This window comes from Pimephales promelas, chromosome 14, assembly GCF_988280905.1.
Source record: "Pimephales promelas chromosome 14, fPimPro1.hap1.1, whole genome shotgun sequence".
NCBI classification, from domain to species: domain Eukaryota; kingdom Metazoa; phylum Chordata; class Actinopteri; order Cypriniformes; family Leuciscidae; genus Pimephales; species Pimephales promelas.
This window is the reverse complement of record NC_142782.1, coordinates 8,597,196-8,741,374: the sequence shown is the minus strand read 5'-3', so window position 1 is coordinate 8,741,374 and position 144,179 is coordinate 8,597,196. Positions and strand designations below refer to the sequence as shown.

The 144,179-nt window shown below is 39.5% G+C and overlaps 4 protein-coding genes across 4 annotated transcripts in view; 2 read left to right on the top strand and 2 right to left on the bottom strand.

The window, feature by feature from the left end:
• The window catches only part of mtor (mechanistic target of rapamycin kinase), a 277,311-nt gene extending 250,117 nt beyond the window's left edge, over window positions 1-27,194 (bottom strand). The window contains exons 1-11 of the mRNA XM_039678643.2: window positions 26,956-27,194; window positions 25,793-25,947; window positions 18,096-18,204; window positions 17,683-17,915; window positions 15,196-15,396; window positions 14,957-15,091; window positions 14,456-14,731; window positions 13,038-13,146; window positions 12,671-12,854; window positions 11,762-11,890; window positions 8,204-8,448 (exon numbers count right to left, since the gene is read on the bottom strand). Coding sequence (XP_039534577.1) covers window positions 8,204-8,448; window positions 11,762-11,890; window positions 12,671-12,854; window positions 13,038-13,146; window positions 14,456-14,731; window positions 14,957-15,091; window positions 15,196-15,396; window positions 17,683-17,915; window positions 18,096-18,204; window positions 25,793-25,912 — 1,741 coding nt within the window. The 5' untranslated portion in view covers window positions 25,913-25,947; window positions 26,956-27,194. The remainder of the gene's footprint in view (window positions 1-8,203; window positions 8,449-11,761; window positions 11,891-12,670; window positions 12,855-13,037; window positions 13,147-14,455; window positions 14,732-14,956; window positions 15,092-15,195; window positions 15,397-17,682; window positions 17,916-18,095; window positions 18,205-25,792; window positions 25,948-26,955) is intronic.
• Window positions 27,195-49,928: 22,734 nt separating this feature from the next.
• LOC120483384 (uncharacterized) lies at window positions 49,929-57,388 on the top strand. Its single transcript, XM_039678351.2, has 9 exons — window positions 49,929-50,088; window positions 51,052-51,264; window positions 51,536-51,654; window positions 51,816-52,085; window positions 52,637-52,680; window positions 53,438-53,509; window positions 53,614-53,676; window positions 54,300-54,338; window positions 56,819-57,388. Exons 1-9 carry the CDS (start codon window positions 50,020-50,022, stop codon window positions 57,247-57,249), a joined length of 1,320 nt encoding a protein of 439 aa, XP_039534285.1. The 5' UTR covers window positions 49,929-50,019; the 3' UTR covers window positions 57,250-57,388.
• A 1,088-nt stretch (window positions 57,389-58,476) lies between these two features.
• Window positions 58,477-119,776, bottom strand: qars1 (glutaminyl-tRNA synthetase 1). Its single transcript, XM_039678350.2, has 23 exons — window positions 119,618-119,776; window positions 119,310-119,460; window positions 111,997-112,106; window positions 100,718-100,793; window positions 100,573-100,637; window positions 100,433-100,486; window positions 96,141-96,201; window positions 91,909-91,980; window positions 90,748-90,833; window positions 90,539-90,625; window positions 90,358-90,457; window positions 87,544-87,622; window positions 80,819-81,058; window positions 79,916-80,008; window positions 77,249-77,386; window positions 77,054-77,141; window positions 71,152-71,298; window positions 60,529-60,630; window positions 60,337-60,429; window positions 59,951-60,078; window positions 59,769-59,835; window positions 58,824-58,949; window positions 58,477-58,737 (listed from the first exon to the last, which is right to left on the bottom strand). Exons 1-23 carry the CDS (start codon window positions 119,726-119,728, stop codon window positions 58,687-58,689), a joined length of 2,325 nt encoding a protein of 774 aa, XP_039534284.2. The 5' UTR covers window positions 119,729-119,776; the 3' UTR covers window positions 58,477-58,686.
• Window positions 119,777-126,933: 7,157 nt separating this feature from the next.
• On the top strand, window positions 126,934-141,255 carry ogg1 (8-oxoguanine DNA glycosylase). Its single transcript, XM_039678842.2, is given in 9 exon segments — window positions 126,934-127,024; window positions 127,717-127,870; window positions 128,950-129,308; window positions 130,984-131,163; window positions 139,942-140,120; window positions 140,244-140,391; window positions 140,576-140,625; window positions 140,946-141,071; window positions 141,073-141,255. Coding segments are annotated over 9 exon segments (1,293 nt in total). The 5' UTR covers window positions 126,934-126,966; the 3' UTR covers window positions 141,112-141,255.
• The last annotated feature ends 2,924 nt before the right edge of the window (window positions 141,256-144,179 follow it).

The following is a 144,179-nucleotide window of genomic DNA, read 5'->3' as shown; positions in this document are numbered from 1 at the left end:
CCTCAAAGCTGATTCAAGACTCTTCGAGACGAGCGTCCTCTTCAGTGTTGGTGTGACGGCGGTACCCAGCGAGATTCTGCATTGCCTGCGATCTGTGCAGTGGTTTGCCAGACTTTGCGCTTCTCCCTGGTAGCCTCAGCGCTGAAAGAGTGAATTTCTCTCCTCTCTGTAAAAGAGCTGCACGCGGCACGTCTTTTTAAAGATGGTTCGCCCGTGCCCTTCTGGATGTGGTAGATTTCTGTCGTCATCTGATGGTCACGAACGCTGCTTTGTTTGCTTGGGCATTCAGCATGCAGCAGCAGCGTTCGTGGATGACTCATGTACCTTCTGTGGGACCATGACCATCTCCACACTGAGGTCGCGGCTCAATGATCTCACTAGAGTGAGAGCCCCGGTCCCCCCTACTCGATCGGCTTCCTTCACGAAAGGGGGCCCGTCGACCCGGGGACCGGGCGATCTAACGGTGACGGTGTGGGATAAAGCCCCGACGATTCCTCGGGCCACACCTCCCGCCTCAGTGCGTGAGCCAGCGGGCGCTAGTTCGACTCGGTCGGTTGTCTCTTCGGCGGCACCGGCTGCTTCGAGCAGCGCCCCAGATGATGATGCGATGTCTATCACAGCATCACTAGGCGGGCTTGATTCCTCGGGAGAGGAAGATCCGGCTGCGTTGCCTCCTTCGGGAGTCCCAGCGTTGTCCGCGTCAGATCCCGAGATGACGGCCATGCTGTCTCGAGCCGCTGGGAGTATCGGGCTAGAATGGAAACCTCCATCCTGCCCCGACCTCTCACGGATGGATAATTGGTTTTTGGACAAGGCTGCCGCTGCAAAGCCACGGCCGACTCCAATACCTTTTTTCCCCGAGCTGCATGCGGAGTTATCGCGCTCTTGGGGGGCTCCTTTGTCCACTCGAGAGCGCGATCTCTCCCCCGCCTTTCCCTCCCTCGACGGCGGGGCCGCCTGTGGGTACACTGGGATGCCCCCGGTGGAGCGCTCTGTTGCGATGCAGCTGTGTCCACAGAGCGCTTCCACCCGTGGTCCTCCTAAGCACCCATCCAAAGCCTGTGGGTTCTCGTCTGCTATGGCGGCGCGATCCTACAGAGCGGCGGGACAGGCGGCCTCCGCTCTGCATGCTATGACCACTTTGCAGGTCTTCCAAGCGAAGTTGCTCAGAGACATGCACGAGGGCGGGACTGATCCGACGGCATTCAAAGAACTGCGGTCCGCCACTGACCTTGCCTCTCCGGGCAACGAAAGTGGCTGCTCGCGCCGTTGGTCAGGTGATGGCCACTAGCGTGGTTCAGGAGCGTCATCTGTGGCTCAACCTGGCGGATACGCGGAGCGCTGAGCGGACTCGTCTGCTCGACGCTCCGCTATCCCAGGTTGGCCTTTTCGGCGGTGCGGTCGAGGACTTCGCCCAACAGTTCTCCACTGCCCAGAAGCAGACGGAGGCCATCAGACACATCCTGCCCCGACGACCAGCTGCTGCCTCCACCCAGTCGTCGGCACAGGTGCCTCCCCCTGCTCGCCGCCGGGGACGCCCCCCTGCGGCTCCCCTCCCTCCCGCCCGGCCCCAGCAGCAGCCTTCACCCGGGCCCCGGCGTCGAGGAGGCCGCAGGCCGGCGTCACAGCCCCCTCAGGCCGCTCGCCCCGCTAAACGCCAGGCCAAGCGAAGATCCTGACACGGGCGGCTCAGTGTCGATCTCGAGTCTTTCCCAGGAGGTGGTAGCAGGCCCCCTCCTTCCCCCGGTGGAGGGCCGGGGGAGAATCTTTTGTTCTCAGCTCCCCACTGCTCACCCACGGGTGGGCAGCACCCTGAACTGGTTAAAGAAAGACTTGACATCCTCACTGAGCTCACAGACTGGAGTGAGTGCCCCCGATGCCCCAGTGTGTCGGCCCACTCACTCCTCTCTGTCTCGGAGGGCGCGGAAGGGTGCGTGTGTCGTCCCCGGGCTACACCAATCCCTTCCCCCTCTCTCGCCAGACCCCCGGCAGAACGGACCCCCGTGGAACGCTCCGCTTTCCCTGGTCCCTTCTGTCGGGGAGCGGGCTTCGACGCATCCGAGCGGGGTCATCCCTGCACGCGTGCCAGTCGACCCGCCACGCTGCCCCTCCGGGGGGACGTCTGTGGTTCACATGACCCCGTTGGCTCACTTCCTGGAAGCCTGGCTAGCGCTTCCCGGGGTATCCCGCTGGGTCATCAGAACGATCAGATTCGGCTACGCGATTCAGTTCGCACGGTCTCCTCCCCGCTTCAGGGGAGTTCGCTCCACGATAGTCGGTGGCAATGCCCCAGTCCTGAGAGCGGAGATTGCGACCCTGCTGGCGAAGGGTGCAATCGAGACGGTCCCTCCAGCCGAGGTGAGGTCCGGGTTTTACAGCCCCTACTTCATTGTCCCCAAGAAGACCGGTGGGTTACGACCGATCCTGGACCTGCGCATTTTGAACCGTTCTCTCCATCGACTACCGTTCAAAATGCTCACGGCCAAACGCATTTTCGAATGTGTTCGGTATCAGGATTGGTTTGCAGCGATCGACCTGAAGGACGCGTACTTCCATGTGTCCATCTTACCTCGACACAGACCGTTTCTTCGGTTTGCCTTCAAGGGCCAGGCATATCAGTACGCCGTTCTCCCATTCGGGTTAGCTCTGTCCCCTCGCGTCTTCACGAAGATCGTCGAGGCAGCCCTTGTTCCCCTTCGCGAACACGGGGTTCGCATCCTGAATTATCTCGACGACTGGCTGATACTAGCACACTCTCGAGCTCAGCTTTGCGAACACAGAGACTTGGTGCTCCGGCACCTAGCCCGTCTGGGCCTTCGGGTCAACCGAGAGAAGAGCAAACTTTGCCCCGTGCAGAGGATCTCTTTTCTCGGCGTGGAGATAGACTCGGTCGCCATGTCCGCGCAGCTCACGAACGAGCGCGCACACTCACTGCTGACTTGTCTTCGTCAGTTCGAGGGCAAGAGTGCGGTTCCACTGAAACTTTTTCAGAGGCTCCTGGGGCATATGGCATCCGCGGCCGCGGCAACGCCGCTCGGTTTGCTTCATATGAGACCGCTTCAGCTGTGGCTTCGCGATCGAGTCCCGAGGTGGGCATGGCATCGCGGCTCGCTCCGAGTCCCAGTGACTCCGGCATGCCGGCGAACCTTCTTCCCGTGGTCGAACCCCAGCTTTTTACGGACGGGCGTCCCTATTCAGCGAGTTTCCAGGCATCTCATCGTCTCCACGGATGCATCTACCACGGGTTGGGGTGCCATGTGCAATGGGCATGCAGCCGCCGGCTCCTGGACGGGGGCCCAGCGCCTCATGCACATCAATTGCCTCGAGCTGCTGGCAGTACGGCTCGCCCTGCACCGCTTCAGAGCGTTGCTCAAGGGCCAGCATGTGCTTGTCCGTTCAGACAACACTACGGCTGTAGCGTACATCAACCACCAGGGGGGTCTACGCTCGCGCCAGTTGTCGCAGCTCGCCCGCCACCTCTTGATATGGAGTCAGAAGCACCTGAGGTCCCTTCGTGCAGTTCACATTCCTGGAGACCGGAACTGGGCAGCCGACGAGCTGTCTCGGGTCCGCCCTATCTCCGGCGAGTGGCGACTCCATCCCCAGTCGGTCCAGCTGATCTGGAAAGAGTTCGGGGAGGCACAGATAGATCTGTTCGCCTCCCGGGACTCAGCCCACTGCGCCCAGTTTTATTCTCTGACCTGGGGCACTCTCGGTTCGGATGCGCTGGCGCACAGCTGGCCACGGGGCCCACGCAAGTATGCGTTTCCCCCAGTGAGCCTCCTTGCACGGGTGTTGTGCAAGATCAAGGAGGACGAGGAGCAGGTCTTGCTGGTAGCCCCCTATTGGCCCACCAAGACATGGTTCTCCGATCTCATGCTCCTCGCGACAGCACCTCCTTGGCCTATTCCTCTGAGACAAGACCTACTCTCTCAGAGACGGGGCACTCTGTGGCACCCTCGTCCCGATCTTTGGAGGCTGCACGTGTGGCTCCTGGACGGGACGAGGCAGGTCTGAGTTCGCTGCCACCTGCGGTGGCGGCAACCATCACTTCCGCAAGAGCGTCGTCCACGAGACACCTTTATGCGTTGAAGTGGAACCTCTTCGTCAATTGGTGCTCTTCTTGCGGAGAAGACCCCCGGAGATGTCCGATCAGTGTCGTGCTTTCCTTCCTGCAAGAAGGGTTGGAGCGCAGGCTGTCGCCCTCCACTCTTAAGGTCTATGTCGCGGCCATTGCCGCTTCTCATGAAGCAGTGGAAGGTAAGTCCTTAGGGAAGCACGACCTGGTCATCAGGTTCCTGAGGGGAGCGAGGAGGCTGCATCCGCCTCGTCCTCCCCTCGTACCCTCTTGGGACCTCTCAGTAGTTTTAAGTGCTCTGCAGAGGCATCCCTTTGAGCCTTTGCATTCAGTAGAGCTTAAGTTTCTGTCCATGAAGACAGCACACCTGGTTGCATTGGCCTCCATCAAGAGGGTAGGGGACCTGCACGCATTCTCCGTTGACGAAGCGTGCCTGGAGTTCGGGCCGGCTTACTCTCACGTGATCCTGAGACCCCGGCCTGGATATGTGCCCAAGGTTCCCACCACTCCCTTCCGGGACCAGGTGGTGAACCTGCAAGCGCTGCCCCCGGAGGAGGCAGACCCAGCCTTGGCACTGCTCTGTCCGGTACGTGCTCTCCGCACCTATGTCGACAGGACGCAGTGTTTCAGGACCTCAGACCAGCTCTTTGTCTGTTATGGAGGGAGCCAGAAGGGAAGGGCTCTCTCAAAGCAACGGCTGTCCCACTGGATAGTGGATGCCATTGCTTTGTCTTACCAGCAGCAAGGCCTTCCGTGCCCCCTTGGTGTGACGGCCCATTCCACTCAGAGTGTAGCCTCCTCTTGGGCTTTAGCGCACGGCGCCTCGCTAACAGACATCTGCAGAGCTGCAGGCTGGGCGACACCCAACACCTTCGCCAGATTCTATAATCTGCGAATTGAGCCAGTGTCCTCTCTCGTACTCGTTCCGGCCGGTACTGGACCCGCTCAGGTGTCTTCGCTTGCTCGCCACTCCACTCCCCGGACTGGATAAGTGCGATATCTCCTCAGTTCTTCCTTTGAAGTCTCGAGTCCTCCAGCACCGACGATGCGGGCACCACTGCTGTTGCTCTGGATGCTAGCTAGGTGCCTCCATGCGCACGGTTCCCCTTGGTAACCGTCTCATGTGTATTATCCACTGTAAGCCTCCCTGAGCATGTGTCTTCCCTTGGCAAGCCATCTGCCACCCCTGGAGTTTAAATTTTAGCCACCTGCGGTTGGTACTCCAGTGTTCCATATGCGTCCCTATGTGGCCATATTTGTTCTTAAGTCCTCCCTTCGGTAGGCAACTGGTAGCATGTCCCCTTCGGGATATGTTTCCCAGTGTACCTTGGTAATCCTGTGTCAAAGTCGGATCCCCCAAAAAAAAAAAAAAAAAAAAAAGAGATAAAACTCGGGGGTTCAGTCTTTCGCAGGGCACTGGAAGACAGCTTGAAGATGGCGTGATGGCACAGACCCCCAATCTCCGTCACTTCTGACGTAACTCGAAGTGACTACGAAAGGGAACGTCTCGGTTACGTATGTAACCCTCGTTCCCTGAGTAGGGAATGGAGACGTTACGTCTCCCTGCCACTTCTGCTGTATCGCTGGGTAGATGCCGAGTTCAGTCTTGGCTCCTCAGCGAAGACATACTGCGGTTGCGTTCACTTCCTCCTTTTATACTCACGGAGTAGGGCGGAGTACGCTATGCAAATTTCCGCAGCCCCAAGGCATTGCATGCCATTGGCTCGTGTTTAAATACTCGAAGAGGATTGGCTTTCTATGCGAAATCCCCCAATCTCCGTCACTTCTGACGTAACGTCTCCGTTCCCTACTCAGGGAACGAGGGTTACATACGTAACCGAGACGTTTTCTCAGTCAAGTCAATTTCGAGAGGTGTGACCTCCACAGAAGTTTAAGGGCACTGTTTTAGTGCTCTCCACATTCCGCCTCCTTCTGGTGGCTCTTCTTGTGAAAAGAGTGGCAACATCCGGCCTAATTGAGAGACCTTTCTCCCAGTGAGCAAGTAAGTAGTGTTAATTTCGTTAACGAAAACTAAACGAAAATATTTTCGTCAACGCACATTTTTCACCGAACGAAAACTAGACGAGACGAGACTAAAATCCCGACTAATAAACAATAACTGGGACTAAATCAGAAATAATTTTCGTAGACTAATAAAGACGAGACGAAAATGCAGTTCGGTAAATAAAGACTGGGCTAAAATCTATGGACATTTTAGTTCACGAACAAAGACGAGACGAAAATTACATATTATTATATGATATGGTTTTGTCAAATCCCGTCTCCTCCTCCGCCTCCTCCTCGTCAGCTCTTCCGCCACACACACCCACGTTCAAACCTGGAGCGGGCGGGCACAGTCAGAATAGCCTACACAACACATGGAGCAGACAGGAGCTGGATTCACGGTGAGGCGGCGGCGACAGGTTAAAAGTAAAACATGCTTTGCACGGGGCTCGGGAGAAAGAAGAGACGTGATATATGGACACATTTTGATGATAAACTAACTAATGATGGCTAACTTTCATAGCATTTAGTATCCAGGCTGGCTATGTTGCGTTAGCTTCTTAGCACGTAGCGACCGTAGCCAGTTGTTGATAGAATTGTATGTGAAGTTAAATTTATGCTAACTTATGTTATACTGGCCGGGCAACTAATAGTTTCAGTTACATTTGATTAAAGCAGACAGACGCTTTAAAAAGATTAGTTAAAAAGATTTCATACGTTCTAGCAATCTATGCCTTGTTTCACCTTAAATACTGTACCTTTATATACCATGTGAACTAGCTGGCAGGAAAGCACTTTTGTTGTATCAGTTGGAGTTTTTTTTTTTCACAACATTGACCTCAAATCTATTTATTTTATTATTCTATGTGAACTAGCTTTAAACAGCCAGCACTTGTGTTAAGTTCATAATACACTTTATTTTATTTATTTGTTTCCTTTGTCAGGTGTATTTTATTTGTTTTAATGCAAGCATTTGTGTTTGTGTCTTTGAACCTTAACAATGTTCAAAATAAATATGCAAATATTGTCAGAACATCTTCCATGTCTGCATGTGTTCCTTAAAATTGTGTTTTTTTATCAAAAAGATGAGAGAAAATGTTGAAATGTGAAATAATTTTAGGAAATGTTAAATATTATCTGCTGACAAAAAAGTAAAAGGTTAAAATGATGTCCTGACTAAAACTAGACTAAAATGTTGACAGTTTTTTTTTTTGACTAAAACTAAACGAATAAAATTATGTTTTCTTGGACTAAAATAAAGACTAAAATGCTCGACTTATAGTCGACTAAAACTAGACTAAATAAAAATGGGATGATGTCGACTAAATGTGATAAAAACTAACAAGCGATGCTGAAACTGGACTAAAACTGAAACTAAATTTAAAAATGGCTGGTAAAATTAACACTACAAGTAAGCAAGTAAGTAAGCATAATCACACTGTGTTTGCTCTTTGGCTAGATGACAACTGGCCCCCAGACTGAGTCTGGTTCTCTCAAGGTTTATTTTCCCCATTCTTTCACCTGATGAAATTTGGGTTCCTTGCCACTGTCCCCTCTGGCTTGCATAGTTGGGGTCACTTAATATTCAACAATATTATTGATTTGACTGAACCGACACTATTGGAAGAGATCTAAACTGAGCTGGACGATGACATAACTATTTTCTGCAAAAGTACTTTAAAGATGACATTAACTAATTAAATAATTAATGATCTTTACACTGGAAGTAAATCAACACTGACTTCAGCTGAACAATGACAGTATTTTCTTTTAGAGCTGCTGTACAGCCGAAATGAACTGTGTGCATCATTGAATCATTTCCCTGTTATCACTATAAAGCTGCTTTGAAACAATCTGTATTGTATAAAGCACTAAATAAAAAAGGTGACTTAGTCCAGGTTACTAGAAACTTTCAGGCTGGTGTGTGGGGATAAGGTTGTAGTAAAACTTTGCAGGACATTGGTCAGCAAAAAAATATCTCTGCCCTTGACCCATATGTGCCTTTTAAGACACTATTAATGAAAGTACATAATTAATAGTAGATTTTTTTGGCAAAATGTATAAATAAACTGAAAAGAAAATGACATTTTAACCTAAAGTGTCATCTAAAGTGTCTAGTACCTTCAAATTCAAAGCTGCCAAGAGTACGCAGTGCCAGGGTGATGCTGCCCACATCACTAGCTTCAGGGATGTTGGTCAGGCTGGGTGATGCTAACTGGTATGCCAGGCCCTTGGGCATACCTGGGTGACGCAGAGGCTTATGCATGAGCACAAGTGAAAGCATCTTTAGCAGACCGTCCTGAATGTCCTTCTTCAGCTGTGGGATCTGCCTGCTCAGGTCGTAAAGTACTGCGGTGAGAGCAGGACTAAAGAGAAGAGAGGGATAGAATCAGACAGATGACAGGAAATTATGTCTGAATCTTCTGGCATGTAGATTTGAGGTCTGCACAGGACCCGAACCTGTTTGACCCGACCCAGACCTGAACGGTAGTGTTAAAGTTTAAGACTGAACCCGAAATCTCGCTGTAGCTTTAATTGGTTGAAACAACAAGATCATATCGTACAAGGTTTAAAACATAATAGAAACTTCAAGTGGTAGAGACGCACAGAGACGGCAACACGGCTACATTTGACTACCTATGGCACTTTCTTTCATGTATATAGTTTGAACTCATTTATTTATCATATCGTACAATGATTTAAACATTTAAATACATATATCAAACAGTAGAAAATGTGTATGTATTTATGCATGTAGTGCATGTAGTTCTGGTCGATAGCAGCCTTTTGACAAAGTTGATTTCTGAGAGACGCAAGAGAAAAAAGGCTATTTGACTTCTGAAAGCACATGCTCATTTCATTCATAGTTTTCACTCATTTGTGTATCATAATATTGTCTATCATATCATATCCAAAGGTTTAAAACATTTAAATATACATATCAAATAGTAGAAAATGTTTATATTGCAATATTTTATTGATAGAAGGCCTACTCTTGACAAAGCTCTGATTTCTGAGAGACGGTAGCGCAGCTATTTGATTTCCACTGCGCTTAGTTTACACTCATTCAATTCACACACACATTATTGCATAGTAATTCTAGAGATTTATGTATAATTTTGTGCTTTTCCTAAGCTCACCTGTCAGCCTACGAGAGTACACGCTTAAAACAGTTCTGTTATTATATAAATTAATATTATATATATATATATATATATATATATATACATACACACAGACCTGCCAACCTTGAAATTATTTTTGAGTAGTATCAGTGAGGGTTTGTTTGTGTGCGTCTTGCATTGTCTCAAAAAATTATGACAAAAATAAAAAAATACTTAATTTATTTTTTCATGGCAATAACCAAATATGATACTAAATACCACAAAAAAAGGGTTTTAATTTGTGACGTCCTGTCTTTGCATTTGAACATTGTACATTTTTAGACAAATCCGACATGAGGCTGTGTTAAAGGTCCCGTTCTTCGCGATTCCATTTTCCAAACTTTAGTTAGTGTGTAATGTTGCTGTTAGAGCATAAATAATACCTGTAAAATTATAAAGCTCAAAGGTCAATGCCTAGCGAGATTTTATTTAACAGAAGTACCCTTTCAAAGCATACAGCGAACGGCCTGTTTGGACTACATCCCTCCATTTCATTTTTTAATGACGTAACTAGAACAGTTTTTTAACCAATCTCCGCCCAGAAGAATACAAAAAAGGGGGCGTGGTCTTGTTGCGCTCCCACGGAGAAGAAGCACTTCAGATGCGCATGCATCTCCAATTTATGGTAAGAGGCGTGACCTTTCCGGGTAACATGCGATAAGCTGCTGTCGAATCACAACACAGGAACCACTGGCACAATCAGAACTCGTTACGTTTTTCTGAAGGAGGGACTTCATAGAACAAGGAAGTCATCGGGCCGTTTTTTGGACAGTGAAAACAGCCGTATACAGATACCGGTAAGTAAATTGTGTGAAAAATACTGTGTTTTTTTACACGCGAAACATGAACACGTTTTATTGCACACTGTAAACACAATCAAAGCTTCAAAAAAGCATGAAGAACGGGACCTTTAATAGTAAAAAATACATAATTTAACAAATTTTAAAAACATGGATGGATAATACAAAAATGATTTCTGACAGTTTGACAGAAAAAAAACACAACCAAGAATAAAATTTAAACTTAGTCCGTCAATTTTGGTTTTACAATTATCTTCTCTCTGTGTGCGCGCATCAGTGCTCGGGCTTGTGCAGTTCTGATACAATGCTACTTTTTAATCCATAAGTAACTAACGTGCTAGTTCATACAAAATAAATAAGTAACATAATTAGGTAGGCCTAATTTAGTTGTTTCCAACACAATAACGTAACACATGCAGGCTTCGTTTCTCAACACAGAGAATTAATAAATATAAATAAATTGATTCACAAATCACAGAACTTTCATAATCACTAAGCCATAGTAAGCCATTTTTAATATAGTGAATGTGCAGGGAAACTCCTTTTCCTCGATTTACTGAAGCTTATATGTATATTTCAGACCCATTACACGACTTCCACCAATCAGATGCATCACTGTGGGATTGTTCAGGATTGTGGGTAATGAAGTACTTATCCAATACATCGCGAATAAAAGGCATTTATCTTAAATCAAGGTTAGTGCCCCATGAACTTTTGGCATTTATATGAGCATATACAATCACTTAGTACAGCCGTAGCTGGTTTTAAGTCTACCATGGATGGTTACGTTTTAATGGCCAACTGTCAATGGAGAAATTGTATTGAATTTTTACTTCCGGCACCGGCTGTGGGCGGGACTGTGATGCTCTTTTCAAACACACCCGCTTGCTATTTTGGGAATGAATGAACCCAGCACTATGATTGGTCAAACTCTGCTTATTTTGCTGTTGCTTAATTTGAGGACTGCGTGTGCACAGAGGCGTCACCAGGTTTTTGCGTAGTTTAAAGTGACAAATCGTACCAGCACACTTTGAGGTCAAAATGCATATCCGCTACACAAAATGCGTATGGGTTGGCAGGTCTGTATATATATATATATATATATATATATATATATACTGTATATATATATATATATATATATATATATATATATATATATATATATATCTTTCGGTCACAGTAGACGGAACTCAAGCCTTAACTACATATGAAGAGTTCAGATGCAAAAGCCTCTAAATGCCATTTGAAATTTTCTTCTAAAATGACAATTTTTATCAAGCTTGTATATTTAAGTTCAGTAATTTCACTTAAATGACAATTAATAGGTAATCTTCATTGCCATTCAAGTGAAATTACTGAACTTAAATATACAAGCTTGATAAAAATGATCATTTTAGAAGAAAATTTCAAATGGCATTTAGAGGCTTTTGCATCTGAACTCTTCATATAGTTTTTCTTAGTTACAAGCCCAAACCAGACTTGGAAGCGAAGTTATTCATGAAACATTAACCCAAACCCAGCCTGAAAGCTCTGAGTTCTCCGGGACACGTAGGGCTCGGGTCGGGTAGCAGACTTCTGATGTAGAATCCAAGCATAACGTTTTTGCACAATCAACTGCATTTATGTCAAGTAGTTTTATTAATAATAATAATAATAACTAAGAAAAAAATTTAATAAAACACTAACTCAATGTAGTTTGACTTGTACAGTACCTGAGACCAACTGCTAACATTGGCTCCAGAAGTTCTTTGACATCCTGTTGGATGCTAGGCCCCATAGCTCTGGACAGCATACTTATACAAGTAAACACAGTAGCATCCACCTGCATAGTCTTCTGTCTCCTAAAAGATTACAACACAGGAGAAAAAGAAAAGAAAAGACAATGTGTTTAGTTAAACAGTAACAACACTAGTACATTTGGAGAGATGTGTTTGTAGGTTCAAAGTCATGATTTAACATATATATAATTTTATATTATATTATATATTATTTTATATTATTTTATATATAACTCTGATCATGTTGCCTGGCAATAATAAACATTGGACAGCAAACTCACTAACTTAATATTACTAAAAGTTGTACTCCTAGAAGTTGACGAAATGAAATGTTATCAGATTTTGTACTTGTTAAAATTTAGTCTTTTGCTTCCAGGGAAATACAAAATGCTCTCTAGAATAAATACGCCCCCCATTCTGAAAATTATAAATACAGCCGGCAACCGAACATAGCAAACAATGCTAGCAAATTAGCAACAAAAAAAAAGCAAATAATAAATCAGAGTATCTGACTCTTGGTTGTACTAACAGTTGTAATAAAACACTATGATAGTGGCTTCATTACTTTTGTCTATGGTACAAGCTGTCAAGTGAAAATGCTGTACATGAATAAAAGAAATAAACTGATCAATAGCCGATTGCAATTTTTTTTATATATAAATAAATAATTTAGCATGGATCATAACATTGCCATAATCTTTAAACAAACAATACATAATTTGAAGCTGTATGGTTCACCTGCTTAATAATCACTGTGTGCCCTCTTATTGCTTTCATTTTTTTGGCTTGGATCGGAGCTGCGTACTAAAGAAAGTTTGGACTTGGATGGTTTCAGATTCTTACTTGTGTGCAAAGTCTTTAGGTGGCAGTGCAGCTTTAATAATCTCCAGGATCTTGGTGAGGAAGGGCTGAATTTCGGCCCTCACAGCCACCACCAGCAGACCCAATGCTTGAAATGCTGCCGTCCGTTCCTTTTCTTTTTTCAGGCAGCCCAGCAGGTGTCCCATAGTGTCCTGCAAATACTGATCTGAGGGTAGAAGAAAAAAATACATATAGTCAATCAAAAAAAAGTAAAGCCAAACTATAGTATTATTGTAATATGCACAGTAGCACCACAATATATTAAAAAAATAAGCTTTGTTAAAAATAAAGTGTCATTGAATTAGAAAGACATTTAATTATTGATATCAAAAATCAGTTGGTGGGTTACCAGTAAAAATGTGAGGCTGGAAGGCAGCGAGTCGAGGCAGAAGGTTTAGGATAGTCATCTGGATTAGTGGATTCTTACTGGTCCTGTATTTCAGCACCCAACGGCACACCTGATACAACAGCAGAGCCATAATGTCATAACATTTGTGCAGTTTGTTCCATTCATCATAACACTATTCAGAAACAATTGCAACATAAAATTCTATTATAAATGCGAAAAGTTCAGAAACTGAAAATCATTTAGACAATATAGATCATTTCTGATTCATATATTAGCTCAAATTTGACAAATCAAAACATTTCTGAAAAAAAATTTAATCTTTAAATACATTGTGATTGAGATTGTACCAAGTGAGTTAGACAATCACCCTTTTTTGAATTTATTTATTTATTTTTGAGAAAATTTAGGAATTCTATATGACCATTTGATTCGAGGGTATTGATTCTAGCCTATACATTTATTCAATCATTGGCACACATGTACTTTGCTTATTATATCACTAGTTAGACTAAACGATAAATAACAGTTTACAGAACTTTTGAGGACATAATAAAAATTGTATATTTTCTTAAATTTAAAGGAAATCAAATATAAACAACAAATATAAACAAAAATATATTTTCTGCGGTTTTTCTGAACTCAAGAACCATTCAGTTAGAAAAGGACACTGCAAAAACTGTAATTTAAGGAACATCAAAGAAATTTCAAACAAACTAAAAATTCAAACTACCCTTTTTGTGCACTTTTATATATATATATACTTGTGTATATATATATATATATATATATATATATATATATATAGCCTCAAAAGTGTGCAAAGACCATTTCAGTTTGTTTGAAATTTTTTTCAAGAGTTCACCTACAAAAGTTATTTAGTCAAGAGCAGTGACACACGTATCATTCTCTCACAACTCTTTACATTCATTTAAGACTTTAACTAATTTAAGACTGCTCTTATGTTACAAAACTGATATTTTGGCATAATTGTGTGTTATTGTTCGTTCAAGCTGCGAAAGAGAACTGTATTCTGGCATGCTGTCTGTGCACACGATACTGGCACGTCTTTCTGTGCGTCTTGTGTGTGTCACAAACAGGACATTCACAGGCAGTGCATTCTCTTTTGTCTTGTCGCGCTTGAATGGTTTAAAAAGCATTTGCATGAATAAAAGTGGGATCAAATAATGCAATGCAACCCAAAGAATGATAAAAATGAATGGATGCTGCTTTAATTGCGTTAAATATTTTAACGTGTTAAACTGGAAAAAAAGTAATCACATAAATTAATGCGTTAACAGCCCTAAAAAAATATAATAATAAAGAAGAATTTTGAAGAAAAAAAGCTATAGAAGATAAAAATGCTACAGTCTCTTCCAAAACAATAATTTCCTCTTCAATACAGTAATCAATACAATCACCTGGTCAAAACGCTCCTCCATCAGTTCTCTGCAGTACCGGCTCTCCACCAGCGTGCTTTTAGAGGGAACAGGTGCAGCTCCAAAACTTAGAAAGCCCTGTGGTGTGCTATATCCCAGCAGCCCCAGCAGAGCATTGGACTGCTGTGGCTGCACTGACTGAAAGCTGGTGAAGGGTGTGATGTGCCGAGGCTTAGTGCTGAAACCCATCAACTCCTTACAGTACTTATCATGAACCATCTGCTGCTGCGTGATCTCTTCCATCTCTTCTCTCATACGCTTCAGGAATAAAAGAACCAAAATCATTAATCAAATAAGTAAAAACATTGAAGCAATGAATAATGCCAAATGAGTGAAAGATCAAACAAAAAGAAAAATACAAAGAAACAAAAATAAACAAAGCAAGCAAAAACTGTGAACAAAAGTTAAATGAACAAACAGAAACAAACATTGCCGTGTAACTTGAGGTAATCATGTGTCATACTGTCCATAGCAGTGTCATACCTCTCCCTCCATACTACTTATTCGCACTAGTTCATTGAGAATGAGTAGAGCTCCATGCACACGGTCATCCTTATTCATGCCTTTCTCTTTAGCCAGAGTTTCATCAAAACCCTTCTCAGCTTCCTCAAATGTTTGCTGTTAAAGACAACAAAACACATAGAATGTGTGAGCGCCCATGATACACCCATAGCATTCATGCAAACATATTTGAAAACAGTTAAAGCTGTGATGATTCTGACCTTGTACCACTGTGGTTTCTGCATCTCTTTGGTCTCTCTCTGTGTGGTGAGGATCAGACAGGCTCTGAGTGCAGATACTGCTCCCTCACGAATGGCCTGTTTGGAGTCCCACACAGCATAGAAAATGTTATCAAAGAATGGTTGCACCTGCTGGAAGAAGAATGTAGGTGCGCTAACAGCGAGCTCTCGCAAAACCAGCACCTGAAACAAAAAGACAGTGGGGTCAGTGGAGTAACACAGTGGTCACTGAGATGAGATCACATAGACTGAGACAAAAATAACCAATAAAATTGAAGAGATTCTGATATAAAGTTTGTATTGCAACATATCAGTGGCATTAATCTAAAATAATCCTAGGAAAAATACTACTTTTAGTCTACTGTATCATATTTGATACGGAAATTTCTATGGCCTATAAATTATCAACATGATCAAAACTGCTGAAAACCACAAACCACAATGCTTTCTGTTGTCTGATGTGGTAGTTTATCATTTTTAGCAAGTTAAGCCTTTTAGTATAATTTTAAAATGACCCACTACAGGTTGTGGTACAGACATATTTTTGCTGTGAAATCTCTATAATATTATATTTTATGTTTATGTAAGTTTATGTAAGAATAACTTTTTTATTGTTCAATTTCAAGATGTACACAATAATCTGATCCAACTTAAGTTTACATGACTATCTATAAAATACTTTTTTTTAAATAATGTAAAATGTGAATATCAACTATGAAAGATCAAGCATTCGAGGAATGTTTGTTTGTACATCTCTAAATCATCATTGTATTGCATTGCATTACATGTTTGCAGCCCACAATAAAAACTACATAGCTTTAAATCATAACACTAAGCATTTAAATATCATCTTACTAAGACAAATTATTGTGAGAAATAGAGTGACAACTGATATGTCAATGGCTTTCATGTTGTCTACTATACTGTTATAAAGATCTCATTGTTTTACATTACAAGCTATCAGAATTTAATCTTATTTTTGGCAATGTGAATATATTTTCAAAATCGTTTCAGTGGTTCATCAAGTCATGGCATGGTGAAATGCACAGCCGGGTAGCTTTTGAAAGCCGGTGCTGGATACAGAGAGCATGTGCATGCGTGCAACAGTAGGATGCGGTAGGCTAAATTATTTGCGACAGCAGTAATGGACAATTCCGCTTCCAAACTGTATGGCAACCGCAGAGGAAAAGTTACTTGATGTTGCTTTAACACCAGCCAACCCGCTAAAAGCAGGTGGATTTCAGCAGTGGCAGGTAACATTGTCACTCCTATTAGCCACTTTGGCTGGTCGAATTTTACATTGAATTTTGGTGTGGGATTGCGCATATTGTGCATCATTTTGCTGACACAAAGCCGTCTCTCAGTACTAAATTGAGTATTATTTTGCTGCTTATTGTGCTTTAAGTCAAATATACACAAAATAATGTAAAAAAAAATGCTGGTTTTGGCAAGTATTCACGTAAATACAGTCAGTTCTGTTTTGAATGAACATAAACAGCAGAGAAAGAAAATACATGTGTAACAGTATAATGAATCTGTGTGCCAGGTCTTAAAGTGACAGCAGCCTAATATATCTGCTGCCAAATTAAAATTTGGATAATATTACAAATATCTATATATGGCCCCATGTTTTTTCCCATGGTATGGATCTCAAAATAGTGGCCAGTGAAAATTCTGAGTGGCCAGTAACTTTGGAAAACCACTAGCCACAGTGGCTAGCAAGTAAAAAAGTAGGGCTGCACGATTAATTGCAACGAAACCGCAACATATCATTCCAGGAAATCCCTATCGGGCATCATCGCTGTAGCTGAATTATCATAAAATTTTATTTAAATAAATGCTTTTAAATTACTTATAAATACGCAACTGCCTTATTCTGTGTAAGAAAGCCACATCATCTAACTAAAGAATGCTTCATAACTGTCGTTATGAAGTGAGTTTGGAGTAAAGCATGTTATTAAATGTCAGGTTCAAAAATGATTTTCATGTTAAAATGCTTCATGAAAAGATAATTGACGTGTGTTGCTTTTTCAAATGCATGTTATAAGTGACTCACAGGGCTTTCAGATGGAGCAGCGTTTACAGAGCCATACATCAATGACAAGCTACACATAAAAAAAAAAACAATCGCAGCCTTTGCAATTTCAAAATCACGATTAGCCATATCGGTTTAAAGTGCAATTACATGGAAATTGTGATTAATCATGCAGCCCTATTAAAAAGTTATGCAAACTATATATAAATTATGAAAATCAACAAAAATTAATTATGCTTTATATATATATATATATATATATATATATATATACTGTATATATTCAACAGGTTAATTTCCAATAATTTCCAAACAGGTTCAATAAACTGTTCCATTTAAAAAGAAAATGTCAGGGTATACCAGGTTAAGAGCTTCAAATAGACTGAAATTCGCTGTTATTATATAATATGATGCAGTTAAGTGTCTCTACGCACCGCTGCATGACGTCTTCCTTCATTCCTGTCTGCTCCCAACCATTCGAGAGCTCTCTTCACCTCAAACTCCACATACTCTGCAGTGAAGGTGTCTCCTGCCATGGACAGGTGACCCATGGCCTTAGAGGCCATCTCCATGACCACTGAGTCACTGGAGGGAAGCAGATTCCGTAGGTAGTTCGCAAATCGGCTGATACGGGTTGCATTTCCCCCCTCCACACCAATCAAACTCACTGTAGAGAAAGCCATTACACAATAACATCACTTCAAACCAAGCAATGCAATGGCGAGTTACTTTCAAAGCGAAATTAGTTCAATCTGACAAAATGGAAACATAAGTTAACATGTTCCATTATTTTATTAAAAATAAAAAATATGAAGTAGAGAGTGATTTTCATTTGATTCATACTCACCTATGGCAAGGATACCGCCTTTTTTCTCATTCACATCTGAGCTGGAAACCAACTCGAATATGTGGTGGTTCAGCTCATCATAGAAAGTAGTGGCTTCGTCTTGGCTCAGCTTGAGTCAGAAGTAAAAACAGAACACAAAACATGACTTTTCCTAATATTCGTATACTTTAAAGCAAGGACGTACTCACATTTGGCACAGTTGTACTGTGCTCAAGCACATTATTGTACCCCCTTTCCCACAGGCCTGCACTCACATTGCACTTAATGTTCCGGGCCTGAGCATGCATACGTCATTAAGATGAAACTTTGTTTGTTGTAATGATTACAGTAGAGCACACACAAATAGTAGCTGTTCAATGCTCCGGCACAGTTAGAACACTTCATGTATTCATTAGCCCATCTCTTCAAGCAGGCCAGGACAAAATGGACCTTGGGTGTCAAATTGGGTGCTCGGGTACAGTTCCGATCACCAAGTGTGAGTACACCCTAAACACACCTCAAAAATGCTCTACTTATATACTGTACATGATGTGCTCAATTAATCAATTGCAAATAACTGTATGTTAATATTTACTAAGAAAAGCCCACAAATTAAGGAAATTCTAAAACATTACATTAGTCACAGAAAAAGCACTGAAAAGACAATACAAACATTGGCTTTAGAGGTCGATAATAGATGCTGCAGTCAATTGATAGGCATTCTGGTTTACCAATATGTTACAACTAGGGTTGGGTATTGTTTAAATTTTAACGATTCCAATTTCAATTCTACTTATCGATTCCTAATTTCGATTCCAATTAGGTAAAATAAAAAAATTAAAACATATTCACATTTAGGGCCCTATCTTGCATCCAGCGCAATTGACTTTGTACACCGACGCATGTATAATTCGTATTTTGCACCCGTGCAAAGCGGACTTTTCCCTCTACAGACGCAAGCCGGCAAACTAGGGAATGAACTTGCGCTCCGTGGGTGGTTCAGAGCAAAAAAGGAGGCGTGTTCCCATGCAAACAAACCCTGGTGCTATTTTGCAGTTCCAGAAAACAATTGCATTTGAATGTACACGCAACGCGCCACTGACTTTAGAATAGGTTTTTTTCTGGTCAGTGGCGCCTTGCCCGTACATTCAGATACAATTTTAAGCCCTCATGCTTGGCCATAATACAGAGTGTGAACAACGTGCATACACTGTAGATGATTCTCTCATCTACACAGATGCGTTTTACTTTTTGCAAATGATACATTATTATAAGGAAAAATATTAAAACATAAGGGAAATCATTGTTGTGTCCATGACGATGGGAAAAATAGGCATAAAGCTTACACATTTACCCAAATTATTATATGCATGTTTAACCGAAGCTAATTTGGGTGGGTTTGTCCCATTCCCAATGTCACTTCTCTTTCTTTTACGGCCCTGACAAGAACATCGATCTCCTCGGCTGTGAACCAATTCTGAAGCACGCCTGGTAAATGCACTGTTATAATAGTATTGCGCCACGGAACAAGCGCACCTCGTTCATCATGCTCTTAAAGGGAATGTGATATAACACTCTTATTGGTTTGTTTCCCATTACGCCTAAACCACACCGATGAATAATGAAGCTACTTCAGACCAACCCCTTTTAGATTTGCGTAGAGCACAAGAGACATTTATCCCGCCGGTTAAATAGCAACAGCCCCGAGATCCGCCCACAAAGTTACTTGCGCTTTGCATTTTAGATCATTAAAATAGGGCCCTTAGTCTTATTGCAAAACTTTTATTTGTAGCTGAATATCATAAACAAAAATAAACAGACTAAATAACACTTACGCAAGGAACTTTTGCTTGTGGTTTAAAAAAAAAACATAGAAAAACAATAGCCTAACTAATATAAATTTCAAGAAAAAGAACAAACAAATTTGCATTTCATAAATAAAATATACATTACACATATAAAAGTTATTCAGTCAAGAATGAGTGAATTTTCTTTTTGTCTTTTGTTGTTTGATTAGTGTTATTATAGAGACAGCTGCTGTCACTTTAAGAGTCCAATATAGTTACACATGCCCGCAGCACTGAGAACAGTGTGAGCCGTCTCGCGCTTGAATGGTTTAAAATCACATTAAAATCCCTTTTTCTGTACGCACGTTTTGGATGTGTGTGCGGCACATGAAACAACTTGTGAGTCGTCTCACACTTGAATGGTTTAAAATCACTTTTTCTGTGAGCGAGCTTTGGATCTGTGTGCAGCACATAAAACAGCATGCAAGTCTTTGGTTTTCGATTCCCAACCCTAGTTACAACAGATATGATCAAAAACAGACAAAACAAAACGTTTAAGATGTTTAAGCCATCATCACTTGGCGTGAGAGCAGGTGAGACCTGAACGGTAGGGATGCACCAATATAAAAATTTTGGCCGATACCAATAATTACTTACATTTGAAAGTCGATAACCGATATATTGGACGATAAATCTGGATACAAATTTTATATACATTTTGAAAGCCTAATTCCAAAAACAAAAATCGCACTATTAAAAGCCACGTCCCAAGCACACAATTATAACATTCTCATTACAATTGTATGTAGCCTAAATGCCAGACAAGCGCTGGACATGTTACACTTAAGTAACTGTATTTTCTTTTTTCAAAGTGATTTCAATCATATTTCAAGCAAGAATATATGTCCCAAATTGTCTTATCGGGCCGATAACATAAAAAAATTATTCATATGCCTATATTTCATGCATCCAGATCAGCATGTTTCTATCAATGCTTAAATTAAACTCAATTGCGTGTCAATTTAAACATTCAAGCACAAGAAAGTGCAAAAGAGAATGCACGCACTATGAGAAGATTTGCACGCGCACAAATCGCACAATAAAAAAGAGCGCACAGGGAAATTACGCACAAATATATAAAAAAAAAACAGACAAATTCACACAACAATGATGTCAATATGCCCGTCTTGGCAAGTACGTCTTAAGAAAACAGTTGAGAAAGACAATATTCCTGCTGTGTGTTTTTAATGTTAAATTAAACAACAAAAGACAAGGAAATCACTCACTGCTCTTGACTGAATAGCTTTCGCAACTTTAATAAGCATTAATCTTTATTTAATTTACAGTGCACTTTTATTTTACATTTGGTTACTTATTAAATGTCTGTACCTGAAAACTGTTACATACCTGAAAAGCACAGGTTATTTTATTTGTATCTTTGCTCAATTGTATTTATTTGAGCTATTGCTTTTAGTTTGATTATTTGTTCTTATTTTTATTTGACAGTAGTCCTTTTTAACCCCCTGAACATAGCACATCCCGAACCGTACAGAAACCGTGATTCTGAAACCGTGATTCTAAAACCGTGATACAAACCGAACCATGAGAAATTTGAACCGTTACACTTCTAAAATCTTGTGAACGTAAACAATTGAGAAAGAAATCGTGTATGTATCAGATTATTTGCTCCGTGCAGGTCTGAATTAAGTGACAGCAGCCTAACAAACCTGTTGACAATGCTGACACATTGTTGCTATCTGTGTCATTATTGTTAATCAAACAACAAAAGAAAATTACCCACTGCTTGACTGAATAACTGTAATATATTATCAAGAATCAGTGTATAGTTAATTTATAGAGTGAAGACTATGCAGTTTTTTTACATTTGATTATTTAATTAATGTGAATGCTACTGTTAAAGGTCCCATGAAATAGGGTTATTTTTATTAATTTATATTATAGAAATAAAAGACATTTTTCCAAGCCTGATTTTATCCTCTAATTTAAACGTTGTTTGAAGGGGCGTGTCTGACGTGGGCTTCAGTGTAACCGGCCACTGCTGTGATTAGCTAGCATGCTTGCATATGAAATAGCTACGTATTATATGTGAAAATCTCTCGAATACTTTTACTACAGCTATTATACGTATTTACTATTACAGCTATCGAGATTAATGAATCGTGAGAAGAATTTAGATATACTCCCATTAGGGTTGGGCAAAAAAATAAAATGTTTTTTAAAATGTGGTCGATTTAAAAAAAACAATTCTCAACGGCCATATTCCATATTCATTTGTTTTTGTGTTTTACTGGTGGGATTCTCAATGGGATTTGTCTGAGATCTTCCGGTCATGCTTAATGCTTCTTCTTGGGGGAAGTTCTCTGAGGAAATGTTGAGAACTCCCGGACGTGATTTAAGCATTTAGAGGACATTTGCTGAAATCTGTTTGTCGATTATTCCTGCACAGGAAGTAAGCTAGTTAATGGAACAAGTTATTTCGCGAAACACTAGAGACCTTACTCCCAAGTGATCAGTGTTGGGAAAGTTCACTTTCTACATGAACTAGTTCAAAGTTCAGTTCACAAATTTTAAAACGAACTAGTTCAGTTCATAGTTCATACTTCAAAAAATGAACTAGTTCCATAGTTTTTCCATATGTTGCGAGCTTCTTTTTAAAAAAATTATTATTATTGCCACAGCCCATTTACAACAACAGACAACAATTATTTTATCGACAGGCAAAGATTGCCCAGAAATATAAGATTTTTCCCATCCTCACCGACCTCGTCATAACCTGTTTAAATGATCATACGACGCCTCCTCGCTCGCTGCTTTGTCAATGGCGGCCGTGGTGCGACACTGTTGGCTGGTGTTGCCAGATCGTTCAGTTCACGTTCAGCCAAAATATGAATGCGTTCAGGCACGACACTGCAAGTGATAGTGTTCAATAAGGGGCGAGACGTCATTTGACTCTTTGTGAGACTCTTAGGCAGGGTTAGATTGTGTAAAATCATTCAGAGGTAACTCAACCGAGTATAACATTTTCAAGTGTCAAGGAGGTTCAGGTGTAGTCTCGCGTAGCCAGACCTTCAGACTGTCGGCTTTAGCCAACGTTCCGTGGGCGTGACGTCTGAGGCTGAGACTAGTTCAGGTGTAACCTCAACCTCAGGTTTCAACCAGGTTCAACCTAAAGGCCTCATTATGCTTCTGCGTCAACTCCACGGCGTAGCTACGTCGTCACTGCTACGGCGTCGTGGCCGTTTTATGCTTCTGCGTGAGGTTGTGGTGCTTCGTGGTGCATTTCACCGCCAGAACGCTAGGGGGTGTGTGGTTCGCGAATCTCTTTGGTTCCGTGCGCCACGAGCGAAAGACCAAAATGTTGTTGCAGCTGCCAGCTGGAGCTAATCGACGTTGAATAACAAGACGACACAAACTTTATCCCCACAGAATAAACACGGATGTCCAGGGCCCGTTCCACCCATAGACAGTAAAAGAAAGGTTCCACCCGAGCTGCCATAACGATAGCTGTTCGGAATGACTTGAAGGATTTTTTTTCAGTATCCACATGGAACTGTGCTATGGCAGGATAATGTGTCCCGTGGCAGACTTGGTAGTAGGCTACTGTATTATCAATGATGTAAGTTAACCGTGAACATTGTATTGAAAATAAACAACAAACTGTGTTTCAAAACAAACGTTGATTTTTTGATTGATTGAAGTTTATTGTGAGCAAAAAAGAAAGAAAGGAATAACAGTTATAGACATATATATTATCAATGAAATAAAAAACAACAGTTTATTTAGGTTTAATTCTTTATTTACTATCTTTATAAGAGTATTATAATTATCAGTACGAGGGTGCAAATGTTTAAAAGGAAACCAGAAAAGCTACACTCCTGAATTGATGTATAATCTTACCAATCAAAGCCCTTGCTGTCTGCGTCACCTCGACGCGTAGTTACAAATTTTTGGAGGTGCACGTCGAGCTACGGCGGAGGGGTTGGAGAGGGGTTCGCGTCGACGCAGAGAGGTCTGCGGGGGTACGCCGTCGATTCGACGCAGAAGCATAAAACAGGCTTAAGTCAGGTGTGTAGGGGAAAAATCTACCACAACCCCCACCCCACACAACTCATAGTATATAATATATGATATTGGCGTTATTTTGACATTTAACTGCATTTAATACTTGACTGTTTTTATACAGTTATAGTTCATTGTATTGTTATCATTTTTGTTTGTGTATTTTTTAATACTTCATTGACAATATTATGTTACAGATGCAGGCTACGTCCCTAAATATCAGCTTAAACTTATCCAAGGTTTTAATTTATTAATTATTTATTTAATAATTATATACAATTGGATAAAGTATAAAATAGTGATGATCTCAATTTATCTTAAACAGTTGGCAAATATTGCTGCATTCATTGTCATGTTCAGCTCCTTACATCTTCTCTCTCATTCTTCAAGCGTTAAAAAGCGCCCGTGCTGGAACTACTGCTCGGACTCGACTTCTGTGAACAGTAAACCCGCCTTCTTTGGTTTGATTTCATTGGCCATGTCAAACATTTTGACATTGGCGAGGGTATTCACCTGGGCCGACAGAATTATACATAAATGTACTATTATTCCATCTTTATACATTTACATAGCAACAGGTCGGCTCATATTGTCCAGCGGCTCACTGGAAAAACTCCCGGTGCTCCAGATGGCCAGTGTGCCCTTGCTCTTGACTAAACTATTGTAGCTTTAATAAGAATGAATCTATATTTAATTTATGTAGTGAATAATATGCAAGACTTTGCTTTTATTTTACATTTGATTACTTTATTTAATTTATTCCTGAATACTACTCTTGTACCTACCTAAAAAACACTGTTTATTTTATTTGTGTCTCTGTTCTATTGTATTTATTTGTACTATTGCTTCTGATTTGTTTATTTATTACTGATTGTTTGTCTTTAATAATGTTTGAACTTGATATTAGTTCGGTTGCTGTTAGTTATTATTGTTAGTTATTACATCATATATATATATATATATATGAAGATTTCAGATGCAAAAGCCTCTAAATGCCATTTGAAATTTTCTTCTTTAATGATGATTTTTATCAAACTTGTATATTTAAGTTCAGTAATTTCCCTTAAATGGCAATGATAATTACCTATTAATTGTTATTTAAGTGAAATTACTGAACTTAAATGTACAAGTTTGATAAAAATCATCATTAAAGGAGAAAATTTCAAATGGCATTTAGAGGCTTTTGCATCTGAACTCTTCATATATATATAGTTATTGAAATTAGAATTGTGAAGTTTCACCAGTATGTAAAATGTTGGTGTCATAAACAACATTATTTATTAGAATATGAAGTTACATGTGTTAAAAACAATGAAAACAACTTTTTTGCAGTGGGGTCAGTGAAAATATAGGCAGAGTGAGTAAAAAATCTGAACCACTAACACTAGTGGCCTTAGAAAATCCTTAGCGTTGAGCCATGTAAGCTGTAAAATCGAAATCATCCTTTTAAAGTAGTACTATTTGTTACAGGCAGTATTCCTGTTAGTGGATCTTGCAGAGCATCTACAAAGGCCAGTGGTCATGACTCATGCACATGCAATTATTCTTCCTTCAGTGTGTTTAAACAAACAAGAAAGGAAACATATTTACAGTAAATACACTTATGAAAGCATAACTGCATGTGCATGACTCATGACCACTGGCCTTTGTAGATGCTCTGCAATCTCTCTGTTTTCTGTCACAGATGTGGTACCTAGATATTACATTTAGTAAAAATATATAGTCAAGTCAAGTCAAGTCACATTTATTTATATAGCGCTTTTATATAGAATATTTCTTTAATATTTCCTTCAAATCTAGGCTTCTGAGTCTGCTGATGAAGTTTAATTATGTAAATAGATCAAAGTTTACCTCTCTTAGTTCTGTAGTGACATAGTGTTGGAGGTCTTTGGCAGATTTGGCACGCGTGTCTTCATTGCGACTCTTAAGACCACTCACAAACTGCTGCAGAACTGTGGCAGTGCCAGACATGCTGGCGACTGGGATGCAGCTATCAGTAGATCTACCTGTAATTCAAACAACATATCAGAAACAACTGTGTTATTGTGACTGTAGAAACTAAAGTGAAGAAATATTTTGATTTCCAGGGAAAGCAGTGCTGTCTGAGACTGTACTTCGGAAATTAAAAAGCTTTTACAACTTCCAGGAAATAAAAAGCATTCCATTGAACATAATTATATTTGACATTCAGTATCCCTTTATGAAAAATTTGTGAATTCAATTAGATAAAGTATATAAAAGTACAGTATGCCAATGTCTACAGTAATTCTAAAGTAATTCATTTTACTGTAAAGAAATAAAAAAGTGAACTAACATTAAAGTAATAATATAAAAAATATAATGATATAAAAGTGAAGAAATATTTTGATGCCCAGGATAAGCAGTGCTGTCTGAGACAGTACTTTGGAAATTAAGAAGCTTTTACAACTTCCAGGAAATAAAAAAGCATTCAATTGAACATATATGTGGCATTCAGTATCCCTTTATGAAAAATGTGTCAATTCAATTAGTTAAAGTATATAAAAGTACAGAATGCTGTCTACAGTAAAAGTAATTAATCTCTTGTAGGGTTTGAACCAACAGTCTTTCGGTTAACAGCTCAGATTTTCACCACTACAAAGCCTGTCCCCATTTCATTAATAAACAGACACATTAGTCACAAGAACTTACAATTTTAAGTGAATCAATACCCCAAATTAGGTATCCTGATAAAAGATTTACCCTACAATCTCACAGCTCCTAGCCCAGATCTTTTACCACAAAGCTAGGCTGCACAATCTCGACTGTATAGCACGTCATATTGCTATTATTAAAGCATGCTCAGATGAAAATAAGAGACGCGTGTGTAATATAGAATAATGGAAGAACACAATAACAGGACGCATAACTTAGTGGTTAGCCAAAGGTGCTAACCTACAATCATCATATAGCACCAGTGACTGTTAACCGTTTACGTAATATTAAACAGAACATTAAAAAGGATTCATGTATTTTAAAAATGCAATATTTCTTACTTGTGTTAAGGGTTTAGCAGTAGATGTGTTGCACTCGTGAAACTGCAAATACAGAGAGGCGGACACAAAAAATAAGTGACGTCACTTCCGTCTAACCAACCATTCGCTCGGACGGAAACAGCAGTTTACATCCAAGCACTACGACCAGAGAATAGCCGTTTCTCAATATGCGTTCTTGTCTGTACTTGTGTTCTTGTGGACTTGTGAAACGTCATCAGTCGCTGCCCAAGTACTGTTCCAAATTGAAGAGAATTGGCACTAGACGGGTTCTGTTGGCACCAGCTGGTTACTTCCGGGTTCTGGACTGGCTGCAGTAACGCGTCTCTGTCCATGCGGGGGCGGTCGAGTGCAGAATGAATGGGAGTCAATGGGGTTTCACCACTTTCTTACAGGGGGTAACCTTTCTGTAAGAAAGTATTCTTTCTAAATACTGTAAATTTATTATTTCTAAATACTGAAAGTTTAAGTGTACTTGGCTTGTACTTGTGTTTACTCTTTTAACCTTATTAAGTAATTTTCACATGCAAGTTAACATCAAAGTCTGCATGCTTAAAGTACAGTAAATTGTTTATTTCAAGCATAAATACTATAAGCTAATTGGAAACTTAGTAGTATACTTTAAATGCAGAAACTAAAGAAGTACAACCTGTTTGTGGGTAGTTATGTATGTGTTTGTACTGTGTTGTCCTTTGTTTGAACTGGGCATCCAAAACAATATTTGTTTGAAAACTTTGATTTATAAAGTAATGACTTTTTGATTTTGACTCCTGAGTTTGTCTTGTGAATATTTATATTTGTAGTCCACTGGTAGAGTGAGTTAACATCAAGTGTACATAAAGTACAGTAAAAGGTATATTTCAAGTAATATGTAAGTAGTAACCTAGTACACAGCGCAAAAAATAATATATAAATAGTAAACTATAAGTATGATGTTAAGTTCACTGAAAGAAAACTTACAAGTACACTTATAGTATAAAAACTATTAAAGTAGTAGTATACTTAAAAGTGTACTTTCATAAACTAAAAATCCAGGCTAGAAGTATATACAGTCGTGCTCAGAATTAATGGCACCCCTGGTAAATATGATAAAAACTGGCTGTAAAAAATAATTCTGCATTGTTTATCCTTTTGATCTTCCATTCAAAATATTGGCAAAATTCTAACCTTTCATTGAAGCTAAAGAATTGAAAGTGGGGGTAAATCACACTATGAAATAAATGTTTTTCTCCAAAACACTCTGGCCATAATTGTTGGCACCCCTAGAATTTATTTATGAGAAAAATATCTCTGAAGTACATTCCCATTAATATTTAGGCTTATATATAAGCTTATTATTTTTTAAGCAAATCAGGGTGACTAGGAACATGAAATTGTCCAGCTATGACTTCTTGTTTTAAGGAGTTTAAATATGAGGAAGCACAAAGGTCAAATTACCTGAATCATCCATCATCACAATGAATAAAACCAAAGAACATGGTTCTGATGTGCATCAAAAGATTGTTGAGCTTTACAAAATAGAAAGTGGATGTAAGAAAATAGCTAAAGAATTGAAAATCCCCATTTTGACCATCTGGACAATATTTATTTGCTGGAGGTCCTGGACATCTTGTTCCGATACATGGTATTATGGATTCTATCAAATACAAAAAGATAAAAAATAAAAACCTGACGCCTTCTGCTAGAAATCTTATAATGGGCCGTGGTTGGATTTTCCATCAGGACAACGATCCAAAACAAAAATCAACACAAAAATTAGTTACGGAGCACAAAATGAAGCTTCTGCCATGACCGTCCCAGACCCTGACCTGATGAGTGGAGTGAACTGAAGAGATGAAGCACCAACATGGATCTGGGAATCTGCAGGATCTGGAGAGAGTCTGTATGGAGGAATGGTCTCTGATCTCTGGTCAGGTGTTCTCCAAACTCATCAGGCATTATAGGAGAAGACTCAGATCTGTTATTTTGGCAAAAGTTTACAGATCTGAGGTTGCAAAAAGGTTTTAATAACAGGGTGCCAATAATTATGGCCAGAGTGTTTTGGAGAAAAACATTTATTTCATAGTGTGATTTACCCCCACTTTCAATTCTTTTGCTTCAATGAAAGGTTAGAATTTTGCCAATTTTTTGAATGGAAGATCAAAAGGATAAACAATGCAGAATTATTTTTCTCATCATATTTACCAGGGGTGCCATTAATTCTGAGCACGACTGTAACTAGTAAACTAGAAGTATATCTATAAGTTCACTTGTATAACTGCAGTACAAAATAAAACTTTGAAGTAAACTAGTTGTGAACTCAAAGTTTACCACTCTTACACTTTAAGTATAGTTAAAAGTATACTTTTATATACTAAAAAGTGGGCCAATTTAGTCCCAAGAAGTATTAAATTAGTACACTTACAAGTATAAACTAAAAATCCAGGCTAGAAGTATATAACTAGTAAACTAGAAGTATATCTATAAGTTTACTTGTAGTATAACTGCAGTACAAAATAAAACTTTGAAGTAAACTAGTTGTGAACTCAAAGTTTACCACTCTTACACTTTAAGTATACTTAAAAGTATACTTTTATATACTAAAAAGTGGCACAATTTAGTCCCAAGAAGTATTAAATTAGTACACTTACAAGTATGCTACTAGTACTTTGATCTTAGTATACTTAGTATGTACAGTATACTTGTGAAAAATACTTGAACGTTACTTAAGTATACTTAGTTAAATAAACTTGAAGTATACTTTATTTTGGTAAGGGTCCCATTCATTCTGCACTCGCCCGCGATCACCTCCAGTGGAATTCTAATGGAACTGCAACCAAGGTGATGCACAATGGGGCTAATAGGAAGTGCCAAGGCTCTCCGTTAGACAGGCTCTGTTCCAATTCAAAGTTCGCATCTAGCCAAGTCCACTTCAAATCCCCGGATGTGTTCTTGATCCGCCCCGTTTACCGAGGATGCATCGAGAGGTGACTTGTGTCAGAGCCCGTCTAACGGAGAGCCTTGGCACTTCCTATTAGCCCTATTGTGCATCATCTTGGTTACAGTTCCATTAGAATTCCACTGGAGGTGATCGCGGGCGAGTGCAGAATGAATGGGAGTCTATGGGGCTAAACGTCTAAATGTGTCTCTTTCACCTGCTTGTCGTTAAATCAACATAGCTTTTATTGTTGATTCCGCAAGTTCAATATAGATTATAAGCCAAAAGTCGAATGAACAAATACTTATGTCCTTTCGATGTCTTACAGGTTAGGCCATTGTTGGCCGGAACACGCTAGCATTCTGCTATTGTGTGATGTCATCACATTTTTTAACAGATTTTTAGAACAGATAAGTGGACTTAAAAATGCAATTTCCAGCTGAGTGTATTATCTTGAGTGTATGCCCTCCCTTTTGAATGCAACTTTCAAATTACTTACAAAAAATTACATCCTGCGAAAAGTGGATTTCTGGTGAAACCCCATTGACTCCCATTCATTCTGCACTCGACCGTGAGCGCCCCCGCATGGACAGAGTCGTGTTACTGCAGCCAGTCCAGAAACCGGAAGTAACAAGCCAGTTGACTCATAGACAGTAAAAGAAATGGACAGAGCGATCTCATTGGAACTCCATTGAGACGATTGAAGCCCGTTTTTGGCGATTTTTTAGCACTTCCGTCACTGACGCGCAGACTCAAACAGAGCTTGACTACGTAGTGGGACGTGAGTGACCCGTCTGTCTGCTGTGGCATGAGAAATCTGAATCATTCCCTTCCGAAACATGCAGAGGCAGAGAGTGTGAATAGGAGCTGTCCATGAGCTAGGAGAAGGAGACAACTTTGCTAGGTATTCTGATTAATTATTTTGTAATTTTGCCTCCACGTTTCCCCGATTGCGCGCGAGCTTCTTCTCATGTCCATACGGTAATCTCTCTACTGTGCGACAGAGAGTCGCGTGGGTATGATGCAATCGTTAGCCTACTTTCACTAAAACTGCTTCTACAGGGCCATAACATAAGCTACAAGGTAATGGAGCCATTTATATATTGTCGTGTTTCTTTAGAAATAAATAAAGGACAAATGGGGTCTTCAAACGCCTCAGATGTAAAGTTATTAGCTGTCAAAGTGACGCCAAAATGAATGGGAGTCAATGGGAATGCTAACGCAAGTGAAGTTCTGCTACAAGATGTCAGCTCCCGCGAGGCTTCAACTTCCGGTCGATGGATTACCCCCTTGAGTTGACTTTATGCACAGCTGCACTACTTCCTGAACTTAAGCCAGCTCACTTGTTTCCTGTCTGGCATTATTGGCCAAGCTTGATTAATTCAGGTGTGTCTGATTATTGTTGCCGTGACTACTGAGGTCAGGCACACCTGAACTAATCAATTTGTCCAATAATGGCAGACAGGAAACAAGGGAGCTGGCTTAAGTTCAGGAAGTAGTGCAGCTGTGCATAAAGCCAATTAAAGGGTTAAAATCCTGAAATTGAACACATTTTTGGTAGTTATGATGAGGACTGATGCTGGTTAAAAGATTTAACGTGGTAAAAGTGGAAAATAATAATACTATATAATATTTTAGGCAATGTTTAATATGTGGCCATTTTTGGCCCTTAATGCACTCAACTGTGTTAAAAATCTAATGCAGCACAAGGGTTAAGTTCCGTATCAATTACAAAGTACTGCTACTGACCTATAAAGCCCTAAATGGTTTAGCTCCTATGTAATTAACGGACCTTCTATCGCCCTACAACCCAACCCGAATTAAGATCACTAAATTCGAGGCTTCTGGTCATTCACTAGGATATCGAAGTCCACTAAAGGAGGGAAGGCGTTCTCGCATTTAGCTCCAAAACTCTGTAATAGCCTTCCCGATATGGTTCGAGGCTCTGACTCACTGTCACACTTTGAAACTAGACTAAAGACGCATCTCTTTAGCCAAGCATTCACATAATGCTTAACTTTTATTCCTCTGTTGAATCAGATCGAATGCATTTAATTCTATAATACTTGAAGAGTCTGTAGGTTATTTGTATAGGTTGCATGGTATTTACAGTCATTACTTTCCTGTGTGTATTGTGTGAATGATGGGTGGTTGGGCAGATATTGTGTTTTTGCGGTAGGTGGTATGCCATACGGAACTGTTGCCACTGAAACGCATTTCCGCGACAGTGGGGCTCGACAGCCTTAGTCAAACGGGTCGGCGCGTAAGGTTGGGTTGCGGAGAGTTTGTGAGATTGTGTTTTTTTTAACACCTACTCCCGTGTAATGGAAATCATTATGAACATCAGCTATGCTAATTATTTCCCATCTGTCTTTCTGCTGTTATCTCGGGACGCTTGTCCCGAGAAAAATGGCGTTCATCAGCTCCAGTTTGGTATCCAGCCTCTCACGGAGACTTTAGATGCCCCAACGCCTGTGAAGAGACGACTCAACGCCTGTGAAGAGACGACTCAACGCCGGCGATATGTTATGCCCTTAATATTACATGACTAACTAAATGTATTTTTTCCATGTACTTTTCTGAAATGCACTTACTGTAAAGCTGCTTTGAAACAATATGTACAGTATGTTAGCCAGAAGAGCCTGGGTTCTCCCAAGGTTTTTTTTCCTCCATCCAATCACCTGATGGAGTTTTGGTTCCTTGCCACTGTTGCCTTGCTTTTGGCTTGCTTAGTTGGGGACATTTAATATTCAACTATATTATTGATCTGTGTTGTTTTACTTTCATGTTATCACTGTGAAGCTGCTTTGATACAATCTGTATTGTAAAAAGCGCTATATAAATAAATGTGACTTGAGTTGACTTGACTTGACCTCAAGGGCATCCAAAGCCGCTTTCCGACTGGAGGGACTTTTGCAGTTCCTAGAACCTAACGTTCCTATAACCCTTTTTTTCTCGTGTTCCGACCGGACTAAATTGGGGATTTTTTAGTTCCTCAGACCGTAGCTCATTACTCTTTCATTACCTAGTCTAGAGCGAGGACTTTTTTAGTTCCCTTTCCCTACATTGATTGGTTCAACTTATAAGTCATGCCCACTGTCAACACGGAACTTGTAGCGCGCTGTCTGCCATACGCTGTGTGTTTTTGCAAAACATTACAACGAGGATTAAGACAAACATAACGCATTCAACCAACTAATTGTTAATGCTAGCTAAACTTACCCGTCGTTTTGTTTGCCTCCTCCGGTCTGCTCTTTTATCTTCTTCCATCATATTACTTAATATCATATTACGCTGGAGCTTTCGTCTTCTGTGTTTCTCTGTAACTTACAGAACTCAAGCATAATCTTTAAACGCCGCCGTTCGTTCTCCGTTAATGGGCTCTATGCACGGCGGTATTTCCGGTGAAGGATTAAGGATGCTCGATAACTTCCGCCGATCGTAGAGTCCAATGCAATACCGAGAATTTATATTGAATTTTATACTCCATGGTTATAATAAAGAAACGTTAGTCACAAAAACAGATAAAACAGACACCCCTTGTTGTGTTTATGCTTCTTTTTAAAATTATATTAAATAAACATAACTATATATAAAATTACATCTAAACGTATATGCAGGTTTCGTTTCAAAGACGGGAGGACAGTAAATTTTGAAGACTCTGCCATAACCCCGTTTTCCTCGGTTCTCCTCCGCTTAAATCTCCACAACCGGAAATGGACGAGCATCCTTGCGTCAAATGCGAAACTTATGCGTGCATATAGCCCATTAAGGTCCCGGCAAGGCAGAGGAACATTGCAATAATAGCCTCCTCCATGCTGGTTTGTTGTTGTTGTATGTGGCCGCGCTACGTCTAGTGATAAAGACCGTCGCCGTGCTTGCATTACCCCTCCTACCAGTTCCTATGGCCACTTGGCCAGTGCGAACGCAAGCAGCAAAATTTTGGGGAGAGTAGTTCTTAGAACTGTTTAGAAGTGGACAGTTCCTATAACTAAGTTCCTGTAACTACTTGGTCGGAAAGCGGCTCAAGATGTAGGTGTCTTTGTTTTCGCAGTAGTTTCAATTTTTATATTTTTAGGTCAAAGCGTTCTTATCTGTCAGTCATATAATGCAGGTCTATGGTCACCACCTCAAAGAGCATGCACAGAGAAGTCCAAATGAAACATGATTTAATGAATCATAAATGTAAGTACACATTGAATGCCTAAGTCACGAAACGAGCGGTTTGTGTGAGAAAACGAACAGGATTTACATCATTTTTACCTCTTGTTCTCACAGCCACGTCCAACAGCTCGTTTCGCGTCTCAGGCCATCAATGTGTACTTACATTTACGAGTCATTAAATCATGTTTAATTTTGACTTCTCTGTGCATGCTCTTTGAGGTGGTGACCATAGACTGCATTATTTGACTGACAAGAATGCTTTGACCTAAAAAAAAAATAGCAAAATTGAAACTATACTGCGGAAACAAAGACCTACATCTTGAATTCCCTTGAGGTAAGCTAAAACATACCAAAAATTAATTTCAAAGTGAACAATCCCTTTAAGTAATCCGAGACGTTCCTTTTCGAGGTAGGTATCTTGAAATTGCGTGACGCTTCTGGGAATATATAAAATCCCTGCCTGAGAGCGTTGTGAAAAGTTTGTAAGACACAACAGGTCTAAAAAGTCCTTGGTGAGGTCCTCATGACTCTGTTGGCCTGCTCTATAAAAATCAGGTGGACAGCTGGTAAGTTCATTATTTTATTTTCGGTTCAGTATTTTGTCACAGCTGGTCTAGTAAGCAACACGCACAAACAGGAAAATACTAGAATAATTATTTTGGAGATACAAACTCAGGAACACACAATCGAGTCAATACACAAATCAATACAAACACACAATCAAGGGAAAACAGAACAAGTGTGGTACTACTTCGAAACTATAGAAACTAATGACTAGGAACAAATAGAAACAGGGAAAACAAAACCAAAACACAATGAAACTAAAAAGAAACAAGGCTGTATTTTATGTATGGGAGTTTAAATAAGTTTCATTACCAATGTGTTGAATACTAGATATGTTAGTTATATGTGACTATGCAGGGTCCAAAGAGAAGACAGCAAGTTTTAAAGTTAAGACACACTCACACACACTCACACACACACACACACACACACACACACGTGTCTGTGAATCTTTGTGGATGTAATGGTTTTTATACTGTACAGACTGTATAATCTATCCCCTTGAAACCTGGCCATCACATAACATTTTCTGCTTTTTTACATTTTCAAAAAAACTCATTCTGAATGATTTCATTCAGAAGCTTGTTTCCACGTGGGGACCTCAATTTAGGTCCTCATCGTGACACACGTCCCCATAAGTCGTTGTGCATTCAGTTTGAAGTCTCGACCAGGATAGAAAAACATGTAGAATCTCTAGCTCCATACCCTAACTTTACCCATCACAACTAACTTCCAAACCCGAACCCTTACCCGGGCCTTGGCGTAATTACAACCTTATCCCTAAATCCGAGGTTATCTTGAACCTCAAACAAAGTTGTTTAATGAGGACCACCCAACATGTCCTCACTTTACTCTTTTCCCTCACACTGATGGTCTAAAACTCAAACCGCTAATAAGGTGGTGGACCGTGGACGCCACACTGCGTTCCAGGTGAAGATAATTTGGAAATTACATTGTCTTTAATCCCTTTGAGTTAAAACTTTTGGAAAAATACTTTGTTTTAAAAAGTCTTATTATTAGTCGGGGAGCCAAAGTTTCAAAAATGTGTTAAACCTGACATGATCTGCCATAATTTTTATTTGTGTTTTTTTTTTTTCTGTTAACTTTGACCCTAAAAACAAATAATTGGAGGGTCTGCTCTGCCGGAAATATCACGAAAAGTTTTAGTGTATCATTCTTAATTGTTTTATCAGAAAAATGTGAAAAATAAATTCATCAATAAATTAATTTTGTCAATAAATTCATTCCAGATACACAGAACACATGTGCTGACAACATCCACTGAAAAAATAACTCTTAAAACGCATTTCTACATGATTTTGCATCAATTTAATGCAAACAAATAGCCATTTTCTCACTTTTTCCAGTATTTTCATCTTAACTTTATTGGCAAACAATTATTCCCCTAAGTTATGACCTCAGTCAATATGGAATTCTTTTCACCAAACATTATACTCATTCCACTGTAAAAATTCTAAAAATCCAACCAAAATCAATGGATCTATGATGATTTCACTAGTTGGCGATCAATAGGCTCAGAACTTCAATAGAATTTTAGACTACTCTCAAAATTCTTAAAAACATGCTGGATATTTAGCATCATGGCTCACTTACAAACACACACACACACACACACACACACACACATGATCTTAGTAATTTTAATGAGTTTGGAACAACCAACGAAGGGTTACCAAAGTCAACATCTGAGATATTTTCATCAGGTATATGTTCAAAGAAACCACCAAAATTAGCTAATACTGCTAAAGCTAGCTAAGTAAACTAGTAGAGAATGAATGCTGCTGCTACAGGGATACAGTTGGGATGAGGAATCATCAGAAATATACTTGTTTGAAGACTGGCATGGCCCTTTGTGTTAATTACCATTACAATATTCACATTCCCATTCTTTTCCCAAAACGCTGGGGCAGTAAAATACTTCCCAAAATAATACTTTCCCAAAATACTGGTATTCACTAAAGTCACTGTCACTTACCACAGACAATGATGAGCAGCTTTGAAGTCCGTTGGTTGGTTGTTTCAAAATCATTAAAATTTCTAAGATCATGTGTGTGTGTGTGTGTGTGTGTGTGTGTGTGTGTGTGTGTGTGTGTGTGTGTGTGTGTGTGTGTGTGTGTGTGTGTGTGTGTGTGTGTGTGCGTGTGTCCCGATGGATCACCACCTTATTGTGGTGGGGCGCTTTGCGCGTCTCCGTGACCCCTAGAGCTATGTCGGCGGGAGTCTTGTACTCCTGGTAGGGCCCCCCAAGCCGAACAGGTCAAAGGGTAGAGGCCAGACAAAGAGTGATCCCAAATGCCTCAACGATGGAGCCGCTGGAAAATGGTGGGTGTGAGAGAAGTAGACCGGGCTACCGGCAGCCCCCTGCAACTCCTTACAGACGAAGGTCGTCATGGGTTCTCTCATGCCACCGGAGATCCTTCTGGAAGGAGCCAAGATGGTGGGAGTGTGTAATGCACACCTGCACCTCCACCTTAATCCTTACCTATGTGCGAGCTTCTTGCTTCCCTTGTTCCCCCCATTATTTACCCTCCCCCTTTCCCCCCTACTCCAAAGAAGTCCTGTGGCGATATGAAATGGTGGTAGGTACAGGCCAAGGATGTGGCTAGGAGTGCCTAGCCAAACCATGCACACAGGCGGCAATGGAGTGATGGTCGTTGCAACTGTGGGATGGAGCAGCACATTGCCTCGGCAGCTTCTATTGTGACTGAGCAGTTCCACGCTGCTCACCCCTGAGATGGGGAAGGACCTGGAAAAGGTGGTTTAAAAAATGTCTGCGCCATACACTCTGGGTTGTATACCGCAACCGCCGGAGCATCCCATCATGCGGTCGAAAAAGGAAAGAAAGAAATAAACACCTGAATATTGCTTCATGGAATGTCCGCACCCTGTTAGACTTGGCTGAGACATCTGACAAGCCTCATCGTAGAACAGCGCTTGTGGCCTTAGAGTTAGCAAGGTACAACATCGACGTCGCAGCCCTCAGTGAGACCAGACTTCATGGAGAGGACTCCCTGACGGAGGCTGGTGCAGGGTACACTTTCTTCTGGAAGGGGGTCCCTGAAGGCATCCGCCGGACCCATGGAGTTGGTTTTGCAGTGAAGACCAAACTGCTACAGTCTATCCCTGAATCTCCTGTCGGCATTAATGAGAGGCTGATGACCTGGCGCATCCCTCTTTCAAAAGGATGCTTTGCCATCCTCATTAGTGCCTATGCACCAACGCTTGCTGCCGAGTCTAACGTCAAAGAGGACTTTTACCTTGCTCTCGACTCTGCCATAAGAAAAACTCCAGCCACAGACAAACTCATTCTCATGGGAGATTTTAATGCCAGAGTGGGCATAGATCACCTGGTATGGGATAAGGTAATTGGCCGGCACGGAGTTGGGAAGATGAATGACAACGGCCTTCGGCTCCTTTCTCTCTGTGCAGAACACCAAATGGTCATCACCAACACCCTTTTCCAGATGAAGAATAAATTCAAAACCACCTTGCAGCATCCATGCTCAAAACACTGGCACCTCCTTGATTACGTAATAGTCCGTCAAAAAAATCGGAAAGAGGTCCTGTCCACTCGAGTCATGCGCGGAGCAGTGTTGGACTGACCACCATATGGTCAGGTCCAAACTCCTCATGAGTATTAGACCCTGTAGTCGGAGGACAGCCCCAAAACAAAAAAACAACTGCTCAGCACTCAGTAGCCTCACCTCACGAGACCTCCTTCGACAGCTCCTCGCTAATAACCTCAAAAAGATCCCTGAAGAATCAGCCGACTGGCCAACGCTTGCGCCAAGCCATCCACAGTGCAGCGTCAGAGGCATTGGGCCAGTCGAGGAAACCCCACCAGGACTGGTTTGACAATAATTCGGTTGAGATACAGACACTCCTCAAAATAAAACACGATGCTCATAAAGCTCTTCTGTCCTGTCCTGGATCTCCTACCTTGAAAGCCACCTTTAATGCAGCGAGATCTGCAACCCAGCGTGCCCTCCGGACCATGGAGGACACTTGGTGGGTGAACAAGGCAGAAGAGATACAGCGCATGTTGTGGCAGATTTCCAGTCCCAACTCAAATCATCTAAGTCTGGTACAGCTCTCAGTGAAAATCTTTCAAGAGTCGAGGTTTCAGGTCTCAGAAGAATAACTTTATTGAGCAGTTCAACAAAGTGAGATGTCGGCCAGGCATCTGATCTTACAATGGTCTGCACTCATTTCTTATACCTTGTGGTAGCCAATTAACGCTCAAATTGTTATCTTTTCTCTCCTTGCTCCTCCTTATTACTCCTCCCAGATTAAAAACACCTGCATTATCATTTTATTTTTAATTGGGGCAAACTTCTGTGCGCATGCGTATCATTTCTTTTTACACAATGGGCTCCTTGTTTCAGTACGCTTTTCCCAGTGGCACATTGTTACATTGTATACAATCTGTTTCTCTCCCAGTGCCTCCCAACACCTGCATCTGTGCTACAAGTGTTTTTTTGGGTACTTTTCCACTCTCTCGTCCCTGTCCTCATGTGCCCTAAGACCCTAGTTTTTTCTGCTTGGCATTACATCACATGCACGCTTCTTTCACATGCACAGCATGCTTCTTTCACATGTACAGCACTCTTCTTTCACATGTACATAGGACAAGCAGAATTCTCCAACATAGCCCCCCTTTGGGACTTTCTCTAGTCCCACACTCAATAATTGTGCCCAGGATGCATCTTTATGAGTCGGTCTTCTCTCCTTTTACCAATATGGTCAATATAGACCATTCACCTTTTACCAATCTAACCCACATCACATAGGTGCACCCTGGAGGAGAAGCAGGACCAAACATCTCCACCCTCCATTGACTAGAGTGGAGTAAAAGATCCTACCCTCCTTTTTACATCATCAGCTTAAGGGGCATGTTTCTTTATGTTTCCCTGCATTTTTGAATCTTTATCTTGTCCCACGGTGCCAGAGGAACTTCGCAGGCGCTTCCGGTGGCCTGGAGTGCTATCTGGGTTGCTCCATCGTTGCCAGAGGCGCTCAAGTTGCCTTGGAGCGCTATCTGGTGTTGGAGCAGACAGCGGGTTTTTAAACCACCAGTTGAGTCTGCCCTTGCCTTCTTTGACAATCGGTGACCGCGCTTCACGTATAGTTCCTCTATCTACTACACACATGTACATGTTCCATCCATGTAAAATATCACCATTCTCTTTTTTCTTTTTTTTTTCTTTTTTTTCCTTAATGCACTTCTACATACTACTTTCAGGAGTATAGATTGTATATATGTAAAAAACAATGACAATGAAAACATTTTCATCTCAATCCCTCATACTGCATCATTTCTTTAAAGTAAGAACTTACTTTTAATCTCTTCTTACATTCCTTCTAATCCTTTTCCTTCATTCTTTTAGTTTCATAACACATTATATATGAATATACTCAACAGGTGGTATATACCGTGACATAAAGTGAGTAGTAATAATAAAACATTCTTGACTTTTCATTTTTTCTGGTTGCATTATCTCGTACCACGGACAATGACCTGTTTCAGACCTTCTAACATCCCCTTACATTCACATACTTATAATTGTGACCAGTGGTGTGATTATAGTAAAAATATTTCTTGTGGATTATATAAGCATGCTATATAGAAACAGATTATATGAGTCTAAATACTTCTGGAAAGACAGCCCTTATACAAAATCAAAGGAATGTAGAAAAACCCCTCTATCTAACTGCCTACTCTACCCATGCACTAAATGTTCTAACTAATTTTATCCCCAAAATCAAAATACACAGTGGGGCTATCTCCCTATCTAACCATAAACAGAGTAAAAATGTAAAAAATCAAAAAGTAATAAGGTACCATCTTTCCATATGGTCTCAGTTAGTTACTTTACAGAAACTCGTCCAGCTCATCCAGGTCTGGGGCACTTGGGTGAATCTCTGCGTTGACACATCCAATATCAACTCCTGATGGTCTCACTGATACATTGATCATTTGTTTGGCAGCTGCACTGGCCAGCATTGATCTGAGGAAAGGCACAACACAACAAAACAACAGAAAGAAGACACCAACTAATATTGCTAATAATATTCCCACCTGAATGAGCCAGTCTATCCAGGGTGTAAATATTGAGTCAAGCCAATACCCAAAGCTCCCGTCTCTCCCACGCGTTGGTAGCAACTTCCGGTCTTAATTCTTTTATCTTCTTCTAGGCCCTAGTAAAGGATCCATCCGGGGCTGTGCCCGCTTAGGAATAAAGGTACAACAGTCAGTTTCAAACATTATGCACATACCCCCTGTGTCTGCCATGAGCCAATTCAGAGCTTGTCTATTCTGCCAGGTCATTTTGCTTGTGGCTTTTAGTTGTTCTTCTAGAGCTTGGAGTGCTTCATCCGTGTAATTAATAAATCTCTGCTGATTGTAATATATGTAATTATTCCATTCCATAGTCTTATTTGGCGTTATCTATACAAATATTAATTCTAGTCCTGTTGCTGCCTCGTCTCTAGCAAATGGTCTCCATCTTGGCTGTAACAATCCATCACTTGATGCTTGAAAAGTCCTTCTGGAATAGAGCCTATTGGGGTTGCTGTTCCTTTTCTGACATTATTTCACATTCATTTGAAAATTCATCTACCCTTGTCTGTAAGTATGGGGACCAAAATCCCTGTCTTTTTATCTTTCTCAACATTTCCCCCCTTGCACAGTGATCAAAACTGTGCGCATCAGGAATCAAGATGTTTAGTAATGGTAGAGGAGCTATCATAAGTCCTTCATGTGATCTCCATATGTTGTTTGCATCTCTAGTTGCCCCCCTTTGTTGCCATAAGTGTATCTCAGGGGGTGTTGCTCTTGATTGCATTTGAGCAATACTATCTTGATATGTGAAGGCAAAAAGGTGTCTCTCTTCTGCTAACGGAACACTGAAAAATGCAGAGCAAAGGTCAATCACAGTGAAATAGTTCGCAGCAGGTGGAACATTTGTCAACAATGTATGCAGACTTCTGCTGGTCAATCTTCTACTACATCATTAACTGCCGTCAATCATGCACTAGTCTCCATTTTACTTTGTTCGCTTTTTCAACTGGCAAAATAGGGGTTTTGCAAAAACTCTTGGTTTCAATCAGTACTCCTGAACTCTAATAGGATTCGCTGATTTTACAGCCCTACGTCAGTGTCATGTGTTGACCATAAATTTGATGGTACCTATTTTTCCATTTCTAGCATCAATTCTTTTGTTATAGGCATAAGGTTGTCTTCTTCTGTTTCTTCAATTATCAATTGTGGAATTCCTACCATTTCTGTTGTACAAAGGATTTTTAGATTCAGCATGTCATCTGTTTGAATGATGTAGGGGTTCTCAATGGCTCTCCACTGTTTTTCTGCAGCCTCTTTTAGCATGGGGCCTAAGTCTTGTGGCTGACTAACTTCATTTACATACAAGGTGATATGAGGAACTGAGTTTTCTACCTTAAACCATGTTTTTGTGAAGTCATTGCTCTTAACATGTAAGGCTGCTCCTGCTGGGCCTAAAATAATTGATTTTGATGTTAATTTCACATTTTGTTCCCTTGTTCTTTCTAACCATTCTTGTTCTATTCTGCTATCTCTTGAAGGGTCATATCTCATTGTGCAGTGAATTTCAATTTCAGGGGCAGCTGATTTGTCAAACTGTTCTCTGATATATATGTCCCATTTTCCCAATGTAAGTTCCACTCCCTCCTGTATGTTTCCTACCCAATATATGTTTGTCTTCAGGTTTTCTGTTTTGGCCTCTCCTACCATTACCATTACCATTACCATTTGCTTAAGCCTTGCCTTTTCTATGTATATTCCCTCAGGTGAGCACCACATTTGCAACTTCAATCCACATATAGCATCCCTACCCAATAGATTGACTGGTGTTTGGTCTGATATCAGTATTGGGATCTTGATGCGGACAGGGGCTGTCATTGGTACCATTTGCGTTAGTCCCGAGAATCCTACTGTCTTGATGTATTTTCCAGACTTGGGGAGGTGTGATGCATAGCTTGGACTTAAAGATGTGTAAGTTGGCCCTGTGTCCAGCATTATTGGTGCCATTCTGTTCTCTATTTCAATCTTCATCATTGGTTCTTGGTCAGCATTCGTTGATATCATAGGCAGCTGACTCCTCCCCGTAGGATTCTCTGGGCACCCCTAGTATCCTTGGTCTGGGCCACGCCATAGATTGACTGGTCCAGATACTGGTCCTGGTGCTTGGCATTGCTGGCTCATGGGTCTCTGTGACCAAGGCTGTTGCATCTGTAGTTCGTCTCTGGGCCATGGGTTAACTGGACAGTTTCTTTTGATGTGTCCAGATTCATTGCATCCCCAGCATATGTTAGACTGGTTCATGTTTCTCTGCTGGTTGCTGTAGGCTCGTCCTCTCCCTCTTCCTCTTCCTGGTGCAGGCATTGCTTGGTTTCTATTGCCTTGCTGCTCAGGTACATAGATCACTATGGGCGCATTAGATTGCTGTGGATGGCTGACATTATGTAGGGTATTCTGACCCATGTGGACTGGTGCTTGCTGTATGAACTGTGGCGTCTGCTGCACTGCTTGTGGCTGTGGTATCTGGCTTGGTATGTTTACAGCAGCCATTACTGCAGATGGGTCTTCAGACTCCTTCATGGCAGCTTGAACTTTCTTCTTCTTAGTTATCAGTTCGTCCAGCTGCAGTTGGGTCAGTCTTCTCTGAAGCTCTCGTTCCTGATTTTTCAATTTCTGCTCATTTTTCCGGTATTGTTCCACAGCATGAGCCACATGGTCACTAAATTCCCTTGATGTTTTTGAGCTTAGTCCAACCACATCTTCCAGTTTGGTTTTTACTGCAGGAGGCATAGCATCTATTACGGCAGATCTGAAAAGTGCTTTTATGATTCGTCTCTTTCTGGGTCTCTTTCCAGTTCCTGCTTCCACCTCCGTGCCTGCTTCTGGACATAGGAGATAGGATTTTCTTATATTTAGTCCAGTGCAGAGATCATTTTTAGGTTGAAATAATTAGGCTAGGTGATTATTTAACTCACAACAGTTAACTTTATAGACTTTGATACTTAACCGGGCTACCCCCACATAACTTGAGAGAGGGAAGTTTGAGGATTTAATTCATTATATTACTCTCCACATTAAGTGTAATAGGTAAGAATAAGTGATATCAGTTCATAAAGTTATAATAACATAGACCGTTTCCCGGGAGGTACACATAACGTTACTTACAAAAATAAGTTATCAATGAAATAAATTCAGCAAATGAATGTTGTACTAAAATGTAAATTTTTGACAATAAATATATAACAGCAATAGAATAGCTTTACAGTAAACAGTTTTTTTTTTGTTTTTTTTTTGCAGTAATAGCCTATCTTTGTCACAGTCCTTCGTCTGCACCATCCTGTCTGCGTCTCCAGCACTACACTTCCCATGATCCTCTCGTCTGCACACCTGAACTCACTCCCTCGTCAGCCTCCCGTTCAGCGTCCTGTTCATCTGTTTCACCTGTCTTCACCTCATTATGTTTGATTCTTCCATGTATTTAGTTCCCTCTGTTTCATTCTGTCCTTGTCGGTCAATGTTTGATGTTACCCGGTGTACCCCGTCTTCCTGCCTGTATTAATGAAATAAATGTATATTCCTTGTGACTCTGGAGTTCTGCCTGCACCCACCCCGTGACAGATTGACCGACCCTCACTATTCTGACCACTCGCTGAGTGAGTTCTACATCGCCAGCCTCAGCGAGCGGTCCCGGGCACGCCTCCCGAGAACGGTCCAGATGATTTCGCCGCCTGTGTGGAGTGGGTGCTGGTGTGCTGTGAGTCTCCATTCACGGTGGAGGAAGTCACCAGCACCACTCCAAAGCTCGAGCTCTTCTCTCCGCTGGTTCCGTCCAGCCTCGCCGAGCCCGAGATCTCCTCTCCACTGGTTCCGTCCAGCCCCGCCGAGCCCAAGCTCTCCTCTTCGCTGGTTCCGTCCAGCCCCGTCCAGCCTGCGCCAGAGACCGTCCAGCCTGCGCCAGAGACCGTCCAGCCAGCGCCAGAGACCGTCCAGCCTGCGCCAGAGACCGTCCAGCCTGCGCCAGAGACCGTCCAGCCAGCGCCAGAGACCGTCCAGCCAGAGCCCGAGACCGTCCAGCCAGAGCCCGAGACCGTCCAGCCAGAGTCCGAGACCGTCCAGCCAGAGCCCGAGACCAGGATCCCACCCAGCCTCCCTCTCCCACCTCCTCCTGTCACGCAGCCGTCAGCCCTTCCGTCTGCCAGCTCCCCTGACCCAGCCTGGTCGTGGGATCCCCGGTTTTCGCCTCCCAACTCCTCCACATGGACACTTCCTCGGCCCCCGGTCCCATTGGCTCCCCCGTGGCTCATACCTCCCTCAGCTCCTCCATGGCCCATCAGTCCACCAGCTCGGCCAGGCTCCCTCGTCCCTCCAGATTCCCTTCGCTCCCTCGACATCCTCCCTTCACCTTTGGACTTCCTTCCCATGGCTCCGCCCCGTCATGTCACCCCCCCGGTTCTGTCGGACTCCTCACTCCCTCCAGTCACCCGTCAGCCCTCACTCCCTCTGGCCTCACTGTGTCCCTCTGTGCCCCTGTCATCACTTCGGTCACCTGAGCCTACGGTGTCACCATGGTCCCTCGGTCCCTCCTCAGCACCCGATGTCGTCTGTCCCTCAGCTGCACCCTGGTCTCCTCTCCCATCTGCTCCGCCCCTGTCAGTCGGCCCCCTGGTGTTGTCAGCCCCACTTCCATCGGCTCCACCAGGGGTCCGCCCTCCATCTGCTCCGCCCTGGTCTCGCCCTCCATCTGCTCCGCCCCGGTCTCGCCCTCAGCCTGCTCCGCCCCGGTCTCGCCCTCAGCCTGCTCCGCCCCGGTCTCGCCCTCAGCCTGCTCCGCCCTGGTCTCACCCTCAGCCTGCTCCGCCCTGGTCTCACCCTCAGCCTGCTCCGCCCTGGTCTCGCCCTCAGCCTGCTCCGCCCTGGCCACGCCCTCAGCCTGCTCCGCCCTGGCCACGCCCCGCTCAGCCCCCAGTTCGTCCCCCCTCCTTCCTCTGTTCTGCGGCGTGAGGTCACGCCTCCCGGGAGGGGGGAGTTCTGTCACAGTCCTTCGTCTGCACCATCCTGTCTGCGTCTCCAGCACTACACTTCCCATGATCCTCTCGTCTGCACACCTGAACTCACTCCCTAGTCAGCCTCCCGTTCAGCGTCCTGTTCATCTGTTTCACCTGTCTTCACCTCATTATGTTTGATTCTTCCATGTATTTAGTTCCCTCTGTTTCATTCTGTCCTTGTCGGTCAATGTTTGATGTTACCCGGTGTACCCCGTCTTCCTGCCTGTATTAATGAAATAAATGTATATTCCTTGTGACTCTGGAGTTCTGCCTGTTCGTCTGCCTGCACCCACCCCGTGACAATCTTATATTAATGACGCAAGACCATGTAAACAAAAAAACACAGCCAATGTCCAAAGTGGCAATTAGTTATAGGATAACGGACACAGCTCATCAATAATCATCATGTTTGTAGCATGATCCAGGGGATTAAAACGTCCAAAATATATTTCAGGCCTAGTGGAGTTGGTAACTAATAATAGTAGTAATAAGTGTAAAGTTGCATACAATGGAAATACTCACTAATGCAAGAAAAAACTACCTCAAAAAACTGTGCTGTGCTGTTGTCCAGTAACTCCAGTTGGAATTTTCACCCCGATATGGCGGCCGTGCTACCGAAGCGCCATCTAGTGGCTGTTACAAAAAAAGCATCAGAGTTTCGCCTCTTGTTCTTCTATACTCTTTGCCGTGGAACAAGGTTGCATTCTTTGGGGCCAGCGAGTCATCATAACCCCAGGCTATCGACAGCGCTTACTGGAAGACCTTCATCATGTGCACCCAGGTATCTGCCGAATGAAAGCGCTCGCTCGCAGCTACATGTGGTGGCCGGGCTGTGATGGGGAAATTGAGGAGCTGGTGAAGGGTTGCTCTATCTCCCAATCTGTTCAGAAAATGCCAGCAGTCGCACCGCTGCACCACTGGAGGTGGCCGGAAAGAGTGTGGCAGAGAATTCACATTAATTTTGCAGAGAAGGATAAACAGTACTTTTTGGTGGTTGTTGATAGCCATTCAAAGTGGTTAGAAGTTTTTCCCATGTCTTCCATCACATCTCAGAACACCATTGTAGTGCTGCGAAGTCTAGTCTCTGCGTATGGACTGCCAGAAGAGCTGGTATCAGATAATGGTCCACAGTGCAGATTTTGAAGCGTGCACTGGCGAAGGATGTGTTGGAGGCAGAGAAAAAGGCTTCTTTGCCACTTAGCCATAGACTTGCAAATTTTTTGCTCATGTACCGCAGTACACCACACACAGTGACTGGTCGGACTCCTGCTGAGTTATTTCTGAAGCGGCAGATTCGGACTCGTTTCAGTTTGCTTAAGCCCAAGCTTGCTAGTCAGGTTGAAAAGAAACAAGCAACACAGAAACGTTTTCATGACAGTGAAAGCAGGGAAGCTGTCCGTGTCCGAAATTTCAGGGGAGGAGTGGAAAAATGGATTCAGGCAAAAGTGCTAAAAAGACTGGGAGCTGTCACATACATGGTACAGGACGGTCAGAGACAACGCACAGTGCATGTCGACCACATCTTGCCTTGGCGAGAAAAGGGTAAACAGATTCAAAAACTGTTGCCCTCACCAGTGGTTCAGAATGAATCACCAGTCATCAGGGACTGTGTGTTTCCAGCTGTTGTCTCCAGTGCACCAGTGAAGCTAATGCCCCCTACGGTTCCCATTAAACCAGCTGAACAGTTTGTTGATGTGTCAACATCACACACAGAAGGCAAAAGCTCACCTGAGGAACGGAGGTACCCAGTGAGGGTCCATGTACCACCTAAGAAACTGGATTTATAACTTGCAATATGTTGCATGGAAATGCTATTTTGTTCCCAGTAAAGGTTAAGCTGCCAAGTGTTTATTTAGTTTTTCATTGTATTGTGCTAATACGTTAATGAAAATTAACTTGCAGAATTTAAAAAATGTCCAGGGCAGTAGATTTATTTTGGTTGAGTAAATGAAAGTTTAGTTGTTGTTAATTATTGCTAAATTAAAAAAAAAAAACTATGTCAAGAAAAAGCTAAAAGGGAAGGAGTGTAATAGTTTGTGTAATTAATAAGTAGAGTCTGCCATCTTGTGGCTCAGTATTGGAAATGCAGTAATGACATTACAGGTTTATTTTTGAAACGAGTTTTGATGTTACTGGAGTGAACCGGCTTCGGTAGTTGAGCAGTCTTTATCAGAATGTTATAGAGTAAAGACGTTAGTTTGAGAACTCCTTTTTGGTGTGATTATTGTCTCACCCCCAAGATACTACAGTTCGTTCATTCAAACTGAACTCAAATACTCACACAAATGAATGCAAAGGCTGGCACATATGCAATAAGGCCAGAACTCCTGAAGAGCTCTTAGCAGCCAAAGAAACATTCCGAGATGATTTCAGTGCCCTTGCAGAACAAAAGAACATCCCGAGAAGCAGTGCGCTTAAGAAACTCAACACTCAGATTCACAATGACCTGCTTAGAGTAGGTGGACGTCTGAAAAATGCTCCTTTGGATCAGCATGAGAGGAATCCAATTATTATAACCAAGAAAAGCCATGTCACAACTGAAACACTACCATCAAGAAGTGAAACATCAAGGTCGTCAATTTACGGAAGGAGCAGTAAGGACTTCAGGCTTGTGGATTGTAAATGGCAAGAGGCTCATTAGTTCCATATTGTACCATTGTGTAACCTGTCGGAAACTAAGGGGTGGGTTTGCACAGCAGAAAATGGCGGATCTTCCACCAGAGCGTCTGGACATGTCTCCTCCTTTCACCTATGTGGGACTGGACGTATTTGGCCCATGGTCTGTTCTGACCCGACGCACTAGAGGAGGTGCAGCAAACAGTTAACGTTGGGCAATACTTTTTATGTGCATGAGCACTAGAGCAGTGCACTTGGAAGTCCATGGATATATCTAGCTGTATCAATGCATTACGTTGCTTCTTTTCTTAAAGGGGACCAGCAAAACAGCTAAGATCCGATTGTGGAACAAATTTCATCGGAGTATGCAAAGAACTCACTGTCCAGAAGTTTCTAAGTGAACAAGGCTGTTCATGGCAGTTTAATCCCCCTAATTGGGAAAGAATGATAGGGATTACATGCAGAATCCTTGACAGTGTGCTGCTGGAATACAAATCGATAAAGCTTACTCATGAGGTTCTGTGTACTTTGATGGCAGAAGTGTCTGCAATAATCAACGCCAGACAACTGGTTCCAGTCTCCTCTGACTCAGAGATGCCATTGCTACCAACCCCTAACATTCTGCTCACTCGGGAGACTGGGTTTCCTCTTGGAATTCCTACCTGCAACTTCTCAGAGAAAGATATTTATTGAAATCAATGGAAAAGGGTACAGACCCTTGCAAACCAGTTCTGGACCCGCTGGAGACATGAGTACCTTCCCATCTTGCAACAAAGACGCAAATGGACTGAATCACGCACCAATCTTCAAGTTGGAGATATTGTTCTCTTGAAAGATAGTACCCTTTGTTGCAATGACTGGCCGATGGCAATGGTCCATACATTCCCAAGTGCAGATGGACATGTAAGAAAAGTAGAGGTTAAAACGACTTCCCAAGGCACAACCAAATGGTTCTACAGATTGGTCACAGGTCATTTTGCTTCTCTCTAAAAAGGACTGAAATTATATTAGTTATTGTGATGTCTAATGACATCAGGCGGGGAGTGTTCTGTTCCTGTTTCACAGTATGTGTCTAAGTAATTTTTTGTTCCGGATCTGCCATCTAGTGGTCCTTAAAGAAACTACAGGTTTTATTGCAGGAAGTGCAGCTAGGCACATGGCTGATGCATGTTGCTCAGTCTGAGTGTTTTTTCCATGGACAACCCTCATCTATCCTTGCTTTGGAAGTTTGAAGAGCAATAGCCAGGGGAGGATTAAGGTTGTCAGTGGCCCCTAGGCTGCTTTTTGTGTGATAATAATAACAATGTTTATTATTATTAACTGTTTGCAAAATAAAAGTATTCGTAGAATATGTAAATTTGTTCTTTTTACCTGGGTTATTTTATTATTATTTGTTTTGTTATCATTTTTTATGTTGTTTTAATGATTTGGCTTTACAAAATGTCACGCCAATAAAGCTTTATGAATTGTAGAGAGTGAGAGAGAGAGAGAGAGAGAGAGAGAGAGAGAGAGAGAGAGAGAGAGAGAGAGAGAGAGAGAGAGAGAGGGAGGGAGAGGGAGAAAGAGGGAGGGCGCACGCGAGAGTACTCGAGAGATAAGCCCATTTCTCGCGAGAGTTTTCCGTGCGACGGTTACCTAAACCCGATCGCGAAGTTTAGCTCTTTGGCTGTGCTCAGCTGCTCAAAATGACACTGTTTAAGTGTCACCATTGTATTGGAGAAGATAAAGCAGCAGAGGACACAGATCACGTGGAGGTTTGGTATTATTCATGTTATACATCAGCTGTTTTACCCTTAGAGAAAAGCCTTAGTTTATGTGAGCTAGCTGGCTAACGTTAGCAAAGCTCAGCTGACTCGATTCATATTTAGCTACCTTTTTCGTCAACACATTAACATTATATAGCTCTTTAGCCTATTGAAGTAGTTTTTTAATTAAATAAAGTTTTGCTTACCATTATGAATCTTTATCACAAGTTATAGAACAGTTATACCATCGTATAATATCCGTAACCTAGTTATTACCTTTAGGGAAAACCATATGGCTCTTCAGTTCAATTGTTTTTTAGCTTTTTTTACAAACCGATATATTTTATGAAAAACAAACGTTTAAAGGTCTAAAAACACACGAATAAACAATCACCACTGCTGCCATAGTCAAAATGTGACGCATTAAGTTATAAAATGCTATAAATCTTGCTGCCAAAACACAGTATTTAACGTTACTTTAATAAAACTAAAGTTACTATAAGAAATACTTTTTTTAATGGAAATTATATTATTTGGCATTGATTTCATTGTTAAGTGATTGTAAGAGCATTTTGCATCAAACTATCATTAATATGAGAAAAAAAATCCTCCATAAAACATACACGTACATTTTTTTTAAAGAATATGTGATGGAAGTTTTGCTGTACTGCATATAAGTTATGCTGATTTAAACACAAATTCGTTGTACTGCAATATTTGTTCAAAAACATGTTATTATAGAAATAATTTAATTTGAATCTTCATTAAGAACAATAAAAATGACCAAAAAAAAAAAAACCCTTCAAAAGTGAACTACAGTAATTAAATCTGAGGCAAAAAAATTGTTTAATTGGCGTTAATATTTCACAATGCAATTAAAATTGATGGTGACAGAGCAATAGAATCTTGACCTGGACATGTTATTGTGGAATTAATTCAGTGTTTTTTATTACCTGACTCATTGTATTGCAGAAAATCTTGCCACCAGGGTACAGTCATCTGCTGTGTCGTCATGAACTGCTGGAAATGTCAGGGGATGTTGAAAACTTTCGAGCGGGTCTTAAATTGCAGCTGACTACAGAAGAAGAGGTCAAAAAGTGGTTGGTGGACTTCCAAAAGACCTCAGCTTTAACATGGAGGAAATCCAGGACATACCCTGATTCTGGACGCTACAACAAATACAGAGTAGGAACAACCTGTTATGTGTGTGACAGAGCTTTAAAGGCAACCTGATATCAAAATTGAGTCTATACTTTCTTAAGATATTCCTGTTCTTATTTAATGCAATTCATCAGAGTAATAACATTCTCTAAAATGATTAACGATGATGTAAAAATGGTTACAATATTAAATGCAAAAGAGGTTTGAAGAAACCCCCCGATTCCATGTTCAGTTTAAACATTGAACGTAAGGCTATTCTCTCAAAACTGCTTAAGTACTGTATTTTGTATACCAGGTGGATCTGAGATGCCAACACAAAACGTACTGTTCATCATCCAAGACATCCAAAAATACCAACTGCCCTGCTACCATGTTTCTGATCCTCAAGAGACATATGTATGAAAGAAAGTCCAGGTGATATAAAAAATAAGACCATGGTGATGCACTACAAAACCACAAAATTTTTAACACCTGAACATTTTGTCATTAGTAATTTAAATTTCAATAGATCTTACAATCTATTTTGAAACTGCATTAAAACAAAATCCTGTCTAATCTAATCTATCCTTCCACAGATCAGGAGACCCACACATAGAAGAGGGCTATTTCCTTCATGTGAACTTGAGGAATGAACATAATCATAGACTGAACACTGCTGAGGTCATGAGGTGGAGAGATGTGTCTAATGACACCATTGAAAAGCTACATCAGCTCTACAGAACTGGTCACTCTCCTTCATCTGCTCTCAAAAGCATTAAATACAACCTGCAGGAAGAGGAAGGTGATAACTACATTTACGCTATTGCAGATCGATCCATTTGCCCGGACATTCAGTTCTGCTACAGGTCTGTCATTGAAGGGAGTTTCATAAACTATTGTAAAATCTATATTTAAAATGTGTTATGTAATGATAATGTAGTGAAGCTGTTTATGAGTCAGTAACAACAAATAATTTTCATTATAACAATATCTCTACTTCAAAACAATATTTGCATTCATGTTTTATTTATGCTTTGTTTTAATTCTAAATATTGTGATGTTCTATAAGATTTTAAAATTTGACAAACTTAACTAACAGATACTTATTGACCTTGACACAGTAATGACAGCCTATAGGTATCCTCCTTGTGATACCATTTTCTCTTTTATGGCTTCGTACATGTTGGTCACACCACACTGACCTTAATTTGGTGGCCAAAGTTTTCAATATATTACTCTTTCTAAAAGTATATTTTAATACAACTTTTTTTTCCACCACATTTATTTTACTTTGACATTTATGCCCCACAAATTGAAAACACGTTAATTGCAGAAGTGCATTAATTCTGTTTTATGTTAATATACATGTTGTTACTACTGAATAATGAGTCCTACTTTTTATCATATTTCACTACAGATTATACTACAAGCTTTTTCAAAAGTCATATGCTGAACCTGCAGGTAAGATGATTCTGGCAAACCAGTGTCTAGAAAACAGTTTAGAGCAGTGCAGCAGCGATAGATTTACTGTGGCCATGTTAATGAAGTGGGTCACACAGGTGTACGATGTTAAAGGGGACAGAAGAGTTTTGTAGATTAATCTGGCAGTTTTGATATGCGTTTGTGTGTGTAGTATATACAGTAATTAACATTTGAAGAGTATAAAAACCTTTCATCAAAGTTATACTTTTTTTTTTTTGATCAATACATATTCTTGTCTTAGGACAACTTTGAGGAACTTTATTGATCCACTTCAAATGTTGACCACTGTATTTTATTAACATTCAAAATTATACAACAAATAGTTGCTGTCCCAGATGCAAATCCATCTGTGCTAAAATACACAATAGAATCAGCTGTTAAAAGGGTGCATGCGGGGACTGATGTTGAACTCGGTTGCTGGGTTTTATTTAAAAGTGATAAAGAGGAAATAAACAAAGACAGTACTGGAAAAGGTATACGGATATATTGTGATTATACTGTTGTGTTTGGTAACAACAGCCTTTAGCAGTGACTACATTCACAATATAGCATGGCCTCTGGTATTTTTTACAATACGTGTATAAATAGGATGGATACTTTAATTTGAAAACTGCTACAAATATATTCAACATTTAAGTCATTTTAATCAAATCAAATGATATTAAATTACATGCAATTGCAGAAGATTTGTTATTAATCCCAGCATTTCTCTTGTGAAATATGGGTGTCTATTCAGAGAAGGACATTTCAGAAGAGCTTTTTAAACCATTAGAATTGGAACAGTCATGGGAGACAACAACAGTGACAGGTGAGTATGTCCCTGTTGAAATGAAACAAGACTATATCAATAATAGTTGTCTACAAAGAGATATAGAAATGATTTAACAGCATTTTGCCTTTTCTCTAAAACAGATGGACACACTACGTGCATTGAAGATGGAGTGTCTGTAACTACTCTACCAGTCATCACCACAGGTGAAACATCTAATCTTTTGTCACTTTGTTTGACTCAGTTCACATGTGTAGATATGAAACAGGTCAGCAATGCAAGAATTCATCAGTCAATCTGTCCATCATCTAATACTAAATAACTCCATTACTATAGCAAAACATGTCATGTTTATGATCAATGCATTTTCTTACATGCCAATGGCAAGTGTTGCAAAAAGTACATTTTTGTCAGATTTTCTGGAAGGGAGGACCCAAGAGCAGACAGATGTGTAGTCAACTTTACTGAGAAAGTAAAAAAACAAAAAAAAAAAAAAAAAACAGTGAGCCTCCTTATTCCAGTCCAATTCAAAATAGCCATACAAAGACTGGTTAGCCAGGTGAGAGTCCCACCAGGAGTCCATCCGATCAGTTATCAAATCCACATTTGTGGAAACAACAAGAGTGGAAGTCAGACAGGTGAGCAGGCCAGAAATTGAGATTAAACGGGAATAACTGGACAAACCTAAAATAGAGTCAAGGGGAAGCACAGGTCACAGGTCAAAATTTGTTTGTTTTGAATCTTTATGTGAGCTGTGTCTCAATGTTTTCTGATATTAAGATTTAATATGGAAGGAGACGTTTTGTTAATATGTATGTCTTCTGTTTAGAAGGAGAAGATTTTTCAGAAGAAAATGAGCCAGGCCCAAGTACGTATTTATTTATTTTTTTAAGGGTTAGTTCACCCCAAAATGAAAATTCTGTCAGTAATTACTCACCCTCATGTTTTTCCAACCCACAAGACTTTCGTTCATCTTCGGAACACAAATTAAGATATTTTTGATTAAATCTGAGAGCTGCCTCACTCCTCCATAGTGGCAGGTTGGAGGTAGGTTTCTATTGAAATTGAAACCTCCAGGCCCAGAAAGTTAATTAAAACATTGTTAAAATAGTCCAAATGACTACAGTGGCTCAACTTTAAGTTTGTCAAACGACAAGAATACTTTTTGTGTGCAAAAAAAAAAAAAAAAACTTTATTCAACCTTTCATCTACTGTATGGGCCTCTGAGTGAGTTCACGTAGTGTAACAGTGCAGCGCTGCGTCATAACGTAGGCTCACTATTGGCCGACGCTGGTCATGAGTGTGATGCTGGCCAATAATAAGCCTACATTCTGACGCAGCGCTTCGCTGTTATATTATGTGAAATCACTCAGAGGCCCACACAGTAGAAGATGAATCGTTGAAAAGTCATTATTCTCGTCAGTTTAGGCACTGTAGTCACTTTGGACTATTTTTTTTTTTTACTAACTTTCTGGGCTGGCCGGTTTCAATTACATTAGAAGCCTATGGAGGAGTGAGAAAGCTCTCAGATTTAAAGTAACACCAGGGAACTTTTCAACCTTCATGATATATTTCCAAGTCTCTTGTGATGGTACATCGACTTACAATAGGTTGAATGACACGTCTGCCATAGCCTGACGGGGTCTGTAGCGTTTTTAATTGTACTTTTAAACGTCGGGTTTCGGGTAGTAACCCGGCGAACAAAGAGAACTACAAAATTCGACTGCTTGATGGCATATATGTCACTTCCACCACCACCCCACTTCCTTAAAATCGGACGTGCGAGCCAAATGTTATAGTCATGGCCGAAGCAGCACAGAAAAACAAGAAAGCAAAGGTTTTATCGGACGAAAGCAAAAAGAGAAAAAGAGAAAGTGATCGCGTTAAAGGCAGAACGAGGATCAACTTTGGGCCAGCGGACTAATAAGTATGTTATATTGCTTGCATACTATCTCTTTGGGTTTTTTTTGTCTGCCTTACTATGTTACGAAAGCTATCTTATCCTCCGTTTATCTTCAAAATAAAGTTAACTGGTGTTTTAACTTCTAAACGGCATGTACAAATTTGGTAGGGGCTACATTCTTCCAAGGAAATAATATAAGATGTACAAAATCATATTTTAGGATACCTAACATGTCTGTGATATTCGTTTATTTTTCTTGCCTCAAGCTGTAAAGCAAATCGATTTGTAAAATTTGCAGATTCATTTATCGTAGCTTGATATTATAATATATGGTTATTATCTACCACTCAAACATTGCATTGAAGTATCATATAGATTCAGTAAAATGGTAACCAATAAACTAGGCTACTATAATGACGCTGGCTTGTAAACATGAGCATCGCGATCATTTGTCGTTAGAAAAAATAAAAAATAAAACCCATGAAATTATATTCATATTACATGTTGAAATATATGCCACAGTACCTGGGATGAAGACATTTCACATGCGACGCAAGCAGAACACCTGCATGTGACCTCCTCCTACAGTGTTCAGGGCTATCATGGTTGTCAACAAATGCGCGTGCATGTAGGATGACAGAGTTTACGACAGCAGTAGAGGACAATACTGTTTCCCAACTGTAGGGGGACCCCGAGAGCAAAATACCTGGTGTTACTTTAATAAAAAATATCTTAATTTGTGTTCTGAATGTGAACGAAAGTCTTGAGGGGTTGGAACAACATGATGGTGAGTAATTACTGACAGAATTTTTTGGGTGAATGCATTTTACATTAAAGGGATAGTTCAGTCAAAAATTCTGTCATCATTTACTCACTTCCAAACTATATTCCAAACCTGTAGTTTTTTTCTTTCTGTTGAACGTTATTTTTAACTTACAGAATGTTAGTAACCAGACAATTGACGTTTCAGCAGCCATTGACTTCCATAGTAGGAAAAAAATACTATGGAAGTCAATTGACTTTATGCACAGCTGCACTACTTCCTGAACTTAAGCCAGCTCCCTTGTTTCCTGTCTGCCATTATTGGTCAAATTGATTAGTTCAGGTGTGCCTGACCTCAGTAGTCACGGCAACAATAATCAGACACACCTGAATTAATCAAGCTTGGCCAATAATGGCAGACAGGAAACAAGGGAGCTGGCTTAAGTTCAGGAAGTAGTGCAGCTGTGCATAAAGTCTATTGTTACCGTCAACTGTCTGGTTACTAACATTCTTCAAAATATTTTCTTTATTGTTCAACAGAAGAACGAAATTCGTACAGGTTAGGGACAACATAAGATTAAAATGATGGCAAAAAAAAAATGTTTTGGAGGGTGAACTATCACTTTAATAAGACTAATTCTGTTAACAGACAACAGTCATTATCATTGTATCTATCTGTTAAGGCGGAGCTGAAGAAGTCGTCGGGTCTTTGGATGGACAGCTCGAGGAAATTTTTGGGATGCTAAAAAAGAAGCTAAATGAGGATGCAAGTTTTACACCACCTATAAGAGCGTTTGTGTCCAATTTCTTTCAAATAAAGACTGACAGTGCTCTGCAGTCATCACTTTTTTGTTTTGGTAAGGCCACGCAGACAATCAATCAGATCAGTGTAGAACCTGCTCCAGGTCCACGGAGGAAAGGGGCTCTGGCTGGACGTAGAGCTGTTGGCAGACCCCCAAAGAGCTCAAGAAGAGAGCACCCATACTGCAACAGCAAATCCAACAATCCCCAAACTCTCACATTCTGTTTGCAGGAAAATAACTCCCTTGAGAAGACAGTCCCCAACACACCACCACCAGCTTTTGGTTTGTGTGAAGGTCCAACTACTGTCTAGAGGATATTAAATTAATAAGTCTTAAGAAGCTGGGCTTTACAGAGAACATCATGAAATCATCTACTTTATATTTCTGGTCTTCTTGTGCACAATTCATCAGTGCATGTTGTTCTAGAGGAGGAAATGTTTGTTTGTATATTTAATTACAATATAATGACTTATTGACTTTGTTCTGATGTGTGGGGATGAAACACACTTTTCACTATTATGTAAGTTCCACCTTACCTTTTTTATAATTGAATGTTTAACTCTGCAGTGTCACATTATGGAAGTAAATTGGGCTGCTAAAGCCGTTTCATGTTCGCTTATAATGACTGTCATATTTTTAAAGGTGTCCAGACACCTAATGTTATGGTTACCTTTAAGGTTAACAACCTTATATAAAAAGAAAATTTGTTCATAATATCCTCAATTTCTTGATTTTTTTTTTTTTTTTTTTTGGGCAATGATCTTTACTATTGTGTGTACACCACTTAAGTTTTATTCAGATCCAGTACTGCATCAAGCTGTCAGTGGTGGCCAGTTTAATGTGATTTCATTATTTACAAAACATGACAAATGGTCCAATCTTACTCTTTATGCACATGGACAAAAAATTATTATGCATCGTTTTGCCATTTTTTATTTTTTTTTTTGATGACAAAATATCACTTGTCAATTATTTGTAAATTTCTGGGTTTTGTCCCATGAATGGTAAGGTATGATAGAATAGTTTTGCTTTATAGACAATGTACAAATAGCTTGTTATTTCGGGCACTACAAATGTGTAGTTATAGGTATAATACTTGCCTTTGTAAAGTACTCAATAAACCTGTAAGATCATGATTAATACCAATATATCTGTGATTAAAATATTTTATATCTCATTGCTGTCATAAATGTCTTAAGAACAAAATAATATTTTGAAAATTCACTGAAATTAGGACATCATCTTTGGAACCGTAAACATTTTATGAATTGGAAATGCACTAACCCTAATCTGGTATTCTGTTTGGATATTAATACAATTCACCCATGCAAAATTAAGTGTATTTGTTGGTAATGCACTGGAAAGCTTGATCTTCCAAAAAAGGTTATTTCAAATGGAAATGCATTTACCATGTTAAAAACTATCCCAAAGTCATTTTTCTATTAATTGACAACTACGGGTTTTATGGGATTTGTGCGATTAAATTACAAAGATGCATTTGCATCAAACACATTTACATGTATTCACAAGTCAAAATCTTAAATGAAATTGTTTATTTTGTTGATGACAAACCCCAGCAGAATGAATAAGTTGTACAAAATATCTTGGCACCTGAGAGTAAAAACAGACTTTTCATAGTATGAATAGAATACAAAGATTTCCCCAGATTATTTGAATTTGTTTTAAATTGAAAACTGCTTTGTGATGCATGGTTGATGTCAAAGAACAACTTCTTTCTTGTAGCCCAATCATATCTTTCCTCGGTCCTCCTTGAGAGTAACGGTTCTGTTGAATACCAGCTGGGGAGGAAGAAGTGACAGATGAGACAAGTGTTTTCCTCTACTGTATGTTCATCTTTTTGACAATTTAATGTTTCTGGAAATACCTTTTCAGATGTGCTATCAGGGTCCAGGGAAAAATAACCCACTCTTTCAAACTGAAATTTATCAAACACTTTGGCCTTGCCCACGGAACGATCCACCAAGGCACTTTCAATCACTGTTAAGGAATTCTAGCAATGACAACAAATAATAATAATTATAAGCAACCAATTCTTTTTCAAAATGTTACTCAATAATTGTAACCAAAATGTATATATTATTGCATTAATTTTTCAAGCCATGATTGACTTTTCTAGATTAAGGCCGTGCGTCCACCAAAGCGTTTTTAGCCAGCTGAAAACGCCAGACGCTCTGCTGAAGACGCTGTGTTTTGGGCGCTTGAGAGCGTTTTGGCAGCGTAGCGTTTTTTCTGTTGAGACGTTTCGTTGCTATGATACAGAATACCCGCAGCACAGTTTATTTGTAACTAATTTCGCAGATAATTTATTTCATACTAAAAATGTATTTTTCATCCATTTTGTTCGGTTAGCTCTGCCAGCTGATGCCATTGTACAGAAAGAATGTTGTGACAGTTGGTCAGTGTGGTTTAGTCCCGCCTCTCCTCCACTGCGATTGGACGGCTGGGTAAGAAGTGACAGTGATGAGCACTGCGTTTTATCCAAAGTTGAACATTTTTCAACTTTTAGCAACCAGTAAAAAAGCCTGGGCGCTTGGCGCTTCAGCGTGAAAAAAAACGCTCAGCGCCTCGTTACGCTCATGGCATTTAAAAAACGCGGTGCTCCCATTGAAAAAAATTGAAAACATACGCCAGGCGCGTGGAAAAACGCTTTGGTGGACACATGGCCAAAGGCCTACTCCTGGCTTAATTTAAACTCTGTCCGGGAAGCTGCCTCTTACAGTTTGCACTTTGTTGCATTGCACATTTTAGTTTGTTGTAAACAAACTTTATTTAAAAATCATAGTTTATCCTATATAATGTATTGCCTTACAGGGTTAATGTCACTCAGGAATCCAGCAGGAACTTCAGCTGAGTCCTCTGGGTGTTTATGGAGAAAACTACAGACAAAAATATGAGAGTGAGGGTAAAACACAGTCTGTGAAAAAGACGTAAGACATGAAATATTAAAATGAAATAAAAACCGTTAGTTTGTCAGCACACAAGGAAACTTACAGGCTTTCATACAGGCGCACTTCACACCGCAGTGGCTCGCTCACCCAATGAATGAATGCTTTGGGTTTCTCCCCAGAGTCTGAGCTGACACACGTCACCTCTAGCTCACACACTTTACCACAGTTATCCTGACAAGAGAAAAGACATTTAACTCTACAAAGCCTACTGTATTATGTATATTTGATATGCAAATTTCTAAGGCCTCTAAATTATTAACATGATCAAAACTTTGCTGAGAAGTCGTTGTACACAAACTTCAACATGCCTTATGATCAATCAGCTTATTTACCAAAAATATTCTCAACAAAAACATATGCAAATAAAAAAATTAAATAAAAAAAAGCAAACTAAGTGGATCATGTGAGTTAAGTGAGTGGGTGTTTCACCTTGATGACGCGCTGTACAGAGATGACGTATCCTGCATGTCTCAAGCCTACCGGCTGATCTGGAGTCAGGCGCTTGTAGCCCTTCTCCATTACCTACAGCAAACACAAAACAGCAAAAATGCTCACCTCTGCATATATGGGATACTGGTTCAATTCAAAACAGATCCTCATATGAAATGATCTTAAAAACACCTCTCTAAAGTCACTCTGCTCAATAAAGATGGTCTTTGAGAAGGAAACCACGTGGCTGCCCTTGGCTTCATTGGCTGGGAAGTCTGGGACTCGAAGCTCCTTCTGAATGGGGGGAAAAACAGATGAGTGATGCACTGCCGTTATAAGAGTGCGCTTCGCAGAAAAAAGAACACATTGATGCTAAATTGATGCGAGGTAATTAATTAGTTCATAATTAATATCATTTAGATTTGTTTTTGTTTTTACATAAATGAATACTGTAACATTGCAGTGTTTTTTGTTTTATTTTTGCAAGAGATATTTTCTATTTAGTAATGGACTGTTTTTTTTTAATGCAAGCTTTTAGTTAAACTAGAGAGTTAAACAAATTATTTCATTTCCATCTGTTATTTATTATTTGGCAAGTAGCCACATAATCATGATAATGTACCATCAGCCAGTCTGTGACGGAGACTCAAATGAACTCGGGTTGAGATCCATGTGCAGTTTATTATATAACTGGAGTGTCAACAAACAAAAAAAACAGGAGTCGGTCGAAGCACCAGGATTAACAGCAACGTAGATAAAGCAGCAAATGTCATAGTCTCGCGTAGCCAGACCTTCAGACTGACAATCTTATAATCCGTATTTTCCGCATTATAAGGCGCACTTAAAAGCCTTTAATTTTCTCAAAAAACGACAGTGCTCCTTATAATCCGGAGCGTCTTATATATGGATCGATTGGTTAACAACGCTTCGTGTTATTAAATTCGCCCGCAAAACTTGCGCTCGTGTCCATCTTATGCACGCTTTGTCACACGGCCAGTTCAACCTCGTATAAATCAGGTTATGTGTAAATCAGGTGCCCGCTCACGAGCGCTCACACACTGTCCCTGACGCTGCTCACTGAATGTTCATAAAGCGCTCCCCGTTCACAGTAACCGGGTCGTCTCATTCAAAACAGCCAGCTGTTGCTGTCAGCGAGCCGCCGCACATTAAATACTCACATGAGTCAGGCTGCGAATGTAAGTTACATGCCCGCCCCAGCGCGCTCACGCTTACTAAATAAATGCCTCACCTCCGGCGCAGCGCACTCGCAACATTTCCTTTAGCCTTTAGCACATCTAATGGGTGCATAACGCAAACCCAGTCAAACGTTTGACTGCAGGTGCGCCCCCCGGAAATCCGATAGAATTCAACCAATCAGATGACGACTTCAACATTCCTGAAGTGTTTCCAGTTAAGTGTACCATATGCATCAGACGTTTAGTCAACGCTCCGTGGGCGTGACGTCTGAGGCTGAGACTACAAACGTCATAACGGGCAGGTGGTCAGGGCTGGCAGCGAACAATCACAGAGTAATCCAAAGTAGTGGAAGTAGTGCTGGCCGGTATAATGTTCATACCGCTTATTGTTCATACCAGTGTATATTTTTGTTATTATATTAATTTTTAATATACCACCATACTGATGTATTTCATTCGCTGCGCTGCACGACACTGTTTCAGACGGACCCTTTACAATGTTGCACTTCTAAGCAACGACATCCCATGAGGCCTTGCGTCAAAAGTGGGCGCGCCTTCCGGTTTGAAGTAAACAAAGCACGATTTGACATGCTTGACACTCGTTCATTCAACAGTTGACAGTCATTCAAGTTATAGCGATCCACACTAGCTAACGATGTGGGAACACAACCTCAACGAAATTAAAAAGGGTGAAATAACAGTACCTTAACCCTCCGCAGTAGTTGATTGGCAGTATTATAATAACATTATTAATAATCAATACTCATAAAGGCATGGTGACAGACAGTTGTACGAACTGACAAACAATTAAAATAAAAAATACACACTTAGTCATTGTGTTTTGGAGTTTATTCAAAATTATAAATGAATGTGCTACTTGAATACAGTAACTGGCACATTTGGTATTCTGTCAACACAGGCTTTGATCCTGAGTTTAGGTGCAACATCAGTAGAGAACAGTCAAACACATGCTGATAAAAGTTTATAGAATATTAAGAATTTAAACAAATGTACACAGGAAGATTCGTCGTCTTTTGGGAGGTGATGGAAACTAGTCGTTGGCAGGATCAGAGACGGGCTCTGGCAGGATCACTCAGATTTCGTTTTCAGCTTATGTTCAAAACAATCACGTTTAAGCCACTGAATTAGTTTAGTCCGGTTATACATACAACCGCGAACAGCACATGTTGCCCCTGAGCTCCGTAACGACATCTCTCATAAAGATTTGCGTCTTTAAATTGTAAAATAGTTCTCCGAAAAACAGCTAGCCTCTTCGCTAACTAACACACAAAATACCATTGGAATGCTACTTCCGCCGCCTCACCGGAAGTTTCACCCACTTTATTTTTTACAGGAGCGCCCCTCGGAAACTTGTGGATAGACTATGGGTACACAGCAGTGCTCTGGTGTTACGTTACAGGGAAGATGGATGCCACAGAACTATGGCAATATTTTCCTGTCAAATGTCGAGAGCGCACTATTGTATTGCGAATCTCTCTGCTTGTGCATGGGATATAATGTGCCGCGTGCGCTCTCAGATAAACGCTGCTCTTGGAAGAATAGCTCAGAGAATCCTGCACATAAAACGTGTTCAGTGCAATCACGAATCTATCCTCTTCCCCAGATAACAATTGTAGGTTATAAGAACGTTTTCATAACGTTCTCATTAAGTTATAAAACATTATTTCCGAATGTTTTAGGAACATTCAAAACATCCAGTTTTTTAGACGTTGTATTAACGTTATTTCTTGGTTATAAGAACGTTATTCAAAACGTTATATGAACGCTCAGTTCTCCTGTTATATAAATGTTGTATTAACGTTTTTGCTTGGGTATAAGAACATCATTCAAACGTCATTAGAACGTTCAATTCTCCCATTATATAAACATTGTATTTTAAAGTTATGTCCTGGTTATAAGAAAGTTATTAGAATGTTAAGAAATAACAATTTAATTAAATGCTTTCAACACCTGATTATGCATGAAAAAAAAATAAAATAAATACGTCATACACCAGAAACCAGCTTAATTTTGAAAAAAAAAAAAAAAGAAAAAAAAAAGTGATATAAATTTTTGGTCAAACCACCCAGCACTAAGTGGAAGTGTGCGTCTGTTTCTATAGGAACCGGAGCTGCAGCTGCAGTGACTTCACCCAGGGCTGGACTGGGAAAAAAAATAAATAAAAAATTAGCCCTGGCATTTTGGCCCTGATTGGCCCACTATGATCATAACCATCACTCATCTTTGATACTAGTATCGGAAATGAATTCCTCATTATTATAGCTCCACAGGCCCCTTTTCTACCCCTTTTCTGATGTGCGTCTGTGAGCAAGTCCTTTTAAAGCGGCCCCTTTAAATAAAATACCCGCTCTCCAGGTCGCTGAGTTCACGGTCGGTTCAACTCCCCCCGTTCGGCCATTTTTTGTAGTTTGATTAGAGATATACGACTACTATAACTTCAAAGAACATTTTTTATTCACACGTTAACAAAATGTCAACAACGGAAGACTTGTCCATCAAGCCTTACATATTCGAGCCAGAGCGAGCGATTTGAAAAAGACGACGACGAACCTGCAGAACAACGTCTTCATATGGATGCAGTGGTATGTAAGTTAACTGTTTTGTGTTATAAGTGAAAGTCGATTATTTCTCACCAGGGTTCGTACACCTTTTCCTAGGTCAAATTCAAGCACTTTTCAAGCACTTTCAAGGTCCATTTTAAAGCTTTTTCCAGCACCTTATCCACCGTAAATTACAAAACAATGCATAGTAAAAAAATATTATTTAGCAGTTTTTCCACATTAAAAGAGATAGGCTAATATGAAATATACAGCCAAAATTGTGTTTCGTAATAGCAGAAGGATCAGATATTGAAGCAAAACACGGGTTTTATTTTTTAAAATGTTGTTGGAGGATTTGATCCAAATGACATAGGGGTGGGCGGTATGACCAAAATTCTGTTTCACGGTAATATTAATTTTATTTCACGGTAACGATATTAGTTATTATCAGTAGTATATATCAGTAGTTATTTATACATGTAGTTATTCTCGAAAAATCATCAAGGGCTTTGTATACTAAATAAACCCAAATACTTCAGAAATGAAAAGTTCTTCTCCCTGTTTGACCTTTTTTGGCAAATAATTTATTAAGTAAACTATTTTCAGCTAAATATAGTGAACAATAGTGAACACTGACTGATATTAAATACAACTCATAGGTGCAATTAAACTTTAAATAAAGTGTTGCTGAATAATTTTTCAATCTCATGTTATTGCTTTACCTCATCAATCAGTTCAATATCAATATCTATTCTAAATATTTTATTTTGAACTATTCTATTCATAATAAATTAGTAACTTCCTTTTAATTTGGTAGGATAATATTAGCAATAATATTATGTTTAAATGTGTTCCCTGGTACATTTTTCTGGCTTGTTTTGCTCTTTTGTGATATCTGGCAACCCGTCACCTGACGTTCAGTTGTGTCAAGTTCAGAAGTGACTAGAAGGATAGCAGCAGTAAGAAAACCGAACAGCATCTACTGTTAATGTTGACTAAGTAGTTTATATTATACACACCTTGTAACTGCGTCATTATTTATTATATGTTACCACAACCGGTACACACACACGTGCTGCCTATTTAGTAATTTTGCCTCAGGTAGGCTGCCGAATCCAAGACTACCTGGAGGAGGTGCTCTGAGTTCGGCTGCTGCCGAACCGTGCCGCGGTTCGCGTGAATGTGAAAGAATCACGGAATCACTAAGTAAAGTGTCCTGCGCATGCGTTTTAGCTGATTATGATGTATTTAGTTAAATAAAACACATGTAAGGGATGACAGTGTAATGTTGATTTACCTTGGATACGAGTGAGAGTGAGTCTGCAGTGTACTCAAATTATTAGAAGTCCACTTTCTCCTGCGTTTGCAATCAGCAGTGAGCCAAATGCAATACACAACCTGTGTTGTTCACTCAGCTGCGCATAATAACACCAAATTAATAAAAAAAAAACGCAATAAATACAGTAATGTTTTTTTTTATTAATTTGGTGTTATTGTTTCTATCATGCGTCGTGCACGTTTGTGATGACGTAAGATGCACGCAAATGCGCGGGCGGCGCGGCACCAGGAACACCGGGAACAATCACGCTCGGCCCACAGCAAAGATTTATTTCGCCATTTAATAAACGAAATATTCAGTCAGATAGGTATTTGTTGTGTAAGAAACAGTTACAATTTCAAGCACTTTCAAGCATTTTATCCAAAATTTAAGCACTTTTCAAACCTTGAAAACACATCATCAAAATTCAAGCATTTTCAAGGATTTCAAGCACCCGTACGAACCCTGTCTCTCATTAAAACAAGCACACTGACAAGATATATGACTATGGTCTAATCTTACCACTAAAAACCTGTATTGATAATAATATAACTTACGTTTAGAAAAGCATCAGAAAAACTACAAAATCGGAGCAAGAAATAATAATGGCGGACTGCTTGAAGTGTTGTGGCGGTAGTCAATGTCCTTATTTGTCAGTTCCGCTGCTAATACTGTGACGTAATTGTTCAAAAAACGTAATAGAGAACCGAAAAATCTGAACAGGTTGAAAAATATGACCAAAACAGAATATAAAGATATAAACGAAGCACCTGAAGAGAATAATTTCATCTTTTCTGTACTTATAAGACTGCACCCCCGACAAATCTTGCGAGAATCACAACATGATTTACGGCAACGGTGTCACCCACATCCACCACAACATGAAGCACAAAGACACTTGCGCGCATTTCAGATGTGATTCTCGACGATGGACAAAGAAAACGCAGTCTGCTCAACCCATAAATAAATGCATCAATCCGGAAGTTTAGTTTGACTTCTTTAATGTACTAGTGGTAGATCTTTTGCCAAGCATGTCAGAGGTTACAGTTCAAGTTTTCTCTCTCTCAAAACTGAATATGTTCATCAGTGGTTACAGTTTAAATCAAGCAGGGACACATCAATGTAAAAGCATCACAGACTCGTTGCGCAATAACTAAAGAGCATTGCGCATGCATGCATTGAAGCTAATTATGTTGTATGTAGATAAATAAAACACAGGATGATAGTGTTGATGATTTACCTTGGATACAAGCTAGAGTGAGTCTGCAGTGTAATCGCACAAACATAGCACGTGGACTCAGGTCAACAAATTAATGGAAATCCACTGTCTCTTCAAGAATGCGTTTGCAATCAGCAGAAAGCCAAATGCGACACACAGTAAACCTGTGTTGTTCACTCAGCTGTGCAAAATAGCACAAAATTAATAAAAAAACATTCTGATTAATTCTGATTTCTATCATGCGTCGTGCACGTTTGTGATGACTTAAGATGCACGCAAATGCACCAGGATTCAATAGTGTGAAACCAGACCTACGCTGTGGGGGGCGCCGGGAACTATCGCGCTTGGGCCACAGCAAAACATTTATTGTTCCATTTAATAAACAAAATATTCAGTCAGATGGGTATTTGTTGTGAAACAGTGCTTGAAATTGTAACCATTTCTTTCACGTTTAAAACCTTGAAATGACAACATCAAAAATCAAGCATTTTCAAGGATGTCAAGCACCCGTACGAACCCTGCATATTGAGTGTTAATCTTTTCTCTATTCAAAACAACATGAGTGATGCGAATTGTGTTATACTAGTCTTTGCTAAAACTCAGCTGAGAGAGACCTTCGGTGGAGAATGTAAGGATTTTCAGGATTGGAATCTGTGCAAATTATTTCCCTTCTAAAACTAAAACGCTATACTAAAACCAGGGTTTCCATTGTTCGGTAATTACCGGACATTGGCCGGGAAAAAAATGAAATGTCCGACAAAAATAATCTCTCCGGTCAAATTGTCCGATTAAAATTGCCTAATAATCCCGCCCCCCTAACACAATCTGAATTAGAGAATAAACCTAAAATATATAAAGCAAAAATACACCGACCTTTGGCTATGTTATAAAGGAACAGGCTCTACCGTTTGAATGTTATTAAAGACGGCACATACAAGGATGTCAAAGTGACCAAAAAAGCCATGGGAACGTTTTGGTTCAACATCTGATAGATGCCTTGCAAGATCGGTTCCCCGAGGATTGCATGGATCTACTTCACTGTCTCGATGCGATGCCCTTCTGAATCCCTAGATATCCGCAGACACATAGTGGTAAGTAGGATCTGTTGATTTATTATACGGTAATTCTACAGAAACGTTCCCTTTTAGTATGGCAAGATGTCTTTATTTATTTATTTTTACTAACATTTAAATTTACACGACATTATTAGATTACTAAAAATTTTAAATATAAATAAAAATGTATATTTTTGTGCATTTATTTAAAGACGGCATGTACCCGTATTTTCCGCACTATAAAGCGCACTTAAAAGCCTTCAATTTTCTCAAAAAACAACAATGCGCCTATAATCTGGAGCGCCTTATATATGGATCAATTGGTTAATAACGCTCCACGTTACCTTACCTAACGCTAACGCTCAGCCTTACCTTACAAAAAACTAAAGACCAACAACATTTTCCAAACAGAAATGTTTCATTTCAAATTACAAATTAGGACTAGCAAGAACAGGTAGCATACACAAAAAGTCCTGTAAAATTAAACGAATAAATGGGCCTAATAATATGAATAAAAAAATTATAAACAAAAATATACATAAAAGTTTTAAAAGTAAATTAACTATAGGCCAGAATTTTGATAACTGAACTTTTGCCCAACGCACACGATAAAAATGTAAATGGGTTAATAACCATTGTACACACAAACTGCTGTAAAATTAAACGAATAAATGGGCCTAATAATATAACTAAAATAAAAATATGAACAAAAATGTAAAAAAAAAAATATATAGGCTAGGCCTACATAAATGTTTAAAAGTAGGCTAATTAATTTTTAGGCCAGATTTTGATAAGCCTAACTGATTTTTGTGATCTAATTGTGATTTAACACAATTAAAATTTAAATTGGCTTAGGCCTATATCATCTGTTCAAAAAAAAAATTGTAAATTAACTATTAGGCCACCAGACGCATTGCCTAATCTAACTTTTGCGCAGAGAGCACGGATGACAATTTAAATTGTCCCAAACTTAAAAAAAAAAAAAAAAAAAAAAGAAGAAGAAAAAAGAATTGCTTTCCTTATCTAGCCTACAGTTCTTTTGAGTTCACCTTCAAGAACACGAGTTTGGACAATGTCTGAGGCTTCAGACACATGCGGTGGTTTCTTGAAAGCAGCCCAGCAGCGGAGAAAACCCTCTCTGCGCTGCAGACTCGCTTGGGGATGCTGAATACAATGCAAGCAAGTTTAGTCAGGCGGGGAAAAGACGTGGAGACACTCCACTCCGCTCACATGCTCTGCTGCGAATGTAAGTTATGCCAAGTTCAGACGGCGCGATTTCAACGAAATCTATCCTGGATCAAGTTTGCCAAGATAGCCTCCCTGTCTCGAGTGTTCCTGCAGAGAGGGGGTTTTCACTGCAGAATCGGATCAAGACGAAGCAGCGAAGTTGCCGTTACGCGGCTTATGCGCATTGCAAGTTGTGGAGAGACGCTGCGAAGTTTTGATTTTAAGTCGGCAGCTGCACATTTCAGGACTGCAAAACAGCGTAAAAAGTAGCTTAAAATTACTATAAGTAGCTTAAGAGACAGTGTATAGGCCTAGTCATTTGTTTGTTCCAATTAATTTGACAAGGAGTCATTTCACGGTGGCCAATTTAAATGTTACCAGCTAAATGAGGCGCTACTGAGAGTGTGTAAAATTAAGTTCGCTTGAGTAAAAACTACTATTCAGATATTGTATGTGGGGAAGGGTGATTGGTTTGTTAAACTAATGTGAAACCATAGTTAAAAACAATTGGCGTTGATTGACGCCAATCAGACGTTCATGTTTTCATGGTTTTCGTCTATTTGAAAGTTATGCTAATAAACATGTTGCATTCTATACGGCCTGATTATGTCATTTTTTAAGTTACATAGCCTGCCTCCAGTTTTCCTCAACTTGACTAATTAAGAGGCGATATTTGACCGGCATATCATCAAAATGTCCGTTAAACTAAACCTTTGCCGGTCACTTTGACCGGCACCATTTTTTTCTAGCGGAAACTCTGCTAAAACTTAATTTTATTGTACGATAATATACTGGCTGTAAATTAGCAAGAAAAGCTTGTGTATATTATTACAAAATAAACCATTTTTATTGTGCGATAAGGATCGACTGGCTGTAATTAGCGATAAAAGCTTGTGTCAGCATGTCATTATTACAAAATAAAGGGTGATTTATAACTGATTTTTATTTTTTTTGTAATAATGACTAGGGCTGGGTACCGAGTTCGGTACTTTTTAGGTACCGACCGAATTGCCTCGTTACTACCGAGTATCGAAACATGTCTTGTTTTTAGGTACCAAATTTCGGTACCTAAGTGGTTAATCTCGTCAACGTCAGTGAAACAATAAGCATGCAGCAAGATTGGCTGTGGCGGAAAACACTAGTTTACACGGCTGCTCAGAGACGTAGCTCGTCGCACGTGAGTGTGAGTGTGTGTGTGTGTGTGTGCGCGTGTAAGCGTCACAACCCAGATGCAATATTTTCGACAAGATAATTGCCACCAAGACCAGTAAAACACAGTAAATCTGATAAGCGCACAGACACTTGAGAGTACGAAGTTTATCCGTCTTCAACTGCAAGAACTGGAGCACGTCACAGATGAACCGACACTCAACATATAGGATATTTGCCTCATAGACATGAGAAATAGACCTATAGACGGTTAAAATATGTCTACTTTAAAAAAACAACAATTAGAAATAAATAGTTTGATTAACGTTACCTAATCCATATAGGCGCGCACATTCACTACTGCAGGAATGACGAGTCAGCATCGCCATAATCATATTTGTTGCCAGCAGACTTATTAAACACTTGTTCATTAATAAACAATTAAAATATATCCTTGCTGTTGTTTCCCGACACATCCATAATCATTAGGCTACTGTTGCCAGTTTAAGCACTGTTACTAGTGCTTTGCGGCAAGCTTCAGGTGTGCTGAGCGCGAGGCATAAATCCCGCCCCCAGTAGCCTATATTTAATTTAATTCACATTTATTTGTATAGCATTTTTCACAATACATATAGTTTCAAAGCAGCTTTACAGAAAATGGATGTTTCTAAATTACAATTTAGAGTGATGTCAGAGGTGACAGTGTAATGCATTTCAATTAATTTTCATTCAGTTTCATTGTTATAGAGTGCATTAAGATAAGGCAGAAACAATGAGCTCATTGAAGTAAAGAATACATGTTGTTAAATTATTAGGAAACAGAAAACTTTAGCATTGGTGCTTTTTTACATACTCAAAATATGAGTGTGAAAAAGTCAACAAACTGAAAAAAAAAAATGTAGGTAATATTATATTGTTTAAAATGGTTCCATACAATTGGTATCGAAAAAGGTATCGTTCAGGAACCGGTATCGAAGTCAAGGTATCGGTATCAAACATTTTATTATGATACACAGCCCTAATAATGACTGGCTAGCTGTATATTATGCCTTATATGTAACAAACATTCATGCACTTCTGCATTTTGTACCTGTGCATTGGTTGGTAGGTTAGTGATGGTGACTTTCAGGGGCTCGAGTATGGCCATGGCACGAGGGGCGATGTCATTAAGGATCTCCCTTACACACGACTCCAACAGGTGTGGCTCCATGGTGGTCTGGGCAACAGTCACACCCACCTAAAAAAATTAAAAACAGATGCACGATTAATCACAATTTACATGAAGTCGCACTTAAACCGATTTGGCTTTTTCACGATTGTGAAATCCCAAAGGCTGCATTTATTTTTTATGTGCAGCTTGTCATTAATGTATGGCTCTGTAAACGCTGCTCCATCTGAAAGCTTTGTGAGCCTTGAGCCACGTATAACGTGCATTTGAAAAATCAACACAATGTCAAACATGTTTCCAAACATGAGAAGCATTTATGAACCAACTGTCCAACAAAAGACAACATTTAATAACATGCTTTTACTCCAAACTCTCTTCATAATGACAGTTGAGCATCCTTCTGTGAGATGATGTGGCTTCTTACACAGAATAAGACAGTCGTGTGTTTATTAGTCATGTTTAATCAATCAAAGCATTTCAATCTTCTATTTATTCAGCTACAGTGATAGTATGATGTCTGATAGGGATTTCCTTCCACAGCGGGACATATTTGATATGTCTGCGTGAGACTCCCCTCTGGTGTTCAGATGGAGCAGCATTTACTACCAATAAGCTGTGCTGCACTGACAAGCTCCGCATAAAATAATCAGTCTTTACCAAGAAGTGTGCGGTTTCATTGCGATTAATTGTGCAGCCCTAATCTCTAAACGCTGGATCAGAGCATTTCCAAAACAGCATGTCTTGTGGAGTGTAGTTTTATTTACCATGTGACTGTGTTGTCGACTGTCATTAAATTGTGATGTGATATACATGTGATAAATATATATATATATATATATATATATATATATATATATATATACGTATATATATATATTAGCAATACTCTAAGAAATCAAGTTTCTAATAAAAATATCCTTATCTTAAAGCTCAATTAAACCTTTATTTGAAAATAACTTAAAATTCAATCTGTTCCTCAAACAAAACTATATGACTTCAGAAAGTAACAGAAAATAAGTCAACTACCTTTATAATAGTTCTAAGGCGCTTTTACATCCAGACACAAAGCTTAAAAACTTTAAAACAATTTACTCCTAAAAATTACTTTTAATTTTTTTTAATGAATTATTCCTGTAAATGTCTTTAAAAGCATTAAATGCTGTGTTTTGAATTTGTGGTGATTAAGGTTGACTGACGTACATCATTTGCAGAGTAATCGGCACTGATAGTTGCTTTGTGATATATCCATTATCAATATCGATATTTTACAGCGATTTTAATTAATCTGGTGCATAGAGCCATTAAGGAGGTAATTTAGCTCGTAAATGAAGACCTTTTGTCACCTCAGAAAACAAGAAATAATTTGGTCTTTCTTAGGGGGTAGAAACCAGTCCAAACCAGTTACAGACAAGGAAAGTTACAGAAACTGGGAAGGAGGGGTTTTACGATGCCAAAGAACTGTATAAAATGGAAGCCAAAATCAAAATAAAATTACATTAAAGTGCCTCGATTTTGCTTTTTCAAATATTAACTGTTGTAGCATATGAACAAGAATCATGGTTTGTTCGTCTGACAACAATTAATGCACATTCCTTCTGAAATCCAAAGCTTTTACGCTCTGAACTTGCGAATGTAAATCAGGACTCTCTGCAATCTAAATTACCGGCACGATGCCAACATGTCTGGGATTAGATTGTTTTCTGACACCATTTACACTCTGCGATCTCTCCAGAGACATCGTAGACACCTTTCCGCTCACTGAACGTTTGTACGTGACACATAGGCTCACTATTGGCCAACAATGGTCATGTGTGTGATGCGTGTGACATACAACACAGAAGCGCTGCGCTGTCACACTACGTGAACTATCTCGAGGCCCAGAGAGAAGAAAATGAATAGTTGAATAAAGCCATTATTACTGTTTGTTTTTTGGCGCACAAAAAGTATTCTTGTCGCTTGATAAATTTAAGACTGAGACACTGTAGTTACTCTGACTATTTTAAAGATGTCTTTAACTTTTCTGGGCCGGCCCGTTTCAATCTCTTGGAAGCCTATGGAGGAGTGAAACAGCTCTCAGATTTAATCAAAAATATCTTACATTTGTGTTTTGTAGTTGAACGAAAGTCTTACGGGGTTGGAACAACATGAGGGAGAGTAATTACTGACAGAGTTTGCATTTTGGGGTGAACTATCCCTTTTATGGCATCTTTTTACGATTGAAGGCCAGTCTCACTAATATTATAGCTACTAATATGACTAATATAATGTCTCAAATCATTTTTCCCCACATTTCAAACATTTATTAGGCTTCAAAAAGTATAAACATTTTTCATTTAACCTCCTGGGGACCAAGGTGTATTTGGGGTCCTTGAGATGTTCTGACATGCCCTGACATCTGTGCTTTTTAAAGTTGCTTATAAACAGATGGTAACACTTTATTTGAAGGGGTGTGCATAAGACTGACATGACACTGTCATGAACATGAAGGAGTCTTTATGAATGTTTATGACTTTTGTCATTAAGTGTCATTCGGTAAATTATTAGCCTGACTTCGTCATACTCATATTCAAGTGAGAATATGAGTCTGAAACTCCTTCATTGGGCTTTGATTATGAGGCGTGTCGTAACCGAACCAGGACGAAAAAAAAAAAAACCTCTGCACTCAATTGGATAGTCGGTAGACCTACAACCAATCAGAGCAACGCAGTAAGTCAACTCCTTTGCATAGCGCAGTTTTCAAATACAGAACATAGCATAACTTTATTTATTTTAGAAGTTAAATAACGAGTGTTGCTTCTTTTACTTACTTCACCATGAGTCATCTTAATTCTCAATTCTCCAGCTGCAGTCATCTTTGACAAGTGCTCTTTGATAACGTGATGATTACGTCCCTGCAGATCATCTGTCCATCATCTTATAAAGCCCGCCCTGGCAATTTGATTGGCCCGATCATTTTTGCCTGATCATAATTACTCCTCAATGGATCGAGTCCAGACCGAACTTCCCGACCAAAAAATGTTGTGGGCGGAGTTCGGGCTGGCATCCAGGCTAGTAAATTATGACACTTTTAATGCAAAGTTGACATTGTTTAAAATGTAAATTATTTTAAACAATTTAAAAAATATATTTTAAATTTACCATTTAAAATGTCTTTGTTATGACAACTTGACATTAAAAAAAAGACAAAACATGTCTTGATTATGCCAATTATCATTAACCAAGAAATCATAACCTGTCACAAATATGTCATATCAAAATAATTATCAAACTTAAAGAAGTTATTTCGTTTTGCGTTAACATTACATTACCCTGTCATATGTGGTCGGTCGGTTTTGACTTTGGCCGTCATGACACCATTATAACTCATGAATATTTTACTTGTCCTAGTAACACATTGTACTAGTTATAAAGATGTCATTAAGGGTTATTACACTGTCAAATGCTTTAACAACAGTGTCATTAATATTTCCCCTTACCTCAAGTAAAGTGGAACACGTTGGACTAGTTATTAAGATGTCAAGTTGACAGGTTATGATTTCTTGATTAATGTCAAGTTGTCATAACAAAGCCATTTCTGTCTTTGTTAATGTCAAGTTGTCATAACAAATACATTTTAAACAATGTCAACTTTGCATTAAAAGTATCATAATTTACCGAATGACACTTAATGACAAGTCATAAACATTCATAAAGACTACTTTATGTTCATGACAGGTGTTATGTCATGTTTATGACAGTGTTGACATGTTAATGTCAGTCTTATGCACACCCCTTCAAATAAAGTGTTACCAAACAGATTAATGGCACAAGTGAAATTACACTATATTTAGCACAAACAGGGCAACATGTATGTACATGTTTGTATTTTTGAGAGAATATTGTTTATGCGTGGTTATTGAAAAAACAAAAAATGAAAGTTTCTGAAATAAGGCCACAAAACACATACGAAATATGCGTCCACAAGACTTCTGACTACTGGATGTTGTTTCCTAGAGTTTTTTCTTCACAATAATCTGAAAATCATTCTGCCTAATCGTTCACATAAAACTGTGAATTGGGTTATATTGTGAAAAACATTTTTTGTTTGCGAGGCAATATGCGAATGGGCGTGAACAGGCCAGCCCTCATCATGTATAATTAGGTGATTCTCACCCGAGAGAGACAAAGACACACATAATAATGAGCTTTTCATTCAGGTGAGTCAGACAAGAAAAAATTGAAAGGACAACATAAATACATACTTACATATTTTTTAGTCATACCTGGAAACAAATCCTGGTAAAATAGGTTATTATATGTAGAATTGGTTCAAAGTTAGAGTTGGAAACATCTTGAAAAGAAAATTATTTTCCATATAAAGTATTATTTTTAAAGTAGGCCATTTAAATTTTATAATACATACTTCAAAGTTAAGGATTCATTATTTTGATATGTACATTGCATTAGCTTGCATTGGATAACAGTTGATTAGTTTATTTTTGACAAAACATACATAACATGAGCAGAAACTGTCTAACTAAAGCTTATTTGATGTCTATTTTATAGCAAAAACTTTATAAGCTATTTCGTCTGTAACAGTAGGCTATGCATCTGTGCGTCTATTCGTTCACACACCCGATTCATATTTAAACAGTCTTTTTGGTTTTAAAGATCAGTATATAACAAATCTCAGTAGTCTATATAGTATTACTAATGTGGGAACGAAAGTGAATGAATGCCCAGCGTGCGTGTCTGTCTGTGTGCGCATTTAATATTTAAACAGTCTTTGAGCAGTTTACAGACACTATTCAATAATGTGATTAGAACAAAGCACTTAAGAATAAATGACTTACATCAGCTGCATCTGTGTGCTCCTCCTCAAAATGAAACGGGTAACTGAGGTAATTTTCCAGGATTATTATGACAGTTTTATTCCTCACAGCACAGCAACACTCGGTAAAGGTTAGATTTGTGATAAATTGGATGTTTTATCCAGCTGATATATGGGCGTTTTCATGGTTTGCCTCAACATGAGCATTTGAATAGCGCACACTCTCAGTGGACGGGGTCACATTAACACGTCATACGCTATAATTAGGTGAAAGGAAAAATACTGACATCTCTCTCTTTTCATATATAAGCTACAAGCTTTACAATTTGTTGATACTTTAATTAGTATTTTTATAAAACAGGAAAGTTATTTTTCATGGCCAGAAAGATAGCCTTTCTTGCGAGTCTATAAGGATAACTTCTCTTGAGGGTTGATGAAAGATCGCACGATCAGTTTGCTAGATGAACAGATTATTCGATAACAAATTAATTCCATAGGGGTTATCATTAGAATCGATATATTCTAGACAATTGACATATTATTTAATTATAATTTGTTGTGGTTGATTATTGATTTATGTAATTGATCTATTTTTGCCTACCTTTATGGATAATTGATTATAATTCGTTGTATGTAGTTGTCCATACAGATACATTGGCAACGTATCCCCTTTTCAAGTAATTTTAATCTGTGTATGCGATTCCTGATCATATTTATGATCAGTTATTACAATTTTATTCCATTTATTTGAGCTAGAATCGCTAGAATCTGTGAACGCAAACAGACTGCAAAATTGTAAAGGCGAAAGTACATGATAAATAAAGTTATTGTCTCACAATAAAAGGAATCGACTTTGAACAGACTAAATAAGTTGTCAGGAACTCCAGTCTCACTTCTGTGGCCTGCATACGTAACATCTCTTGTAGTGATCATTAGCTTCTGCTTCCATTCAATCTTTCAAGTATCTTGATTTGACTACTTATATCATACATTGTTGCTCCATTTTTCTCTCACCCGGGCACAGAAATTGTTGATAGCAAGTGGAGGGAATCCACGTCTCCTGAGAGCTGTGAGGGTGAAGAGTCGTGGATCATCCCAATCTCTGAAACATACAACACAGGATGACCAAAACAAATAAAAATAAATAAATAATTAAAGAAAAAAAGTCAAGTATTATTTATAAATTTTAAAAAAGTATGTGCGTGTTACCTAACAACTCCTGTTTCCACCAGTTTGATGATCTTTCTCTTGGAAACAACAGTATAAGTAAGGTTGAGTCTACCATATTCCCACTGCACCGGACAGTACACATCCAGAGCATTACACAACCAGTAATAAGATGATCGTCTGAAAGAGACAAAAACCATCATGTAATACATGCATACTGTAGCCTTAGTTATATGCACACAAAGAAAGCATGGCTTTACTATTCTGAGCTTGATTTCAACTTCTTAAAAAAAAGATAAATAGGTAAATACAGTGTTCCAGTTGTACTAAACTACACAATATGGTAACAGTTGTTGTGTGAAAGCTATTAACTAGCTACTCTGTAGTGGAGAAATTAATAATTTGATCCCCTGATGATTTTGTAAGTTTACCCACTTACTAAGAAATGAAGGGAAATTAAGAATGATGGTAGGTTTATTTTAACAGATAGACAGAATATCAATCATAAATCTAGAAAAAATTAATTATATATAGGTTATAAATTGATTAGCATTTGATTGGCGCTCCTCTCAAACTTGCAATGCTGGTTTTCTGTGTTAATGTGACCACGCCCACTGAGAGCATGTGCTATTCAAAAGCTAATGTTGAGGCAAGCAATGAAAATGCCCACATCAGCTGGATAAAACATACAGTTTATCACAAAAATAACCTTTACCTCGTCTTGCTGCGCTGTGAGGAATAATACTGTCATAATAATCCTGGAAAAGTTACCTCAGTTACCAGTTTCATTTCGAAAAGCAGGGATTCAGCTGATGTAGTAAGTAATTTATTCTTAAGTGCTTCGCCACTGAAACTGCTTAACGCACCAGTGGGGTTCGACAGCCTTTTAGACAAACGGGTCGGCACGTATGGTTGGGTTGTGGAGAGTTTGTGAGATTGTGGTTTTCTAACACCTACTCCCGTGTAATGGAAATCATTATGAACATCAGCTATGCTAATTATTTCCCATCTGCCTTTCTGCTGTTATGTAAAAATGGCGTTTGTCAGGTCCAGTTTTGTATCCAGCCTCTCACGGGGATTCGGATGCCCCAACGCCTGTGATGAGAAGACCAACGCCTGTGAAGAGACGACTCAACGCCGGCGATACTGTATGTTATTCCCTTAATATTACATGATTAACTAAATGCATTTTTTTTCCATGTACTTTCTGAAATACAGTTACTGTAAAGCTTATTTAAAACAATATGAATGTTAGCCAGAGGAGAACTGGCCCCCGACTGAGCCTGGGTTCTCCCAAGGTTTTTTTCTCCATCCAATCTGATGGAGTTTTGGTTCCTTGCCACTGTTGCTTTGCTTTTGGCTTGCTTAGTTGGGGATATTTAATATTCAACAATATTATTGATCTGTGTTGTACTACTTTCATGTTATCACTGTGAAGCTGCTTTGATGCAATCTGTATTGTGAAAAGCGCTATATAAATAAATGTGACTTGACTTGACTTTGTTCTAATTGCGTTATTGAATAGTGTCTGTAAACAAACAATTAGGCAGGATGATTTTCAGATTATTGTGAAGAAAAAAAAACTCTAGGAAACATCCATTAGTCAAAAGTAATGTGGATACATATTTCGTATGTGTTTTGTGGCCTTATTTCAGAAACTTTCATTTTTAGTTTTTTCAATAACCATGCATAAACAATATTCTTTTAAAAATACAAACATGTACATACATGCTTCTCACATATTATGGTAGCCCTGTTTGTGCTAAACATAGTGTAATTTCACCTGTGCCATTAACATGTTTATAAGCAACTGAAAAAAGCACACGTCAGGGCATGTCAGAACATCTCAAGGACCCCAAAAACACCTTGGACCCCAGGGGGTTAAGGGAGTAGGTTATGGATATATAAACAGAAGTGTCAATATATGGTATTGCATTTTCTGAGAATTTATATTTCAAATTTTGGCTGCAAATTTCATATCCAAAACGCAATCCATAAATTGCCAAATTTTAAATAATTTATCCTCAACTAGTTTTGTGGTGTAGGTCTATGTGTTTTATAATCTTATTTTATAATCTTATTCTTCAAATAATTCTAATGGAAGGGGTGTGTCGTGATTCTGCCTTCTCACATCACGATACCGGTTTGTGGACCTGAGTATCGCGATTTCAATTTTATATTGCGCATCGTTACAGCCCTACAGGAGAGCACTATTACATATTATGATATTTTTAAATTGGTTGGTGATATTTTTAAATCTGTTGATAAATGTTTGAATAAAACAAAATTTATCTGTTAAGTTCTCTAATTGGTGTAGAAACAAGTCTATCAATAAATATAAAAATGGTCTTATGTGCAATTTAAATATTTGTATGTGTGGTGAAGCAGGGCAGGGTCGAGAGCTGTGGGAGCGGAGTGAGTTTTCTTGTTTAAGTTTTATTTTTTCATTAGAAGTGTTTACTGTTTGCTGCTTCCCGCCATCACCTTCCCTGAACCATGACCTATGCTACAATACAACTCTTTGATTGCTGATTATTACACAAGTGTTACTGGATCCCTCTTCATTGGTGCTTTTGTTGATACTGAATCAAATCAAAATCAGAATCAAAGAGAATTCAAAAGCTTGTGAATTGAAATAGAAAAGAATCATGAAATCTTTGTTAATACCCAGCCCTACCTGATACTCTGATTAAATGTTGAGTGACATACCTGGCCTGAAACTCTTTGGTGCACAGTGAGTGTGTGATATGTTCAATGGAATCACACAGACAGTGCGTGTAATCATACGTGGGATATATGCACCTGTACACAAGAACAGAGTAGCATAAAATTAAAAGGGACACTCCACCCATTTGCATTAAGATTTCCATTGTTATAAATCCAGTCATACAATTGAATGGTCATGCAACACTCTCTCATTTTCCCCTGAGAAGAGAAATTCGCTATTTACCTTGTTCACTTCCTCCGACAATGACGCAAAAATCTTAATTTTACGTCATTGTAGGAGGAAGTGTAAGTGGGGGGGATTTCTGTAAACACTACAAGCACTAGATCCCACCCTTTCAAATCCACTCATAGGGGGTTAGACCTAATGGGCTAACAGACCTATCACAGATCAGTGCCAGTGCGTTTGATTTCACCATGGATTTCACTGGCAGAAAGTTTTTGAAAATATGGACGAAGGTACTGAATACGCAGACGGATGCATTATGGATAGGGTTGGGTACTGAAACCCGGTGCCAGTAGGGATTCAGTTCCGACATAAACGGTAATAACCAGACCGAATAAGAATTAAAATTTCCGTACCCGAGTCTCTGTGTCATGAGGCGCACACGCAAAGTCTCTCGGTCTCTCCCTCGTGCGCGCACTATACGGTATGGAGCACAGTCTGATCTGTCTCGCATGCACACTCATGCTCATTTTAAACATTTTAAACAATGTCAACTTTGCATTAAAAGTGTCATAATTTACCGAATGACACTTAATGACAAAGGTCATAAACATTCATAAAGACTCATTCATGTTCATGACAGGTGTTATGTCATGTTTATGCACACCCCTTCAAATAAAGTGTTACCAACCACACCATGTGAGCGAAACAAAGTATCTTACCATGTGTCTCCTGTCCTGTGATGTGGCGTGTATTTGATCCGGTACGCCACAGGGTCCATTTTCCCATCTTCCATGACCATCTTCATTCTGAGAGTGGCTTCCCCTTCTGCAAACATGCCCTTCCTCATCCTCTCAAACATAACCAAAGACTCGCCCACGGGTCGCTCTCTCCATGGGGAGGGAGGGACGTTGTGACCCTTAAGCTCCTCTCCATGCTGGTGGCATACATACGCATGACCCCTTACAAACAAACAAAAAGGATTCAGTAGTCATTAATATAGACCGTATTCAGAACACAACACACACACCCTCCAAAAGTATTGGATTATTGATTCTGTAGATTTTCTGTAGACTGAAAACATTTGGGTTTGACGTATAGAAAAAAAATAATGATACAAAAGATCAACATTTCAGCTTTTATTTCAGGGTATTTATATATGGATCTGATACTCTTAGAAAAAACTTAGAAGATAGCACATTTTGTTTAAACCCACCCATTGCTCATGTGACCAAAAGTATTGCAGATGTGACTGACAATTGTGTTTTGTTGCCCTGGTGTGTCTGATTACATTGATTATTCGAATAATAAATAGCACTGAATATCTGTGCTCAGTTTCAGATTTGGTTTTTGCCTGTGAAGACTGCATTTATAGTTAGAAGTGTGGTGCGATTTCTAATCAGCAGCACACCTCTGAAGCACACCAGTCTCGCATCTCTCACGGAGGAGCAGAAGCATAAAGGGGGAGCGACGGAATGGATGATCGAGAGAGGAACAGGCCTGCTTTTGTTTGTGCTTGTGTTTTATTTTATTTTGGTAAGCCAGCAGTTGTCCACGAGGGGCTGCTGGCCGGTATTTATGTTTTATTTGGGTTGCCAGCAGTTCTGTGAGGAACTGCTGGCAGGTATTTTGTTTGTTTATTTCATTTAAATAAAGTTTTATTTTGATTGATATCCAGGTTCCTGCCTCCTTCTGAACCTTGCTACACATATATATTATCTTTTAATAATTATCCAATTATCTGACTTAACCTTGTAAATGAAGAATTTATTATCTTTATATACATGGGACAGGTAAGTCCACGGAGGCTTCCATGTCATTCCGCCATCTTGAAAAAGTATAATAGCAGAGAGGATCAAAAAAGTACTAGGCAAACGCGTTTCCACAATGCGGTTTCGTTCAGAGCCACCGTCACGTGACTGAAGCAGCAGAACTGGACGAGCAGAGCAGTGAGAGGCGCTTGTCTAAACCATAGGCGGTCTAAACCAGTCAATTTTAAAAAGGTGACGTGCAATTTTATTTTCTATGGCGGATCATACGTATGCTGAGCCACAGGAGAAGAAATACTTGTCGCCAAAGTCTTAAATTGAACGAAAAAGGAAACGTGACCGCAGAGTACAAAAAACAAGAGTAAATGGGGATAGCTTTTTCCAGGTGGATAGAGCTAATGAAGGAGAAAGATTTCAAAAGAGACACTTTCTCCTGCTTTCTCCTCGACAGGCAAGTCACTGTTACAGTCTTAATTACAAGCATTTTTTCTTTGCTTGATTGTGTATTTTATAAAATAGACAGTAGAACATTTATAGTGAAAGGCTAAACAGACATAGCCTGTTACATACTGTACTTCAATTGTGCTCATAAATTAAATATTTATTTTAAAGGTTCTCTAAGCGATGTGGGGCCAAAACATTTTTTGTCACATACATCAAACGTCTCCTCACTATCGGCTAGCTGCCTGTCCCCTAAACACACTGTAAAAAAACGTGGTCTCTGTAGACACCACAGGCTCCGAAAACGGCAACAAAAACAATCATGTCTCACCCGGACCACGAAACCTAATAAACAGTGTGTTATGTATTATATATATTTCGAGATAAAGACACGAGAGCAGGAGTAACCGTAAGCCAGTCTTGCCGTTTTTTTATTCTGCACTTAAAACTTTACGGTGTTTACGTAGAACAATAACGTAACATAGGAGGGTATAAGGAAACACAGAGAGGTCAAATTGCATTTCGTAAATACACAACATATTCCTTCCTCCTAAATTTATAGTAGAAAAAAAAAAACATTACTTCAACAATAACATTTTTTTTTTTTTAATATCAGATACATACAATTTTTTTTTTTTTTTTTTTAGTAACTAGGGAAAGAGGGTAGACTACCTCTATTCCCGGACAAAACCCTGGGGATTATTCTGCCCCATTGTAGTGGGTTTGTCACTAACTAGAGTGTCAGTCTATTTGGAGGACGACGTTCTCTTTTAGGATATTGCCGAACAGTAGGTACATCCACAGTTACAGTCTCTTTTGCAGGGATTTGGTTTGACAGGGGCCCTGACTGACTTGAATCAGGAACAGTCTCTTTTGCCGGACTTGGTAGAGTCTCAGCCTGTGCATTCTCAAGGGTTGGTGTGGAAGAATTCTCAGACAGATCATGGGTTTCTGGAGAAATTTCCAGGTAAGGGTCTATTGTCACCGGTTCTCCCGAGTTGTCACACGAATTTGCAAGCGAATTTGCAGCTAATAACTGGTCTACATGCCTTTTCCAGATGAGATGACCATCAGCCAGCTCAACTGTGTAAGACACTGGCCCTGTTTGTGCAATCACTACTGCTGGCAGCCATTTGACACCTTTCCCATAGTTAAGAGCTAGCACTTTGTCTCCAGGTCTGAACCAACGATGTTTTGCTTTTAGACGTCGTTCCATCTGAAGATGTTGTCGCACCTGAACAGTCTGTTTTGTTTTCAGGGGTTTCAACAAATCCAGACGTGTGCGAAGTTGTCTTTTAAACATAGCGGTGGCAGGAGACACTTTGGTGGTGGCATGGGGGGTGTTTCTGTAGGAAAGTAGAAAAGTGTTGAGGCGTTGATTCAATGATCCTTTACCCTGTGTCGACTTAAGAGCTTGCTTCATTGTCTGGACAAACCGCTCAGCAAGACCGTTAGTGGACGGGTGATAAGGTGCTGATCGAATGTGTTGAATCCCGTTGGCCTTCATAAAAACCTCAAACTCCTCCGAGACCAGCTGAGGCCCATTGTCACTGACAAGTTGCTGTGGCAAGCCAAACTGACCAAAGATTGAACGAAGGGCTTCCACAGTTTTCGTTGATGACGTGCATTTCATTACCTCAACCTCTGGCCATTTGCTGTGAGCATCAAGAAGAACTAAAAACATATGGTCTTCAAATGGCCCTGCAAAATCAATATGGACTCTCACCCACGGTTCCTCAGGCCATTGCCAGGGGTGTAACGGGGCTGGTTGTGGGGTATTTCTCAGCTTTTGACATGCACTGCACATTTTTGCTTTTTCTTCAATCTCAGAGTCCACACCTGGCCACCAAAGGTAGCTACGGGCAATCTCCTTCATCCGAACAACTCCACAGTGTCCCGAATTAAGTTCCTCCAGTACTCGTTGTCTCAATGGTGGTGGAATAATGACCCTTGAGCCCCACAGTAGACATCCAGATTCAACTGTAAGCTCATTTCTCCTGATCACATAAGGCCTTAGAAAAGGAGACATTTCTCCCCCTTCCCCTCTGAGCACAAGATCCAATACCTTGGACATCACTGGGTCAGTACGTGTGTGCGTTTTTACCTGAGCTGCCGTTACAGGGGAATTAACTACCTCTTTGAAGTAGAAAATTTCCGCCTTTGTTGGTTCTGGATGAGTAGTGGGCAATGGCAGTCGGGAGAGTCCGTCAGCATTAGCATGATGTTCCGATCTTCTGTACTTGATATCATACTGATGTGCAGACAGAAGAAGGGCCCAACGCTGCATTCTTGCAGCAGCAAGTGAAGGAATACCTGAATGTGGGCCAAAGATGGAGGTGAGAGGTCTGTGATCCGTTAGGAGCGTAAATCTTCTGCCAAACAAGAATTGATGAAATTTCTTCACCCCAAAGACAATAGCAAGTGCCTCACGTTCAATTTGGGCATAGTTACATTCTGCTTTGCTCAAAGTTCGTGAAGCAAAAGCGATGGGTTTTTCCTCACCCGATGGCATGATGTGTGACACCACAGCCCCGATGCCATAGGGCGATGCGTCACATGCCAGCTGCACTGGCAGAGCGGGGTTGAAATGAGTGAGAGCTTCAGACTTGGCTAAGGCTGTTTTCACCTCCTTGAAAGATTCCTCACATTGTTTAGTCCATTCCCACTTTTTGGATTTGTTCAACAGCTCGTGCAACGGTTTCAGCCTGTTAGCTAAATTTGGCACAAATTTCGCATAATAAGTCAACAGCCCCAAAAAAGACCGAAGCTGACTGACGTTTTGCGGAGCCGGAGTTTCCACTATTGCCTTCACTTTCGAGGGTGCCTTATGAAGTCCCAAACTATCAATCACATGGCCCAAATACTCAACGGAAGGACAGAAAAACTCACATTTGTCCTTCCTGACTTTCAGCCCGAAACTTTGCAGTCTCTGCAAGGTGGCTTCTAGGTTACTCAAATGCTCCGTCTCATCCTTTCCGGTGATAAGCAAATCATCAAGGTAACACTGCACCCCGATCAGCCCACTGAGAATCTGGTCCACAGCTCTTTAGAACAGTGCCGGTGCCGATGTAATCCCAAAAGGAAGCCGCTGATATTGGTACATTCCCTTATGGGTTACAATGGTAAGAAGTTCTTGTGAGTTCGGGTCCACGTGCATCTGCAAGTATGCCTGGCACAAGTCAATTTTACTAAACCGTTGGCCCCCAGCGAGACCAGAAAAAAGGTCCTCAATACGAGGTAGGGGATACTGCTCTGGGATCAGAACCGGATTCACGGTCACCTTAAAATCGCCACATAGTCGAAGGGACCCGTCTTTTTTGATGACCGGCACAATTGGCGTGGCCCACTCGCTCGTGTGTACTGGTCACAGAACTCCAGCCTTTACTAGTCTCTCTAATTCCGCTTCAACCTTGGGTTTAATTGCGTAAGCCAACAGTCTGGCCTTTAAACACTTTGGTTGACTGTCTGGTTTGACCGTCAGTTTTACTGTAATGTCCTTCATACTTCCTAGTTCGTCACTGAACACATCCGAATACTTTTTTAGAATCTCTTGAAGTTTTGTTGTTTTACTGACCAGATGGACCTCTTGCCAATCCAGCTTAATCATCTCCAGCCAAGTCCTTCCTAGCAAAGCTGGGTGATTTCCTTCAATAATGTACAGTGGTAGTTTCCTTTTTTGCATATTTAGCTCAACTGTCACCTCGATTACCCCTTTAACAGGAACTTTCTCACCTGTGTAGGTTTTCAATGTAATATTTGATGGCTGAGGTGTGAGATGAGACAGCTTTTCTTTAAAGGTTGTCACTGACACCAGTGATACCGCAGCTCCTGTGTCCACCTGCATCCGTACTGGTTTCCCATCTAGAAGAGGAGTCACCCAATAGCCTTGTTCATCTCCTGAAACAGATAAAACACACAAGGCATCCTCTTCCTCAGATCCCGAATCACTCTGTGTGTGCCGGGCATTTTCCATTTGATTCACATGCTTTTTCTGGTACATTTTTTTTTTAGGTCCAGCATTTTTGCTTGGTTGTGTCTTTTTGTTTTTGCAGGCACGTTCAATGTGGCCCTTTTTGCCACAATTTCGACAGTTCATGTCCTTGCACCAACAATCTTCAGGCTGGTGCCCTACTTTTGCACAGCGATAACATGGTTTATCTGAGTTTGACTTGTTCTTTGAATCAGCATACACTTTGTGTACATGGGTGGATGCACTTAGTTGTTGTGCCTCTTTTGCGGCCATTTCCATTGATGTGCTTATCTCTATGGCCTTTTGTAAAGTTAAGTTACTTTCAGTTAGTAGTCGTTTTTGTATAGCTTCACTTCGAAGACCACAGATAAGCCTATCACGAATGGTGTCACTCAATGACTGGCCAAACTCACAATGCTCGGACAATTGTTTCAACACAGCCACGAATTGTGAGATGGATTCACCATCTTGCTGATTCCTTTTATGGAAACGAAATCTCTCTGCGATAATCAGTGGTTTGGGTGAATAGTGGTCCTTGAGTAAACCCACTATTTCCTCATATGATTTGTCGCCTGGTTTCTGTGGCTGAGTTAAACTGCGCAGTAGATTAAACGTTTTCACACCCATGACACTTAAAAATGTTGGCACAATTGTTTGAAAAGTGAAGGTGACACAACACAGTGTTCCAGCCAATCACTGGCAAGAAGTATTTGAGGGTGGGTCTGGGGGGTTAGTGCGCGTGCACATGAAGGGGGTGTGTGTGTGAAGGAGATAGAAGCATCAGAGGGAAGTTTGAAAAATGGCCGACACGACCAAAGAGACGTCGTTCTAAAGAACAAATTAAAAAGAAGAAGGAGTCGGATAAATAACGTGCGAAGTTCCGAATTTACATCGGCAGCAAAGCTTTTGAACGATGGCGAGAACTCCAGCGGCAGAAAGGCTTACAGTCCGACATTCAGGTTGCTCTGTTTTTGCTGGACAGGTGGGTAACGTTAAATTTTTTTTTTTTTATTCTAAATTGACGCTTATGTTCGCCAAACCCACACAAGGATATAATTTGCTAGAAATGCACGTTCACAATTATTTCAAGAAGCACGGAAGGGAGGGGGAGGAGAGATGAGATGCGGAGGAGGAAAGGTCTAGCTAGCCTCCGATTTGTTTGAAAATATTCCGAACATCAACACCCAGGATCGCTCAGAGAACCTTTAAATTAGGTGCACTAGTTCTATAAGCATAGAGCCCTGAGACATCAGGTTTGTAATCTCACCTGCGAATGAGATCAACAGCAAGATCGTAGAGAAGCTGGAAGTTATCAGAGGCGTGCGTGACAGAGTATGGTCTGTACCCTGAGAGATAGTGAAGAACAAACAAACAAATATATATACACATGCATAAAAAATGCTCGGCAATAGAAAAGTGCACATTTGAAACATTTGTGTAATTTCACTTAAAGCTGCTGTAGGTAACTTTTGTAAAAAAAAATTTTTTTTTTACATATTAGTCAAAACTGTCATTATGTCCTGACAGTAGAATATGTGACAGATAATCTGTGAAAAAAAAAAAAAAAAAAAAATCAAGCTCCTCTGGCTCCTCCCAGTGGTCCTATTGTCATTTGCAGAAATACACCGCCCCCGGTCAGAAACAACCAATCAGAGCAAGGAGAAATGTCTTAGCAGTGTCAATCACGCTCGTGTAAAAGCTGATCACACCCCTCTCTTGCACAGCGTGTACTGTCGTTCAAATCAAACTCAAGATTGCCGGTGTGCTGCAGCTGTGCTAATGGCGTAGAAACAACTTAAACTGCCAATTTCTTGAGTGGCACCTGCTCATAAAACAAAGACAGGTAAAAGGAAAAAGACAGATGACGATAAACAAGCGAAACAAAAAAGAATTAGACAAAGCCCATTGACTCGGTGTCAAAACTCTAGCGGCGTAACATGTAGATAAAATGTCACGCACTGTGCAAAGCAACAATTGACACCTGCTAATTCACTGACTTTTCATGATTCTGAAATAATGTTGTGGCGAGCAGGACGAGGCCGAGGGATGTGAGAGCTATAAAAACTGAAATCGTCGATGCTGTCACGCCCCCATGTAACGTCCGGTCGGCGTGCCAAGCGGAAAAAAACACACCTGTTGAAGTGTTCGGAGTCAATGGTCAACCTCCTCTAACTAAGCTACAGCCATTAAAAAAATAGCATGGCAACAGCAGATGCTGGACACCCATCGACAGAACTTGAACCCCCTACTCCTTCATTGAAGTTGCAGGTGTAGAAGTTTTTTGGATTTCCAGTGAGTTATGTTGACATCGTTCATGCTTCAAAAAAGCCAGTTTACAGACATCCCTAGTCCTGCAGATGTACCGGGAGTCTCCTGCATATTGATAGCGGCTCCCTGATGCACGCAAATTAGTTAAAATCTCCCAGAATCTAGAATGAGTGATTGAGCAAGCATGCGAGACAGAAAAAACTGTGCTCCAAACCGTATTGGGAGCACGGCAGAGAGAGAGAGAGCGAGAGACCTTGTGTGTGTGCCTCATGAAGCGAATGTAACTGTACGTTCACACTGCCACCGACTTGAGCTTCCAAAGCGGCCGGAAGTCATTCATTTTCAATGGAAGCTGGCTTCTCTCAGCAGCAAGGAGTGTCAAATTCTTCGGCTTCGCGTTTTGGGCATTTTGAGCATCAATCTGAAAGTTGAAAGAAGCTCAACTTTATGGTAATGAGCTATGACGCTGTTCAGCGGCAAGCAGCGGCAAACGCCAGCAACCAATCGGAATAAAGACATCCTTCACTCTGGCTGATTCCGGAGAAACAAACGATGTGAACTTTCATTCCTACCTAAACATTAGTTCTGAGAAAATGGAGGAGAAGCTGAAAATCTCTGAGTCCGACGTCTTCTCCGCAAATACAGTAAAGCAGCACCAAACACAACAACTTCACGATTTTCCATAATGATCCAGTGATAAACATTTGAGAATGAGCGCAACTTTTATTTGAAATATTTACGAACGCTCACTAATAAAAATAATACTTAATTATTATTTTTCCCCGTCCAAATGCGACCAAAGCGTTTATAAAAATGCTGTCATTATAAAAGTTTTCTTCAATGTAATGCTTGTTTTCTCATTTTATTACATTTATTTATTATTTATTTCATGTTGTGACACTTCTCTTCTCCCTGCAACGTCAGAGCGTTCAAAGCGCCCAAACCGTCAACAAGCTTTCCCGTGCTTTTTGACAAGCGTCCTTGACAGAGCGGCCAGAGCTTCTTTGACGCTCAAGTCGGCGACGGTGTGAACGTACAGTAAGACAGAGAGCATCCGGATTGGCCGGTTTCGGCTTTTAAAAAATAAATAAATGTAAAAATCGAGAATCCAATCGAACCGTGACCTTAGAATCAAAAATATAATCAAATCAACGATTTGGAGAATCGTGACACCCCTAATTGTAACTTATAGAATAAAGTTACAATACATGTAGTGCAAAATACGCAAATGATTTGAGGACCAAGTTTGTAGTCAAAGTATGGACAGGCCTTAGTCAATGTAAAGCATATTGTTGATGCTTCATCCCCACTAGTGAATGTGTCGTCACCGTTTATCCGCCGTCATCGCTGGCCCTGCTTACTACTCTGCTTACTAGCGGCAGGATCCACTGTGGGGGAGGAGCTGTGGAGGGAGGGCTGTAGCGCAGCAGGTAGCAAGGGGGGTGGGACCTGTAAGTTGTACTTGTTCAAATTTTCAGGCTAAGTCAACATTTTCTCAAAACTCCCTACTGCAGCTTTAACACAAAGACCTTTCTTTAACTTTTTCTACTCCAAATTCTGTTTAAATTCAATTCATAATGCATTGCAAGCAGACACTGTTAACAAGTGTTGACTTTCTCTTTTGATGCAACTACTGTGACAATGAGCAACCATTTGAAAAAAAAAAAAACAGACCACAAGTGAGGTTAGGTGCTCAACTTTCAACAAAAAAATAACAGTACACAGGATTATAACCACAAGACAATCGAGTGAACTGCTCAGTCTCAGCAGTCAGCTTGTGATTGCATCAGCCATGTAAGATCTTAATACTCACCAAGCCACTCCACCATGTCTTTGATGGCAGTGAAGTACTTCTCCTCCTCTTTCTCTGGGTTTGTGTCATCATACCGCAGAAAACAGATGCCATTATTGGCCTTCACACAGACACAAAGTCAGAAAGGAATTTTTTTGTTATGCAAAATTCTTAATGTGAGAGTATGTATGTGCATGTATACCTTGGCAAAACCAAAATTGAAGTTAATTGCTTTGGCATGACCAATATGCAGAATACCATTAGGCTCAGGGGGGAAACGGGTGCGGACCTATAAAGAGAAAATTTAATTTAAGCAGAAAATACTCAGTTTAGTTACTTAATGTTCCTGATCTTATTGTGCACACTTCAGAGCCACTAATTAAAAAGACAAAAAGTGAATTCAGGTTATACCTGTCCTCCAGTGACTTCCAGGTGCTTCTTCAGCAAATGCATGGTGTTGGGTGTTACAACATAACCCTCCGTCTTGTAATTCTCCCCTAGAGAGGACAGAGAAAAAAAAAACATGATTCACTTTTAGCTATTAAAAAAAAAAAAAAACACCCCTGATGTTACATTGGGTTAAGCTTTGGATATTGAGGCTTTGTCTAAAGTCTATGGGTGCTTCACAATACTCAAATGGATGCTTCCTCGTTCCTCTATCATCTAAACTGTGAGATCTCAGATATTTCAAAAGGGCATCTTGATTCATTAATATTATTATGAATTTCTTAAATAACCAAACTTCAACAACATAAGGGCAGATCCTTTGTACGCAGCTGATGACACTTTGAAGTGAGGCTCAAGTGATCAAGAATACACAAATAAGATTTCCTTTGATTTAGTGCTGCAACAAATCATTATGGTAATCGATTAATCTGTCAATTATTTTTCAGATTAATCGGATGAAGAAAAAAAATTAAAATTAAATATTTACATTTTTACTCATTATTTTAAACAATATTATTCCACATTCTACTCAGTGCTGTACTCTAAACAATGTGTACTATAAAGCCTATAAAAAACAAATATTGTGAATGTATCTCTACAGGCTATGCAGTACATTATTAGAAAAAAAGAATAAAATACGTTCTACACCTAAAATCAACCAATTGCTTACCATTTTAAAACAGAAATTAAAATGACTAAATTAAAACAGGCAATGAAAAAAAAAATCTCAACTTGTATGAGATGTGAAGAACACAAACATTCACTCATCTTCATGGGCTATTCCAGCAATAGTGTATTTGCTGTTACTGCTTTCATAAATATGATTACTCATGCTACACATATTTCTACACAACACTTCCCAAATCTACACTTAATTTCTGGTATGGTTGATGTTTCCGTCCACAGAGCACCGACACGACTAAAATCAAATTCGTTGTTGCAGCCCTACTTCTATTCCTCCATCCTCATTTTCTTTCCTCGCATTCTTCCCTTGCACGCTAAGGGGGGGTGGAGTTAGAAAGAAGAAAAAAGAAAAAAAGCGCAGAAAGAAAGAGGGGATTCACAAATAATGAATGAGTAGCACCCTATGTAGTTAACTGGACACCGATATGTCAACAATCTCACCTGGCTTATGGAACTTCAGCGCCTCTCCTCTCAGCTGCTCCATCAATGATTTTCCCTCTGTTTTTCCTTCACCTAGAGAGAAAGACGGAAATATAAAATAGACTTTTACATTTTAAGAAGAAAATATGTTAGTGTGCTAGCTAGGTACATCCTCCTTTAAAGGTATAGTTAATCCAAAGATTAAAACAAAAAAGAACAACAACAATAAATGATCTGAGAAATCCTTTTGTTGTCCATAAAATAGAAGTCTATGTTAACCAAAACTTTGGTTACAGAAGAAAAGGTTATGCAGGTTTGGAATGACATTGATTATTAAACAAAAAACGTCCACACATAATAACCTAGAATAGAATACTGTCTAACTCTTGATGGCTGCTCTGTTAAGTCTTCGTCGTCGGTTAGGAACCTGTGTGCGCTCTTTGATGCCAATCTTTCATTTGAAAGTCACGTGTCTAGAATCGGTAAAACTGCATTTTTCCATCTTAAAAATATATCTAAATTACATCATATGCTCTCATTGACAAATGCGGAACAATTAGTTCATGCGTTCATGACATCAAGACTATATTATTGTAATGCTCTACTGTGGGTGGCTGCCCTGCACGCTTAATAAACAAACTACAGCTGGTACAAAACGCAGCAGCTCGAGTTCTTACCAGAACCAGGAAGTATGACCATATTAGCCCAGTTCTGTCAACACTGCATTGGCTGCCTATTAAACATCATATACATTTTAAAATATTGTTGATTACTTACAAAGCACTAAATGGTTTAGCTCTGCAGTACTTAAGCGAGCTCTTATTGCATTATAGTCCTTCAGTTTACTGCTATCTCAAAATTCCGGCCAGTTAATAATACCTAGAATATCAAAATCAACTGCTGGCGGTAGATCCTTTTCCTATTTAGCACCAAAACTGTGGAATAGTCTTCCTACCATTGTCCGGGAAGTAGACACACTCTGTCAGTTCAAAGCTTGATTAAAGACACATCTCTTTGCCCTATCATACACATAATACATTATAGACTTCTAAAACTCAATGTTAGGCTGCATAGATTAGGTTAGCCAGAACTGGGAACACTTCCCTTAAATCCTGATGTACTCGTTACATCATAAGAAGAATGGCATCTATGCTAATTTGAGTGTCTTTGTTTATCCTGAGGTTTTCCCACAGCCTGCCGGATCAAGGCCGTATCCAGATCTGACGAGGAGCTTAGCCTGGACCCGATGACAACGCAGTTCTGAAGTGCCAACTAGCCTCCCTTTCCCACTCTACAGATAAAGCGTTGTGAATTCGTTTTGCGTACCTACCCTGAAGTGATAAAATAAAACAAAATTCTTTATCAAATAGACAAGACGAGTAGTTTTGTTGAGGCATGGTTTTGAAGGGATTTACAAACCCGTGATTTAAGTCCATAATATAATATAATATAATATAATATAATATAATATAATATAATATAATATAATATAATATAATATAATATAATATAATATAATATAATATAATATAATACAGTGTTTCCTCTAGGATTTTTCCAAGCTGTGGTGTCAGGCCCATATCCCCAGGGGGAGGGGACGTGGCCCACGAGTGATATTCCCTTAGGCCACGCCCCCTTGTCTCCCCTAAGTATTATAATATGAAAGGCTCCACAAGCAGCAAAGCGATCGAGCTTTTTAAAAAAATTATTAGGCTTAAAAAAATAACAGCTTTTAAATAAAGTGAACTTCAAACAATCCTCACATAAACCCATAAGCGCCATATTTACCTGTGCCCTTCCTGTCTTAAAAAGTAGGATACAGAAATTGAATAAACAGTCTGCGCTGCATGAATTATAAATTATATACAGACTTTATTAAAGCTACTAAAGTTCTTTAGTCAAGAGCAGTGAGTAAAAAGAGCAGCAGTTGCCGAGACGCGGATCTCACGCGCGCCTCATTCTCCCACATGCACAACTCTTTTCGTCCATATAATACTTTTCTTATGTTAACATACTCGACAAAACGACATTTTGGCATAATTGTGTGTGTTATTGCTCGTTCAAGCTCGAAAGAGAACTGCATTCTCTGGTACGCGGTCTGTGTATATGCGCATTATTCTGGCGCGCGTCTTTCTGCGAGTCTCATTCAGGACATCCAGGCAGCGCGCTCGCTTTTGACTTCTTGTCGTACAAAATGCAAAACGGCATTTTCACGAATAAGAGCGGGATCATGTAACACTAGTCAAAGGATGACAAAAAAGAAGAGATATCCTACTGTACTGCGTTAATATCCCTAATTTGTTTATTTCATAAAATCGCGGCATTTTGCGTTATATAGCCTACTAAACGCTATTATTACGATTGCTATATGCTATGATTAATCGCGCAGCACTAATGCTTAGTGTATTCTATCTATGCAACAGTTTTTTTTTAGCCTTTTCTTTTAACATTTTTAAATTTCAGTTACGCAGTGCGCATGAAGAACAATTATAGCACTCGACTCCAGTGCTGTAATCTTACGGACACCTGGGGATATGATTTAGAAAGGGTTATAAACTCCAACGAGATAAAGTCATTTTAGACCTTTATGCTTTATCTACAAATAAAGTAGCCTATTATAATGGGAACATTGATCTTGAAGAGAGTGTCGTCGTGTTACTGTCGCAACCGAACGCGACGTGCAGTTTGAATGCTGAATGGAGAATGACTGAGGAGAGATGACTTAACTTTACGACTTAAATATTCATTTTACCTCACATTATGCTATTGAATGACTTTAGAAGTCTTGGAATAAAGTGCGAAAACTCGATTGTGCTTTACAAAGTTTTTTATGCCTTTAGTGGGGCTCAACAAAATAACACAATACAGAAGCTGCAGCCGTGCAGGGAGGATTTTAGGTGTGGCGGCCCGCCACAGCGGAATGAATGTAGCGGAAACACTGTAATATAATATAATATAATATAATATAATATAATATAATATAATATAATATAATATAATATAATATAATATAATATATATATATAAATATGTATACTATACATGTAATATAAATAAATCATACTACATAAGAAAGAGGGTGAGCATTCTTTGACAAAAGTTCAAGATCAGTTAATTTTTTTCACCAGATTTATTCAGTAAATTAAGTTTTTAGGTTTATTTAACACTAAAACACTCTAGTCTTCATTGTATGAATTAAATATACATTGATTCTTATTAAAGCTACTAAAGTTAATCAGTCAAGAGCAGTGAGTGATTTTCTCTTTGTCTTTTGATGTTTGACTAACATTATCAGCATCTGTATTGTGAAAAGATAATATAAATAAATGTGACTTGACTTGACTTATTTTAGACAATGACATTGCAGTCACTGTGACCTAACACACGGATCGAATATCCACCTTAAATTAAGTAAGCCATTTCCTGTGACTGTGTGAAACTTAATTCATTAGCTTTAGGAAAATAAATAGAACATAGTGAAAAAATTAGAATACTATTTGCAGTAAAATTACGATAATAAATTAGAATATGATTAATATATATATATATATATATATGAAGAGTTCAGATGCAAAAGCCTCTAAATGCCATTTGAAATTTTCTTCTTTAATGATGCTTTTTATCAAACTTGTATATTTAAGTTCAGTAATTTCACTTAAATAACAATTAATAGGTAATTATCATTGCCATTTAATTGAAATTACTGAACTTAAATATACAAGTTTGATAAAATTCGCCATTAAAGAAGAAAATTTCAAATGGCATTTAGAGGCTTTTGCATCTGAACTCTTCATATATATATATTTTATTTATTTATTTATTTATTTTTTTGTACAAAGCATACCATGCTGTTTTTGTACAGCTAAAATAACTGGAAGCACATTGAAGCTGTGCAACAAATCTCATTCAGCTGATGCACAGATATAGAGTACTGTCCAAAGTATCGGCCTTAGTATTTTCAGCAAAAAAATCGTTTTAAGACAGTTAATGGTAGCTTTTACTGTAGTGTCACATTTCTTTTTCTAAAAAACGGTGACAGACTAAATCCAAAAGAACTGTGGCAACGTCTCCAAGACGATTGAAGAAACCTCTATCAATGGAAACTTCATATCATCGCCACAATATATATTGTCATACTGCCTAACCCTTGCCCCTAGTATTTCTGAAGCAGCACTTCACTAACAAAAAACAAAAGATGCATAATACACATTAATGTGCAGTAAAAAAAAGTCTCATAGCTTTCTGTGTCTTACCATTTACTTCAGAAACCTGCTCAATCTTCATATCCTTCTCTGCAGCTTTGGTTTTGGCTGTCTGTGATATAAGAAAAAAAGATAGCAGCACATTACACTACTGCATAGTTGAAATAACTACATAATTAACTGTAATAGATAGATAGATTGTATTATTTAGAATGCCATGTCAGGCTATTTTCATGACAAAAATGTAATTACAAAAAAAAACAAAAAAAAAACAAGCAAACAAAGTCTTAACATATGATAAAAAAAATTTCAAAACCTTTTCAGGCATAATCTTACTAAAGTCCTTAAGTGAAATAACTTCATAAAATAGTATTCTATTCTAGCATCCAGAACTGGTGAATATCACTTGATCAGATCTAGTTAAGAGTGATTAAAAGTCTGTTTGAAATTTCCAGATGAATTTCATGTAGCTTATTATTCTTGCATGTGTTCCACTCTTGCCACTTGAAGGAATACAAATTTATTAAATGTATAATTTAGGTTCCAATAAAATAGTATAAACTGAGAAAGTTTTGTAGATTGAATTTAGTATGCAGCTGTTGAGCACAAGATTCCTGTCCTGTACGGTTTCTCTCTATACAGCCGCCAGACCTGTTTCTCTCTATTGTATTTTAAATTAATCAGATTACTGAAATTCTTGAGGACTCTCGAGAGCTTTTGTCTTAGTAAGAGAGAGTCCTGGCATTCCTGTTCTTGACTCTCAGTGTTTTGAATGAGTTATCACTCTCAGTTTCAATTTGCTCCACCTCAATGTAAATCCCTCCCCCTATTCTAAATGTATAAACTGCAATGTAAACGTTCCCTTGGCTTAGTCAGATTTTTGAGATGACTAAAGCAACGCAATAAAGAACTTCTGCGTGAAAGATACCTCAACGTCTCCTGGTCAGTGCTTCGGATTTTTCTCCACTTTGGAATAAAATGTTCACTACACACTTATCACTTAAACGATTATACGAGGGAGGAATTTGACATTCTTTAACAGAATCGCTTATCGTAGTAGTAGTTGTATCTTGGTATGGGCTAATAATCTGTTTGGTTGTAAAATGTATTACATGAATGGAATGAAATCGAATGTATCGTCCACTGGAATCATTCATTCACAGACAGCATACAAAGATGTTAAACTAATGAAAGATTTTCATTGCTGGCAAACAAAATAATCCATTCGAAGATTTGCTTTCACTTGACTGTACTGTAGGTCCATGGCCAGTTCATCCAATGCTTGAAGTTCTTAAATCTTTAAAGTTCTTAGACCTTTTACGAGTCTAAACCCAAGTTCACACTACAGGATTTTAAGCCCGATTTATGCCCGATTTGCAAATCGTTGAGCTCGCCGACAGGTCAGGGTGTTATCGCGTGAAAATCGCGGGGGATTAGCGGACGATGAACGCTTGCCAATCTGTTAGTATGAAAGAGCCAACAACACAGCGAAAACGCTCGCAGACGCGTCGCCGAGCCCAGAAAAATATCTAGCCTGCTAGATATCCAGAGCCATCGCATGACTCAAACTCAGTGATGTCATGAGTACAGCCAATCATAACAACGCATGGGTTGAGGACAACAGGTAAATCTTAGTTTTTCTTTTTTTTTGCATTTTTTTCTCAGAGCAGATCGTCGCGCAAACAGTGTGCAGCACTATTTGGTCTGACGTCCATATTCACGTGTTGTGTTCTCTTCTTCGCTGGGTATTGGCACAATATTTATTTATTTATTGCGTGTTTTTAACAAGATAGAATCGTTGGGTGACAGAGTTGTTGTCAACTCGTTATTTATTTAAATATATTCAGGATTTAGACCGTAACATAGTACTGAAAAAGCTCTCACTGAGTCACAAATGATTTGCTCTTATCATCTGATTATGGTTGTATCTCTATGTAGTGCGTTGTCAACTCGTGTAGTGAGTTACCTCCTGTTGTGGATCAATCACGTTGTGTTGTGTGGTGTGAACAGCTAAACAACTTGAACACTCATGATTTCACTGAGAGCAAGTCATGTAGTGTGAACCGCACAGTTCAGCCCGACGTTTGAACAAGGCTTAAGTGTGAAAACGCTTCAGACGATTCAGTGCATGCATGAAACCGATTTGTGAACTAATTTAGACAGTTCTACCAACTTATTTGATCAAGTCTTTGAACAGAATCGACACAAAAGAGTGATTAATTTGTGAATTGAGCATCGCTCATGCCCAGAAAAATAAATAAATACAGCGTCCTTGGAATAAACTACGCATTTAACAACTTATCACATTAAAATAAAGTAACAGCGCTTTACATAATGAAGTAAAATCTTTTTTTCGGGATGCAACGATACCGTTTTTTAAAAAACGATCCGATCCAATACCAAAATTCTGAGTATCGGCCGATACCGATACCAATCCGATATTTTTATTTTATTTTTAAACTAATAAAAAATATAGCAATTTCCTCAATTAGCCCCTTAAAATATACCTCCAGTATATAGTCCACAACCACAGTTGATTATGAAAGATTGCCACCCTTTATTCAAACACTACTATATATATATATATATATAAAAGAAAATACAGGTACTTCAGTACTTAAAGCTAGCTAGCTACCAACAGGTTTAAAGTTAAAACAATTTAAACAGCAGTATTCTAGATTGTAATGTGTGTGTTAAACACAATCTACTTAATACAGACAGCTTCATTATAAAGATAAACAACAAATCCCCAGAATATATAATCATAATCTATGACAAAAAATGCTATTATAAACTAGATTAGTGAATAATACATATTGCTCTTTGTATTGTTGTAAAATACATTCATGAAAAACAATATAACAAAAATAATATATAATTATTTTAGATATAGCCAAGGCTACTAAAAATTTGAGACATGTTTTAAGTGTATAGCACAGCTATTTAATGAGGCAGCAACATTAATAATTATTAATGTTAATAAGCTTTAATTGCGTCACTGCATTATGATATGAATCACTCCAACACAGTGCGGCACAAATCGCTTATGCGCATTCCGAGCGCAGAATGATGCGCTTGAAACCACGTGGAGTTACAGCACGCAGCCGAGTATGCACCCTATGGTATGCATGCTGCGCATCGAGTCCGCTTTGAAAAGTTCAAAGCACAAAGGAAATACATATTGATGGACAGTGTATTAAACAGTATCTATCTATACAATAGTTTATTGAACCTTTTCTTTAAACAGTTTTAAATTTCAGTTACTGTGCACGTGAAGAACAATAGTGCTCAGTGACTCTAGTATTGTGATCTAATCGACAGCGTCCGACACCTGGTAGTAACACGATCAAGTTACAGCAATAAAGTCCAGCAAGATAATGTTGTTTTATGCGAAAACATAGACCTTTATCTACAGATAAAGTATAATAGTATTAACATTGAATCATCTTGAAGATAGTTTCATCATTGACTGTAATCGACGCGCTGTTTGAGTTCTGAATGGAGAATGTCTGACAGCCGCGAGAGGGAAAAGTTTATGTGATCTTGAATTTAATGACTTAAATATTAATTTCTCTCTCACATAATGGCTTCAGAACACTTATAATAGAGTGCACGAAAACGTTATGGTACTTTAGAATGTTTTTGTGACTTCTGTGGGGCTTAACAATAACATAATAGTATACGCACAATATCGGATCGTAGGATGGATACCCGATCCTGCAAAAATGGCTGGATCGGAGCCGATACCGATCCTGAGTTTCGGATGGGGACATCCCTATCTTTTTTCATTAGAAATGTACTCGAGTTAAAGTAAAAGTACCCACATTAAAATCTACTCTTAAAAGTAAAAATTTTCCCAAAAAATACTTGGTAACGCTTCCTTTTACAGTCCAGTTACCCATGTAAGTACTATGTACTTATTTTAGTAACTACAATTACTGGGTAATAACTAGTACTAACCCTGAACCTACCCCTAAACCTACCCCTGTTCCATGTACTTACCTTATATTAGCCAGTACTTTCTAGGTAAGTACACTGTAAGTACTATACTGTAAAAGGAAGCGTTACCAAATACTTAAGTAAATGTAACGAAGTAAATGTACTTCATTTGCGGGTTATATTGTAAGTTCCAAAATTGTTGCATCGCAAAATGACAAAAGTATCCTTTTTTAACGTTTGCACGTAAGTTTAAATGATGATTGATTATGGGAATTTGTGAAAATTTACATCCCAAGTAATGAGATATGTTCAACGAACCCTCTGATGTGCACCAGATCCTCACCAGCACTGTTTCAGTGGAAAAGGGGTGCAACAATAAAATGGTGACTGTGAAAAATATATACCTTGGGCTTTTTCTCCAGATCTGCCTCAGTTTTTGGACCCAGAAAGTGCAATACCTAAAAGCCAACAGAAATATTCAGCGCACATACATTAACAATGATTTAGACTGATTAGAGCAAGGTAGTAAAAATGTCACACAAACCTGCATATCTACTTCATTCTTGACAATCTTTCCATCAGCCCATTTGAGAGTGGCCCTGGCCTCACCTGAAGAGCACAAACAGACACTATTCATCACCAGCACAACACATGACTGTACTCATATGACATATGACATGCTGCCTCACCCAAGAGTATTCCCATGTTGAAGTGGTATCTCTCTGTCAAAAGGTGATCTTTGTGTTTATTGATAATTAGTTCCACCTGTGGAATAGTTATTAGGTCAATGGCAGATAAAGATTCTTATGAAACTATAAAAATCCAGCATATTTGCTATAAAACATACTATAAAAATAGCTTAAATATTGTAACGAATTGAGGCGAACCAAACACAAATTAATCAAATTCATCTCTCATGGGATTAATTCTAATATGATCCATTAGAAACACAGTTTCTGGAGCTCACATTCCATTGACTGGATGGCTCCAAAAGGATGGTACTCCAGACTCTTAGCTGAACTGGTGCTTTGATGTAAATTGAATAACCTCTCTAAGAAACGAAGGTTTAAATTAATGCTTGGTGGTCCTTTCAGGTTATGTCTTACGTGCATATAGAAAGTTGAAACTTTCTCTCTCACTCTTTCCAACTCACTCTTTCCCTTTCCGCGACTGTATGAATGTGTGTGTGTGTGTGTGTGTGTGTGTGTGTGATTATGTTTAGACCTTAGGTTTGTGTGTTTAGAATAGCTAATAAAGTCTTGTCCATATATTTGAAAAGATAATGTCTTGTGTTGTGTTTGCACATTTAATGTCTTGTACTGTTCAATCTAAAGTTACCTTGCTAAGACATGGTGTTTCACCATAGATTTGGTATTTACATCCTTGCAAAGGTTATAATTACGGCCTGTTCAAATGAACTCTAAACGAGTCTCTAAACGAGTCAACGAGTCATCAAAAACTCGGTTCCATAGATTCATTGCAAATCAATGAATCATTCCCCTTTGAGCTAAATTGGCCCTTAAATATATTTTATGTATATTAATAAATGTTGCATTTGCTACAATATAGAGACGAAACAATCTCAATACTTTGCCACTTAATAAATAAGTTAAAATAAATATGACAATGGAGAACAGTTATAAACTAACTACTTTATGTACATTTCCAACAATATAAGGCTTTACTTTTAATTTTTATCTATATAACACATCATTGCTGAAAAAAAGTATTAATTATTTTTTTTTTAACTTAATTTTTACTGCCCTCAATCTTTTGAATGGTAGTGTATATGGTAAAAATGGTAAATGGACTGCATTTATATAGCGCTTTCATAGACCTAATGGCCACCAAAGCGCTTTACATATTGCCTCACATTCACCCATTCACACACACATTCATACACCTGCGGCGGTGTCAGCCATGCAAGGTGCCATTCAGCTCGTCGGGAGCAGCTGGGGTTAGGCGTCTTGCTCATGGACACCTTGACACTTGGTCAGGTGGAACCGAGGATTGAACCACCAACCTTTCGGTTTATAGACAATCTGAATCTACATGAACCACTGAGCCACTGCCGTCCCAGTATATTGTTATAAAAGAATTATATACATATCTTACATATCTTCACAATATAATTTTTCCCCTGTATTTTTGCATTGATGACATAAGAGTCTTCTTTCAAAAACATTAAAACGTGTGTGTGGGGGCGGGTCATTTTTAGACCCTGTTTATTTTTAAACATATATCATCTCCCCTAAATGTTTGCTCAGGCTATGTCTATATTAATCCGAATACATTTGAAAAAGGTATTTTCGTTTCAAAGTGCCCTCTTTCCACGCTAGCGTTTTCAAGCATTTTCCAAAAGTTTCTTGTCCAAACTGAAACATCTGAAAATGCTAAATTCACCTTACATCGAAGGAGTAAACCCTCATAGCTCACTGTGATGATGGAGGCGGAACAAGACATAATAAAGTTATCACGCAATTCTTTTGGCAGGATTATTTTATTTAGCTAAATATGTTTTAGCTATTTAGAGAAACTGTTTTAGCAGGACAGCAAATGCAAGTACATTTTCTGTCATTTTTGCAGGACTGTGATATGATGTACATCTGCATCGGAGAATAACATTATCATGTCGGTAATGGTACAGAAAGCTGCTTGCATATACAAATTTAACAGTGAAAACTTAAACACAGTTTGTGTGCGTTTAACAGCATCTCCATATTTAAAATGTGAGTGAAATGTTTTGAATTGAAACATTCACAGCTTAAATATACAACCATGCTGAATTTTAGCCCATAAAAATTACTTTTAATATTTGCATAATTTTTTTCTGACTTTTTCCATGTTTAGCTATAATCGGGTCCCTCAATGCATTTACCAACCGAGAAAACTTGAAAATGACAACCTAGCAACTTTGTTTGGGTAACCCTTAGGGATGTCAATTTTCACAAATTCCCATGATCGATCGTCGTTTAAATTAACAATCAATTAATCGTTAGCATTAATGGCAAACAGCATTACAGAGTCAATGCTGCTCAAAAAGCTATGTTCCTCACCAAATTAATAAGAATGGCTTTTAATCTAAATAAGTTTAGTAGGATTGTACAAACCCGATTCCAAAAAAGTTGGGACACTGTACAAATTGTGAGTAAAAAAAGAATGGAATAATTTAGAAATCTCATAAACTTATATTTTATTCACAATAGAATATAAATGACATATCAAATGTTGAAAGTGAGACATTTTGAATTGCCATGCCAAATATTGGCTCCTTTTGGATTTCATGAGAGCTACAAATTCCACAAAAGTTGGGACAGGTAGCAATAAGAGGCCAGAAAAGTTAAATGTACATATAAGGAACAGCTGGAGGACCAATTTGCAACTTATTAGGTCAATTGGCAACATGATTGGGTATAAAAAGAGCCTCTCAGAGTGGCAGTGTCTCTCAGAAGTCAAGATGGGCAGAGGATCACCAATTCCCCCAATGCTGAGGCAAAAAATAGTGGAGCAATATCAGAAAGGAGTTTCTCAGAGAAAAATTGCAAAGAGTTTGAAGTTATCATCATCAACAGTGCATAATATCATCCAAAGATTCAGAGAATCTGGAACAATCTCTGTGCGTAAGGGTCAAGGCCGGAAAACCATACTGAATGCCTGTGATCTTCGGGCCCTTAGACGGCACTGCATCACACACAGGAATGCTACTGTAATGGAAATCGCAACATGGGCTCAAGAATACTTCCAGAAAACATTGTCAGTGAACACAATCCACCGTGCCATTCACCGTTGCCGGCTAAAGCTCTATAGGTCAAAAAAGAAGCCATATCTAAACGGGAACCAGAAGCGCAGGCGTTTTCTCTGGGCCAAGGCTCATTTAAAGTGGACTCTAGCAAAGTGGAAAACTGTTCTGTGGTCAGACTAATCAAAATTTGAAGTTCTTTTTGGAAAACTGGGACGCCATGTCATCCGGACTAAAGAGGACAAGGACAACCCAAGTTGTTATCAGCGCTCAGTTCAGAAGCCTGCATCTCTGATGGTATAGGGTTGCATGAGTGCGTGTGGCATGGGCAGCTTACACATCTGGAAAGGCACCATCAATGCTGAAAGGTATATCCAAGTTCTAGAACAACATATGCTCCCATCCAGACATCGTCTCTTTCAGGGAAGACCTTGTATTTTCCAACAAGACAATGCCAAACCACATACTGCATCAATTACAACATCATGGCTGCGTAGAAGAAGGATCCGGGTACTGAAATGGCCAGCCTGCAGTCCAGATCTTTCACCAATAGAAAACATTTGGCGCATCATAAAGAGGAAGATGCAACAAAGAAGACCTAAGACAGTTGAGCAGCTAGAAGCCTTTATTAGACAAGAATGGGACAACATTCCTATTCCTAAACTTGAGCAACTTGTCTCCTCAGTCCCCAGACGTTTGCAGAATGTTATTAAAAGAAGAGGGGATGCCACACAGTGGTAAAATGGCCTTGTCCCAACTTTTTTGAGATGTGTTGATGCCATGAAATTTAAAATCAACTTATTTTTCCCTTAAAATTATGCATTTTCTCAGTTTAAACATTTGATGTGTCATCTATGTTGTATTCTAAATATAATATTGAAATTTGAAACTTCCACATCATTGCATTCTGTTTTTATTCACAATTTGTACAGTGTCCCAACTTTTATGGAATTGGGTTTGTAAAATGTTTTGATGTGGTTGATAAATTAAATTAATGATTTAATATATAAATATAACGACAAATTCAATGTGTCACCAACGCTGCCTCAGATGCGTGCTTGTTAGAATGTGTGAGTTGTTGACGTGCTGGAACAATGCACTGAAAAAGGCAACTAAACCCAATGAATTCACAACCATTTAATAAAATAGTGTTCTCATGTTATGTAATGTGACAGTCCCAAATTAACAATCGTTATTTTTAGTCGTGCATTATGCTTGAGCGGCGCGCGCTGAATGAATAAGGGTTGAGCATTTTGTTAGCGTTTTTTTTAAAGGGGGGGGGGGGGGGGGGCACAACCTATTAGTAGGCTAAGACTTAACCATTTTAAATGTATTTGCATGTAATATAATTCCAGACGTAGCCTTGTGTTTTAGTTTTTTCAAATGCCAGCGTTGGCTTTATAGCCACTAGGCTACTAGTTATGCTATTTTGTGTCTATGCCAAACGCGTACAAACATGAATTTTGTATAAGTACTAATGTTGTAAATGTATTTTTCATGTATATATGTTTTATGACGTTATTTTCGATTTGATCAAGAACGTAAACTTGCCACCACTGTTTGAGTATAACATTATAACATTAGTAGCCAGTCAGTTGCTATTGTTGCCAGTCAGATGCTATTGTGTTAAACAAACGTGTATAACGTTAAAAAAATGTAGCAAATTATCATTCAGAAACGTTTATTAAGAGCCGTGTGTGGTGTGGTTCTGTTTGACTCGCTTCATCGTGGTTTTCTCGGTCTGATTCTCAATCATGCAAAGAAAAAAAGCAGTCAAACCCCCCCCCCCCCCCCCCTTTAACTCAAAAAAATGCATCCTATTTGATATTAATCAGATATATACAAAATAAACATCACAAAATTATATCTGCACATAATGACGTGAATGTTCTCATAATGTTCTCATTCTCACAAGTTCTCATGTTGTGGTGTACGCGCTCTTCCTGGAACAATGCGACAATGGCATCTAAACCCAAATAATTCACAATGTTTTATAACAATATTGTTCTCTTTATATTGTGTAATATGACAGTCCCAATAGTTATTATTAGTCGTGCACTGTCGTTTCTTAACCAAATGCATCCAATATGAGATAAATCAGATATAGATAGGCGTACACAAAATAAACTATTACAACTTACATTTGCACAAAACAAAAGGCTGAGAATGCACACGCAAACTTATTGTCATGATGAAGGTGTAAAATAGTCCCAAACAACTCTGGTGTGTGTCATTCCGGTGTGTCATTCAGTGGGACTAAACACTTGACCACACCGGCACGCTCGCTTACATGTTTCGCGGTTGAGCAGCACGCACGCACATGATCCTGCTTAATTAATGATCGACAAGTTTTATCGATTAAATGTGTTAGACAATTAATTGATCGTCGATTAATCGTTGACATCGTAGGGCTGGGTAATAAATATCGATTTCTCGATACTAATCGATTCTCATTTTTACGAACCGATATCGATTCTTAAATCTCAAGAATCGATTAGTCATCCTGTTTCATTTGAATGAATGAATCATTGTATCGCGGCTGCGCGCATCCAAAAAATCGTAATAATCTTTGTCTTTTGTCACTATTGATATGAAACAAAGTCTCAATTTTCAAATTACGTCCATTTTCTTTAGGAATACAAAAACATAAATAGCGTTTTGGCGCTGTGGCGTGAGATCGCTCTGGAGAAGCAGCAGCGCTGATCTCTCTTCCGGCTTAATAATACCAGTCACAGTGCCAAATAAACATGAATGAGCATCTGAAAGTGTGTTAAAGATAGAGTACAACTTATCGAAATCCGTATCATGTCACATTGATTCGCTCAATCAGCGTTTCAACCGTGGAAAGACGTCAGTTAAACAGCTTGTAATCAATGTCATCGTCATATTTACCTCAGAAAACCCACATAAACTCATTAGTCAGCGAGAAAAAGATAATTCTAGAGAGGAGCATTTTGCTAAATATATATACCATATAGTGTTGTCAAAAAACTCGGTACTTCGGTACCAAGTCGGTACTAAAAAAAAAAAATGTTACGGTACCAGCTTTTCTAGGTACCGAGTACCAGGTTAATCCAGTTCTGTTCTAGACGCGATGTTTGAAACGTGCACAGTTGCGTCCTCTTCATAACGCTGATATGGCTCTCTCTCTCTGAATCCACTTGTTGACACGAAAGGAGGAAAGAGCCACATATGGAAATATTTTGGATTAGGCTAATGTCACGTTGCCATGAGAGGCCGATTACATGCAAATTCGCAATTTCAAATATAGGCGTGATTCAAGCGCGCTCCTAATAAAAACTCGTTGGCGTTGCATAGCAACGACAGACGCCGCGTGAGAGCAAGCGCTTTGGAAAGAATAAGCACGCGCAAAAATATAATTAAAAAACACGCGCGACATGTGAACGGCCTCTAAAGTGCTTTTGGGGTAGTTTTACGAGTACATGAGCACAGTAGTATCATAGCTGTCAACATTGAACATTGAAAATAAGGGAGTTTTCCCGGAATCCATCCCCAAAATAAGGGATTTTTTTTTTTGCACGATTCTCACCCACAAACTTTAAAAATAAAGCACAATCCTTAAAAGTCTAAGGTGTTCATAACTAGCCTATGTGTGAGAGAGAAAGAGGCAGTGTCATTTAAAGGGAAAAAAATCTACATTTGGATTAGCGTGTGTTGCTCTAGCATTTGGACAACAATTTCAACATTTAGCCTATCACACATCTTCCAAAATCCGCAAAATAGGGAAGTGGGCTGTCTGTTTATTTTAATTACATTTACACATTTTGTTAGCCTGATGGTGGACCATCACTCAGAAGACCTACTATCTTTATATCCTCCTATAGGCCCAGAACGTTTTTTTTTTCAAGTTTTTTTTTCTTCTTCATGTAATCACATTGTTAAGAGCTTAAGAAACAAATGGAAAAAAAGAAAATATATTTTATTCATATATTTGAAAATCTATTTATAATAATTATTATTTGTTTAAATTACATTGATATCTGAATTTATGTAAAAACCTAGACTTTCAAACATCAAAATGTAATGTATTAATATGTATTCGAGTACAAAATTACATTCAGCTAGCCTAAACATCGTTTCCTATTTTTTATTTATTTTTTTTGCCTGGAAACGCAAAGAAATTCCAGGCAAAGAAACACACTTGCCTGTCGTGTGAAAAATAGGCGTCAGTTCTATTTCTAGCCTGCACGCGTTTTCTGGAGACGCGCGTGTCACGCATGCAGCGTGCAATAAAAACGGACACGCCACGCAGCCAGTGTGTCTCCGGCCAGTGCGCGCGGCACCGCATCCGAGGATAAACGACTTCAAGCCGAATCTGTCCGAGCCCGTACGTCTCACACAATCGAGAGTAAAAATACGGTATATTTTACGGGAAAATACTCAAACGGGAAGACAGCGGGAAAAGAGCTAAAATACGTGAGAAACCCGGAAAAAACGGGAGGGTTGACAGCTATGTAGTATCCACCCGACACCAGAGTAGGCTACTATGGTATTAGTATTGTCATTTAATGTCAGTGCCAGTTCTAGGCGTATTCTTGCCTTTATAACTCAGCAGGTTTAAAAAGCCTTTTTAAAATTAAATATGAATGCAGTTTTAGATTAATAAAAGGACAGTCAAGTCAAATAAAACATGTTTTATGGTAATGCTACAAAGATACCATTCATAAACATTACTTAGTTATCAACACATTGAGTGAACAATATATTTTTACAACATTAATTAATGTTTGAAAATGTTATTTATTACAAACACCTGATTGTTCATGTTTGTTCACTTAATTCATTGTGCATTAAATAAATAATGGATTAAAACTTTACAAACAACTTTAAAAATGTGTTAGTGTATACTATTGTTTATTTTAGGTCATTTTATCTAATGTTTTTCTAAAGTGTTTATAATACAAATGTACAGTTTCCATACTTGTAACCGTGATAAACACTTAAATATATGTAAATTTCAACTAAGCTTTGGTACCGAAATTGGTACCGAGAACCGTGAATTTTAACTGGTATCGGTACCGAATACTGAAATTTTGGTACCGTGACAACACTAATACCATATTACATATGCATTATAATCTTAATGTTCTTCAATATTTAATGCATATTTGAATAAATCTGGCAAGTTTTTATGACAGCCACCATTTAAAGGTTTATATTTCATAATCTTCTTATCATAAAAATAAATAAAAGTGTAATTTAAGTGTTTGTATAGCTACAAAACAGTTCATTATTACAGTCATATTAGGCTAATGAAGCCTATTGGCTACAACTAGACTCCCATAGTTTACAGCATTAGTTAAGAGATTTGATTTCCTTGAAAATTTGCCATTTATTGTAACTGATATCCAAAATAATCAATATTGAATCGAATCGAACGGAATCGAAATTGAATCGAATTGCAAGCTTGTGAATCGAAATCGAATCGAATTGTGAAATTTGTGTCAATACCCAGCCCTAATCTCTAGTAACCCTTTCGCTGCAAGAATGTCAAAAAATAAACCAGATTTAGCTCCCCTTCTGATATAGGAAGGGGATCTTATTACAATATTACCGCCACTTAATCGCCCCATGGTTTTCACCCACAGCGGCAATATTTGGTTTCCGCAAGTGACAACGTTGTAACCAGTTCGAACGCAATGGCAAAAGTTTACTCAAAGCATGCAAACTGTTCTGTTGTTGCTGCACAGACGAGCTTAGAACACTATTTGTAACTACACAACAACTACATAAATGTATCTACTAAACATTCAGAATTCTCCAGGTGCAGTCTAACAGTTTGTTCACACCAGACGCGAATATCAAGTCAAATTAGCACCCTCACGGTGCGGATCCACTTGTCCGAATGTCCGTGCGACACATCTGTTGCACAGCACCATGCTCTGCTTTATTTCTATGGTTGACGACGTCACGCGACTTTAACGCGCCCGCAATGCATCCCGGGAAGGCGGCGCTTAATTTACAAAAATGTTGCGCGTCAAAAAGCTAAATGATAATGTTTCATTTATAATCTAGATTGGATACAGAAAAAATAACATTCCATACAAAATTAATGTCTCATATATTTAAATTAAGTTTTTATGTGATAAATATTTGCTTTGTTGTGCATCAGAACCACACGAGGCATTGTCATATTACAAAATAATTCATTGAGGCCAAACATATAAAATAATCTATTGAGGCCAAACATATAAAATAATATAAACTGAAAAGTGGGCCTGTCCCCGTTTTTCACGTCACTTTACCACGTGACGGCAGCAAGCAGGCTCCTGATTGGTTAACGCAGCAATTAATGGCAAAGATGCAAATTCCCTCAAACACAAAAATGCACAAAAAACAGTAAATAAAATCATTTGCGCGTAACGCACCAGACGCTTAATTCGCGCCAGACGCTCAATTTGCGCGTACTTGCATGCCGATTCACGCCACAGGAATTTTTTATGCGCGTAACGCGTCTTTGCATTGACTTAACATTGAAATCACTCGTGCCAAACACTCTATTCATGTCTGGTGTGAACACACCATTAAAGTTGCAACCTCTTCCTGAGTCTCTCCATTAGGCTGCACTCCGCTACTGTTTTTTTCTGAGATTTTTGATGAGTGAGATTCACGTACATCAGAAGCTTGTGTAAAAGATCGCCCGCCTTCTGAAGGGAGAAGGGGAGCAGCAGCTCATTTGCATTTAAAGGGACACACAAAAACAGAGCGTTTTCGCTATCATCGAAAAAGAGGGGCAAATTTGACAAGCTATTATAAATGATCTGGGGGGTATTTTAAAGGGTTAGTTCACCCAAAAATGAAAATTAAGTCATTAATTACTCACCCCCATGCTGTGCCAACCCCGTAAGACCTTCGTTCATCTTCGGAACACAACTAAAGATATTTTTGATTGAATCTGAGAGCTGGATCAGTCCTACATAGAATGCCTAAGGGACTGGCTCTCGACAGCCCATAAAGTCATTAAAGAAAAGGTTTAAATATTCCATGTGCCTACAGCGGCTCAATTATAAGTTTATCAAGCGACGAGACTACTTTTTGTGCGAAAAAAACATAAATAACGACTTAATTCGACTATTCTATTACTTCCTTATGGGCGCATGCGCGAGAAGTGAGACGAGGACGTTCTTCTCCTTCGACTACTTTTTGTTACCGGCTGCTCCGCTTAGGAGTATTACCGCCACCTACCGTATAAAATGATGATCCATATATAAGGCGCTCCGGATTATAAGGAACACTGTCGTTTTTTGAGAAGATTAAAGGCTTTTAAGTGCACCTTGTAGTGTGGAAAATACGCTAATTGAAAAGCGTATGTACAGCGCGCATCTTCCTCTGCTTGTAAACAGAAAGTTTTGCGCTTCCAGCTATATCAGCACATCATCTTATACGGTAGGTGGCGGTAATACTCCTAAGCGGTGAGCAGCCGGTAACAAAAAGTAGTCGAAGGAGAACGCCCTCGTCTCAGTTCTCGCGCATGCGCCCATAAGGAAGTAATAGAATAGTCGAATTAAGTCGTTTTTTATGTTTTTTTCGCACAAAAAGTAGTCTCGTCGCTTGATAAAGTTATAATTGAGCCGCTGTAGGCACATGGAATATTTAAACCTTTTCTTTAATGACTTTATGGGCCGTCAAGAGCCAGTCCCTTAGGCATTTAATGTAGGACTGATCCAGCTCTCAGATTCAATCAAAAATATCTTTATTTGTGTTCCGAAGATGAACGAAGGTCTTACGGGGTTGGAACAGCATGGGGGTGAGTAATTAATGACTTAATTTTCATTTTTGGGTGAACTAAACCCTTTAAGCTGAAATTTCAGACACATTCTGGGGACACCATCGATTTAAATTACATCTTGAGAAAAGGGTCATAATATGTTGCCATTAAGGAAAAAGCAGTCAACAAGTGTCCAGGGTGCATGGGAACTCCTCTAAAACTGTTTAAAAGCATCTCAAGAGTCACAGCACGAAAACAAAATAGTTTTCAGGTATTTACATTTTTTGGAGGGTCAATACACATTTTCCATAATTCCATTTGCAATGAAATGTATAATATTACTACTACTAATAATAATATTCTAAAAATAATATTAATAATAAATAAGTAGATACGTCCAAACATTTGATTGCCATATTTGTTCTCCTCCTATAATATCTAGTCTATACTCACACCACAGGAAACCTTTTTGTGAACATTTGTGAATGAAGTATCCTTACTGCATCCTCTATCTGCTCAGGTGTGACCACCACTCCCACCCCACAGGCAGTCTCAAACTCACGAAGATCCACAAGTTCCTGAGTGTGACTTTTCACAAAGTCCAATGCCGCTGAGAAAAAATAACAGCAAAAAAAGAGAGACAGTATTAACATTATGTGACATGGCATTTGGCGCAGAGAAGCCAATGGCACATCTCAATATGCTTGGTGACACATTCGTTGGTACATTCAGTCTTCATTGGCATGTGATAGTGGATAGTGTCAGCATGTGCCACTGACATTGTCGCCAAACACTGACTGACATGACACCTGACTAACACCGAGTCGCGGAACATGTCGCAGTATGTTGCGACACCTCCAGCTGTGACTGACAGATGAATTCTGTGACTGACAGAAGCAGCTATACTGACGTAATTATGATACAAAAAATTCTAAATAAATACCCTAATTTAGTGATATTTTAAATGTTAATTAAAAGCATTAAAGTTGGTCATATTTTTGTCAGTTTGTGGCACATCACACATGTATTTGAGTGGGATGTGCCACTGAATGTTTTGAAATACCAGTGCTACTTTGTTTATCACGCAAAGTCACAAACTGCCCATTCTAGTAAAAAAATAAAATCCATCATGGGTCAACTGTGAATAACACATTAACAGTCTCATTCGGTCTCCTTACAGTAAGGAGGTCTCAGTCTCATTACAGTAAACCTTTATTTTTGCATGATGCTGCACGGATGCATGCCGGTAGGTGTCAGTTTAAGTAAGTGTGACACTAGCCAGCGCAAGATTCACATCTGTGGCTTTAGTATTTTAATATTATTTAATATTCATTTTTTAGAATTATGTATAATAAATAAAAATGTTGTCAAATTAACTCTATGTAGCAATGTAATAAATCATTGGTTAGACAGCATTAAGCAAATTGTTCCGCAAGAGGCAAATTACGGAATCCATGGGCTCATCACAAGTTTTAGTGACACATTAGCCTGGATGCCAGCCCGAACTCCGCCCACAACATTTTTTGGTCGGGAAGTTCGGTCTGGACTCGATCCATTGAGGAGTAAGTATGATCAGTCAAAAAATGTCAAATTGCCAGGGCGGGATTTATACGATGATGGACAGATGATCTGCAGGGACGTAATCATCACGTTATCAAAGAGCGCTTGTCAAAGATGACAGCAGCTGGAGAATTGAGATGTATAGATTCCGCTATCGCGTCTTTTGTAAAATAAATCGGCAGCACATTCATTTTAATAGACAAACAGAGAACTGCAATCAAGGCATTTGTCGATCGGAAAGATATTTTTTGGCATCCTTCCTACATGATTCGGGAAAAGTGTAACTTATCAGCTGGCTCTGACGTCGTTAAGACGTAATGAAAAGCCTGTGGTCGTTGTGGTTTCTCCTTTGGTGGCACTCATGGAGAAGTAAGTAAAAGAAGCAACACTCGTTATTTAACTTTTAAAATAAATAAAGTTCAGCTTATAGACTGTAAAAGGCTACGTTCTGTATTTGAAAACTGCGCTATGCAAAGGAGTTGACTTACTGCGTTACTGTGATTGGTTGTAGGTCTACCGACTATCCAATTGAGTGCAGAGGTTTTTTTTTTTTTCCTGGTTCCGTTACGACACACCTCATAATCAAGGCCCAACGGAGGAGTTTCAGACTCATATTCTCTCTTGAATAGGAGTACGACGAAGTCAGGCTAGTGACACATGGCACTATCCACTAAAACTGACATGCCTCTTTCCATTATTGACACACGAGGCTGCAACTGTCTGACATAGTATAATGTAGATAATATAACATGTGCACTTAACTGCAGAATGAATACGTTGCTGCCAAACATATGATTCCTTGAGTCAATAAGTACAACAAAATTGATTTTATTTATTACATAAGCCATTAAATTACTTTTGAAAAAAATAAAGCTACACTGCGTGACCAAAACGTTTGTTGAGTTTATAAAATGCACTAAGAACTTTTTGCACTTGTATAAATAAAGAAGATTGCTAGTATTTAAGCATGTAATCCTTTTGGATATGTAGCCTAGCAAGATTTTTTTTTTTTTTTACTTCATTTGGAAGAACTTGAAATATTAAAGCCACAGATGAGAATCTTGCGCCGGCCAGTGTTACACTTATACTGACACCTACTGGCAATAGGGGGGCACTAAATGATTAAGAGAATGACTAGCCAAAAACGTTTTGTATATATATTATTTTTCTGAGAGATGCAGTTATAAAATGAATAGTTAAAGGAGTAGTTCACTTTTAAAAAAGCTTTTGCTGACAATTTACTCACCCCCATGTCATCCAAGATATCCATGTCATCCTTTCTTCAGTCGAAAATAAATTAAGATTTTTGATGAAAACATTCCAGCATTTTTCTCCATATAATGGACTTCAATGGGAACCAAACGGTTCAAGGTCCAAAAGACAGTTTCAGTGCAAACAGCAAACTGTTCAAAGGGCTTTAAATGATTTCAGACGATGAATAAGGGTCTTATCAAGCGAAACGATCGTTCATTTAAAAAAAAAAATAATTAACAAAGTTTAAGTTTTATAAGCTCAAATGGTTGCCTTGCTCTGTTCTGTGATGCGCGTTTGTGACTTTCCTGTTCGAACTCGTTTATCAAAATGAACAAATCTTTTTTTCGTGTCATTTGGTTCATTCAACAAACGAAATGAACGAGTTGACTGGGGAAAAGATTTGTTCATTTTGATGAACGAGTTCGAATAGGAGAGTCACAAACGCGTATCACACCCTAACCCTAACAGAGCAAAGCGACCATTTGAGCTTATAAAATGTAAACTTTGTTATTTTTTTTTTTTAATGAGCGATCGTTTCGCTTGATAAGACCTTTATTCATCGTCTGAAATCGTTTAAAGCCCTTTGAACAGTTTGCACTGAAACTGTCTTTTGGACCTTGAACCGTTTGGTCCCTATTTAAGTCCATTATATAGAGAAAAATCCTGGAAAGTTTACATCAAAAACCTTAATTTCTTTTCGACTGAAGAAAGAATGACATGGATATCTTGGATGACATGGGAGTGAGTAAATTATCAGCAAAAGTTTTTTTTAAAAGTGAACTACTCCTTTAATGATACAATATATAGAGAATAAAAAATATGTGCATGAAGAATTGCAATTGGGTCAGGTGAGGTCAGAGTGTAGCCCATTTCTTCGAAATGAAGAAAAGACAGAGACATATCGGCATCACCAGCAGAAGGCACTAGAAGCGAAACTAATGCCTCAGCCGATAATCAAGCTGCAACTAATTTTATGAGCAAAGGTGGTAAATGGCTTGGTTAGAGATGCTCATTACATGCATAACTTTTGTTTCAATCAGATGGAAATTCATTCCAATTGATGAATCAATGTGTGAATTAAAATGTGGTCACCCTAGAGCACTAAACTGTAAATCCAAGCCTGAGTGGAACATGCCACCTAAACACAGACGTGACACAAATAACATGATTGAAAAAAAATATTATTAATAATATAATGCGCTTAATTGCGTTAAAATACAATATCACAAAATTAGTCTATTTTTTTTAGGATTTTGTGTCACAATTATGTCAGTATAGGTGCTTAAAAGGTTAGTTCAACCCTTTAAGTGTCACAGGCCTAAACAGTGATATCGTAATATCTTTATACTAAACCTAAACTAATCTTAACAAACTATATATCATTCGCAAGCTTACAATCTCTAGTTTCCGTATTTGGTGATTATATTTTCTAAATAAATAACACAGGAGCCGTAATTTATCAATTTGCAACAAGAATATTTTCATACTCCTAGGGTGTGTTTAGACCTTTATTTTGAAATAGTGATGAACTTGAAAAATCATGAAAGGGTAGAAACCTCAGTTTGTTTCCCTGCCAAGAGTTCAAAAGATAGCATCCATTCAATTATTTTAGAAAACAAGTCTGAATTTTTTTTTAAATATAAAGAACATTTTTTTAGATTCACCATTTGTGATGTGGCAGCGAACTATAACACACATACTTGTTATTTTCATGTGTTTCTTAGAGGTTGAAATTCATATCAAAATATGGTAAACTTTTCATATTACTTCTAAATAGAATGTCTACTTCATAAATTGTATGAAAATTGTGGAAATAATGGTTCACATCATTCAAAACACATATGGAAATGGAGGCGCCCTTATATGGGCAGTAATGGAGTCTGGTTGTCATCTAGTGAAAAAGTTTGGTACTGTGCCCAAACAAAAACTTACTGAAAGCTAATTTTTTGAGATATCAATCTAAAATTTTAAACACAACTTGTTCAGATTTTTGGCTTTGATTGTTTTGCAGTTTTAGAGTAGCCCGATTTTGAAAATATATATTTTAAATAAAATATGAACAATTTATTTTTTTTACAATGTATATTTTCATAAACTCAAACTTCTATAACTTTTTTCTTTCACTTACCTTATTTATTTCACTTCTACAAAAACCTGCCAAATGTATTTAAAGAGTAACAAAACACACCAACTTTTTTTAGTTAATGATCTGTAAGAATGGATCTTTATTAATACCAGTCATTCATTCAAGTAACTTTTTTGACATTTGTGTGTAAAGTGTTTTATTTCTACAATATATGGTGTAAAAACGTCTTATTGCTGCTCTCTTCAGGTTGAACGGTGGTTACTGCAGTTAAATTTTCCTATTGGATGTTCCGCAGTTCGTGATGTACGCAGGTTTCAGCTCACCACACGAGCTACGCCCTTGGCAGTATAAAAACCAGCTTGTTTCGTCAAAACCACTGTAGGGAGTCAGGAGTTGGAATTGAGAGTATTGAAAACGATCAGGATAGAGTATTTTAGCATCTATTTCGTCCCCTCTACCACCGCTGGGGTCTGCCCACTTTTTCAGTATTTTTCAAATATTGCCAGTGGGTGGAGTCAGGCTCTGACCAGGTGTTTAGTTACCCTTTAAAACGAGACCAATCTATACTCCAAAGCATTCTTGAATTACAACCATTTAAAGGGTTAGTTCACCCAAAAATGAAAATAGAGGGTGCTTCTCAATATCCCTCCTCGTCTCCTCGCTCCTCCGTCCTCACTCCTATGACCCGGAAACCGATCGAGCTCAACTATCTTGAAGGACATCTCAATTCTCTAATTGCACCGTGAGGAGGCTTCCTGAGGAGTCATAAGCGAGGATACACAGGTGCATCCTACGCGGAACTGTTATATTGACTAAACGTGACGCACGTGTCAATTCTCCTCCCCCTTCACATCGGTCACAATCATTTTAATTTATACTTTACCTTTGCAGTTTATATAAACCACACATCTCAGATATTTTAACAGTATAGCCTATCTTTATTATTATTTATTATGAATTTATTAAATAACCATACTTCAACATCATAAGGGCAGATCCTTTTAGAGCTGCCGATGACACTGTGGAACGCTCGAGTGATCAAGTATTCCAATGTATATAAAAAAGCTTTTATTCGATTCCTCTGTCCTCGTTTCCTTTCCTCGCTTCCTTCCCTCGTGTCCTACAGGGGGTGGAGCAAGGAAAGGAAGCAAGGAAAGGAAACGAGGATGCACAAATAAGAAATGAGAAGCACCCTAAGTCATTAATTACTCACCCCCATGCTGTACCAACCCCGTAAGACCTTCGTTCATCTTCGGAACACAAATAAAGATATTTTTGATTGAATCTGAGAGCTGGATCAGTCCTACATAGAATGCCTAAGGGACTGGCTCTCGACAGCCCATAAAGTCATTAAAGAAAAGGTTTAAATATTCCATGTGCCTACAGCGGCTCAATTATAAGTTTATCAAGCGACGAGACTACTTTTTGTGTGAAAAAAACATAAATAACGACTTAATTCGACTATTCTATTACTTCCTTATGGGCGCATGCGCGAGAAGTGAGACGAGGACGTTCTCCTTCGACTACTTTTTGTTACCGGCTGCTCACCGCTCAGGAGTATTACCGCCACCTACCGTATAAAATGATGATCCATATATAAGGCGCTCCGGATTATAAGGAACACTGTCGTTTTTGAGAAGATTAAAGGCTTTTAAGTGCACCTTGTAGTGTGGAAAATACGCTAATTGAAAAGCGTATGTACAGCGCGCATCTTCCTCTGCTTGTAAACAGAAAGTTTTGCGCTTCCAGCTATATCAGCACATCATCTTATACGGTAGGTGGCGGTAATACTCCTAAGCGGCGAGCAGCCGGTAACAAAAAGTAGTCGAAGGAGAAGAACGTCCTCATCTCAGTTCTCGCGCATGCGCCCATAAGGAAGTAATAGAATAGTCGAATTAAGTCGTTATTTATGTTTTTTTCGCACAAAAAGTAGTCTCGTCGCTTGATAAACTTATAATTGAGCCGCTGTAGGCACTTGGAATATTTAAACCTTTTCTTTAATGACTTTATGGGCCGTCAAGAGCCAGTCCCTTAAGCATTCTATGTAGGACTGATCCAGCTCTCAGATTCAATCAAAAATATCTTTATTTGTGTTCCGAAGATGAACGAAGGTCTTACGGGGTTGGTACAGCATGGGGGTGAGTAATTAATGACTTAATTTTCATTTTTGGGTGAACTAACCCTTTAAGTTCAAAATGTGCATTTTCATGTATATTCAAAAAAGGGGGGTGACACTTAAAGGGTTAAGATATTTTAGATTTAGTCCGAGAGCTTTCTGTCCCTCCATTGAAAATGTATGTAAAGTCGTAATTTTTGTTATTTTTGGACCAAAATGTATTTTCAATGCTTCAAAACATTTTAACTAACCCACTGATGTCACATGGACTACTTTGATGATGTCTTTATTTCCTTTCTGGACAAGGACAGTATACCGTATATAAATTTTCAATTAAGGGACAGAAAGCTTTCAGACTAAATCTAAAATATCTTAAACTCTGTTCCGAAGATGAATGGAGGTTTTACGGGCTTGGAACGACATGAGGGTGTCATATGTTTGGCGACTATGTCAGTGGCAGTATGCCACGATCCACTATCACACTATCATCCACTAAACATGTCGAAAAGTGACACAGGCTTCTGTGTGTCAAGTGTTCACTGCTATAGTTTTCTCTTTAAATTGCCTTTTTGTACTTTACAAAACATTGGTGCTCATATCAGCATCACTCCTAATATATTCATAATAATTTCGTATTTATTTTTTAAAAAGTTTAAAACAAACAATCACAAATGTACAAATTCTTGATTCCTAATCAATTATGGATATACATCAATTACTTTAAGAAAACAAAACATTATAAACACTGAGAAACAAAGAAGAACAGAGTGACAGAATAATAAAAGACAATCAGATACCTGACAACTGCAGTTCCGTGGTTATTTTTCGTGTAATAATGTATTCTGTGAGGAAAGAAAGTCGATGAGTGTCTTTAAGTCGTGTCACCATACTGTACAGCAGAGTGCCTGTAGACTTATCAATGCCAGCGGACCCAAGCAGCCCTTGAGCCTGTCAAACACAACAGTAACATCAGCAATATTACAAAACATTTTCAAACATTCCTCTTAAAGTAATGTAAGGACATTTCCATAAGTTATTGCGAGGCTAATGACTTTATATACTTTTAACAGCAATTATTCACTGTGCGTATTAATTCGTTATGTACCACTTCGATGGCCTTTTTGAGTGTTGATGAGAGCAATTCATTTTTCAATGTTTCCTTAGCTTTTTGCTCACTAAGGCCAATTGACATGAAAATAGACACTGCGTCCGCCATTTCCCTTCCTGCACACACGTCGTTTTTTTTACCAGTTTTACTGTCTATGGTTTACACTTCCTCCAGTCCTGCAGAAGGCGTGGATTCAGATTTGTCCAATCAGATTTACTTTCACCCATCCTTCCACCAATCGTCGGTGCGAATCTAGTCTGTTGCATCAGTCGAGCCAGTTGTCGGAAGCGCGGTGGGGATGACGTTAAACTTGAGCGACCGTGGCATAGAATATTTATAATACATGTAACGTCGTTATTATTATTATTATGTGTATGGACCGTGCTGTACGTCGCCTGAGGTTATCCTTTTTTTTCTGGTGATTGTATTTAGGATTCAGAATTCATAAGTTGTGGTCATTTGTGATCATTTTTGCGAAAAATTATTTGAGGTTTTTTTTGGTCGAGGGATTGTGATGTTTTTTTTTTAACGTAAGCTGTAACTGTCTTTTCAATTATTGGTAAAGTGATTTCTGTTAAAACTGATCCAAATACACATTGGGTTGCAATAGTTCTGGATATTGAATGTGTCTTTTTTATTTTGGTTAATGTATATGGACACAATAATGTAAAACATAATCAGCAGCTTTTTGATGAGATCTCTTCTATAATTCGTGATTTCAAAAGGTTATTCCCAACGGATAATATTGTCATTGGTGGAGATTTTAATGTCACACCAGATGATACTCTTGACAGACATCCACCAAAAAGTAGTAACTTACCCCTCAACCAAACTCTTTGGTCACTCATCTCTGTAACAGTCTTCAAGTCTTAGATGTATGGAAACATCTTAACCCTAACATCAAAAAGTTCTAATCCCTCTAGTAAATCGAGGGATGATTATTGGTTAATTTCAGATAATTTATTACAGTTTGTTAAGGATTGCTATATTTCGCCCGCACCTCTAACAGATCACTGCGCTATTTTCTTTGTTGTTAAAGGGTTAGTTCACCCAAAACCAAGGCCAAATGGATAGAAGAGGGAGAGAAAAGCACATCTTATTTCTGTAGATTAGAAAAAAGACGGCAGTCTAAAAACAGTATTGTTTCCCTAATGGTGCATAATATTGAAAATACTGACCCTTCAATCATAAGTAATAATAAGTCAAATAAATCCCCTGGTCCTGACGGCCTCACATGGAATTTTTATAAAATTTTTTGGAAAGATTTGAAAATGTTACTGTTCAATGCTCTTATTGAATCTATTGTAGATTGATCCTTGGGCCCCACAATGAGTCAAGGCTTGATTATATTAATCCCCAAACCAAATAAAGATCATAGGTATTTAGATAATCTCCGACCAATCACTTTGCTAAACAATGACTATAAAATTTTTACACATGTTCTTGTCAATCGACTGAAAGAGGGCTTTAATGGGGTTATTAATGAGTTTCAATCGGGATTCCTTAAAGGAAGATCTATTCACAACAATGTAAGAATAGTATTAGACTTAACTGAATACAATCATCTGATTAAGGATGATGGATATATTCTTTTCTTAGACTTTAAGAAAGCCTTCGACACATTAGAACATAGGTTTTTGTTTAAAGCTTTAGAGCACTTTGGTTTTGGTGAGCACTTTGTCAATATTATAGAAATGATTTATAAAGATATGGGCCGGTTCCCCAAAAAGTTATTATCTCTAAGTAGTTCTTAACCTATTCCTTAACCTCTCTCTTAACCTTATGGCACGATTCCCGAAACGTTCGTACGCTAAGTATATCTTCTGTAAGTCACACTTTCGTAAGGTTGGTCTGGACCATTCGTAAGCTCTCTCTTAGTGTTGTTTGAGCTCAAGACACTAGTTGCCGCCACTGTGCAGCAGTCTTTAGAAACTTTCACACATTTTCAAAACTATTTCACATTTTTTCAAAACTCTACACACAATTCCCAAAACTTCACACACAAAATGCAAAATGCCTCACATCTCCTTCAAAAATGTAACTGCATTCAAAATGCCATAAACACTTTCTAAATCTAAAGCTCTTTGGTCTTCCATACGCTTATATCAATACAATGAATGTTCTACAGTGAAAATAGTCTTCTGAGATCGGTAACAAGTACACTGACAATATTCACCAATGCAATTTAGAAACAGAAAATATTCATTAGGCCAAACATTACTGTTGTATACACTATACAACAAAACCATAAACATATGTAAACCAAAAGTATATTTTTTTTATAATACAGTAAAGGACACAATTGAGTCTGTGGGGGTCTCTGTCCATTGTTGGCATCTATTGTTCAAAACAGGTTATCTGACCTTTGACCTGTTATAGGCTTATACTACAGTAAAGCAGTGATTGGTTAGTGATCAGTAAAACAATTAGAGTTTGCACATATGAGGAGTGTTTGTGTGACCTGGTGAATAATTGTAGCATGTTGGTTGGTGTGTTTGGAAAAGAAAAGCAAGTCAATTCCTGCTAGATGTTCTGTGTTTTAGTCAAAGGCTGAGAAATAGCTTATGGAGGTTTTGGAGATTTGGTGTGTAGTTTTGCACTTTGAGTGAGAGGTTTCAGGGCTGGAGTGAGACTCATTTTACCCACATGCCCACTTTAGTTCCCCATTTTATATTACAGTAAAATAATATAATTAAAACCTCAGTATATAAGTCTGCAATAGTGCACTCTACTGTACAGCCTTGTAATTCATTGTATTTTGCAAAAATATAATTTTCTATTCAGTGCAAAAGCAGTACACAGGGTTTTATAAATACAGAGGGCCCAAAAGTGATCTTGGGTTCGGGGGCATATTATTTTTCCACAGTAATTGTCAAAGAACTTGGGACATGTATATTTGTGTTAAATAGGAACCCATATTGCAATAAAGTTATTCTCATTCTGGGCACAGTATGCAATAGGCTATTGCTTTACCTCTCCTCTCGTATCTCCATCTCCTTCTCTCGTTCTTCTTCTCTCAGTCTCTTTATCTTTACCTGTAAACATCCCCTACCTGAAGCTGAGCTTTGATAGATGTTTAGTTTTGCCACTTGCATCCTATTTCGTGAAGCTTTGCATTGGGATTCCCGCACGGCTCGCACTTCTGTGAACATTCTGCTTTGATCGTCATCTCAAACATTTTGACATATCACAATTTGATAATTTAATTAATAGTCTCTATTTTACTGATAACTTAAACAATGTTAAAATAAATGTTACTCGAATAATTTGAGGAATTTTTAATTTGCATAGAACGTTATCTTTCTTAACGCTGTAATAAACCTTCGCGTGAAGTGGAAAATCGATTCCTGAGCAATCGATGCCAACTAATTTAGCACCTTCACTTGGTACAGCGCCTTTGTAATGTCGAACGTAAGAGGAGCAAGTTAAAGGGTACATATCATGCTTTTAAATCATTAATTTTTACATAAAAACATAAAACATAACTGCAATGCTTGGATCTGAATTCCTCATTATTATAGCTCCACAAGCCCCTTTTCTACCCCTTTTCTGATGTGCGTCTTTGAGCGACCCCCAAAGCGGCCCCTTTAAATAAAAAGGAGATGCGTCATACCCCGCCCGCTCTCCAGGTCGATGAGTTCACGGTCGGTTCAACTCTGCCGCGTTCGGCCATTATTGTAGTTTGATTAGAGATATACGATTATATACGATGCCTTCAAAGAACATTTTTATTCACACGTTAATAAAATGTCAACAACAGAAGACTTGTCCATAAGCCTTACATATTCGAGCCAGAGCGAGCGAGTTAATTAAGACGACGACGAACCTGCAGAACAACCACTTCATATGGATGTCGTCCATAGGCCTTGCCTCGCCTGAAATGTAGTCTCTCGACATTTCGGGCGAGGCGAGGCCTATGGGCGAGGCGCATCTCAAACAAGCCTATTACCATACAAAACGGAGAACTTCAGAAACGCTGACGCTTGGCTCTATGATTGGGTGTTATCAGTTATGACGTATCCTTCCCTGATTCGTCATTCACTGTTTACACCGACACGCGCATGCCCAGTGTTGGTGAATGGTCACGTGATCCGCGTTTTCAGTCGTTTTAATGTGGACAGAGATCATTTTAATACGCAGATAAAACGCTGGTGTGGACGGAGATCGTATTCGTTTTAATTCTCCGTTTTTAAACAAAAATGAAGTAGTGTGGACGGGGCCTGAGAGTGAGAGTGAGAGAGAGAGAGAGAGCGAGTGTGTGTGTGTGTGTGTGTGTGTGTGTGTGAGAGAGAGAGAGAGAGAGAGAGAGAGAGAGAGAGAGAGAGAGAGAGAGAGAGAGAGAGAGAGAGAGAGAGTGTGTTTGCTGGCTAATTCGCAGTCGATGACCAGGTTAAATTGTAAATTATGTAATTGAATGGCTCACACTTCATTATTTATGATGTTCTGCCACTGCTTTATAATTTGGATGATTGATTTGTGAATTGTGACTGTAGCAATTCATATCTAGCTATATTACAGTGTTTTCCCAAGAGTTGGCAGAGTGTTGTTAATGAATAGCTTATGCAATGTCATGGGACCAGCTTTACCCCCTATGTTTGTGAAGCTATCTGGATCTGTTAGTGTGAAGATGCACTAGAGCACTAGATGCATTAGATCTTCAGTGAAGTGACACTTTTGAACTATGTCATCTTTATACTCTTATGATGGGTAGTGTTCAGCCTGGATAGAGTTGATCTATTCCAGGTGATGAAGGTGTAGTGATGGAGGAGTGTGTTCAGTATTCATGTCTGGGAGATGGGTGGAATCTAATCTATGACAATTGTGTTGCAAATTTAGTTCCAGTTCTATACTGGGAAGCCATACTTGAAGTATCTTTTCACCCATCTCTCGACTCTCAGGTTATGTTCTGACAATTCAGCTGTCCTGGCTTTGATCCAGCCCATCCTGGCATCCGCCCTTCAAGGAATTTGCAGAAGTAAACCTAAGACAGAAACAAATGCAGAGAGAACCACAGTTAATTCTGATATTTTCAACAACTTCAAATTCAGACATGTGGAATGATTTTACTTGCTCCATTAGCATTTCCATTGCAATTTTAATTCCAGTTCTCACATGAAACCGAGTTTCATTGACCAGGTCTGAATTATTTCTGTGGTTTCAGTGCAGTGTGACATTTCAAAGCTGCATACAGCTGGGCCTTCACAGTCTGCTGTGTTATGAGCATTAGAGATTAATCAGAGTTTTTTCGCACTCATATTGTCATGAGATCAAATCGGTTGATGCCCATGGATTTACTTCAAGTTGCTCTCATTACAGCCAGATCTGTGGGCAGAAATTAGTTCACCTGTTCCGGTGTTGCATTCATTTGCTGTGTTGTGGTGTCGTTCACACATTTGGTTATTGCAGATCTCCAGTGACCTGCAAAAGGCGGTGGTACTTCCGCATGATGATTAGCATTTCACTCCCTCCTTGTATTGCTTCCCTCGTCAGATTCGATTTTAGTTGGTGCACATACTCCAGTCAAAGGTGATTGGTTTGCTAATACCCGTGCCACACTTCTAGTCGTGTTTTTGTTAAGGCAAAATAAAATGAACAAGAGTATAGAGGCTTTCGCACCGGGTAATCCTAGGAATGTAGTTCTAGGAACTTAGAAGGAACTAGGCCACCATGATGGTACAACTAATGGTTCCCCTAGGAACATTTTCCTGGTTGGGTTCATACCGCCAGTAGGAATTCTGAGGCAGCATAAGCTGTGCTTGTTGTTGTGACTTTTGTTTTGACGGCGCACCAGACGTTTATTTTGATGCACACAGTGCTCGCATTATTGTATGTATATAACAAGGTTTGGGAGGAAGGAAGGCAACCACAAAGCTGGAAAGAGTAATTATTCTGATAATTCCAGGAAGCCTGGAAAAGATGCAAGTAATCCTGGTAATAACAGACCAATTGCATATCGCAAAATGATGGAATGACTGTCTAGTTTGTTTCACCTTTGTTCTGTCCTGTCATGTCCTGTTGGCATCCGCCTGGTTAGTGCCTGTTCTCAGCTAATCTTCTGATCATTTACTCTGTCCAGTTCACCTGAAGCTACGAGAGATCTGGTACCCTCTCTCTCTCTTCGACCCGCGTCTTCTCTGTGAGACCTGCAGCCTGTCGCCGTAACCCAGATATTCTCCTCGGCTGCCTAAGAGACTTTTTGGAGATCACCAGTGACTTTGTGTTCTGTTTTGTCGCCCTCTCTGCGGGTTGTTTATTTTCTCATTATTGTTTAAGAAGAAGATCAGTCTGCTTCACTGTGTCTACCCTGGGTTAACATTAAAGGGCACCTATTATTATGCAGTTTATAATACAATATCTTTAAATATATATTTATAAACGTGTGGTTACACACTATACAAACAATGTTTAAATTATATACACAGACATTTGTTGTTGAATTGGCTGACAGACTGAAATGACTATTTGCTCAAAAATCATAAAATACACTTACTAGAGGTGACGTTGGATCGCAAAAAGTAGACGACAATCCACACTTGAGGATTAATTTTTAAGCCACAACAACAGGATTAACCCACGAGTCCACGACAGAACAGTAATGATTCCAAGAGACATTACCGGCTGTCGTTGAAACAATGGAGGATGCTGTGTACAGATCACCGAGGGCGGGGTCTATGCCACAACCACTGTCAATAAAACCCCTTTACCCCAGTACCAAATCACTTTCTACGTCACAAAGAGCTGAATCTTAGAACAGCTCGTTCTGAGACAGTGCATATGATTTAGTGAGATTGAAAAAAAAAACACTGGGTGGATTTTTATCATTCTAGGGTGGTTTTGCTCACACACTGCCAAATCACATTTATGTTCAAACACCATGTAAAAGTGAATTTTCCATAATAGGTGCCCTTTAAAAGACTCTGTTTCTGTTACATCGCTTTTGGGTCCTCATACCTGCATAACAGGAACGCCTGATAAATGAAAGACTAATATATTTTTTGGAGAGTAGAAATAAAATGTCTGTCTGAGAAAGCGCAAGTAAATAAAGACACTAGCAGCATTATTTGATGTGGAGAAAGCAAGCATATGTCATGCTGTGGAAGGAGGGATACCTAATTAAACTACATTTAATGGGAGTTAATGTGAGCACATTTTTATGTCACACAGGAAATTTACACAAGAAAACCAAGTTGAAATATAATTTACAAGAAATTGGTGAAGGGCAGTATAGAAAAAAGTAGAATGCGGGAATAGTGATCATATTTTTCATATACATTTTTAAGGAGGACTGGACTGGAAAGACGAATATAATTATGAAGTGACAAGTTAATAGACTATAGGTGGCAGTAATGCAACTTTTTGGATGCCAAAAAAGCCACAACACCAAGGAAGAAAGAGAAGAAGAAGGTAATACGCCGAAGGGTGTTTATTCTGTCATAAAATTCAATCGGAAAAAGAAGATACATACAATGTTGAAGATTAGCCAATGGGCTGTTAGTTCATTAAGTGAAAATATGTTTATTAGGCGTACTGAAAAAAAAAACACGTCTGAAAAACGCTGTTTTGCCTCATTCCCAACCCAGCGTTAAGTTTTGTTGTTGTGTATGTTGACATTGGAGGCTCGATTTTAAATCTGCTCTGCCGATGCTGACATCAAATGCCGATGCTTACAAAGGACGGGTTTCGATTTGTATCTCAGATACTGTAGCAATCCTTCATAATTGCAATTTATTGTATATGTATACGAATTGAGGAAAAACAAACAAAATGAGATCTGAATGCAGCGCCCCTTGTCCATAGGACACTGGCAACATTTTCTGCTCAATACTGCAAAAATGTTGTACTGAGTGAAGTTTACTTATTTTTGTGAAAAATAATTGTTTCTGTTAATTTTGGCGTATACAGCATGCACAATATATATATATATATATATATATATATATATATATAAAGTATAGGTCTCTTTGTTCGCTACAGACATTTATTTAAACTTGTCTTCTGTGCAAACCATATGTGTGTTTTCCTAGCATGTTTTAGTTTGTTTCAGTTTATTTTATTTTCCTTGAATTATTGTTATTATTATTATTTTGTTATCACAGTAGCTGACTTGATATGTCCTGATGGTGTAAAAATCAAAGCTATAATGTCCCAGCATGCTCTGCTCTCTGTGGGTTGTAAGGCATGGCGGTCACTCAAATGTCCACAGTCCGAGCTTCGGCTGGATCTCACTCTGGGATGTGGTCAGACCTTCAGGTAAACTATATTTTACTGTTTCATTGCTCTCTTCAAAAGAAACATTTATTTTAAAAGGGTCCAATAGCTGGGTTTCACATAACATCACGCCACTACGTCGCAATGGCGCGAAATGCAATTGGAGGGCAGGAAATGATTTGCTGTATTTAGAAAGCACTATAACAAACTCAAAATACCTATGTTTTGCATTGTTTATGGTTATTTAAATCGGTCAAACCACGAGGAGTTTTTAATCGTGTATCAAAATTTGTTGTTCATAAGGGGGGAAAATGCAAGAAATTGTCTGAAAAACTCAGGAAAAATGGCTTGCAAACCTATGTATGCGTTCGGGGGGAGTCGAATGGGAAAATGCCTGTGTGCAGTGATCACTTCGTCAAAGGTGTAACGTACCACTTTCCGAATTTTGTAAAGTCAAAGTATGTCTGTAAGACGAGGTGCTGATATCTACCGCCTCGATGGCAGGAAAATCTCAATTCAGTTGAAAAATCGCTCCTCTTCATAAAATAAGGATCACCTCCAACATATGTTAGATTTTTTTTGTGATCATTTTCTTTTGTGGTCAGACTTTCCTCCATCTCATCCATGGCACTCTTCACTCCCTGCCCTCCATCTGAATTTCGTGCGTCATCATAATCACGTGACTGAAACCCAGCTATTCCATGTTTATGTAGCATTTTATTTACTCCCTGCAGCCAATTTATAATGTTAGTCATTGTTTCTCATACCCAAGCCAATCTTAATTTATTTCACACCGTCTCTCACCCTCAAGTATGCTGTTTTTATACTGTACCTTTAAGATGTCTGTGTAAATTGTGTTTTGACTGGCCTGCCAAGACACATGTGAAATAATTAACAACACTCCCACCAAGCTGGTAAATACTGAGAGTAGGTACTGATATGTAAATATGGGTGTATTAAAAAATACGCTAAGCATCATACCATATAGCACACTGTAAGTAAAGTAGTATTCCATCCTGTACAATGCCTTAAAATTAAAAAAAATATATATACTTTTGATAATGTTTCTTTAAGCGTATGAATGTCCATGTTCAATTGTTCATGATTATCTATCTTTTTAGATGGCGTGAGACTGCAGATGGTCACTGGACGGGAGTAATGCGGGGAAAAGTGTGGACGCTTACTCAAACAGAGGATACTTTATGGTACTATGTTTACAATCACCAAAAAAATCAAGGAACAGAAAACAGACAGAAACAAAAAGTGGAAAAGGAGGAGCAGTTATTTGTGAAGAGGTCAAAAAGAATGATTGACATAAAGGAGGAAGAAGTGGGAATGTGCACAGTTTTGTCTGAACCTGACAACAAAGAGGAGGAACTTCTGAGGGACTATTTCCAGTTAGATGTTAAATTAGGGGATCTCTACGGGAACTGGAGCACCGCAGATCCACACTTTAAGCATATAGCAAACATCTTCACAGGTACATATCTAATTAACTAACATGAACAACAGCTGTAAGTATTTTTGGTTAAATACAATAACAAATATAGTGCTCATAGTTAGTTCATGTTAATTAACTAATGTTAATTTCCAAACCTTATTGTAAAGTGTTACAGATTCAACTGATTCATTCAAAAGCGGGCATGTGTTGCTCAGACGCAATTACAGCGCTGTGGCTTTATTAATAGTTCAAAACAAAGCAAAAACAGGCAATATGGTGTCTAAAATGTAAGCCACTTAATTTTGACTTCTTGTTTATTAAACTTGTATAAAATCAATATCTCATTTGTTATCATGCTGATATCTCGAGAAAAACAGCACTCTTCGTGTGATTTTTATTAACTATATTAAATTATATAAATTAGACTAAATTACGCAGCGAAAGCATGCATTCAAAATGTGCACCCGCACTATTATGCGTGCACTTTGTGTGTGTGAGAGTGAGAGATGTACTCTTGGATGATATCAGATTGCACATTGTAAAATCGACAATTATGATATTATCGCAGATGATATACAGTATATCGCACACCCCTAATAACGAGTGATACGAACAGTACCAATGTTGTCAGTTTTACCTTATCAAATCGAGCCGAGTCCTCATCTTTTGGAGTGTGTGCAAAGTAAATTTGCCCCCCAGAAGTTCATAAAGAGATTGTAAAACTAATCCATATGAATTGAGCGGTTTAGTACACATTTTCTGACGAGTCCCTCTTTATATAATGAACAGATTTAATTTAGGCTTTTATTCACATTTAAACTTTGATGAGAGTGTTTTTTAAATATAAAGAAAAAATTGTACATTCAACATTGATGTGGCAGCATGCTATAACGCACATACTTGTCAAGTCAAGTCACATTTATTTATATAGCGCTTTTCACATTACAGATTGTATCAAAGCAGCTTCACAGTGATATCATGAAAGTAGTACAACACAGATCAATAATATTGTTAAATACTAAATATTAAATAACCCCAACTAAGCAAGCCAAAAGCAAGGCGACATACTTGTTCTCTTTCAATGTTTCATAGAGGTTGAATTCATAACAAAATATGCTAAACGTCTCATATTACTTCTGAATAGGATCTCTACTTCATTTCCATATGTGTTTTGAGTGATCAGAAGCATTATTTCCACAATTATACAATTTATGGAGGCGCCCTTATATGGGCAATGGAGTCTGGTTGTCATCTAGTGAAAAGGTTTGGTACTGCACCCAAACAAAATTTTACTGAAACTTTTTTTTTTGAGATATGAACCTACAATTTGAACACAACTTTTTTTTTTTTTTTTTTTTGCAGTTCTAGTCACTCAGGTTTAATCTCAGGTCTATATTCCAAAGCATTCTTGAATTACAACCATTTAAGTTCGAAATGTGCATTTTCACTAAATTAATATATTAGAATGATTTCTGAAATATCATTATTTTACAGGAAGCAGAATGCTTCATAGGCCAGACATGTTGAAATCACATGACCAGCCAAATACTACTCACTTTGTTCACGAAACAAACTTTGTGTCTATAGACTTACATATTAGCTAGTGCAACATAAACTAAAATCTACTGAGTGCTATATTTTGAACAGTGGTTCTTAATTAAAAAAAAATCCTTTTTAATGTGTGTGGATCTGTCTGTCTTTTTGAATATCTCAGGAGTTCGTTTGTTACGTCAAGATCCCAGAGAGTGTCTTTTCTCATTCATCTGTAGCTCTAATAATCACATCTCACGGATTCAGGGCATGGTTGACAGACTGTGTCAGACACTCGGGACTCTCCTCTGCAAGATTGATGATGTGGCCTATCATGATTTCCCCCCTCTGCAAGAACTTACAGGTAGAAAAAAAAGTATAATATGACTTGTTTGTTTGCTTGGTTTTATTGTATTTATATGATAGTTGTATTTTTCTAATTTAATTTATGCCATGAAAATGACATGGCATCTATCTTACAGGTAGGTGTATTAGCACTCTACTGTCATGCATTTTTTTTTTCATTTTGTCAGTGATCAAAACAATTATGGCTGTTACTAATAAACTCAAATCAATGTGAAATGCAAAAGCAGCTTTAAATAATGTACAATATAAACACAATATAAAAATGTTTCACTGGTCTCGAAGTTAGTTTTCTGTATGAAGTAGTTTTATAATCACTGTTTTAAGTTGTTGGGGTGCTTTCTTCACGTTTATATTTATTTCATATTATCGTCTCGGTTACGGATGTAACCCTCTTTCCCTGAGTAGGGAACGAAGATGTTACGTCAGAAGTGACGGAGAATGGGGGTTTCGCATAGAAAGCCAATCCTCTTCGAGTATTAAAAAACGAGCCAATGGCAAAGAAATGCCATGGGTCTGCGGAATTTGCATAGCGTATCTCCGCCTCACCCCGTGAGTATAAAAGGAGGAAGCGGACGCCACCGCAGTATGTCTTCACTGAGGAGCCGAGACTGAACTCCGGTGTCCACCCAGCGGTACAGCGGAAGTGGCAGGGAGACGTAACGTCTCCGTTCCCTACTCAGGGAACGAGGGTTACATCCGTAACCGAGACGTTCCCTTTCGTAGTCACTTCGAGTTACGTCAGAAATGACGGAGAATGGGGGTCTGTGCCATCACGCCATCTTCATAGCTGTCTTCCAGTGCCCTGCGAAAGTCTGGACCCCTGAACATAGCTTAACCAGGGATCCTACTTTGACACAGGAATACCAAGGTACACTGGGAAACATATCCCGGGAGGGACATGCCACCAGATGCCTACCGAAGGAGGACTTACAATACACATATGGCCGTATTAGGGACTACATATGGAGATCACTGGAGCACCAACCGCAGGTGGCAGAAACTTAACTCCAGGGGTGGCAGATGGCTTGCCGAGGGAAGACACATGCTCAGAGAGGCTTACAGTGGAAATACACATGTGGGAGTTACTAGCAGGAACCATGCACATGGAGGCACCTAACCGACGTCCAAGCAAAACACTGGCGTCAGCATCAACAGTGCTGGAGGAACTCAGGGCTTCCGTAGAAGGCTCAACTGAGAAAAATCGCACTTATCCAGTCGGTGGAGTGGAATGGCGAGCAAGCGAAGACACCTGAGCGGGTCCAGTACTGGCCGGGTGAGCGAGTACAAGAGAGGACACAGGCTCCACTCTGAGATTATAGAATCTGGCGAATGTGTTGGGTGTCGCCCAGCCTCCAGCTCTGCAGATGTCTGCTAGCGAGGCGCCATGCGCTAGAGCCCAAGAGGAAGCCACACTCCCGAGTGGAGTGGGCTGTCACACCAAGGGGGCACGGACGACCTTGCTGCTGGTAAGCCAAAGCAATGGTGTCCACTATCCAGTGAGACAACCTTTGCTTTGAGAGAGCCCTTCCCTTCTGGCTCCCACCATAACAGACAAAGAGCTGGTCTGAGGTCCTGAAACACTGCGTTCTGTCTACGTAAGCACGGAGGGCACGTACAGGACAGAGCAGTGCCAAGGCTGGGTCTGCCTCCTCCAGGGGCAGCGCTTGCAGGTTCACTACCTGGTCCCGGAAGGGAGTGGTAGGAACCTTGGGCACATATCCAGGCCGGGGTCTCAGGATCACGTGAGAGTAACCCGGCCCGAATTCCAGGCACGCTTCGTCAACGGAAAATGCGTGCAGGTCCCCTAACCACTTGATGGAGGCCAGTGCAACCAGGAGTGCTGTCTTAAGCAACAGGAACTTAATCTCGACTGATTGCAGAGGCTCAAAGGGAGGCCTCTACAGGGCGCTTAAAACCACTGAGAGGCCCCAAGAGGGAACGAGAGGAGGGCGAGGAGGATTCAGTCTCCTCGCTCCTCTCAGGAACCTGATGATCAGGTCGTGCTTCCCCAGAGACTTACCTTTAACTGCTTCGTGATATGCGGCAATAGCAGCCACACACACCTTCAGGGTGGAGGGAGACAGCCTTCGCTCCAACCCATCTTGCAGGAAGGAAAGCACGACACTGATCGAGCATCTCCGGGGGTCTTCTCGGCGAGAAGAACACCAGTTGACAAAGAGGTTCCACTTCAACGCATAGACGTGTCTCGTGGACGACACTCTAGCGGAAGTGATAGTAGCCGCCACCGCAGGTGGCAGGGTACTTAGACCTGCCTCGACCCGTCCAGGAGCCATGCATGTAGCCTCCAGAGATCGGGTCGAGGGTGCCACAGGGTGCCCCGTCCCTGAGAAAGGAGGTCCTTTCTCAGAGGAATTGGCCAAGGAGGTGCTGTCGCGAGGAGAATCAGTTCGGAGAACCAGGTCTTGGTGGGCCAGTATGGGGCGACCAAAATGACCTGCTCCTCATCCTCCTTGATCTTGCGAGAATGCTCACTGGGGGAAACGCATATTTGCGTGGGCCCCGCGGCCAGCTGTGCGCCAGTGCGTCTGTGCCGAGCGTGCCCTCGGTCAGAGAGTAATACAGGGCGCAATGGGATGAGTCGTGGGAGGCAAACAGATCTATCTGTGCGTCCCCGAACTGATCCCAAATCAGCTGGACCGACTGGGGATGGAGTCGCCATTCGCCAGAGACTAGATGGAGCCGTGACAGCTCGTCAGCTGCACAGTTCCGAACTCCTGGAATGTGGATAGCATGAAGGGACCTCAGGTGCTTCTGACTCCATAAGATGAGGTGGCGTGCGAGTTGCGACATACGGCGAGAGCGTAGACCCCCCTGGTGGTTGATGTACGCTACTGTCGCGGTATTGTCTGAACGGACTAGTACGTGTTGACCCTTGAGCAACGCACGGAAGCGGTGCAGAGCAAGGCGTACTGCCAGCAACTCGAGGCAATTGACATGCATGAGGCGCTGGGGTCCTGTCCAGGACCCCCCAACCCGTGGCAGAGGCATCTGTGGAGACAACAACATGCCTGTAAACTCGTTCTAGGGGAACACCGGCCCGTAGAAAGCTGAGGTTCCTCCACGGGGTGAAGGTCTGACGGCAGGTCGGAGTCACTGGAACTCTGAGCGTGCCGTGATGCCATGCCCAGGACTCGGGACTCGATCGCGAAGCCACAGCTGAAGCGGTCTCATATGAAGCAATCCGAGTGGCGTTGCCGCGGATGCCATATGCCCCAGGAGCCTCTGAAAAAATTTCAGTGGGACCGCACTCTTGCCCTCGAACTGTCGAAGACAAGTCAGCAGTGAGTGTGCACGCTCGCTCGTAAGCTGCGCGGACATGGCGACCGAGTCTATCTCCATACCGAGAAAAGAGATCCTCTGCACGGGGCAAAGTTTGCTCTTCTCCCAGTTGACCCAAAGGCCCAGACGGGCTAGGTGCCGGAGCACAAGGTCTCTGTGTTCGCAGACCTGATCTCGAGAGTGTGCTAGGATCAGCCAGAGCCAGAGGTGACGTTCCTGGACCACGTTAGTGGCCATCACCTGACCCAGGGAGCGTGCGGCCAATTTCGTCGCCCGGAGAGCGAGGTCAGTGGCGGCAAGCAGTTCGTCAAACGTCCCTGGGTCAGTCCCGCCCTCATGCATGTCTCTGAGCAGCTGGGCCTGGTAGACCTGCAAGGTGCCCATCGCATGCATGGCTGCAGCTGCCTGTCCTGCAGCTCTATAAGATCTCGCCACCATAGCTGACGAGAACCTACAGGCCTTAGACGGGTGCTTTGGATCACCACGAGAGGACGCGCTCTGCGGACACAGTTGCATCGCAACAGAGCGCTCCACCGCAGGGACCCCAGTGTACCCATGGACAGCTGCACCGTCGAGGGGGGGAAAGGCGGAGGAAAACGTTCACGGGAGGTCAAAGGAGCCTTTTAATGACTTCGCCAACTCCTCATGCAGTTCCGGGAAGAAAGGAATTGGGGTTGGCTGAGGCTTTGCAGCGGCAGCCGCACCGAAAAACCAATCGTCCAACCGCGAGCGAACGGGACAGGGCGGTGGGTTCGACTCTAGCCCGATGCTCGTGGCCGCCAGAGACAGCATAGTAGTCATTTCGGGATCCGATACGGGCAACGCTGAGACTCCCGAGGGAGGCAACGCAGCCGCATCATCACTTACCAATAGGGCTGCAGCTATCGATTCTTTTTGTAATCGATTAATCTAGCACTTAATCGATCGATTAATCGAGTAATCAGATAATTTGTTTATGTGTGTTTTTAAGCAACCAAAACAAATAATGTATTACGAAAATGATAAGGTGTTTGGCTTTTATTTCTTTAAAAAAAATAGAGGTATTTATTCCACCTGCAACATTTGGCTCCACAACTAATTATTGCAATTTTTACCCATTTAGTGTTTATAAGTGCCAGTGCCAACAATTATATAACATACAGTTAAAACAATTTACTGTAAAACCTGTTACATGTAGCCCATAACATGTAAAACTTTGAATACAAACATAAATAGTAAAGCCCATTTGGCCTTAGTTTTGTCTTCTTAATCCAACATTACAAAAAAAGGCTTTGCACCTTCTGCAAATTACCCACCTGGAAACAAAAATAAATTAATATAAAATATCAACCCAAACAGGTACACAAATGTGTATAAATTATAAAAAATAAATAAATAGAAATAAAACAATTATAAAAAGGAATCAGACTTTTTCAACTGTAATCTCAAGACAAACATCAGAGTGTGTGTGTCAGTGTGTCTCACAATATTTGTTCCTCCATCACGTCCCGGTGAATGTATGCTGAAATTTTTGTTGCGTGGCTACATAAAAGTTTAAGCATATGATGAATTGCCGCAATTGGTCTGACTGGCGCATGAGAGAGACATGGGTGCACGTGCTCGCTTACCTCTCTGCCGTCGTGCGCGAGCTGCGGTAAAGGAGCTCAACATCTCGCATGCGCGCTCGCACTAGATTACAGGATATTTTAACTTGCGAATTAATATGCGTCCTAAAACTAGTCGATCGCGAGTGGCTCAACAGGTAGATAGACGAACTCATCTTTCAGGTATTTGACCGAAGGGATTGACACTTCAGCGTGAGAAATCGAATTGCGCGAGTCTCACGCTGAATGCGTGAGAGTTGGCAGCCCTGCCAGGTATACTTTGCAGACACATTGCATCTTGTTCTCTCCCTTTACAAACATATAATGATCCCAAACTTTAGACATTCTCTGCCATTTATGAAGTCAAATGTATCATGCGCTATGGTGTGCTTCCTGAATAACGGTCCGTGTGAAACAATCAGATCCCTGCGTGCGCGTAAAGTGCGCATCATAGGAATTTAACGAGGCTTCGAGGCAGATTTTTTGCCTCGAGGAATTTTTGTAATCGAATAACTCGAGTAACTCGAATAACTCGAGAATCGTTTCAGCCCTACTTCCCAATGACTCAGGCTCGCCTTGTGATGCCGCGATCGACATCGCGTCCTCCTCTGGAGCGCCGAAAGAAACACGCGGGACTTCCGTAGAAAGCCCCGCCTGAATCCTCGCGACACTCGCGGGTTGCGACACTGGAGAGGGGGGCGTGGTCCGAGGACGTGTCGTCGGATCACTCCACACCGTACCCCTCAGATCACCCGGTCCCCCAGCCGAACTACTAGCCCTGTTAGAGGAAGCAGAACGGGTGGTGGATGCGGGGACTCTCACTTTCAGATCATTGAGTCTCGATCTCAGTGTAGCGATGATCATGTTCCCACAGAAAGAACATGAGTCATCCAGGAGTGCTGCTTTTGCATGCTCAAAGCCCAGACACACAAAACAGCACTCGTGCTCATCAGAGGATGACAGATAACGACCGCAGCCAGAAAAACACGGGTGAGACATCTTTAAAAAGACGCGCACCGTGCACTCTTTTAGGAGAGGAAGCTCTGCAGCGCTGAGGCGACCAGGGAGAAAACACCGAGTCCGGCAGACCGCAACACAGACCGCAGGCAAAGTGAAGACTCGCTGGGTACCGCCGTCACACCAACACTGGAGAGCCGCTCGTCTCGAAGAGGGTGAGTCACTTATAACTCAGATCTTTTGGCTTGTGGAGTGAAGATATGTTCTTGGCTCCGAAGCGAAAACATACTGCGGTGGCGTCCGCTTCCTCCTTTTATACTCACGGGGTGAGGCGGAGATACGCTATGCAAATTCCGCAGACCCATGGCATTTCTTTACCATTGGCTCGTTTTTTAATACTCGAAGAGGATTGGCTTTCTATGCGAAACCCCCATTCTCCGTCACTTCTGACGTAACTCGAAGTGTCTACGAAAGGGAACTATATAACACCACTCGCCTCTTAGACATCAAAAAACGATATTTGGGAAAGGAGCTAATGGACAACTAATTCATATCTTTTTAGCTACCACCAAATTCTACCATACAACTATTAAATTTAAAAATAAATTGTACTTAGCTGTTTACTCTGACTAAATCACACTGAACAGAATGAAGCAGCTGACAAAATGGTATTTAGTCCTTAATTGAGCATTTAATTAATTTCAACCGAACTCATCATCCATGGCGACTGATAATTTTTACATATAGCTATACAATAAATTATGCATTTGCATGTTAACATATAGTGACGCTTTTCATTTAAACAAATTATATTTCAAATATCAATATAATAAAAACATGAAGGGTAGTTGTGTTTGTCAGGTCTCATTCATGAAGTATTGCAGTGTTTAAAAAGCATGTATTTGTTTTATTTAAAGAGCACCCTTTAATCTCATTCAAGTTGATCTGTGATCTACTGTACTTGAGACATCCATCTGAGGAGTATTGGTGAAATGCGGTTACAGACAAGCTTAGCTGAATTAAAGCTTTTAAAACAACTTTTAACACCGTATTTTTAATACGATGTACACGATAATGTCCAAATATTTCCTCTAATGTCTCTGAAAATATACAGACTGTAAAATCTTCTTGCAAACACTTTTGGAAACTAGACAACAACTGCTCATTAATAATGCATATATATATATATATATATATATATATATATATATAGTTTAGAGTTTTATTAATCCAATTAGTTGCAATTACTCAGTGAGCTTACATGGTGCCAAATATAAAACACTTATAATTATAAATAATTATAATAGATTTATTACATAGCATTGTATTGCTTCAGGCACGAAAGTAAATCTATAGCGATTTGTTGAACATTTAATTTCCCTTAGACATCATCCCAGGGGCATCCATTCAAAGTCCAAATGCAGCGGGTCCAAATGCATACTATATAACCGGAAAGTAGCAAACCGGTTTGTTTAAATAATTATTATTATTATTTATTTTTTTGCAAATTGGCTTTGAGCCTACAATAGGATATTATTAAATGAAATATTTAATTTTTTTTGTTAAAAGACAAAAGAAAAAACACATGGGGCCTGTATTTTAAATATATAATATAATATTCTGCAGTAATTTTAGTTTTTGCCACAATATCTTGTTTATTTCAGACCCTGGTACATGCCAAATAATTAAAAGAATAGACATGAAATGTTGATTTGAGTTTAATGGTTAGTTCACATACAAATTCACCCTCATGTCATTCCAAATCCTCAAGGCTTTTGTTAAGGAAATTTCTGTCCCTTCATTAAAAGTACATTAACCCAAGACTTCAAAGTGAATAAATTGCAAGAAAACTTAATCCAAATGAATTGGGCAGTTTAAACCAAGTTTGATCACATGAGGTTTATTCTGCAAGCACATTTGAGCTTCCGCAAAAACCAATGAGGTTTGTTCTCGCACGTCGAGCATGTACTGTTGAGTATCCTTTTACCATATTTGATGTGCTCTGTGTGTTGATTTAATGTTTATATATGAATAAAGAGCTACATTAAATCTGTTCAAGATTTGGGATAAAACTTGGTTGAACTATCCCTTTAAATAATTATATTTTATGAGAAGAAAGATCATAGACTTAAAGGAGTAGTTCACTTTTGAAAAAAACTTTTGCTGATAATTTACTCACCCCATGTCATCCAAGATGTCCATGTCTTTCTTTCTTCAGTCGAAAAGAAATTAAGGTTTTTGATGAAAACATTCCATTTTTCTCCATATAATGGACTTCAGTGCGAACCAGACGGTTCAAGGTCCAAAAGAAACTTTCAGTACAAACTGCAAAGTTGTTCAAAGGGCTTTAAACGATTCCAGATGATAAATAAGGGTCTTATGAAGCGAAACGATCGCTCATTTTATAAATAAATAACAAAGTTTAAGTTTTATAAGCTCAAACGCTCGCTTTGCTCTGTTCTGTAACGCACTCCTGTTCGAACTCGTTCATCACAACCGTCTGGTTCCCACTGAAGTCCATTATATGGAGAAAAATCCTGGAACGTTTTCATTAAAAACCTTAATTTCTTTTCGACTGAAGAAAGAAAGACATGGACATCTTGGATGACATGGGGGTGAGTAAATTATCAGCAAAAGTTTTTTGAAAAGTGAACTAATCCTTTAAATGAGAGATGTAAAGATGTAAAAAAAAATAGCACATATATGGTATGTAAGAAATGGGTTGCCCATGACAACAGTTATTTATATAGTTTAGCATTTTTATGCAAAAATATTTGGCTGCTCAATGCCAATATTGACCATCACAATCATATATCCTGACAGACTAATAAGAGTAATGTGTTTAAAAACCAAAATCATTGACACACCACAATCCAAAATTAAACAAGCACTGAAAAGGATAATGCTTAATATTTGAATGTTTGTTTATGTGACAGACCCTAGTGTGGAGATGCGTTTGCGAGACTTGGGTTTCGGCTACCGTGCTCGTTTCCTGCTGCAGAGCTCACAAATCATTGTGAACTCTCATGGCCCTGACTGGCTCCAGTCACTCCGCAGCGCCCCCTACCTGCAGGCCAGAGATGCACTGAGAACTCTTCCTGGAGTTGGTCTCAAAGTACATAAGGGCTTATTTTATTTCAGCCTAACTGTCCTGATCATTCTAGCTGTTAAACACATAGATTTGTCATATCTGTAAACATCGGAGTTACATCTGAAATATATGTTTGCTTGGGATCAGGTGGCTGACTGTGTATGTCTGATGTCACTGGACAAGTTTGAGGCTCTTCCTGTGGACACACATGTGTGGCAGATCGCCAAACGTGACTACAACTTTGCTGCCGGTAACAGCCAGAAGACCTTGACTGATAGAGTCTACAAAGAGATTGGTTAGTATCCATAATATACTCTGCCTGCAACCACACACAACAGTCTAGCAATTTGTGCCTGTGAGTTTTGAACTGACAAACTCCACTCGAGTTTTCTTAAAAATTTAAATGTTAAAAATTAAAAAGTTAAAATTTACTTTAAATGTAAAGTAAATGAGGTATATCTTTGATCCTATTTTTCTAGGTGACTTCTTTAGAAAAGTCTGGGGTCCCTATGCTGGCTGGGCACAGTCTGTGAGTAAAACTGTACAACTTTCATCGGATAATAATATTTGAAGAGTTCAGATGCAAAAGCCTCTAAATGCCATTTGAAATTTTCTTCTTTAATGATGATTTTTTTCAAACTTGTATATTTAAGTTCAGTAATTTCACTTAAATAACAATTAATAGGTAATTATCATTGCCATTTAAGTGTAATTACTGAACTTAAATATACAAGTTTGATAAAAATCATCATTAAAGAAGAAAATTTCAAATGGCATTTAGAGGCTTTTGCATCTGAACTCTTCATTTATATATTTTTTTCACATTGATGACCTCTTTTTGTTTCTTAGGTACTTTTTTGTGCTGATCTAAAGAAGTTTCAGAAGCTGAGAGAAGAGGTTCCTGTAATGAAAGATGAGAAAACTGAGCTGAAGAACAAGATAAAAAAGAGAGGACATGAGGGATATAATGAAGAACCAGAAAAGAGAAAAAGGCAATAAGCATCAGAGGTCATAAGATCAATTATCAACTCAGACTCTTTTTTTTAAAAATGGGGATAGGATGCATCTTTTGAATATAATCTACTTTAAATATACAATATGTTATATGTAGTTGTTTTTCTCAGGTTTCAAAAATAATAAAATTCTGAATTTGCCTGAATTTTTTTCGATTTTGTCGAAGTAATAGCCTCATGGGCAGAGCTCCAATTTGTCTCTCAATAGCATTACCAAGTTCAATTACCGGCTTGGTCCTCTCTTGATCATGTGCCCAAGTCTTTTCCTTTGTCGTTTCATGTCTCTCCTTCACTCTTATCCCATAAAGGCTCTCAGGACATCAAATTCAAATATGCAAATTCACTCTTTGCCAGAATGCCAGTAGGTATAGCGGATACATAAAGTAGAGCTGCACTTATAAGCTCTACATTCTTATAGGCAATAGGCATTATACAGAGGCAATAATAAAAGAATAAGCTAACACTTTAAAATACGGTTCTTTTATTAAACATTAGTTAATGTATTAACTAACATGAACTAACCTGGGCGGCAGTGGCTCAGTGGTTCATGTTGTCTACGAACCGAAAGGTTGGTGGTTCAATCCTCGGTTCCACCTGACCAAGTGTCGAGGTGTCCATGAGCAAGACACTGCTCCCGCCGAGCTGGCTGGCGCCTTGCATGGCTGACACCGCCGTCGGTGTAGGAATGAGTCTATGAATGGGTGAATGTGAGGCAAATGTAAAGCGCTTTGGTGGCCATTAGGTCTATGAAGGCGCTATATAAATGCAGTCCATTTACCACAACCATGAGCAATACATTTGTTACTGTTTTTGTTAATCTTTGTTAACGTTAGTTAATATAAAATCCAGCTGTTCATTGTTTTTTCATGTTAGTTCACAGTGCATTAACTAATGTTAACAAGATTTTAATAAAGTATTAGTAAATGTTGAATGTTGGAATGGGTGAATGTGAGGCAAATGTAAAGCGCTTTGGTGGCCATTAGGTCTATGAAGGCGCTATATAAATGCAGTCCATTTACCACAACCATGAGCAATACATTTGTTACTGTTTTTGTTAATTTTTGTTAACGTTAGTTAATACAAATCCAGCTGTTCATTGTTTGTTCATGTTAGTTCACAGTGCATTAACTAATGTTAACAAGATTTTAATTAAGTATTAGTAAATGTTGAAATTAACATTAACAAAGATTAAGAAATGCTGAAGTTGTATTGTTCATTCTTAGTTAATATTAACTAATGTAGTTAACTAATGAACCTTATTGTAAAGTGTTACCAAGAATAATAATAAAAAAAATTGCATCAAAACTTTACTGGCTGAAATGTGCATTTACAGGTATGATCTAGACACCATAAATTAAAACAATCGCATGGCATAAATGTGAGCGATAAATTTTGGTGGTTGCAAACTGCTCTGTGTCACGGTGCGGGTTCAGGCAGAAGGACAGGCTGAGTCCAAAATTACGAAGAACATAGATTTAAAGGGTTAGTTCACCCAAAAATGAAAATTAAGTCATTAATTACTCACCCCCATGCTGTACCAACACCGTAAGACCTTCGTTCGTCTTCGGAACACAAATGAAGATATTTTTGATTAAATTTGAGAGCTGTATAACTACCACATTGGCTCCTAAGGGACTGCCTCTTGACGGCCCAAAAAGTCAATGAAGAAAATGTTTAAATATCCCAAGTGACTACCGTGGCTCAACTATATGTTTATCAAGCGACGCGAATACTTTTTGTGCGAAAAAACAAACAAAAATAACAAATTTATTCGACTATTTTTTTCTTCCTTGTAGGCCAGAACGAGACTTCCTTATAGATTTCCACGACGCATGCGCGAGAATTGCGATCTGAAGTAGTGAAGCTGGTGTACGCAGATCGCAAATCTCGCGCATGCGTCGTGGAAATCTATAAGGAAGTCTCGTTCTGGCCTACAAGGAAGAAAAAAATAGTCGAATAAACTCGTTATTTTTGTTTGTTTTTTCGCACAAAAAGTATTCGCGTCGCTTGATAAACATATAGTTGAGCCACGGTAGTCACTTGGGATATTTAAACATTTTCTTCATTGACTTTCTGGGCCGTCAAGAGGCAGTCCCTTAGGAGCCAATGTGGTAGTTATACAGCTCTCAAATTTAATCAAAAATATCTTCATTTGTGTTCCGAAGACGAACGAAGGTCTTACGGGGTTGGTACAGCATGGGGGTGAGTAATTAATGACTTAATTTTCATTTTTGGGTGAACTAACCCTTTAATATCAAAAATACAGGCAGGAAGACAGGATACACAGCGTAACGTTAAACATCGATCGACAAAGACTGAAGGAAACTGAGGGAACTAAATACACAGAAGAATCAAACATAATGAGGTGAAGACAGGTGAAACAGATGACGATGACGAGGAACAGGTGGCTGATGAGGGAGTGAACACGGGATAGGGTGACGAGAGGATCCTGGGAAGTGTAGTGTAGGAGACGCAGACAGGATGGTGCAGACGAAGACTGTGACAATCTGAAAGCAAATTTGAGACGCAGATTATATCCACATTAAAAGGTAATGAATCCACATTCAGCGCGGAGTGGGTCTTGTATGATGTTACAAAAAAAGTAGTTGTCTAGTCCTGTTCTGTTCACACAGCAAGGTTATGTAAGGACGAAAATACAGTTGCGAGCCCTGAAAAAACACGGGTGGTGTGCGTTTGATCATAGAATGCGGTTGTCACTGTTGTAAACTCCCATTTATATAAATAATTATTTGAAAAATATAATTTTCGGGCTGCCTGTAGGAAGGACTCCAAGCTTTAGCCCATTGAAGCCTGTGTGTTAATGTGCCCCTGGGCCTGAATACGTATGTGTGACACTTCACATTTTCTGGTCCTAGAAAAGAAGGCGTTCGGGTCAAAGAGCTGCTGTGCAACACTTTAAATTTTTATTTAACAAAAGACTTAGGCCAGACATTCTTCCAGCACCTGCGACAACTCAGGTCCCAAGTCCCAGAGTGTAACAAAGGTCTTCAATATAGTGCATCCTTCACTCGGCTAGAAGTCTGTCCACTGGACCAGATCTGGTGTTCTC

What these genes read in the sequence shown, in the direction of transcription:
- LOC120483384 (XM_039678351.2), top strand. Translation starts at nt 50,020, where the DNA reads ATGACACTGTTTAAGTGTCACCATTGTATTGGAGAAGATAAAGCAGCA. An exon ending in ATGTATGAAAGAAAGTCCAG is followed by an intron (nt 51,655 to 51,815) that starts GTGATATAAAAA and finishes ATCCTTCCACAG; the next exon opens with ATCAGGAGACCCACACATAG. An exon ending in GACATTCAGTTCTGCTACAG is followed by an intron (nt 52,086 to 52,636) that starts GTCTGTCATTGA and finishes ATTTCACTACAG; the next exon opens with ATTATACTACAAGCTTTTTC.
- qars1 (XM_039678350.2), bottom strand. Translation starts at nt 119,728, where the DNA reads ATGGCGGACGCAGTGTCTATTTTCATGTCAATTGGCCTTAGTGAGCAA. An exon ending in CAACATGGGAATACTCTTGG is followed by an intron (nt 100,638 to 100,717) that starts GTGAGGCAGCAT and finishes TGTGCTCTTCAG; the next exon opens with GTGAGGCCAGGGCCACTCTC. An exon ending in ATCTGGAGAAAAAGCCCAAG is followed by an intron (nt 96,202 to 100,432) that starts GTATATATTTTT and finishes CTTATATCACAG; the next exon opens with ACAGCCAAAACCAAAGCTGC.